Genomic DNA, 137,378 nt, shown 5'->3' with positions numbered 1-137,378 from the left:
CACTATTTAAGTTCATTCTCTGTCTAAGTTTCGTATTAGTTGTATCATACAACATCACATAACTCTGATCAAAGAAACAGTAGCAATAAAAATGTCTAGAAAGTTTGTTTACTGCCTATACTATCAGGATAATCATATTCCAAGATGGTGGGGGATATTTCTGTCATACAACAATGCTCTATTTTATCTTTCGTTGCTCAGAGAGTTGAAATCTATCAATGTTGAATTAGGCTCTAGCAAACCTCATATTAATTTGTTGAACATGGATGGCGATGGCAATATCTGATAACAGTACATGTAAGTTGACATCCAAACCTCCATATAATGTGATTATCTATTTGGCACATTACACTTTACCTCTCATAGATTTTAACTTACCTCTCTGTACTTTAAACTAAAGTAATTAACTTTCCTGTGGTCAAGACTAAATTACAATCCAAAAGTAACACTGTTTTATAACTTTTCTGTGGTCAAGACTATAATTTTATGAGGAAGTTTTTTTTTAATATGTATACAACACCCACGAAAAAAATGTAGTTAAGTTAAATTTGAAATACAATAATATAAGTTAAAATCATGCCAAATTACAAGGGAGTAAATTGTTGATGTTCATTACTTGGACAATAATATTAAAATTGACAATAATATCAGACCTAGCATATCAAACAAACAAGCGACAATTAATGAACATGTTAGCCTTTTAAAACACAATGTACGTCTAAGTTGTCACAAGTGGTACTCAACTAACCCACACACACACACACACACACACACACACACACACACACACATATATATATATATATATATATATATATATATACCCAATGTTTAGGCTAGGTGGATCAACTCATTTGGGGCAAGTTGGAAACTTTGTTAGATCTCGGATTTAAGTTGGATGGTGTTGTTGGGTTAGGAATTGCTACCCATAATTATTAGCCCCTCTGCTATAATTATTATTTTTCAAAGAGCAGCAACTGCAAGGTGAAGAAGATGCAAACTAATGCACACTAAAAAGTAAGGTGGGTTTTGGATGGGGGTTTAACTCCTAAATCTAGTTAACTGCATTAATTATTTTAACTTAAATAAAATAGTTTAATGATGTCATAATTATATTTGATATAATATAAATAAATAAATAAAATAAAATTTTCATCAAATGATTAAAATATCTTTTATTGTGAATGGATGTACAGAGAAAGAGAAATGGGAACTCAAATTTTAACTGATTGAAGTTATAATTAGATTTTATTGACAAATATAAAATATTAGATAAAAAAGTAAATGAGAGAGAAGAATAGGTTTAATTAGGTTGCCCAAAATTAGTTTCCGAATAAACTGTTGTTTGGATGAGCTAAATCACATCCAAACAAAAATCAGGAAAAATTATTAAATACATCTTATATTTTTGACTTTATTATTATTCACATCCTACCATATCGATATTTATTATTTTGCCCCTCTATTTTACATGTAATGTCTTAAAATGCACCATTAGTTTTTAGAAAATTACCATATGAGTGAATTAAATTAATGATAGATTTAAATGATCTTAATATCCTTGAGTAAGTTTTCTAATGTTGGAGAGCTGAGCGACTGAGTTTTTTGTGATATCACAAGATCACTCTTTGCTAATGGGATTGCCTTCCGATGGTTAAATGAACTCATATTGTATGAGTATCCCTAGATTCAAATACCAGCGACACCTAATAGTTTTATTAGAATATCATAATTTTTTTGCAACTCATGAGCTTGTAGACTGATCATAGATTAACTTTTATTAATAGTAAGTTAGACAGCGGAGCCAATCATCTTAAGAAATAAGCCACAGTTGGCCCAAAGTATGCATGACGGTGGTAATCGAGTTAGGTTAGCCGGGTTTGAGTCCCGATCAGTTATGGTAATGCAAACACGAATACAACACATTTATTAAACGAGTCGAAATTTCTAAATACGAACACAACCCATTATTAAATGGATTACACGGATCATAAACGAGTTATCGAGGAATATAAGTTATTTAACATATAAATAGATTTATTCGAATTATAAATAAGATTTTTTTTTCTTATGTTGCAAATGAGTTTTAGTGCTTGATAAACAAGTTATTTAGATCATAATCAGATTATCGTGTCAAAAAAGAGTTATCGTCTTAAACATGTTAGTGGGGCGGGTTCACAAACGAGTTAAGGTAATAAGCATAAACACGACTCGATTGTTATTAGAGTTAGACGAGTTGACTTTGTTTACAATTTGAATCCAATTAGACTAAACTCAAATTCGTTCAAAAGTTGAATTATCATATTAATTCATCGAGTCGGGTCAGATTATGCCATCCCTATATATGCACGTATAATGCTAGCTCCGGTAAACATCAAATATCAATCTCAATATTCACAATGAAATGCAAACTCATGAGCCTATCCTAATAAGTCTACTATTGAGATCCGACACCATTACTCTCTCTTAAAAGAAAAGAAAAAGAAGAAAAAGAAGAAGTACAAGCTCTCCATATCGTAGGCCATTGAGGACCATCCACACTAATCACAAATTTAACTCATCTTTGCAAGATCTACCGTAACCTATAAATAGATCCCCAAGGGTGGTACCTCATTGGTGGTACTTTTAAATAACATTTAAATCCATCAATTTATCACAAAGTAGATGTGGACACAACAAGAAGTTAGATGGTTGGCAATTCTTCATAGACACAAGCAACAAAATATGGAATCTATGTGCATATTATATTACATATTGTTTTAGATTAGTACAACTTTGGAAAATATGATATCATGTTAGATAACTACATTAAAGATAAAATTTAAATTGTTAGGTAATATAGTGCATTCCCTTTTGATGAGATTTTGAGTGATAGGGTCTCCACTTATATTACGGGAAAGTTAGCTATTTTGTCTAATCCATGGTTAATCTATGAACTCGTAATTTATATTAAAAAATATATGAAACATTGTTTTGATCAGAGTTCACCTCTTATAAATTTTTATTCTTAACATTTTAATTTATATGCAACTATCTGATAGATATTATTTTTAAAATAAAAATTGTCTATATCGAATATATTAGAGTTGATACGTAGAAGATTTTCTATCAAAATATTATATATCTATAAATTGAGTTTCTTAAGAAGAATAATATAATTATCTAATATATATATATATATATATATATATATCTCAACGACGAATAGCTCTTTTGTTTGACCTATAATTTATTGGCTAATTAATAATAAAAACAAACTTTCTCAAGTATAAGAGAGAGAGAGAGAGAGCCACATAGTTCTTATAAAGTTAGCATGTGGATGGATGGCCCACCCATTAGTTGTCTTAGCTGCTTGAAGAAAGAAATTAAATGGAAGTGGATAAATTTTTTAACATGCCAACATATCTCCAAACAGCCTTGAAATAACAAACAATTCCATCCATCAATTGAAGAGCATTCAAAGCTCTAAAAGCTTATTTAAATGATGCATTAATTGAATCATGGGCTGCTGCTTCTTATCCAAAGCTGGACTCAACCTGGATTTCTAGGGCTCCAAATATGTTGTTTGAAAAAAATAAAGAAAAAAAAAATTTAAGGCTCCATTTGAATAAAATTAACTACTACTACATTATTATAATGCTTTAGCTGGAAAAGTATCATTATTTGCCTACAAAGATGTCCACAGAATGAAGATTCCAACATTTCAAACACATGCTCCATAAGTTCATACTATTGGTTTTTAAAGTTCGAATTGGTCCTCTTCTACTACTGCTTCCTTTCATTCTTTTTTTTTTATTCTTTTCTTCTCTTCGTTTGTTTGCTATTGTAACTAGGGGTATGCATGTTGCCTCAGTTCAAAGAGCACCGAGCTGGGCCCAGTTTATTATCACCGTGAGTTGGGTACTACCACTTCCATTAGGAATATATTTAATTGTTAGAAAGTAGAATTTAATAAAATAACTAGATTTTAGTAAATTGACTCTCTTTCTATTATTTGGCTTTTATTTTCTATGTTTCTCTGTTTTATAATAATAATGGTCTATTATGTTGGTGGATTGGAGGGCTCTCTCGCTGCCTCTTAGCATTGCATACGGTTGTGTACCTATAATTATTGAATCACGATGGAGCCACATGCTGATCTTAGGTCCCTTTGAGTCTTGTGTATTTATCTAGGTTGTGTTTGTTGTGTTATTTTTTTATTTTAGGCGCATGAATATAATATATATTTTTTTTTGTTGTAATACTCAGTGCTATTGGTGTAGCTAAGTTGGGGACTTATGCTAATGAATCGTCACTCTATATCCCCTCTAAATTTATATCAGAATTGTCTTTTATAAATGAATGAACTTGTGCCAACAGACTCCCCAGCAATAAAAAATAATAATAATAATAATAATAATACTAGTAAACAAATGTACAAACTACTTGGACCCAATTATCCAATAAGAACTAAGAACAAAACTATGGGCATACAATGCAAACCTAGAACTTATGCCATACAAGTCAAGGGACAAAACCTCTAAATTATTCTTCCAGGTACCACTATGATTCAAACCTGGGTTCTGTTATCCACCCAGCTAAAACCCTAACTAGTAAAATATAGTAAGATAGAGCTGTTGCTCTTTGAACACTGGAATCAAACCTTCTGAGTTCTGACTTCTTCTTCAGTTGTCAGGATCTAAGTTGAAAATAAAAACTAGTAAGCCCTCCTACTTGGACCAATGCCCTTTTAGAGCTTACTCCACAGAAAAGTCAACCATTTATTAATGCTATTAACATTAATTTTCTCTTCTTTATGCATCAAACTGTGCGTTAGTATTTATGTCCTTAAGATGAAAGAATAATTATATTTGTTAGATGACTTCTAAAAGGTCGTCTTAATTTTTTTTATTTTATATAGTCGCCGAAATTGGACCAATAGATAGGCGTTATCGGGTCGGGTCGTATTCGGAGTCGGTAACGGGGAAAAAATAACACCGACCCAAAGTTCCGTGGGTTCTTTCTCGATTCTCGAACCATCGGCGACGTCCAATGGCTCGGTAGACGCTAGCTGTTCTTCACCACCTCGTCTTCCGAAAATACCCCTCGAGAGTGCGGCACCCGAATCGAGGGCGATTTGGTCATTGTACCGCCCGTCCCGCTTAACTAAGTTAATCTCGGGCGTCCTTTAAAAAGACGCGCTGGGCGAAAGGCATCGAATACGGGGCAGCAGAGGGAGTGGGAGAGAGAGAGAGGGGGGGAGAAGAGGTCGCGGTATCGGCACCTTCGTTAAAATAACCGCCTCCACTTCGTGGCTCGGAACCAAAGCTTCTCCTCTTTTTGAGGTCTCTCTCTGGGAAAGAGAAACCCTAGCCATTGAGATAGCATTCTTCTTCCGAGGCGTAATATCAGGTTCGTTGGCGATCTCTTCCTGCATTTAGGATTTTTTTGCGTCTCATTTCTCGAAGGATCTAGGGCTGATCGGGTGAGAGCTTTGTTTTAATTCTTATCCCTTTTTGTTTTGGGATTGCTTTTTTTTTTTTTTTACTTTCTTTTATTTAAGAAAAGTTACCGTTGACAGATGGATCCAGTGTGTCTTGTTCAATAATGGCTGTATCACGAGAAAAGTTCTTGTTTTTTTAGTGACTTTTTTTTTGCCTAATATGTTGTAAAAGGTCTGTATTTATTTATTTTTCTTTGTTGAGATCGATCAATAGCGGTAGTGACTGGTTTCATGGACTGCATTAATTGTAAGCTGTGGTAATTCTTAATTTTTTGTCTGAGATTTGTCTATTTTGTTCATATTATTACCTGCGTAAGATTCGTCTATTACTTTGGCTAAGAAAGCAAACTCTCTTTATGCCGATGAATTGATGAGATTTTTTGCTATCATCTTTTGTAGTCGTAGATTTTGCAACATTATTCCGATAATAGCTACTCGCGTTTGTTTTTTTCAGCTTGGGATTTGCGATTTGTAATTCAAGTCGATAGCTTTTTTATAAATCAACAATGGCTGCTTCTATTGCTGCCTCGGCCTTCTTCCCCACATCCTCCTCCTCTTCTGCATCATTGATAAAGGCTTCGAAGAACACCATTGGAGAAGGCCCAGATAGTTTGGATGTCCGTGGCATCGTAGCTAAACCCAACTCCTCTTCTGGAGCCATGCAGGTTAAGGCGCAAGCCCAGGCCCTTCCTAAGATCAATGGCACTAAGGTTGGCCTGAAAACTGAAAACCAAAAGGCCGAGGGGGAAGTTACTTCTCCAGCGCCTAGGACATTCTACAACCAGTTACCTGATTGGAGCATGCTCCTTGCCGCCATTACAACTATTTTCTTGGCTGCTGAGAAGCAATGGACACTGCTAGATTGGAAACCTAAGCGACCTGACATGCTTGCTGATGCATTTGGCTTTGGGAGGATCATCCAAGATGGACTTGTCTTTAGGCAGAATTTCTCCATTAGATCATATGAGATTGGGGCAGATCGGACAGCTTCTATAGAGACATTAATGAATCATTTGCAGGTAGAATAATGAATTTCGGCTCAATTGTTAAGTGGTTGTCAGTCATTGTTTATCTTATAAGTTGTTTTTTCCAGGAGACTGCACTTAATCATGTGAGGAGTGCTGGACTTCTGGGAGATGGTTTTGGTGCTACACCAGAGATGAGTAAAAGAAACTTGATCTGGGTTGTCAGTAAAATGCAGGTCCTGGTCGAACACTATCCATCCTGGTATAGTATGCCAAAATGCTACTTTTCTTTCTGTTTCTCATGATGGAATGCAAATCTTTTGTGGCTTTAAATGTCTTCTTTGTGTCAAATACTTTTGATTTGCTTTGGAGAGCTTATTGCTATGAGTAAATCTGTATTTCTATTCTCTTTTTTTTCACTGTGCTTCACGTATATATCCACCAATGATTATCAGGTTGATGATTTACTTCAGTGCCCTATAAACATATTAACATCCCGAGGTGCAAGCTAGATCTTGATCTAGATTTATACTTGTAGATTACAATTTATGATTTGCTATGATGGAACAAAATTTTCCCACCAAGGGATTCTGCCAGTGTAAATGTAAATTTGATGTAGGCCAAGCTGTTATACATTATGTAGCCCATTATAGCTCGCGTATCCCAATTGTAGCTATTCTATCTGTTGGAGGCCTTTATAGATAAAATGGTCTTGATACCATTGCTGTTTTTAGGTGCAGCTGCTGTACCTAACCACATCTGCATTATTAATACCTTTCCTGGTCAATAATGAAAAGAAAAGAAAGGTCAATGGCGAGGTGCTTATACACTTTCTTGGCTGCCGTAATTCTAAGTAGACAATCAACTCCATCTGGTCAAACTTGATCAAACTAGCTCTTTGAGTCTGGTGTTCATTAATATTGGACCCCTTTGGGTTGTGAATAATATACGCTTTTCTGGATCAAAGAATTTCTGGCTTGAGTTACGAGTAGGAAGCCCAGACGTTTCAAATTACATGTTGAGTAAGTGTCCAACACTCATGGGACACTGCTTAGACATGCGTCAAACACTTCTAATAAGTTTCATATATTTTGAAAATATAAAATATTTTTGAACACTTATTGGACACTTTTGGAGACTCTTGGGGCATGTATTAACTGTATCATTTGTGACCAGTTAAGGTATCTTTATGGTATTGTGTATACTCTCTCATGAGTAGATTATGCATACCTGTCTTTATACATTATAATAAGTCAGCAAAATATTTCTTTAGATGTATCAATAATATATATATATATATATGTATATAATGTTTTTATTTATTTATTTATTTTGCTATGTGTTAAATGTGTCATGCCCTATTATTTAAAGATCTTCTGTATTCCCGTGTCCGCATCATGTCATATTGGTGTCCTGTTTCCATGTTCATGCTTTTATAGATTACTACTTAACATAGAGCAGTTTTAGTGTTATTGCTTGACAAAAATGTTTTTCGTTCTTTCTTAAATATAGGCTTATTGATGATACAGATATTATGATCTATTGTCAATCTTCTATCTTATCATGATGTTTTCCATATGTTTCTTTTCTTATAGGGGAGATTTTGTAGAAGTAGATACATGGGTTGGCCCATCTGGGAAAAATGGAATGCGTCGAGATTGGCATATCCGTGACTATAGCTCTGGCCAAACAATCTTGAAAGCTACAAGGTCAGGATTAAATTTGCACCAATTGTTTTTACAATAATCTATGTTTTCATATAAATTTCATCAGAGTTTATTGCTCTTTTCCACTTTTATGCTTATATAATTCTTGATCACCCCATGCAGCATGTGGGTGATGATGAACAAGCTGACTCGGAAACTCGCTAAAATGCCAGAAGAAGTTAGAGCTGAGATAGGACCATATTTTATGGAGCATTCTGCTATTATGGAGGAGGATAGCAGAAAACTGCCAAAGCTTCTATCAAAGCTTGGGAAGAAGCTTGATAGTGATTCTACTGCACACTATGTTCGAAAGGGTTTGACAGTAAGTTTCATGTAGACACACTGTTCTTCCACTAGTTGCTACAATCTTCTTCTGACAACATGTGTAATTCACCACCAATACATTTATGTTCTACAGCCTAGATGGAGTGATCTGGATGTCAATCAGCATGTGAACAATGTCAAATATATTGGGTGGATTCTTGAGGTATTATTTTTCCCCTTTAAGTAGTCAAGTGTTTCTTAATTTATTTACGCTGGAAAGTTTTATGTAGTTTTGCCAGAGCATCTTCGTGTACTCTTAATCTACACTTCGCTTTTTCACATAAAAAAGCTTGAGCAAGACTCCATTTGGATCTAAATAATCCGCCAAAGTTTATCAGCAAGTTTGCATTTTTATCCTTTTCTATTAAATGCTCTTTTCTAGCAAGGCGGTGGTTTCTACATTCTTTTGTAATATAGTGTTCTTTTTGTTTTCCTTGCAAAGAAATAAACTATCCTGTCAGTATGCAACTAAATGTTTGCCATACAGAAGCAGAAATATCAGAAACTTTAGTTTTGCAGGAACATTTGCTTCCTTAACTATAATTATATGCGTGTGCAGCATGTTCTGCATTTCTTGTACTGTCATTCCATGAAACCACATCTACAGGACCAAAATATGGTTTTTTGAATTTAATGTCAGATGTCTTTTATTATAGAAAATCTTGCAATTGTCTTTGGACCTCCATGCTTTGCTTGCAAGCTCTGAAATACATATAAATGTACACGTCCACCAACCTGTATTATTTGGTTATTTCCATTAGTGGTTAAATGTTAGATATGCTCCCAGTTAAATGGTGAGCCACACATCGTTTAGGACCCATTCAGTATATTTATTATTGCAGTTGCTGCTTTTCTTTATTATATGGACATCCCTTGCCAGTTCTGCTCTGTCTGAGTCTGCAATCTATTTAATGCTTATTTTTTTACGCAAGTATTGGGGTAATATATTCACATGACTGCCTATACTTTCACGTTTGCAGAGTGCCCCAATCTCAATCCTGGAAAAATATGAGCTTGCAAGCATGACTCTTGAATACAGGAGAGAGTGTGGGCGAGACAGTGTGCTGCAGTCTCTCACTGCTGTTTCTGATTGCATTGATGGCTCTCCTGATGCTTCGATTCAATGTGAGCATCTGCTCCAGCTTGAGTCTGGAGGTGATATTTTAAAGGCATGGACTGAGTGGAGACCGAAGCAGACCCACAGTCTAGGAAACATGGGTGCAACCTCAGATGGAAATGCTTAAGCTATCACCTCCTGTCAAATTTCTGAGCTTCTGGTCCCCCACAGCGGGATGGATTTGACGATGAAAGGGTGAAGTGTTCTACATCTTACTCTGCTGTAAACTTCCTAGCGATTTCTGTAGATGGGAGGGGGGGGGGACCATATTGCATGTGTGCCAGTTTATCTTGTTTCCTCCTTGTCTTTTCTTTTTTTTTTCTTTCTTTTCTTTCTTATTTTTTTTCCTTTCAACATCTTTTTTAATACTCTCTGAACCTATGGCTATTATATATGTAAGTATTCCATTGTTTAGGTGCTTGGATTGTATTGGAATCTTGTCAATAATGGCAAGTAGAGTTTTCATAATGGTATGAAATTTTGTTTAATATCTTTGTCCCTCATTTGGGAGCAGGAAATTGGACCATGTGCGGTCAACTTCTGCTGCTTCATTTGTTGTCCCTCAATAGAAATTCATTGGTTTACTCCTTTCTTTCTCATTATATTGGTCGATCTTTTGGTTAATATCATCTTTTTCTTTGGTACCATCTTCTTCCCCTTCAAGAGTTGGTGGATTTTGAAGGATGCAGTAAATATTTCTCAATAAAATATGGTTGATTTGGTTCTCTCCTCTTTCTAATCTCTTATAACCTAGAGAAATTTCCAAAAAGGAGACGAGACAGTTCTCATTGAGAATGAAGCACTGAATGCTTTCACCAAGCTAGTTTTGTTCCAATTTTATTTTATTAAAATAGACTTTACTCAAATTTATTATCAAATGTGATCTAATTTTCTGTAATTATAATAAAAATATTGAACTATTCAGTATTTTATCTCTAAGAAAAATGCAGTTCAGTGTTTTTGTTTGGTCCTAAAATACTGAATTGATCATTGTTTTATATATATAAATATTTTCAACTTAATTTTTTAGCAATTAAAGAAAAAAATTTCTCTGACGATAAAAATGTTGAAATGATTAGAGTTCTAAAAATGCTAATTAGTTTAATATTTTTGTTAGGGCTACATTAGTTTAATATTTTTGTTAGGGCTTCAGTAAAAAAAAATGTCTAGTTTGGCCAAAAACTCGCTAGAATAAGGCAGTTGCTCTTTCACTTTTGGTGGTTTCAGGTGATGTCGTAAGATTGCTGCGAGAAGAAGGGCAGTATTGGTCGTTATCTTGTTATCGCCGAGTAATGCAAATAGGAGAGGGAAGGAAAGAAGTATGTGAGTGATGCCCATAATTGCTTTATTTTATAACTATATGGGATGTGATATGAATATTACAAGAACCAAATCTAATGCATAAACATGATATGAACCAACCTAGGTGGTATTTGATTTCTGATACTAAATTGATACGAACCGGGTTGGACTCGATTTGAATCACGATTAATTCTGTGTAGTATGTGGAGAATATTTTTTAAATATTCTTTGGATGTTGAAAAATTACAAAACTAATTGGAATAACATCGTGACTTCGATCTCTATCTTTGATATTCAGGCTCTCGATAGATTCACAATCTAATTAGGTCAAATATGATTGAGATCCAACGGTAGGGTTAATTGTAAGTGAATAATAATCGTGAAGTAGAAAGGGGGATAAGAGGATGGCCCTACGTAGCCAGATGAGGGGGTTTTGGCGGCCAAGGATGGCGGCCTAAAAGGGGATGAGGTCGTGTCTACTAAAGAGACAATGACGGTTGGTGAAGAGAGAAGAGGGAGTAGGGGCTGGTGGCCAAGATGAGAATAAAGATGAGGGTGGCTAGGGTTTCTAGGAAATATTTTCTGCACTCCCTATATATATATATATATATATAAATTAACTTGAGTTTGGATTTGCTTCGGTCACATAACTTAAGGAGCTGTCTTAAAGCTTATATAACAAAGATTTGCCTTAAGAGTTAAATGACTTAATTATGACTTATCTTAAAGGCTTACCTAAAAGATAAGTATGCATTAATTAAAAGATAATTAGACTCGATTTATCAAGTCAGGAATGAATCCAATACGATTGAGTTCATATCATAACAACGATCTACCACATTGTATTCGGTTAACTATGACTCAGTATCATATCAAACCTATGAAGAATAAAACATCTATCTAAATTAGACAATGACAAAGGGATAATGCTTAGATGGTTAAGAGACTCATGCTACATGGATTTTATCTTTTTTAGGCTATCTTCCGAGGAGGATGTTACTATGTTTTAACAAAGTACCTATGGATAAGGGTGTAAACAAGCCGAGCTTGAGCGAGCTAGCTTTGGCTCAGGCTCGACTCAAAATTACTTTTGAGCCTCATAATTTTGCTCAGGCTCAGCTCAACTCGAGCCCGAGCTAGAGCAAAGCTCATGCTTGATTGGAGGATAAGGCGGTGGCAGTGTGGGTGGTGACGGCATGGACGGCGGCTTGCCGAAGGAGTCAGAGACGGATGGAGGAGGAGGCGATGACGAGGAGATGGTGAATGAAGGAGGAGGAGGAAGCCGACGGAGTGGACAAGGAGGAGGCCAACGGAGGAGGAGGAGGCTGATGGAGAGGATGTGATGGCGCCGTGGTGGTGGCTCGCCGATGGAGGCCGATGGAGAGGGAGGAGGTGGCGGCGCGTGGGGTGAGGTTATGAGTGGTGATCGGGTGGATAAGGGTGAGGGTGAGAGCGAGGATGAAGGTGAGGTGGGGTGGGTGAGGAAACTGAGGATGGGGACAGTGACATGATGGGGGAGGGTGAAGTGATGGGTGAGGGTGATGAATATTGAATGGGTTACGGGTGAGGGGGAGGATGGGTTAGTGAGGGACATATGACAATATTTCTTTATGCCATGTGTCCTTAGTTATAGCTAGTCAGGCTATCGAGCCTAATGAGCCGAGCTTGAGTGAGCCGACTCCAGCTCAGGCTTGGCTCGATATTAATTTCGAGCCTGTTATGATGGCTCGGGCTCGGCTCAGCTCTGACCGAGCTGAGTCGAGACTGAGCCAAGCCCGAGCCGCTCGTCAAGCCTGACAGCCCTACCTGTATACTATCGGAGGGCAAGTGCTTAACCTCATCCGACAAAGTTGAATTTTTGTCTAGCGAAGGAGACTATCCATATGGCGGTGACATGAGTGTGATTTCTTGATCTCCACTCAAAGTAATGGAAATTGGAATTCCTAGTGGATATTGCCGCCATGGTAGGTATTCCCCTTTGGATTGATGACATCAGTGTCAATACAGGTGCATGTGCATCGAAATTAACTTCTCTAAGCTTGTGAGGAAGACATATTTGCCGGTTTGGAAAATAAGAAGCTCCATATCAAGTTGCAGTATGAAGATCTTTCAAAATTCATCTTTGGATGCAATAAGGTCAGTCATCATCTTGTGTATTAATGCCCTGCTGCCATCTTGCAGGATGATTCTTCCTTGCTAGTGCCCTTATCTCCACCTTGATGGTGTCTACTTTGGTACCCTTACTAATCGGAGGAGAGGTGTAACGCCCCCCGCCCGGCACGGGCACGTGCACGCCCACGCAGCACGTGTGGTGCACGTGACAGATCAGGCGAGGCCCGTCACGCATAGATACTCTCCTGTGCACATATAATCATGACATCATCAAATAAAACCTGTTAACCTATCCATGATCACATAATCCATCACCAAATACATCATACTATCAACCAAATAAACTTGTTAACATATGAATATCCAAGTCCATAATAATATACACTAGACCACTACATAATTTGGCAAGGCCCACACAGGCCACAACAAACCATCAAGATACAACTAAACAACTGATACACGAGTGCTCTATAATCTGACATGTACTATACAAATCATCATCTAATATAATAAGGTACAAATATAACAAACAACGATACAACTCAAAGTCTAGTTAAATTATCTTCTATACCGCTTCACGTCTAAGGTTCACCTCATTCTTGCTTTAAAATATCTCAACATGATATCTCAAGTCGCTATCACGTATCATAATATCTGGAGAGGAGGTTAGAAAAGAAATAAAGAGAGTCATGAGAAAAAGACTCAGTGAATAGACCTTACCCCAAATCAGTGATGCCAAATAGAGAGTAAATCATGTACTAGATAATATGAATCAGAAAGTAACATGATGTCATGTATGAATATGTATATATGTATCTTCAATGACATATATATGAATGAAATCAATTATCATGAATGAGCATATTATATCCTCAACCGAAAATATATAACACATAATGAAATTACCATATAGCATCACCGAATATAATACCATATCATGTATAACAATTATGATCCAATGATACTAGTCATATCAATGATGATGCATGATGCACGCCAACCACTAGATAATCGTATATGTCAGAGCCAGATATAATCCACATATCTCTCACTATCACAATCATCCGTCTCAACTCTGAATATCATCCACCATGCGGGACTACGGTATCCGGCCCCAAACTCGATACACATCATGTCACAAGCTCAGAGCATACCCTGTCATACACTAAGAGTATCTCTGAAGATAAATCATACCCTGCCATACGCTAAAGGTATCTCTGTAGATAAATCATACCCTGCCATACGCTAAGGGTATCTCAGAAGAAAGTAATCATACCCTGCCATACGCTAAGGGTATATCAATGATAGTTGTACCCTGTTATACGCTAAGAGTACAACCATCAGCCATCACCATACTCTGCTATACGCTAAAAGTATGTCCAGTACCAGTCCAGACTAGATACCATTCCAGCCATCACATCATATCACATCACATCACATACACATGTACTTTTATGATTTCCTATACATGATAAATCATATGCATATATCTAGTATGACAACATATCATGCAACTTAGGAATTTAGGTAGTAAAGAAGCCGAGAGAAAAATGATGCAATGCCGACTCTAATCATGTATACTTTTGCTAGTCTATCACATGCATACTCATGATAGAGATCATCCCGACATAAAACCATAACAGTATAATCATCTCTATATATCACCAATGTACTCATATCTCAGATCAGTCTAATCAAATGTATGATAAAATATGCTTGACTGAAATCATCTCTAGATAAAATCATATAATCATGTTGGATGCCAAAATATGCGTGTACATAAGATATAATATATCCTAATTTGAAAAAAGGCGTCTAGGGAATAAGACTACTCACCACCACTGCAAATGCCAAACAACCACTCATTCACGTTGCTACAACAATGATCAAGCCTCGATAGCTAAATCCACGGGATCTTGAAAAGGGGGGGGGTCAGAATCTGAAATTATTTAAGTAGTATGATATTAGCCGTTTATCTGATTAAAATTCGTTCATATAATATATGATGATTTAGAAGGTTTTAGAATTTCTACTCATCTTTATAACTAGTTAGATTTTTAATTACAGATAAAAATTAAAATAAAAATATAGATGAAAACCTAACTATAATTATATCTTGATTAATTAGAGATTACTTTATAAAATAATAAATAAATACATAAGCCTAGTATTTTATTTGTTACAAAAATAATAATGTATAAGACATTAATAGAATTACTTAAAATGTATATCATAAGAATATTAGAATATAAATCTAATAATTATAATTTACAAATCTATCTATTAATCTAATATACATATAAGTAAATAAATAAATAAATAAGTATAAGTATTACTTATATTCATGTGTAATAGTTTATAACCTAATTAATCATTAATTAATTATAATTAACAATAATCATATTGATGAATATATATTATTATTAAAATAAATAATGTCTAAATTTCTTTGTATTAATTAAAACAATTACCTAAACAAATAAATAAAAAAATAACAAAATAAGGATTACTAGTACTAGTGCTGGGCTTGGTCCAAGACTAGTCACTATGATCTTGGGCCGAGCCCAAGATCAAGTTGCGAAAAGACAAGAAGAGAAGAAGCAGCTGAGGAAGAAGAAGAAGAAAGGAAGAAGAAAGAAGAAAGAAGAAGAAGAGAAGAGAAGAGAAGAGAAGAAGAGAAGAGAAGAGAAGAAGAGAAGAAAGAGATGAGGGAGGGGACTACCAGAATCGGGTCGACGGGGAGGGCATTGACCGCTGTTGGCCAGCGAACGGTCGGCCTCTCGCCGGCGGCTCGGTTCCGACGGGCCTGAGCTCGGGCATGAGCAAGAGAGAGAGAGAGGAAGAGAGAGAGAGAGAGGGAGAGAAAGGAGCTCACCGAAGCTCGTGGAAGTGGTGGCGGCGATAGGCCGGCCTCGGCGAGAGAGAGAGAGAGAGGGAGAGAGAGAGAGGGACCGAGAGAGAGAGAGAGAGAGAGCGAGAGAAAGAGAGATACAGAGGGAGAAAGAGAGGCGGTGGGGGGTTGGCGGTGGCTGCGGCGGCGCTGGGGCCCGCCGCGGCCAGCTGGCCGTAGCTAATTGGCTACGGCGACGCGAGGGGGGCATGGCACGCTCCCCTCCTGCCACTGCATGGCACGAGGCTGGCTACACTGTGGCCGGCCACGTCGTGCCATGTAACTAGTTTTTTTTTTGTGGGATTGGGTTGTTACAAGAGGCCTCTATTGTAGGCCTCACTATGGACATGGATAAATTCGTAATGGATGATAGTGATCCCCATTTTCGGCCTGGGTTGCGTGTTGAGCAGCATAATTGGTGTAGTTGTCGCAATCGATTCTATGGCATTGCTTGTGGAGATGGGTCTAGTGCATTAGCTCAAGCTCTATTGCGGAGCTGAGACGAGGTGCACTCAAACTTGGTATCATCAGACGGGCCGGGTCGGATTCGGGCCAGACTTTTTGGGCCAACCGGGTTTAAGTATTTCTTCACGGCCTGACCCACCAATCACTTGGGCCAGGCCGGGTTTAGGCCGTGAACAAATACTTAAACCGGGCCAGCCCGACCTACCAATCACTTGGCCCAACCCACCTTTTAGGTATTTTTAGAAATTTTTTTTACTATTAGCTTAGTTTTAAAAAAAATATTTTTGTTCCTCCATTTAAAAAAATAATAAATTAAAAATTTTAAAGGTGTGCTTTAAAAAAATATATAAAACAGTACAAAACCAAATTTTCGTTGATTTTCACTGTAGCAGAACAAGCGAGCTACTGTAGTAAAACAAGCGAGCCTAGTTGCGTGCTGAACAGGCAAGTCGAACGAGCGGGCTTTCGGGCCGGGTCGAGCGGGCAAAGGGCTAGCCCGTGCCGCCCATGGGTAGTTCGGGCTCGGGCCGGGCTAGGCCTAAACCGGGTCCGGGCCGGGCATGGGCGGGTTGGGCCATTTGATCAAGTCTATATCCAAGTGAGTCACCACTTGGGTGGGCACTCCTATTGACTCACTACTTGCGTGAGGCACATGTTGGCTTGGTCCCCAACTCTTGTTAAATTTTATGCTTCACCACCCACTCATTAGTTATTGCATCATATCGATGCCCACTAGAGTGCTAGGTCAAGATCCTAAGTAAATTGTTGCCACAATCTAAGCTGTGAAGTGGATGTCTCTATGCCTATTAAAATCCTTAACTGACACACTTTCACTTCCTACTTTCTTTAACTTGCATTAAAAGACTATCATTTTGGGGCTTATTTTATACCCCAAGCACTAGGGGTGGCAAATTTTAACCCGACCCGATAACCCGACGCAATAACCCAACTCTCAATCGGGTTTAGGTTTAGTATAATCGGGTTCGGGTCATAAACATGTCAACCCGTCTAACCTGTTTAATAATCGGGTCGTGTTCAGGTTTACATAGGTTACTCGTTTTGACCCGTTTGACCCGTTTAAGTATATGGGTTGGGTCGGGTCAACCCACCAAACCGCTAATCTGCAACCCATATATACATAAGGTAAAGTCTAAAACCTAAATCACACTCTCATTCTCTCCAATCTCCACCCTCCAGTCGCAACCGCCTCATCTCACCAAAAAGGGAAAAACACTTCGTCGCGCCTTCTCTCTCTCCTCTCTCTCTCCGACTGCCGTATGCCGCCTGCTGCCATGACCGAGGTAGACGCAGTGGTCACGGTAGGCGGTGATGATGGCGTTATATAACAGATTTAGTGATAGTGGCCTCTGTGCAGACTTCAACGGCCTCCTGGCCGTCGTAGACGTGGTAGAAGCCACGGATGAGCTTCGCCTTGTATAGGGAGTCGGCAGCGATCTCCATGCGACGCATGGTGGACATGGTTTGGAAGGAGAGGAGCTCGGAGGAGGTCGTGTCGACGGAGCGAGAGGGTGGATAATACTTTGGTGGGAATGTGACACATGTTTGGCCTGAGGAGATGAACATATATGGATTAGGATTGTAATTTTAATTATGTATGAGTTTTGAGTGATAATAAGTTATTTTATATGTATAATACATTATAAATCAGAAAATATTAAATTTTATATAAGATTTATATTAAACGGGTTAAACGAGTCGGGTTAACACGATCTATTTAAATATACGGGTTAGACGGATCGTGTTAGCGTGTTGTGTTAACCCGATCCATTTATTAAATGAGTTAGGCAGGTCGGGTCGTGTTATCCGTTTATTAATCGGGTCGTGTTCGTGTTTACTAAATGCAACCCGTTTACTAATCGGATCGTGTTCATGTCAAGCTAAAGTTGACCCGACCCGAACCCGCTTGCCCCGACCCGATTGCCACCTCTACTAAGCACCATTTCAATTACTGTTACTGTCATTTATGCCCTCGGCGAGTGAGGGCGACCCTTCATGACCCTCATCCTCTTGAACTAAGAGTAAATCATGACTGTAATTTCTTTGTTACCTCATCTGTCCTATCGTTGGTGTGGCTTCCTCACCTATCTTATTGTTTTCCTTATATTTGCCCTTCGCTCAAACTAAAACCATTGAATAGTTTTGACATTTTCATTTCATATCCCAAATTATGTCCCTTCACATCCCATTTCCCAAAGACTCCTCTGATCCCCTTGTTGTGCCTTCCTTCATCTGCTAGCTCTCCCCCTTCTTCTAGTATGAGCCATATCTTCTCATTGAAAATTTGACTCTCATGCCCCTTCCAGTCATCAGAAATTTGTCTCATCTTTTACTAAAGTTGAATGCAGATAAGTCTTTCTCCATTGTTGACCACTCGAGTGGAATTTACTTCATTATCTGCAACTGCGAGGACGAGTCTATCATCTCTGACTCTGATGCATAAACCTCATCATTGAATATGCTATCGCTACTGAAGTTGTCGTACTAAAAATTTGCCCACATTAGACTATGTGAACGAGCATTCGCTAATCTAATTCTTGAACTCGATCGACAGCCAAACTCGTCCTTATTGGTGCCTCAGCTTAGCTACCTTACTGAGGATATTCAAAACTCTTCTAGCTAGTTTGAATATATCATCAATGCCTTTTTCATCTACCCCGAACCCGAAGCCAATATTGTTGCAAATAGGCTAAAGCAAGTGAGGCTGTAACATTTTTTTCTTTTAATACAAAGATGTCGCTCCCACTTAAATATAAGGGGGTCCATCCTATTTGGAGGTAATCAATCATCTATTGCCTTCTCTACCCAAAATAAACAAACAAAAATGCAACAGTAAAATTTCTTATATCATCCCTTTTTCTTCCGTAGGGTTCGTCCCCAGCTGTCCGCTTTGGGTCCACCTGATATAGCTCATAAACAAAGGCTACTCAATAAAGTGGGGACCCCACCACGATGCAAAGCCAGCGATGTTTTAAGTGCTAAGAAAAATGATGGCGATCTTGGGAAGTTCAAACCCAGCATTGCTTGCCTCATTTTTGAGCCATCGTTTTCATAAAATTTCACTCAAAAGATTGAAGTATTTAATTTTTATCATTATTACAGATGCCAAAAGGTCCACCGAGTCAATTCAGACAACCGAAAATTTGATAATAAATGTCGAAAATGTAATTTCTGTAGACCAATTTATTAATCACCTCCGAGTTCTTCCAGTTGAGAGAACTCGATGGAGACTTCGTTTTAATTTCTTTTGTTTGACGCAATAAATAACAGAATCTTTGTGTCATATATTGAAATATTTTCCTAAAGATAGGTTAACCAGAGTCCTCTTCAGTTTCAAAACCTACACCTTAATGAATTAGAGGTTAAAGCACTTGTCCTCCTACTGCTTGGTTTGCAACTAGATATGGGCTAAGTAGGCGACCACCTCTCTCTAGTTATAAAGGTATTTGTTTAGTCTCCATCAAATTTTAGCTAATATTTTAAGTCATCTAATCTTTAAATCATGTGCATCGTTAAACTATTCTCCGAATTAAATGCCCTCAAGACCTTGTTCAAACTAACTGCCGTACTGTTAAATTAAATTATTAAATTATTAAATAATTTTTTTTATAATAATTATTTAGAATTAGAGTTTATTGACATTGTGGACAATAAGTTGACACACTGCTGTTTAGATAATTTATATTTCAATTCATGGAAATTTGGCTATGATAAATATGCATCTAACTATATGACTTAATTTTCCAAAAGCCCAATTTTATCAATTAAAATAATAATTATAATTAAATTGCAAAAGCCGCCTAATCTACTGTTTGCCTACAGATTGAACATCAAGGTGACGGTCCTAATGGACATTAAAAGTACCAACCAAAACCAATAAATTATAGAAGTAGCAGCAGTGGAATAGCGATTAAAGAAGGGCATTTGCTCGATCACCAAGTTTGGATTGAAGCCCCCCAATCTTAAGGACTGCTAAATGTATCAAATAAGAAATATTAAGATACAGGCAGATGTATCCGCTTCCAGGCCATCTACTGAACCATCATTTCCATCAGATAGAGAATATGTCAATAAGGTCCTTATGGTGTAATCCTTACCAAGCAAGCCAAAACCGAAGGCAAATGTAACAAGTCTTAGTCTCTTGCCCTTTGCACTTTCTACGCAGCAAGCTTAACATATCGGAAATGATGGACAGAATGAAGAACCACCACATTTCCAACGATCTTCAGTTGGTACTACATTTATTTTCTTGCTTCACCTCCAACGAGAAGCCCCCAATCGGATTACCTCTTCAGTTCCAGAATCCCTGTTAAGTCTGTCAGCACTTCCTTCTCCTTTGTTATCATTTGCGTCACCATATAGATCCTTCAACTTAGCTAGATTGCTTGAGACAGTTGTCTTGTCTTTACTTGGATCTCTAAATGGGCTCGGATGATCGGATGTTGAACCACCATGCACAACTCTACTCCTGCTCCTGCTGCGACTGCGGCTCCGGCTCCGCCTCTGAGGAGAACGAGAGTGTCTATAACGATCACTGTCCCGCTGGCTCCTTCCATGGTCTTGGCTCCCTCTGTCCCTCTCAGAGTGTTTGGAACGATGGTAGTCTCGCTCTCTGCTATCCCGATCACGTCGGTCAAGCTCGCGTCTCCTCTCTCTGTCTGAGGACCGATCATGATCCCGCCCTGAATGATCTCTATCCCGATCATGTTCACGCTCACGTCCAAGTCGATCTTGATCAGGTCGTTCATGACTTTGACTGCGACGGTTGCTAGGCGATGTTCTTCTAAGTTCATCAGGGTCACTTCTTTCCCTCAGTGGAGGTAATGTTCTTCGAACTGGAGAGGAGTCCCTGGTGGATGCACGGTGAGGGGCACGCTGACCAAAAGATACCGATAAGGAAGCTTTCACAGAAGGAGGGCGTCGGGCAGTATCTTCTGAGCCATGACGATTAGATTCTCCAGTCACTCCAGCATGCTTGGTGGGGAGTTTCATCTTCTCAAGATTAGCAACTATTTGGCGCATGATTGGAACGGGCACACGAGGAAACAGAGTATCAAAGTAATACTGCACAACAAAAAACAAAACAAAAAACTCGAGCTCTTAGACCAAAATTGTTCTCTGAAAGTATGTCAAATGCAATAAATGCTGCTCAAATGAGTAACATAACGAATAATTCAGTGTCTTCACACAAGGATATGGAAGTTAATATTTATGCATCATAAAAGTATAAAACAAAGGGTAAAAGTTGTCTCATGTAGTAGTAAACCATAGAGCAAGTGTAGCATAGTCCTACTTTATGAATGTCATAGAACAGTATTTAGCTATAATAGTGGGTATCAACAAACTTCAGACAAGAATGAAGAAAAACCAAGAGTTTTAAAATAAAGAACGAAGGGCAGATTGATATGACATGACAAATAAAATATTTTTAAAGTATCTCCAGGTGCTAATTAGATTATTAAATCATTACAAACCAAAATCAAGAATAAGCACCAACACATTTCAAATTCATCCATAAGGACTTCGCTCGTGTTATTTAACTCTCTCTCCCTGTACCATTCTATTTATTTTCCCAGCATCAGCTGGGAAGATTGAAGAATTTTCAACATAGCCAGGGATGTCGAAGAATGACTGAGAATTCTTTGAGTAACTTTGGTTAATTTGACTAAACGAGTATTTAAAATCCAAGCAACAGTTTATGTGCAAAAAGCATATTTACGAAATTAAAAACAGGATAGCTCACTCAAAGGAACTATTGCAACTAGCAAACTATTAGTCTGGATAACAGATCAACACCACAAACCTTTTACAAAATTGAAGAGGTATGATCTCCTCCAAAGCAAACTCCACAATGGAAACGCAAGCTCAGAATCTCACATCAAAAGATGAGTCGTGTACCAAATCAATTACCTTTCAGCTCCGTTGACAAGCAATTAGCTTAAAAATACAAATAGTTTATGCACTAAGATGACTAAAGTAAGGCATTTTAAAGATAAGGGAAAATGAATAACTTATGCAGAGTGTATGATGACATAGAAGAAAGATCACAAAGTGTACCTGCCCAAGGAGAAGATCACGCACATATGCACCCATGGTTGATATTTTACCATTGGACCCCGGAGAAAATTCCTGTAAAAGAATAATATTCTGTTGAATCTGAGGTATCAACTAGCAAAAGAAAAATGTCATAAGAAAAGAACCATTTCCCATGATGGTTGTTGGGCTAGATCTCCGTAAAATTTTACCAGACTTTCCCGGAATTACATGATGTATTCAAAAACCAAGAACTGAACAAATAAAGAGTTATGCTTGTTGCATGATATACTACATTTACTGAGCTGCAAAATCCAACTCAGAATTGTGTCAAGCTAATACAAGTTTCATAGAACTTCCAAGTGGCAGGAATACCATGTGTTGCCCATAATCCAATTAGATTGTTATTTCAGAGGCACCTCATTCAGAGTCAATCCAGATTTGGAGATCTATATTACCTTTTCAACTTTTTTTCGAGAAAATCTAACCAAACTATGATTTAACACAATAACTAATTAAAAGCATTTTAGGTCAGAAATTAATCCTCACTTAGGTCCAAAGGCTATTTGTAATGGCTCTACATACAGCTTGCCCTGCTGGGCTCTGATGTCACAGGACACCTTATAATCTTAGCTTACATTGTCAAGCCTTAAGTTTAGGAGCTTCAATTACATCATTCAAAACAATAGATGACCAGGGTCTAACACAAGTCAGTACCTCATCATCTTTGATGTAGGGCTCATACCAAGTCCATAATGTCTTTGGTTCTGCAACATACCGCAGGTACAAGAAGCCAACCTGTGAACCAGTAGTCATTTGAATGTGCTAGTTTTGAAGTAACTGACTAGAAAAGGACAGCTATAAAATGCTCACATACTCATGCATACACAGATATACTGCAAATTACTTGCATGGTAACAAATTTTGCCCGCTAGCCTGTCCTATGATACACATCAAACAAAATACATTCTGTCCAGACATAAATAAAAAAAGAGTATATTGTAAGAACAATATAGCAGCAATAATATTCATAAAAATGAGCGTAATATGCTTGTCCATTAACCATGTCAGTACCACTTTCGAATTCAATCCTGTAGAAAAAAATTGATATTTGAATAGATGGGACAAGCTAAAATATCAGAAGATTCAGAACCTTCATTAAAGTATTATGGAGTTTGACTACTCAGATGATTCATTTGTCTTAAAAACGCTGAGGGGCCTTGATATTATTCCAATAACCATGTTAAGGCAACTTTACTAATGCTTCACTGTTATGATACACATACTGAGCATGGCTATAATCAACTTGTATTGCAATGTTACCTTCAATTGATGGTTGAGAAAGGCCAAATATAAACAACAAATAAATATTCAATTTACATAAAATCACTAAGTATTAGGCCCAATCCATTATCATGACATCTTTATGAGGTGCCTAGTAATTTTATTAGTACATATGTATGGCATAACTCGACTAGTGAGAGGAAAGTCAGCAGTCAGACAAGAGAAGAATGAATTTACTATAAAAATAAGCTTGCACTAAGGTTTAGTAATTATGTTTTAGTGTTTTACAGTTTGCACTGGTTGTTAATGAACTAAAAGAAAATCAGAATGGCATTCCATATTTGTTGATGACATCATTTTGATTTAAGAATTTGAGAAATAAGTTAAACACTAAACGTGAAGAGGGAGTACGTTCATCGTCTTAGGCTATATTCCAACAACAAAGGAGATTGATAAGAATATTGCATGTCTGATTATAAGAAGGTTAAAATGGAGCATGATTCTAACATGCTGTATGTGGAAATAGATAATTCTAGGAATGCTTTATAGAAGATAATGTTGGGCAACTGGTAAATAATAATACAAAAAGTTAAATTGCCACCATGGTGAGAATGTTGAGGTGGATGACTCTAAATGCTAAAAGAAAAAAGTAAATGAAAAAAGTACCCATAGAGGATTAATTATGTGTGAATCATTTGAGACAATTTAGAAATGTTCAAAGGAGATATTAACCACCAGTATGGAAGAGTATTTCCTTGAAGAAATTGGCATCTTGTGGAAAGGGGAAGAGAATAATGACATGGGAGGTAGTAACAAGAAAAGCTATAGCAGGACTTCATTTAAATATTGTTAAACAGAGGGAAAGACACTTATAATTGACTCCAAATAATGAATTTTTTGATGTTTTGGTTGAAGAAAGGTAGACTTACAAACCCATCCTCTTGAGTATGGGGAAATCTTCATAAATATTTGAGGTAAAATTTCTAGTAAATTGCCACACAAAAAAAGGAAAACAAGTTTCATTAATTTTTGAACCTTAAAAATGGAAATCTAAAGAATATAAATATAAATGTGAGAAATTGTTAACTATTGAAAAATCGATCAGCTAGATCTACAATTAGCAGGTTATGTTCTACAAATTCATCTAATCAAAATAAAAATTTGTACCAAATCTCTGTTAAATTGAACTTCCAATTTGTTCACCAAAACTTAAAAAATATAAAGGAAAAAAGTGACCCTTGAAGATCTCATAGATACACATGAGTTGATCTCATACAAACTCCATCTTAGTTCATGTAAAATTTAGAATTAAATTGAAAACATGAATTTACTATTTCGGAAGAACGAACATAGGAGTGCAGAAGCAAGCATTTATATTATTTAATAGTATATTCCCAAGTCAAATTGCTAATACAAGGTTTATTCAATAATTCTAAATGGAAAAAGGATATTGAGATCAAAATACAAGACTGCACTACATTTATTGGGTGAATGCGGACAATCAAGTTTGCATGAAAATAGTACCATGCCAATATCACATAAACATGCTACACCACAACAAACCGGTAAACAAGCATTAGTATGTACTTAAATTTAATGCTCCAAGTATTACAAGACTTAGCACTTTTAGTCTTTAAATCATGAAATGATAAGAAAGTTTCACATGTAACACATCGAGAGAACCTTCACTATTTACCATCAAATGCAAGTAGATAACCAAAAATTTCTACTAAAGGTGCTACAACACTTTAGAATCCCTTTTGAACTTTGAATCTAAGCTAACAATTTCAAAATGTTAAGTTTAACAACAGATATTTTGGTATCTAGCAATATTCCAGAAAAGAAAATGTGATAATTACGAATGTCAAGTTCTTAAGCAAGACAGTTCCTTTAGTTTATTTCTCAGTGAAACTTACAGCTCTAATATATGGAGAATCTGGGTGCTTCAACAATCCATGCATTTGTTTGACGGTGAGCTTCATCGTGAAAAACTTATAGAGAAGACAAAATGCTGTTGAAGGACCTCTGCAGTTGCCAGTCATCCATGGTTCCACATGATCAACTTGATTGTATATCTCATCTATAACTTCATGGTAAGTCTTCAGTCTATAAAGTTCTTTAAAATAATCTGAAGAAAGGATGTTCATGCAGAGCACCTTCTCCAGCAAAGTATCTATAGGTTTTCCAGAAGATTGTATCTCCATTATCTCAATAAATAGTAGCTAGGTTAATAACTTCACTTCTTATGAATAAAGATACACAACAACTAAGAACCTTCAGCCGCTTATCAAGAAATATTTGCCATCTTTAATAATGCCGACAAAACCTGCAAGTGAAAAGTTAGAAGTCAATTTAAATTATTTCATCCTTAAATAACAACCAAATTCACTTCACATATTATGCAATAGATTCAAAAGAAAGCAACTGTGATGCAATGCCAAAGATTGATCAGATGTAAGATCAGCTTTATCAACTACAGAAACACATATTCCTGAACAAAAAAAAAGAAACTACAGAAACACATAGACCAACTTTGGCCAAATGCTAACAGAAAATGAAATCAGCATAACTTTGCATCTAAAAGCTTTCTACTTAACTATTAACCTTAACAAGATGGCATCTAAACCATGTAACTGTAAAAGCCTCTGGGAAAGTAATGGAATGCGTAATTCATAACTATTCTTTCAAGATTTAGAAGTACAGTTTCCAGTAACATGTTAGATTGCAAAATCGAACCTCTAGCTAAGACAAACTTTAAATTTTTCTAATCCATCATTCCCCCATATCAGTCTGCTCATTTGCAATTGCACGATATTCCCCCAAAAATATCACATGAAGAAGTTTGCTTGAGCTGTGTAAATAAGTCATATAGTAGACCAAATCAATCGCCGTAAACTAAAATATAGTATCTTTATTCGACAAGATAATAGATTTAAGGCTTAAACAATCAACATAGTATCTTGCAACCCTAACCCCCTTTCCGAAACGGAAAAGGACGATATGTTAATATTCTCCAAACACTACAATAATCGAATAAAAGATTGCGTAGAAATTAAGGCGAAGCAACTCAGCTAATAATCTGAATTCTAACCATATAGATGAAGTATTCGAAGAAATTTCCTTGATGCCGAGGATAGAAAGGCGCACCCTTGTCAGAACTAAACCCTAATCGCGATAGAGAGAAAAGACCAAACAAACAAGGAGCGAGTCCAAATGGAGAGGAAGCAAGCGGATCTCAAAGCTGGAATGACGAATTTGTCCTCCGGATCGGTCCCAGAGAGAGAGAGAGAGAGAGAGAGAGAGAGAGAGAGAGAGAGGTGCGAAGGCTCGCGTATTAGATTAAGATGGAAGAGGGGTTTAATCGTAGCCGTCCAAACACTAATCAAGCGTCGAGACGAAAGAGATACCACAAACTTGACCAATCTATTTCTAGCAAAAAGAAATTCCATTCTGGTATTAGTTCTGGAATTATTTGCCAAACTAATAACTGCTACCCACATCAATGAGGTAAATTAAATAAAAGACAATTTATGTTATAATATATCTTAGAAAAGAGTTGCATTAGTTGAAAGCATTTATCAGCCTGAAACAAAATTGTCATAAATGAATAGTATGAAGAGAATCATTTACTAAAATAATCTATTGATGTGATCCAATCCTATTGGGTCACCTCACAAGAGATATTGGGTTCGTTGGTTGAACTAGATTATCATCAAAATTTTCTTTTCAACAGTAGTAGTTTTAATTTACGATGTTCAAACAGTTACAATCTGATGTTCAAACATCACAGACCTATTGAAGAATAAGTGCTCTCGAATTTTGGCGTTCGAGCGACTGCCTTTGGCACTCAAACGCACAACCCCGTCGAAGAATAAATTCTCTTAGGATTTGGTGTTCAAATAACGGCATCCAAGTTTGAACGCCAAAACATACCGATTGATGCCGTCGTTCGAACGCCAAAGATTGTCATTTGTCTATCGAAATTCGAACCTGAGAGTGTAGTCCGTCCAACGACATTCAACGATGTCCAAACGTCTGATGCCGAGATTGTTGTGTTATAGTTAATTTGAATTATTTTAAATCTTAATTAGCCTCAAATATGTGGAAGATAGCCATTGAGATTATGGAAGAATATTAGCAATTCTATCTTCTCCTACCTCATCTCTCTCAATCTTCTTCTTCAATCCAAGGTCGATGCTGTCAAGCCGACGGCATTCTCTTCCTCTTCAACTGCCAATCCCCCTAATCTAGTAGGGTCAGCCATCTTCTCCCTTTTTATTCAAATTTTAGTCGTTGGCTAGCTCCTTCCTTCTTATTCGTCAATCCCCCTTCTTCTTTAGGATTGATCATCTTCCTAGCTTTCTTTCTTTCTTTCTAAATCATAGATTTATCTTACTCTATCACCATCTCCATTATCCTTTTAACTCACATCCCATAAATCTCACAATCTCTATTAGCCCCCTTCATCGTATCAAATAAATCATCTTAGCTCGGAGCAAAAGTTATAGTAACTTACTAAATAATTCAAAAACAATAGTAGGAAAATAACAAGTTTTGACAAGAATAGTATATTTGTCAAGAAGAATATGTCAAGCAAGCTTTGTTACGGAAAGAAGTGAATTTATATTTTTCTTAGTTATTTTATCGAAATCTAATTGGAGCTTTAGAATGAAAAAGTTAGTCGAGCATTAGTTGCTTAATTTTCTTGATTAATGAGCGAATAAATGTTGAGATTAATCTTAAACAGAACTAAAGAGTAAGATAAAGTGTAGCAAATAGGTATATCTCATCATAAATTTGATTAGAAACTTAATGTTTAAATTTTAACAAAAAGAAAATGTTTAACACTTTTGTAGTCATGAACTGCATATTGGAATGGTAAACAAGCTAATTCAATAAAGGCCCCAACCTCTAGAATATATCCTATAAATTCCAAGGTAACTTGATGAGTACTTCAAATTATTGTATAATTCCAATAAAAAAAGGGGCATGTTTCTTGAGCAGTACTTCAAACGAGCTACTCATGAGTCACAATAAATTCTGCTCATATATATGTGAAAAATTATTGTATAATTCCAAAATGTTTCTACACATCAGATCAAGAGGTACCATCAATAATCTTGGTCAGTACAAAGATAAGTCGCATGTATCGACTGTCAAAAATAACGTGAAATGGTAAATAATTAGCTTGTTTCTCATATGACACAACTGTAGATGCTAATCCTCTTATAATGTTACAAACCTACAACTACTTAATGCCCAAAATGATCCTGCAGACAAAGAGGACACATAAACAATATCCTTAGAAGATGTACAAGCACATCGTAGAGGTAAGAATTGTTGTTATCAGCACCGCTACTACGTTGACGCCATTGTTATCTAGTATATCCATTCCAGAAATCCTCGTGACAGTAGGTCCTTGCTTCCCAACCACCTCAAAAGAACAAATATAAGCACAGTAAAGACAAGTTTCACAAACATGCAAAGCTTCATATTGCAGTTAAACAGAGCAGAATACTTTAGGTGCAATGGCCAATGGCTCATTGACCTAGAGAAGAAAATTTCTTACCTTCTTGCGCAAATTGCAATATCCACTATACTGAACTGTTGCACCCAATAAGGAGTCAATCAAGCTTCCACATACCCCAGCTGCTGTGGCAATAGGTATAACCAGCAGCTGCCTCCAAGCTACATCAGGAGAACATTCGGATGTAAGGAATCCAATAAGGACAAAAGTGAGCCCAATGATAAAGCCTGCTGCTGCAGCTGCAAGAAGTCCATCTAGAGTTACTCCACCATTTGTACCCTTCCGAACTCTCTGATAGAAACAAGATTGAGAAAGCAATTAACAGCTTCAGATGGTCACATCCTTAAAGAATGACAGATACTTTTCAGTTTTGTGCAGTTGGTTTACTATCTAGTAAGGGGCATATGGCATCTTTAGCAAGAACGCGAGACTTTTTTAATCATATTAATGCGATTGGCAAATCCATGCTATAGCACAGGTTGGAAGAATGCAGTTCCGGTACTGTATGTGGCCCATATGCATTCTTAACACAGAATGTAAAAGGCAATTCAACATAAGCTCTTTCAACCCTATGACATGATTGGATCAGGAAAGGAAACAGAACATCTCATACATATGTTTTGAGTAAGATGAAATTTTCAAATAATAAAGTCTAAAAAAAAGAACATCAATATCTTGCTTGGTATGGGAATAAGATTGAGAGGAGCTTTCCCAAATCCCATTAAAAAAGTCGGACTATAAAAGAGGTGTCTAAAAGGATCAGGGATATTGCCATCAAAACCCAGGAATTCTAATTCCATAAAGGGATGGAACTACTAATCCCAACCTTGGTCAAATACCGTGCAACAATTTGAATGCTTACACCCAGAAAATGAATACCCAAAGGGAATTACCAGTAGTTATACTTGGATTTGAGCCTAGATGACCAAATATAGATGTTTGACTGTAGCTTGTACTAGCAACTACTAGTAAGATGGATGATAGGAACCCATTGAGATGACGAATAAAGCAGAACACTACCATTTTCTATGTAGTAGAAATGGAAAAAAATGCAGAACCTTGGAAACAATATCTGGTCAGATTAGTTAAGATTGTGATTACCAAAAAAATTGAAGATTTATACCTTGAAAGTTGTGATTAGCCGTGGCTGAGCATTGCTAAGTATACCAAGCTCTGAAGACCAAGTATCACCATTGCAGCAAGCATAATGTCCAATAACGCCACCAAGAAGTCCAGTGATAAGGTTTGATTCCATTGTGTCCAAGCACCTATCTTGCCCCCCAGTGAAGGATGCTATTGTAATCACCAAGAGGGTCGCAATACCACTATTTGACAGAACTTGCTTCCTGTGAATCACAATGGTGCACACCTGCATTAGGAAATGTGGCAAAATACTTGCTGAAAACATCATAGTTGTAGATCATACAGTAACAGATTTAGATACTGAACCAACAGCAAGACAAATTATTTCACAACTTTTTAAAATCAAATCCATTCATCTATGGCAAATTCTCCCGATCATTTTGCGGAAGCAAACTAGACTAATCAAAATACACACTAGGTCATTTTTAGCTCTATTTCTTCCACAAAAGTATTGGCGTACAGTTTAGAAACATATTTTGCCAAAAAGAAAGTGACTTAGACATTGAATCGAAGGTAGACTAGGGATTAGCATTAAGGCAAACCAGAGTAGCAAAATGGACCCAAACGGCAGTAAATCTCCTGTATATAATTACAAACTTATAATAGAAGCAGAATCTTTAACCCAAAAAAGAAGAAATCAAACACGAAATCAAAGTACAAACATTTCAGCAATAATTTAAGACTAATTTTTGTCTCCAGAAACTAAAAGGGCAGAATTTAAGCTAAAATAATCACAACTATGATAAACAGGATTGCAACAAGAGAAGCAAACAAGCACTAACATTATCCCAAGATATTTCAACAGACAACTAAAAGAGGTAATTTTATATCTAACCAATCACGCTGCCCCCCTTCCTTGAACTCCGAATCGATGGCTCGTTTCCTCTCTTCCCCTACCCTCGTCAGCTTCGAAGACGTGAAGAAGAACACCAGCAATAGAGCCGCAAACCTACAGAAGAGAGAATACAATCCCAATTTACAAAAAAAAAAAAAAGAGAGGAGGAGAAGAAAAACAAGAGTTAGATATCTGACCTATAACCGGCAAGCATATGGATCACCATGACGGGAATCCCAACGAAAACTGCTGAGAGATCGACCGATTTACGCTTGAAGGATCTGGCCGCCATCGAGAAGGAGGTCAGGAGCGAGATGGCGAATCGAATCTTAAGGCTATTGTCCATCTTCCGTATATGATCGATTACTCGACTAGGGTATCGGAGAAGAAGACGGAGAGGATTCGATTCGAACGGGACGAAGCGGAGTACTTCCGCCCATCCGTTTTAAATCGCCTCCTAAATGTAAACGAGGAGGACTAGGAAAACCTATTAGCAGTTCCAAGAGATTCCCTAATGTTTACTTTCTTTTCTAGAAAAAGAGAAAAAGATTCACTATGTGGGCTCCACACTCATTAGCGCCGTCTTATTGGCTAATAAGATGATGAAGATAACGATTTTTTTTTTCAAACTGAGTCAACATTTTTAAATTTATTTAAACAATAATAGTTTATCAAACTTTGTAAACTTTTCTTTGCATAGTAAATTTTAGACATTCAAAAGCCATTCATACTCATAAAATTTAGGATTAAATGTATTTTACATTATGTAATTATATTGTCTTTTTTTACTTTAAAAAGTTTCAAACCAGTCCATATACTTATAACTAAAGTAAAACTGTTAATTTTTTCGTTAAATTTAATTAAATGACGTCAAAATGATTAAAATGCTCATATCGTGTTTGTGAGAGAAGACATGTAGATTTTTATATGATGCAACAAATTACTAAAATAGCTATAGTATTTAGTTAAATTTAACAAAAAAATTAACGGTCTCACTTTAGTCATAAGTATAAAGATTAGTTTGAGACTTTTTGAAGTATAGAAGGGTAAAGTGATTTTAAGTATAAGTATATGAGGGGGTATAATGTATTTAACCCTAAAATTTATTCAACCTATTTCTCTAACAATAAGTTTGAAAAATAAAAATAAATTGAAGGAATTATAGATATTATATTTCAGGTTTATTATCTAGCAAAGATTTGGGATACCTCTGTGTAATTTTTAGGTTTTTAGTAGAGATATCAAGGGATCCTTTTATCATTACTTATCCTCATTCAGCCCCATTTGGAGGGTTTATGCACACATAAACCTCCCTATTAGAGAACAAAATGGGGGAATAAATCAACTTTTATTAGTCCATTGGCAACAAACGCATGCAACTGAGACGATAACAAATTTTCCATTTTTCTTGTATATAAAATTTCACCATCAGTAGGATACACAGTCACATCTTGCATTATTGAATCTCTGTGTGCTGAGTTGAAGTTAGAAATATTTGTGATTATAATATTTGTAGCCCCTCAAAAGGCTTAATTTTCTTACGAAATAAATGGTGCATGCTTGTAAAGTGATACGTTTGTTAAGATCCAAAAGTCGCAGATTAATTATAAATTAGAGAAAAAGATTAATATTTGTTGAACAACAAACAAAAGATCACTCTCAACATAAATCTTAATATTTATAAAAAAAATTGAACTCATAATCTCTATCATGAACTGATCTAGGTGTAATACTTTCAGCATGAAAGACAGAAGATAGTGTTCCTCAACTGGTTAATTTATATTCTTTCAGCAACGGGATGATAACTTGGCTTCCCAATAAATAATACCGTCAGAACCAGCTAAAAGCATGCATGAACACCAGAGGGTTCAACAACATAACCGAGAAAGTAAGGCTACAAATTTTTTTTTACAAAGATGATAGTAAACAGTCATCTTCTTCTGCCCCTTCCCCTTCCCCTTCCCCTTCCTCTACCCCTTCCTCTGAAATCTCTTCCTCCGTCATCATTCTCTCCAGTTCCGCCAAAGCTGAACATGCTCATTCGTATGCGATCTGCCTCTGAATTTCCTGTCGGTCCCTGAAAATATTGCAGAAGTTAGCACGAGGACATAATAACTCGGTCACTAAATTTGGATGCTGAATTAAAGGAATGTTAGGTTGGAAAGAGAAACCAACAGGAAAATCTTCTAAATCTAACTGGTTCTGTATCTGCCTTGCGAGCTCCTCATCCCGACTGGTATCTTGGAGATTACCAGTTGCTATTGAATTTGAGCTAACACCTTTTCTCTTTTCCCATTCATCCAAAGTGAAAACATGATTCTCTTCTTGCTTGCTTCTGTCTCTGTACCTGTGACCCCTACCATGCTTATCTTCGCGCGTGGGCTGGGTCATTTTCTGCAGAAGCTTCTGAGCAGCAGCTTGGTTTTGAACGGGAACAGCTTCACTGACTATAAAGTGAAGAAAAGAAATTATTTGACAAACTTCACATACTTACATCTACAACTGAGAGCAGCAAAAACAAGGATATGTGCAAACCTTCCTTTAGTCTGGTCTCCAAACTAGAATCTTTATCTTCAATCTTACCAGCCACAGAGTCCATTTTCGGCTCATTGGCCACCTTTTCTGCTATTGTATGACTAGAATGGTATCTCTTATCAACTACGTTATGACCCTGACTGCTTTCCATTTTTCTAATGGTAGAAACTGCAATTCGGACCAAATGAACTTTCAATTCTGGCAACACATAACAACTAGATGCCCAATGACATTTCACAAGAATGCAGGCAAAAATGCAAGACAGCATCCAACTGATAAATGTAATCCAGGATAAATATTAAACTATGTTCAGGACATCAATCCGAACTACTTCTGAAGAGCTTTTTACAAAATACAATATGCATGCAATCCAATCTGATAATCATAACTGTATCTTTCCCTATCTCCTTAGTAGTAAGCCAGTACCACTAGACAAAACATAGATGAAATCATGAAATAGACAAATAGGATCCTTTTATACTCTCATATGTCTCACATCCTTAAAAGCCCTATTTGAATTTGACCATAATACTTACTAAAACAAAAACAGATCTACTTACAACTTAGGCCAAATATTGATTTCACAAAAATCTAACCTAGATGTTAGAATATGAAATATAAAAACTATGATTCTCTAATGGCTTAAATTTTTAACATAGTTATTGAATTAATATAGTATTAAAACAGAGGTCCTAAGTTCCAATCCTACTAGGCTACATGTTATAAAACTTAGAGCTCAAGTATAATGATGATAAGGAGAAAGGGCACAAGAGATTCTATCAGCTTTAGTGTGTTTGTGTTATTTGAGTGCGCTAAAGTGGTGATATAGATGGAAAGCTCAAGATACAGGATCAAAAGAAGATGGTAGTAAGACAGGCAGATGGTGCCAAAACATTTTTTATAATGCTAGCTACTATAGGACATGCAAACAATAAAGAACTCATTTTCTTGGATATGAAGATTGACATCAAAAGGCCTCTCTCTTCATTTTTTAAGGGTTAAGCAAGTGGTTTAACATTAGACCTATGAGAGAAGGCCTCACAAGCTCACACCTTATTCTTTATAATGAAGTTTCCAGATGAGAGACATAGATAAGATGGTACATCACAAAACAGTTTAAAAAATAAACTATTTCCATATCCTAATTCAACTAGTAATATTTCTTCCACTTCTCTAACATGAAAACAAGGACCTGTGCTAGATGTCAATCAACTTACCAATATTGGTCAACCTTAAATTTGTATCCCCCTTGTTTTAGTAAAACATATTTTATAAAAAAAAATTCCTTCACGGATGGAATACTAAATTTATCTAAATGTTGATTTATCTTTCAATTAATATTTAGAAAAGAAATATGAAATAGAGGAGATTGGTTACCACGACCATGTTGCTGGGAAACCTTGTATGGATGATCTTCAATTTGTAATTTCTCAAATTGTGGCGGACCAACACCGTCATCATTCTGAGATAACCTCAATGATAAGCGAGAGAAACCTGAATATTTCTGACTCATTCGCCACTCTTCATGGAGAGATTGGACAAGACCTCCCAATATAGTAACAGCTTTAGGATTTAAACACAGTATGCCACTGTGCATTGGAACTTTGTCTTCCAAACGAACCTAAAAACAGTATAAGCAAAGGTAAAAAAGAAAAAAAGAAAAAAAAATGAAATTAGTTGTAATAGTATAAATCAACAAAACCAATGAAGAAAAAACAAGACAGAATTAAAAACTTAGTGTGAAAGGAAAAGTTATTAATAAAAATGTGAAGAAACAAATGAACAAGAAAAGGGAAGAAAGCATCTAATATTGAATTTCTGGGTGAACTTTTTATCTTCAAGATATATTCCAATAGATTATCCGTTAAAAAGTCTCCATACACTAAATAAGCATTACTATAACATGCCATTACTAATTTAAATGAGAATAATGATAGCTTTGATAAACAAGAAATAAACTGGAAATTGAGCTATTTGATATTGGTAGAAAGTAGAACAATCCTGATCATTTATTGGACATCGGTATCATCATTGACAATGATTGCTATTTTAACTGTCACCTGATAGATAAATGTATTAGTTCTCAAAAATATAATAAAGAAACTTTATAATTGAATATATAGTGTTCTGACATAGCTCATTGTGTTCAAAAGGAGCATGCTTTAAGTAAGCTTGCTCCTACAAAAAGAACATGATTGAGATTTTATCTATCAAACCTTGCTCCTACAAAATGAAGAACATGATTGAGATTTTATCTATCATGTGGATCAAAGCTATGGAACTTCATCTAGAGTGCATCTATAGTAAACATGGCATCACAACCTTGAGTCTTTTCAGAACTAGTTTGCTACATTGCTACCATAAAAATTATAGAAATCAACAAACCTTGGTGCCAGGAATTATCTCTTCTGTGATAGATGGAATTGGAATGTACTCTACAGCAGTTATTTCAGAAATACCATCAGTAAGAACGAATCTAAGAAGGCGACGTTGACATTGTGAATTTCTAAATGAAGCATCAATGCTGTTTTGGTATATATCCCTTATGGACACTAGCTGCACAAATTTGAAATTTCCTTTAGTATACACAAAGGATAAAAAGCTCATAAAAGGTTAAGACATGAGAAAAAAGAGCTTAGGCAAGATGAATAATAATAAGGAATCATAATCAACAAATGATGGGAAATGTTAGAGGGCATCAACTAAATTAGTTTTACCATACATTAGGCCAATGTTATAGGGTGTCAACTTGGGTGACAATAAGGTTTACCTCAATCGAGCAATATTAATTCATGGATTAGAATATCAAAATAGCTTCTTAATAATGGCCATGAGTTGCATACTTGCATAAATTTTGCCCTCCTCAAGCTCCTCATTGGTAGGAGGTCCATACATTAGGATGTTCTTCTATATGTATTGCTCACTACTCCATATCTATGTACATATAGGTATTTCGTCCAAAACTGGAACTGAGTATCAATAGAGAGACTTGGTTCTTCTCTAAATTACAAGTCGGCTAGTTCATAATAGTTCTTTGGATAGTTCCCATGGGAAATAGAATTACCAGCCACTTGACCAAAATGATCCTTTCAGTTGGTGTTCCTCCCGCCTTAAATTATTAGATGGTGTTTGGTTGCTGTTTAGGGTAAAACCTTAAGGACTGTATAGCTTCAGATATAAGAGGTAGCGAGTCTCTCTGTTGAAACCTTAATGACTGATTACACCAAAGATAAAAAAAGAAAAGGACAAAAATGTCAGTCCTTTGTCCTTTATCAATTATATTTTTCCTCCTCTTGCTAGAACAACTTAAATTCAATCCTGCTTAAAATCTCTAGTAAGCATTAGTAGAAAATGAAGCTATCCATTTGTATCACAACTTCTTTAATTCCTGGGATGTCTTAGAAGAGTTGTTCATTGGTTAGAGCCAGCTATTTCATGAACTAGAGTCATGAAAACAACCTATCTTGAACTAAGGGTACCAGCCCTCCCCAAGACCTGCATTGCCAGGACCTCGCACAAAGGGATGCCCTTTATCTCCATTGTACTAAAGTACATTCAGTCTAATCGGCAATATCCAGCTAGCCCTTGATTGGAACAAAATTTCATCTTCCTATATGCTTTGTTCACTTCACATCAACATAGCTTCCATCTCTTGCTCAAAAGACCATCTAACTCACCCAAATTATTTATTCAAGTCTTTGTTTCAATACGAGTCTCAACAATCATATCGATACCAGACAAAGTCAAGTCATATTTATTGATTAAAAGTCGAAGCTTTTTTGTCCAATATCTTCACAAAAAGGCAAATGAATCTATCGACACCACTAAACAAGCAATTGTAAGCAAACTGAAGCAAAAAATTAATCACATATTGACAGATTATTGCTTTCATTTCAAAAGGACAGAAGGATTAATCGGTTTAGTACCTGTAAGACCTTGGGACCTTGGAGGTAGGAGGATTTCCTTGTAGATGAGGGATCCAGAAGAGATTTTCCACCAAAGGACCTCAAGTCCATGTTCAAGAGCTCCGATTCGATAGCATCTACCGACGGCGATGAGGAGGAGGATGGCGACGACGACGTGGAGGTAGAAGGAAGGGTATCGTGCGTACGGATCAGGGCTCGGATCTCGTCGGGGTCTCGGAAGCGCCACCCCCGCGATATTAGGTTTTCTAAAACCATCGGTTCCACTGAAACCTTCGTGCTCTCTCTCTCCATGCTCCTTTGAACTTACAACGGAAGGAAGTACTGGAGAACGCCCAAAATGACGCCCTTTGTTTGTTTTGAGACTAGTTTTAAGGATGTAATAATTATTTTATACGATATAAGGTATTAAAAAAAAAGAGAAAATATCTTTTATTTTTTTATAAAATTATGGTAATTTTAATTTTAATTTAATATAAAGTAGATTGACGCAAGGATTTAATACAATGATTTACATTTGAAATATTATAAATACACGCATCGTATTACGGAATTTGGCTACCTCTAGCGAATATATGCCTATTTAAATTGCCGGATATGTGCCATAAGCTTAAAGATACATAAAAGCCAGAAAAGAACTAAGGCTTCATTTAGTTTAGTTTAAGATTAAGCTCCGAACTTAATTAATTAGTCTTAATTTTTTTAAGAATAAACTCAATTAGATATAAAAAAAATTTAGTTAATAAATAAGTTTATAAATCTCTGAATCGGTTTAACGTGTTCCTTAAACTCAAAGCAAACAAGGCATATAAGGCATCAATGTTGAAAGTTTCGAGTTTATATTAACAGTTCACACAAGCAAGGCTCAGACTTTTGAGCAGGATTCACACAAATACTAGAATTAAAGAGATTTAAAGAAGGTACAAATGTAAAAGCCTAAAATCTGTTTATCCACCAACATAAAACTAGGAGATGATAACATTTGCTTCACCACAGTTCATTCCACTTGGAATTACTCTTACAACTTTTCTTTTTTCCACCCTCCTCCAAACTAAGAAAATTCTTCATTCAAAGAGACAATATAGTTATGGTTTTTTCAATGGATCTCCGTGGATTAAAAAAAAAATCACAAGAATGTGTAGAAAATGGTAATAGTCTAGGAGTCTAAATAGAATTATTCAAATATTCAATCCTGAGTAATTGGAGGTCGCTGTCCTGGAAAACATTTGGCAAAATTTAATAAGCAAAATTTTCACTTTCTGAAATCAGCATTGCAATTCAGATCAGAAAACTGCTAATCTGCGATCTAAATAACAATTAGCTGCTTTGGAAAAAAAAAATTCCCTTTACCCATTTTGCAGCTTACAACTCGGGATAGCTAAGAAAGTTCAGATTTAATAAACCACAAAAGATTGCTCCAGCCAATACTGCTCAAAGGTCAAGGAGCAAAAATGTTTTGGTGTCCAATACTTGTTTTAGAAGTGCTTTCTTATGTACTCTCATCCATAATAATAGTAGGTCAAAGTAGCACCAACACCGGTATGGATCATGAAACAGGATATGAGTTTGCCATACTCTTCTGGTGCATGGTCATTCTGCCCGCTCCAATTATGCACTTGCCCTGTCAAATATCACCTGATTGCAATCAGAGTAAAACAGTGAATTCTAATCTGAAGGCATTAAGAACTTTGCTCTATGTTATTTGGTAAGTTTAGATGGTGAAGCATCCAGTGCATCATCCATCTTGTTCATTCTTATCTGTCTAACAAAATTCAGCTTAGTGTCTGAGTTGATATGAAATCTTTTATAAGCATCCCTTGAAAAAGTAATTGTGATCTGTGGTTCTGAAAGTAGTATGACATTACATTATATCAAAGTGTACGGTAACTACTAATTTTCTTTCAAAGTTAGGTTCTCCAATAGAAATTGTAAAGCCAGAGGTTCTTGTGTTGCCAAATGGGAGAAAGCCTCTTCTACTACATTGCTCTGATTTTAATGATGCTTAAATTGTTTCTTCTCCTAATGAACTACCAGGGAACAGGCCTGAGGAACATAATAAACATATCAGGTTCTCTACCATCTAAACCTTTGGTGTGGCTGAGAAATGGATACCTTTTCAGTTACCTGTTGATGTGCAACGGGACGTTCATTTGCTAGCATCTCAAGCCACTGGAATCTTTGGTTCCCCAAGGTTCAAAAAAGCCTCAGCACGCATCATGCGTGATGTGGCTGCATGCCAAGACACAAGATGATCCAGAAAGGTGTTCACATATGTACTTCTGTCATCCTGAACAAAAGTACATTCAGAATCAGCTATTCAATATGGACAACATGGAATGTACTTTAATGCATACTCATTTGTTATATATATCTAGCTTGACCTAGAGGAAGCTAAACTACAAGAATTGCTTCAACGATAAGAATTTTGGATTTTTTTTATTAGAGTAACCATTACGAGAAGTAAAAATCACATATCAATCACAAAAGGGACTAAAAGAGTACCTTGTAATCTAGGTAGTATGCATGCTGCGCCAATTAGAAGGAGAAAATAAGGATCATCAGTATCAATTGCACAATAGGTGAAACTAAATTTTTTTAAAAAAAAAAAAAAGGATTTCCTTACCTCCCACATGTCAAGACAGATGATTGGCTGCTCAACAGAAAGGGATAAAGTATATTAGCAGGATATCAAGGACAAATTATAGGAGAAAGGATCATGCTTGAACCAAAGCCTAACATACAATGTCACTCCAAACAAGTGGGCAGATAGCATTTGAGGTTCTAACTACCGAAAGCCTTTTCTCATCGGCCCTCACTGAAACAAAACAGAAATAGAGCAAATCATGAAAGCAATTTTTTTTAATATATAATAGTTCAGCCAGACAATAAACAAGACAGAAGTAGGATTGAGAGCAGGATCTCTCTTTTTCTTTTCTTGACAGAGATCAGCTAGCCTTTGCAGCATTGGTGGTACATTGGTTTATGGTCTTTTGCAAAGTTTGCAACCGAAGTTAAACTTGCCTCCAGCTATTTGGCGAGAGTCTAAGAGACAGATAAATTATCCAAACAAGGATTTGACATGCTAAGAAAAAGAGACGATAGAACCAAAACAGTCTTTCAAATTTGATCTACTGAAGCTCGCTAGCATATGTAAATAAGAAATGGGAGTCTATTTAGTATAACACAAAATATGATTAAATTATCCAATAGTTCTATGAGCTCTTTTTAATGTCATGCAGTAATCTAAAATTATGAATTTCTATATATGTAGAAAACATCGTGCAGCAAGAAGGCCAAGCATGACTCACATATAAGCCACACCCAGCCAGATCCAAAGAGTGCCATGGCTGACTGAACAAACTCATCTCTAAAATTAGTAAATGAGCCGAAATCCTTTTCAATTTGCTGCAGAACACCTCCCCAAGGCAAGTTGCCACCATCTGGTTGTATTGATTCCCAGAAGAAATCATGGTTCCAGATCTGCACATTGTGGGATTGTAAGGTTCCAGCATTGTACCTAAGGGCTAGGAATTTATCAGATGAAAACAAATTGGTCTCCTGAGAATGGAGTATTTAAATTTAGCTTCCCTTCAATTTTTCCAGCTGTTATAAAGATTAGTGGATATCATGTTCTTGACAACAAATGAAAGACAAATCTGAGTAAACAAATTATGTAGCCGATTAAAGACACTATCAGCAGGTGACTGAGTGCAATTCGACCTAATCATCTTCTACTGCTGTATATAGAGAAAAAAGAACAGGACAAAAAATTGAATCTATAATAACCTGAGCAGCATTATTGAATTCTGGTAATGGGTTGCCATTGTTATATGTTACTTTTATCAGTTCCTCCATAGTGCAGCCATACAATGGGCTGTTAACAAGCTGCTTATTCAAGGAATCTACATAATTTTGATGATGTTTTCCCCAGTGGAGTTCAAGTGTTCTTTTGCTCATGTAGGGTTCCAGAGCATCCTAGTAACAAGACAAGAAAAATGGAGTATGTTCAATGGATTAGTAAAAGTAAACTTAAAAAAAATTATGACAGCTGAGAAGTGAGAACAGGTTTGCCGTGTATATGAAAAAAGCTGCTTTCACTAAAGAAAATAGAAATATCAGATTTACTTACAAGTTCATATGGAGGAGTAGTAAGACCATAATAAGCCAGAATTTTAGAAGCTCTTCGAGTCTGAGAGAACTGCCTTTTCTGCCATGAACATTTGACGTAAAAATAGTGTACAGAGTTACAATCAAATACTAAAGGCTCAAAAGGAAAGATGATACAGGTTTTTAGCAGCGTAAACAATAATCATAGATGGGATTTTAGAATTTACATGATAATTTGAACTAAAAGCAAGTTTGTGAGAACTTAGCATATACATAACTGCCTTTGTCACATTAACATAACTATAAGTGAAGATGAGAAATACAAAGACATATCTTAAGAATACATAAAAATATATTTTCTATATATTCTTAGCTCATCTATATTGCTAGAGAAATTAGACATATCTACCAATTTAGCACCAACTTGTGGTAGAATCATAGACTAAATAGACCAACTAATTTCGGCGCCTTTCAGAAGATAATGTAGTTCTACTTGATTAGATGCCCTGACAGTTTTTAGTTTACATGAATATGAATCTTATACTACCAATAAATAAATACCTATTGCTACTCTACTCTAATACCTAGTTGGTCGACCTTTTAAACCACAATGGAGCAAGAGGTTGTGTTGGGACATTCAGATTCCAAACTTATTGTACTTCGGATCGTATTTCAGTTTTTCCTCATCGTCATTTCATAGCACCACGTGGTCAATTCCCGCTTCTTAAATGAAAAGCAGGATTGAAGTCAGAATTGTACCTTTTCAGTTTCTCCTAACAGTTCAACTATTTCAGCTAACAGTTAGCCATTTATAATCAACATGATGCAACAGAAGCACATAATTTTATGTGCACGGTTAGATATAGCATGTTTGATAGCTTATTGAAAAGACAGCAAAAATATAACACTTAATGTTGAAATACTTTTGACAGTAATTCAAGGTTGCCGGTCCAAGCACAAATGGCTCAAAATAATAAGCCATCAACCAGAACTTGCCATGCCCCTCCAACCCAAGCCTAGAAAACCAAGGTACATTTATATACCATTAATCAATGGTTACAGCAAGTTATAAGATGTCATACTATTTGCATCACTCACACAAAATTTGCCAATAAATCTTCTGATCCTCTTGATTCCTACTTGTTGCATTTCCTTAAATTTATGTTTATTTAGATACTCAATCTGCCATTCTTGATGCAAGAGGTCAAATAATTAAAAAAAAAAGAATTAGTAATTAACCCAGACTGCGGCAAACGCAAAATCAAGCTCAATACGTCAAACTTTTAAAGGGCCTAACACAAGCTCTTTGAACATTAGCACTCAAAGATCTCGAATAGCCATAAAAGCCTAAAAGGCATTGCTTTTTCGGCTAACACATCCATCCATATGCATACCAATTGTTCAACAAATGATATGCGCCACGCAAACTATCTGTTCGACAAATATACTCAGAGAGTTCATTTATTTCCACTCCTTTAGTGCTTGAAAGAAAACGTTTCAAGAAACAAGCAATTCTCCACAGGCAACAACACAAATTACCCACTTCAAAAATACAACGACAGTGCACTTAAGCAATTCCAGCCAGCAGAAGCCATTTCGGAAACATAGTGGTCTCAAATGCCCACAGCAGACTAAGAAACTAGAGCCCAAAAAACAAAAGAATCAGAGCCTATGGAACGAACCTGATAAGGCTTCGGCATGGTAACGGTGGACAAGCGAAGGATGCCATTAGAAGTTTGAGAAGGGAGTTGGGAGCCGCAGTAGCAGCTCGAAGATAGAAGCTGAAATCCCATCTCTCCCACTCTTCTCGTATGAAGCGGCGTTCTTCGCATCTATAGACTGGATAATGGAATTCGGGTCGGATCCGCTTCTCAGGTTTCGGGTATTACCTTTATTCCTTATCCAAGTTTTGTAATATGACCTAAAAAATTTATCTAATCCGTTCTTATATCCAAATTTTTATCTTGTCTAAATTTATCCCATAGGCCTTCGTTCATAAGATAATTCACAGATAATGTTACACTTATTCAACATTAATTGGAATAAGAAAATAAGGATAAGGGGTTTGGCATTCGTGGTATAGTAATACTATAGGAATATTAATCATGGTATTATTTATTCTAAATTTAGTGATATTTAGCTATAAATTATGAATAAGAGATTCATAAATGTAAGAGTAGCCATGAAGTTGTGTTCGGATAGAATAAATAAGGTAATAAAAACACAAATATGATATTATTTTATCAAGGTCAAATATATATAAATATATAAAATAAATATTTATTGAATTGATTATAAAAGTCATAAATGGGTTAACCGATGATATAAATAATTTGAATTATATAAGTTACTCGTGTTATATATAGATTATTCTGGTGATAAATAAATAATCTGAGTCAGAGTTAAGTTATCAACTTATTATATAAGATTGGCGGGTTGAGTCATAAATATATTAAATGAGTTAATATAATAAATACAAATAAACCTATTTGATAATCTCAAATTGGGTCAAAATTGCCACCCTTTTTACCTAATATCATACTTAAATATATTCATTTATAGAAAGAAGGGTATTTATTTTAGTCAATTAGATATATTCATTAACTTCGACAATAATTTGTTAGGAATAATTCATTAAAAACTAGCCGTAATGGTAATTATAAAAGATTCAAAACATTTTTTGCGACAAATATGATATTTTAAATAGTTTAATTTAATGGCAAATATGATATTTTTGAAACTTTTCGGTGGCAATTATGTAAAAAAAAATCCTTTGTCTAATCCGCTACCACCTAGGGATAACCTAAAACATACTCATTTACTTGTCTCCAAAAAGATAGAGGGATAAAAAGTCGAGAGTAAATCCGCGTAGAAACTTAGCAAAATCTACCATGAAATGGATCAAAAGGTTCGTGCAGTATCAATTTTTTTTTTCTTTTCTTTTTTGTGTGATTAAATGCAGTATGTAATATTGCTTCAGCAAATAAAAAGATCCGAGATTTCTGATAGTCGCCTCGTTCTGGTGGGCAGCACTGCAACACTCCACATCAACCTTCAAACTCTCCCTACTCCCATCTACTAAAATCCAACTGCAATCAAGGTAGTGAGTTTGATATAGCATTCAAATACTGCTCCTGGGTTTGTCCTTTTGACTGTTTGTTTGGTTGTTTGTTCTTTTCAAAAAGATTCATGTCAGTTATTAAATCGTCCTATCTGTTTTATTTTTGCTTGATTTTTTGATCCAGTTTACCAAATTACTGCATCAATTTCTCATTATTTCATGTAGGTCACACAAAAGATCACTTCTTTTGATGTATCTGTTTTCATATTAGGCCAGTAATTGTTAGGTGCAAAGCTTGTGATCTTTCTCCGCACTATGTGATCATGTTTGTCCTAATTATAACAGTCAATGATCTCACCAAAAGACTGTTTTCTGTTTGTTGAGATGAAAGAAGTTACAAAACATCATAGGCTTTTTACTGCTGATATGGAAGGATAGCCTAAAGCAAGTAAATAGGTGAAAAAAAAAAAACTTTTTCATACATCTACTACAACAACAAGCCGCTTGTCCCAACTATCATCACAACTATTATACACATTCACTATGTTTAATCAAAACTTGGTGATAATGCAAAAAACTGAGGATTAGTACTTTGATTCTTCAGCATATATGAAGTTTAGTAGTTAGTATCTCTAGAAGGAAACTGCATGCAATAATCATGTGGTTGTCTCCACCTTCTCATCTTCTTTGAAAGTTGAGCACCTTGATTGAAATGGCAAATACCAAAGCAAAGAGCACGGTGAAGCCAACGACTGCGACTGCTACCACCCCTAAGAAATCGTGTCTGAACCCGAAAAACCTTCTGACGAAGGCTTCCACTGTTTCCCCATTGTCCATCAAGTTTGTATAGTCTCCATATTGTGAGGTAACTAGTCCATATAAGGTCCATGCAACTGGACATGCCCATGAATACCACCGCCACCAAATTGGAATCCTCTGTTATCAGTCACAAACAGCTTTAGAAGCATGACTCTATCAAGAAATTTAAGTAACTTCAGGTTCAGTTAATGGTTGATTGACACTTACAGGTCGAGGAATAAGATAACCAGCAAAGATGTTCCATATGGCATAGAAGGCAGTAGCGACTATGGCAGCAATGTCGCTGTTGGGCGTCATTGCAGCCACCATCATCCCATAGTATGTGAAGTACATGAAAGTGAAGAACATGAAGAACAGATACCAGAAGAACTTCTCAGCTGTCCAGTCAAAGCCGATAAGACTATAGACTATGAGTCCATATATAACAGTTTGAAGGAAAATATGTGGAATCTCAATCAAAACCTGCACGTGATAGACTAGATTTAAGTAATGGCTTTACGAGGAAAATTTACTGCATTTGGACAAGAATTAAAGCTTCCATTCACATGAACTTGGGTTATACCAGAAATGTAAATTACCTGTGCAAATGCATATGGTAGAGCGGAGTACATTCCAGCAGCTTTTTCTCTGTAGAAAACCATTCGCTCAACATCTACAATTGGCTGCACAGTCTGGCCATTCTGTATCCCGATGAATATAACTGCAGCATACATGCATCCTAAGGAATTGAACAGGTCTTGCCTTGTGCTCCTGAAAGATTTAGAGCAGTAGTATTTGGTTACCGGAAATTGTAGAAGATGAAATGTAACAATGGTTCAATAGCTTCGTACTATTGTAAGGATGAGTACATACACTTTTTTACCCAATCTCCAGAAGATGGTACCAAATATTAAGGCAATTACAGTGGTGAAGAAAATCCTAGTGGCGGTATAGGATGGGTTACGCCAGTATGACTTGTGCTGCTTCCATAGGCAGGCCATGCACTGCGTGAGGAAGGGCTGCGAATACTTGGTTGGAAAAAAGAGGTCTGTCGAAGCAGGCGGAAGACTACTAAGTTCGCTGATCAACACTTTGTTTCTCCTGCAGTAATCAGCTGATGAGGAAGAGCTAGAGAAAAGAGGTAATGATGGCCATTTGGTGTTCAACTTTTTAAGCATGAAGCTAAAACACAGAGTGGAAATGTATACCTGATGAGATTAGAGCTTTTGTATATCTCCACAAAGTTGACCTGCAAAATTTCTTCTTGTGCTGCGGTGGTCACCTCCAACATCCATGTTGCAGGATTATAGCCATCTTTTATTTTCTTAACTCCTTTAATACCCTGGTGCAATGAAATGTTAATGATATCAGATGTTGAATGTTAAGCAGGATTCCCAGTTTCGGCCGATCTCGATCCCAGCCGAATTGATTGGTTTCGGCTGGGGTTTTGGCCGTTTCGGTCGGGATCGGTCGAAACCGGCCAATCCCGACCTCGGCCGATCCCGACCGAAACGGGTGGGAACGGGTCGGATCCGACCCGAGGGACATCAATAATTGATGTCCCTATCCCCCACCTGCCTCTCTCCCTTTTCTCTCTCTCTCTTTCTGTCTTTTCCTTTCTTTCTCACGGATCTCTTACTCTCTTTCTCATCGGCGACTAAGTAGTGAGTAGATCTCCGTCTCTCCGGTGACCTCGACCTCCAGCGACGTTCTTCGACGACCTCGATCTCCGGCAACCTTCGGTAAGTTTTTTTTTCCATTGTATAGCAGGCAGCGGCAGTGCGGGCTGCGCGCTTCAGCCGTAGCGAGAGACTTCTCTGCCCGGCGGAGCGACGGCAGACTCACGCTCGTGCTTCTCGGCCACGACGGCGAGGCGATGCTTTCTTTCTCTGCTGCAGCGGCACACCAAGTCTTTGCTTATGCAATTATGCCTCATAAATTTTAAATTATTTTATATTTTATTTTGATTTTTGTTTATGTTTTTTAGCTGCAGTCTTGCAGAGCTAAAATATCAATGGCTCCAAAAGAGAAGTCATATGATACCGACATTGGGTGGCAACATTGTAGCACTATTGGGCAAGATAAAAGGCGCGTTAAATACAACTGGTATGGAAAGGAAATGAGTAGTGGTGTCAGTCGTTTGAAAGAATATTTAGCTGGAAGACAAGGAAATGTAGCAGCTTGCACTCAGGTGTCTTTGGAAGTTAGAAAGCAGATATTGACTCATTTAATTGGTAAAAAGAAGGATAAACAGTCTGCACAACAAAGAGAGTCAATGGTTCGTGAAGAATTAATGCATAATCTTGTACAGATTGATGATGATAGCAGTGAGCAAAGTGAGGAGGATGAGGAGGAGAGACAGATGAGGAGGGCAATAAAAGAGAGCAGAAATATGCATAGAGAAGAAGAAGAGATGAGAAGAAGCACTGGTGGTAACTTTCAGAGATCTAAATCAGTTAATATACGAGGAGAGAGAATATTGGGGCAGCAGTTCTACCCATAGGACTCCTGGTATTATAGCAGAGTCTGAAAATATTGGACCAATGGATACATATCTTCAGAAAAAAGGGGTCGTACACAGACTTCAATCAAGACAACTCTCAAAGGAATTAAAAATGCAAAGAAACACATTGGTAGAGCTATCTCTAAATTTTTCTTCTATAACTATATTCCTTTCAATGTAGCTGATAGCCCTTACTATCACACTATGGTGGATGCTATACAATCAGTAGGGCATGGTGTTCCCCCTCCTAGTTCAAATGATATTGCTACTAAATATTTTGACTTAGAGGTAGATGAACTTCATACTTATATTAAGACATTTAAACGGTATTAGGATGAATTTGGTTGTACACTGATGTGTGATGGGTGGAGTACACAAAACAGAAGAAATATAATTAATTTCTTAGTGTACTCTGGCATAGGGACAATATTTTTGAAGTCTGTGGATGCTACTGCTCATTTTAAAAATGCAGATTATATTTGTCAGTTGATGGATGATGTAGTAGAAGAAATTGGTGAAAAAAGAGTAGTCCAAGTGGTTACTGATAATGGGGCAAATTATAAAGTTGCTGGAAATTTACTGATGATTAAAAAACCTCATTTATATTGGATGCCATGTGCTGCACATTGTATTAATCTGATGTTAGAGGATATTGCAAAAGAGCATGAAATTAACATGGTCATATGTGAAGGTCAGAGGTTAACAAATTTTATATATAACCATGGTTGGGTTCTTAATTTACTCAGGCAGATAACTGGTGGTAGGGAGATCATCAGACCCGGCGTCACTAGATTTGCCACTCACTTTTTAGCCTTGTAGAGCATCATGCGCTACAAGGATGATATTATGCGGATGTTTACATCACAGGAGTGGTTTATGAAAATTAAGAATATGAAACCTAAAGATAAATCTTTACGTGAAACTTTGAAAAATATGGCTCTTGGAAATACATTTTGGGATAATATTACAATTGCCACCGCAGTATTTGAACCTCTTGTCAAAGTATTAAGACTTGTAGACAATGATGACAAGTCTGAGATGGGTTTCTTATATGAGGCAATGGACATAGCTAAAGAATCAATAAAAAAAAATGTGGGCCAAAGTTATAGGAAGTGGTGGAAGATGATTGATTCTAGATGGAACAAACAACTACATAGAGATATACACGCTGCTGGTAAGCATGCTTTTAAGGTTTAAGTTTTAATTTACTTTTATTTATGAATATTTAAAAATTTGAATGCTTACAATTTTTAAATTTCTACAGGGTATTTTCTTAATTCAAGATTTCAATTATTTAAAAATATCAATAATGATAGTGAAGTCTTGTTGGGGGTTAGAAAGGTAATCAGCAAGCTTGAGCCCGATATTCATAAACAAATCATGTGCGATAAAGAAGTAAGTTATGATTCAATTAAATAATTTTATTATTATTTGTTTTAAGTTTTAACTTTCAATAATCAATATAATCAATAAGTTAATAATATATTTCTGATTTCAGATGAAGAGATATAGATTGAGAGCTGGGCAATTCAGTACTGCTAAAGTTGCTGCAACTATATCTCATTACACTCCAGCTGAATTGTGGTATATTTATGGATGGGAGGAGGCACCAAATTTGACGCCAATAGCAAAGAAGATTTTAAGTTAAACTGTGTCTTCATCACAGTGTGAAAGAAATTGGACTATTTTCTCCTTAATCCACACAAAAACACAACCGATTGACAATAAAAAGATTGGAGAAGTTAGTTTTTTGTCATTATAATATGAGATTGAGAGAGAGAAATTTAAGAAGAAAGGCAGAAAATGAACAACGGATTGATTTAAATCATGTTTTTAATGAAGAAGACTCCTTGACTCCATGGATCAGAGAGATAGAGGACAGGGTATTAGATGACAGAGATAACCCATGGTTAGATGAAATATTGGGAGAGACCACGACGAGGGCAGAGGCTGGTATGAGTCATTCAGCAGCAAAAGATAGTATACCTACTAGTACTAGTCATAGTCCTGATGATACATATGGTGGTGAGATCATTCCATCTACATTTGTTGAGGAAAGTCAAGGAGGTATAAGGAGTGAAGACAGGGAAACTGAGGATATATATACATATCACCGAAGTCGTTATGAGATGCATTTTGATTCCTATGATTATGGTACATCGAGTATTTATTGTTTGGAGCAATCACAAGATCCATATGCTAGTTATTATCCTCAGTATCCTCAGTATTCTCAGGCATAAGATCTAAATGCTGGTTATTATCCTTCTTAAACACAAGTCACACAACAAGATCCATACAATATGACTAGTACGATGGAATCACTTTTTGGAGCATCAGGTCTCAGACATCAATATTTACAAACTTATGGTGATTATGATGACGAAGACTATAGAAATTTACGAGAACCAGCTCGGTATTTAACAAAGTTTTAAATTTTGAGTAAGTTAATACATTTTTTAAGTTTTTAGACTTCATATGTGAGTAATTTTTTTTTCTTATTTTTTGTTATTTTTTTTAAATTTTTCTGCATTTTAAAATAATATTTAGAATTTTATATAATTAAAAAATAGTCCGATCCGATACGAACGGCCGATACGGCCGATACGTATCGTTTTTCTGGACGGCCGATACCGATCCCGATCCCGATACTGGGAAGCTTGATGTTAAATAGATAGAAACGAAGGCATTTTAAAATGATCAACTTGTCAGGGAGTCTCACCTCAAAGTAACTAATCAAATGGCATGAATTACGTCCCAACGGGCCAACATATATCTCTTCTCCTCCTCTTTGCATAAGGAATAGCTGTAATGGCGCAAGAAAGAGATGTCAATGTCAATACAAACGTATTAAAACTCGGTGGACTTGAGAATTACTATTGCATCAATGCTCCACCTCATCAAAAGCTTCAAAGATGTCAATGCTGGGTTGGTGGATTGTGCAGACAACAGTTCTTCCTGTATCTACAGTATTTCTCACTGTTCTCATCACAATTGCTGCTGCCCTTGCATCTAGCCCAGAGGTTGGCTCATCCATGAATATGATAGAGGGATTGGCGACAAGTTCAACGGCAATTGTAAGCCTCTTTCGCTGTTCAGTTGACAGACCGTTTACTCCTGGTAAGCCTACTATTGCACCCCTCAGTGAATTCAGCTCTACTAGTTCCATGATTTCTTCAATGAACATCTGCAGTGATATATAAATTAGTTGAGACAGAAAGGAAGTAACAAGTCATTCATACAAAACAGTTGACCATGACATGCTCCACACACCTTTCTTGTGTTAGAGTCGACTTCAGGAGGCAAGCGAAGCCAGGCCGAGTAGAGAAGAGATTCATAGACTGTGACATGTGGAGAGTGGATATCATTTTGTTCACAGTAGCCAGAGATTCTAGCAAATGTTTCTTGTTTTTTAGGATAGCCTGAGATACAGATGTTTCCATCTATATATCCACCAGTCTTTCTTCCTGCCAATACATCCATTAAAGTAGTCTTTCCAGCTCCGCTAACACCCATCAAGGCTGTTAGAACTCCCGGCCTGAAAGCTCCACTTACACCCTTTAAAAGCAATAGACGGTCCTCTGTAACCCCGTTATCTTTCATTTCCTGTGATCAAAGATTACATTTAAAGATCTTAGATTATATAGGACACCTTTGACAGAGTTCTCTTCAGAACATTATTGTACCTGAGGCATGTCCACTGAATATCTAATGTTATCAAATGTAATTGATAGCGGAGCAAATGGAAGCACCATGCCCTTTTTCTTGCTCTCAGTTTTCCTAATTTCACCACCTCTTCCTGCATTTGTTTCACTTGAGTCAGGTGTCACACAAAATAATTGCTGTAAAAGAAAGTATTGGTTGCTTGAGACAGACCTTCATGTGATGTTGGTTTAGAAGAGTCAGTTCTTGCAGGCAACAATTCAATAGTTTCTCCTCTTCTGTTTGCATGTTTCTCCTTCAGTGTCTCTTCAGAAATTACAGCCTGACCTTTACCGAGTGCTGCAGTTATCATATCATGAATTAGTCAAGCTTAAGCAAGGTGAAGCTATGTAGCCGACTGGAGAAATACTTACGGTCTAGCCAGTCAAGAAAGAGAATAAAGATGATGTTGAACAGGAGGATATATCCAAGCAATGCACCCACACCAATCCAGTACCAGTTGGGGTCAACAAATATCCCGCGTGCTTTCAGGATCTGGTCTCCGAGTGTGTCCGTGCTCATTGTTGCATTAACAACCTGTGGAATGGAGCGATTTTCAAAACTATCCTGTTTGGTGAGCAATAAAGATGGTTCAGTTTAGAAGTGATACATTACCTTCTGCCAACTATGTCCAAGGAATTCATTCACAGCAACAGCATTCTGCGCATACATCATAGGAGAGGACCAGTATCCCCAGATCCACCATTTTTTTATATCATCTGCAGAAATTTAGATTCATATATTATTGGCTTGATGACATTAGGAAGCATCTCTTTGAAGAGTAAAGATTTGTTCCCATGAATTCTTACCTCGTGATATAAGGAAACCACCAAGAATCAACATAATAAGTTGTGCAAAGGATCCAAATGTATCTGCAACTACCATCTCCCTTCCCACTGCAGCGAGAAAACGAAAAAGTCCAGATGCCATCTGACTTACCAATACTAGCAGCAGATAGTGCCTGAAAAACCTGCATGACAATAACAATTTGTAGGTATTAAGAAGAAACCACAAAGAGTAACGCATATCTGATGTGCCAATGTGTTTTTAGTCTATCAAACCTCTCAATATTTGGATCAAATCCAATGACATAGTAAGTCATGAGTATCCAGACAGCACACTCCAGAAACGATATCGGGATTTTGAGAATCCATGTAGGCAAAGCATATGCCCATGAAGGATAAAAGAGGAGGTCTCTCTGTTTGTAGAATATGGGTAGCTTTGCAATGCTCATTGCAAGCTCTGCAAATCCGTTAAATAGATGAGTGACTAGACCAAGAAACATGGCACCCAAGAAGATGACTCCATCTTCTACTGAATTGCGGGGCATTTTTATGCGCAAGAAGATGGTCATTGCAATACTTCCAAGAATTATGAGCTGAAAGAAATAGCAAGAAGTGTGTTAAGAAGCAGAGTTGTGAACTTTCAATGCTGAAGGAGCATTAATACGTTTCCTGACTACTCACCTGGACTACTTTAAAGATGTAAACAAAAGAATTCCTCTTCATTAGCAACCATTCCCTTGAGATGCAAGCTTTTAATAGCTCCATCTTGCTAATGCCATACTTTGATGTTGACAATGCAGCAGGATGGTTTCTGCTCCTATCAAATGGGATTCTTAGCTCCTCTCCTAGTTTACCGCCAATGTGGAATGACTGGAAAGCTTCTGCAAACTCATTGGCTGAAACATATCTATATGGCTCATCTTTGTGTGTCCAGTACTGATGCTGATCCTTCCTTGATGTAACCTATTATTGAAGAGAAAATCCATGTTTAATTGGCAATTTTGGATTCAAAGTGGTGCAATCATGGAAAAAAGGAAGATGCTGCTGTTTTGATTCTTATCCGGTCAGCTTTGTTACTCACCTCTTGTAAGAAATCTGCAACGCCTTTTCTCTCAGGACATTTAAATCCCATTGTGTCAAAGAATTCGAGGACATCTTCTCGAGGACCTTGATACACAATCTTTCCCTCCGAGAGGAGAATAATGTCATCAAAGAGATCATAAGTCTCTGGAGCTGGCTGTAGTAGTGAAATGACTGCAGTGCCATCAAGGATGTGAACTGATTGCCTGAGTGAGTTGACAATCTGGAAGGTGGTGGAGCTATCAAGGCCAGTAGAGATCTCATCCATGAAAAGTGCCTTGGCTGGTCCAACAAGCATCTCACCTGCATAAATCAGTTAGTTATGATTACTATATGGTATCACCAGATCAAAGAGCCATATTCATTTTTAATCATCAAGTCATATTTCTTTTATCTTCAAGATCTACCTGTAGTAACACGCTTCTTTTGTCCTCCAGAGATTCCCCTTATCATTGCATCTCCTACCATTGTATCAGCACATATTTCTAGTCCCAAAATCTGCAATGAAGTTCACAAGTGGATCATTTTTTTGCATTTGCACTAGTTACTAAGCTGTAAACAAAGTTACAGGACTTACTTTGAGAATGTAATCTGTAACAACACTCTCCTGACCTTCCACAGAGATAGCCTGTATAAGTGCCAATAATTTATTAACTAATTAAACAAAAGGAACATTCTTATCTGAAGTTCATACGCTGCTAATTGCAGAGGAGACAATTCTAAGTGTTCTTATTGATGGACCAGCATATGGTGCTAGAAACTACAGTTATTACAATTTTCTTACTTGTGGTTCAATCTAAGCAGAGTGTCTTCATTGAAATATTAATGCACGATAAAAGAGAAATTGGCAAATACAAGTTCCTTTTTGGCTTTCAGTAAAGTACCTTTTCAACATTAACTTGAAGTCTATATAAAATAGTTTTACTGCTTGTTCTTACTTCTTACCTTCATGTACATATCAATATCAGGATCTGGCTTGATGTTTGCTGCCTTTTCCCTTCTGGATAGCTCTGTCAGCATGTCTGCATTTCATCGCAGACGTATTAATAACACTTTCTTAGAATTAGGTTACATCTGTAAACAAAATTAATACTTTTGCCTACCATAACGTGTTCCAACTCCTTGACATCTGGCAGAGAAATTCAAGGTCTCTCTCACTGTCATTTCCCCTACATGAAGGTCATGCTGACTGATGTACGCAGAAGTCCTTTGAGGAACAAAGTCATCCATGTCATGGCCATTGTAAGTTACTCTTCCAGATACCTGACATTTTCAAATCCTTCAAAGTATGAGATTCACCATTTTACATGGGAAATAAATGGTGTAACCAATATGTTATAACAAATTCCTTATAGTGTTCTATTCTTCAGGCTAAAGTATCTCTCAGTTATTTGATACAACAGCTTACTAATTTGCAAGCATTACCTTTAGAGTTGAATCAAGCTTTCCTGCCAAAGCTAACAATAAGGTGGTTTTGCCGGAGCCCGGTGGACCAAGAAGTAGGGTCATTCTGCGAAATACAAGAAGAGAACTCTATCAAGATGGTGAAACTTGATTCGGGACTGAAATCTGTTATCTGGCTAGAGTCTTCCAGTTGTTACCTGCAAGGTCTGATGATTCCACTGATGTCATGAAGAATCGAGATCGATCTCTTTCCACTTGGAACTATATGAAGGTAACTCAAGACATCCTAAATAATTGAAGCAGAACACATTATATACTGGAACACATAAAACATGAAGCTAGTTCTCTTTTTCTGGATCTGTTATTAACCAGGAATTACCATTATTTTGTTGTAGAAGAAGTTGGTGAATGTAGGAACACCGCGGCTACCAACATAAGCTTCTGCATCAATACTCAGATGCTCAAACCGGACTTCGATGGTCGGATTATCAATCCCAACTCTGCAAGAAATATTGATAGTTGAAGCAAACATAGCAACAAATGAGCAATCTATTGTGAATTTATTGAGAAGCTACCGTTCCATTCGATCCCTCAGCTTCAGAAGGAACCTCTCGTTGTCCTCCTCCGCCGTCCGAACCAACCTCTCCAATAAATTCTTCCTCTCTCGAAGGCCAAGTTCCTCAACACTTACTTCTTGCGGCTCACCTTCCATTGAAATTAGTATGCCCTTCCTCATCCGATCGTATGTCGGCAATTTCTCGATGGCAGCCCATTTCAGTGCCTCCTCATCGTCTTCCTCCCTGCCAGGTTGCACGGTGGATGCTCCCCATGAGGATGCGGTGCGCCGCATGCTTTCGCCCAAACCTCCTGTGATGCTTCCTTGTCTGGGCCCTCCTTCCATCTTCTAATTCTACCAACACCACACCAAACCTTCACTTGGAGCAATTCCGGGTAGTTGTATGTTGTTCAAGTATCAAGAACACATGAACAGCTAAATGAATTCGTGGTGCTGTACCCAAGAGAGCTCAGAGATTGAAGTGGGCTTGTGCTTTCTTTTCCTCTCCCTTGTTATCGAATTTTTGATGTGGTTTTGGCCGGAAAGGAGAGTTAGGAGGAGGGGGGCGGATGGGCTTTAAATACTGGGAAGTGACGGGAAAGAGGACAGTGGCCTCGGGCTTCATGACTTCCAACTTCCAGTGTGTGATTGTGCGTTCATGGTTCGTTTGGCCAAATTGTGGGTTTTGACTTTTGGAACAGATGACGATAGCGAGGTCAAGCCGTAACCGACCCGCTTCACGGCCTGCATGCCGGTGGTCTGTGGACGAAATCGTGGTCATGGTCTACGTGGCGACTTCTCTTTGGGTACGGGATGTGACAACTGACAAAGGCCGTTACGGGCCCGTTTTGATCTAGTTGAGTCGTTGTCTTATTGTGTGGAATTTTTGTACCTTGGGGGTATGAGACCGTTGTTGAACTTACGAACGTTCCGCCAGGTGTACTTTAGACGAAAGTTACTCAGCGATAACAATAAATACGGTCAAAGAAACTATATATATATTCTATTATTTATCCCCATATTATATATTTAAACTAAAATTATTTATCATATTTAACAAAGACCGATCATATGTATATTTTGTTATATTTTTATCATATAAAATTTAATAGGTATTATTTTAAATAAGTTGAAAAGCTTATCTAATTATTTATAACTATATTTTTAATAAATATTTTTAAATTTGATCCGCAGATTTATTAGATATGATAGAAAAAAAAATGTATTTAATCTTAAAAAAATCCATAAAAGACCTGTATGATTGTTTACGTCATGCATTTTGGACCTCTATGATCTTATTATTGTCCTTTTCTTTTATTCCTTGAATGGCTTTGTAAGTTAATTTAATATTATAAAAGTAGATTATTATGTTTTCTTTATTTGATAAGTAAAATTTAACTTTAATTCATGGCTATGTTAACTCTATGGAAATTAATGGGAGGGATATTATCTTTCACGTAATAATAAAAGCATTACGGTTAATTTAAACCTAAGTAATAATATTTTAATTCATCAATTCTAAAAACTTAAATAGTTAGATAATAATAATAATAATAATAATAATAATAATAATAATAATAATAATAATAATGATAATAATAATGATAATAATAATAATAATAATAATAATAATAATAATAATAATAATAATAATAATAATAATAATAATAATAATAAAAAAAAAGAAGAAGAAAGAAACAAAGAAACAAAGAATGTGAAGGTCCAAAAGCAGTATCACAGTATAGATATCAATAAACATAAAATAGAGTATACTTATAAATTTTTCGAGAATAAATTAAAAGGAATTAGATAAACATAAGTATCATTGGGACTACTTAACCCTTAATAGATCATAAAGTTTTGCCAGTAATACACTTAGCCTTGAGACTTTTATCAAGGCTTTAGTTGCTCCATGCTAAGTTAACCTATAAATGATGCTAAAGAAGTTTAATACCAATCACTTTCTAATTAGTTTCCCATAGGTATTAATCATAGAAACTACTTTTCCATCCACTCATTATCAAGCCAAACGTGCCTAATAAGTTTTCAATAATTTGAATGATATGCAATTAATGCCACAACTGCACGCTAAACAAAAAAAAAGTCTTCTTCGTTGGGCAGAGCAAGACTTTTCTCAACTAATACATTTAGCTCCCATCCATTTAATCAACTCTTTCCCATTAGAATTTCCCATTCACTTTCCAGAGATTTTGACCAAGATTACAGATATCAACCAGGTAATAAATTTTTCTGCACCATGGTTTTGTCAAACATTGGGACTTCCAGACCCTTGTAGTCTCAAAACCTTTTGTTGTTAAGAATCAAAAAGATTGGTAGTGTGAGAGTGACCTTTATGATTTAATTATATTTGATTTATAATAATAGACTCTAGTTTACATTTTGTTATAGTAATATATGTTAAAGTTTTATATTTAATAACTCAATATTGACACATTAATTGTAGTTATACGCTAAATTTTAAAAAAAATATATAACTTAATTATAAAAATAGTAGCAAGTAAAGTTTGTTAATCCATAAGTAGATCTTTCTTTCCATACGTCGGTAGTTTGTGGCCTGCAATCCATGTTGAATTTTCTATTTGACCCAAGCTTTCTTAGACCCTTTTAATTTTCTAAGTTATAATTTTCTACCCTTTAATGTATCCAGTTCCTCAATTATTTAACGTATATGCTCTTTTGGATGCCTGGAATAATTGTATTCCAGTCTGAAGACATTAAAAAGTTTCAACTATCTTATTGTAGTTAGCTCACGAGTTAGGTTAGGTGATAAGGCCATTAATGGCACAGCTCCTTTGGTTCACACATATCTTGAATTAATTTGGACTTTTGCCTTCCTTATCAAGTGATGTGTGTTTTTCTTTCTAATTAGTTTTCACCATTTGGTTGTGAAAAAAAAAAAATATATATATATATATAAGATAACCTACCTAATGGTACTCTTGATTTATATATATAAAAAAGATAATCGGTGATCTCTAATTCGAGAACCTCCTTTTCTCTAAGTGTAAAAACTCAATGTTTCCTATATGCCCAAAAATCTCATAACTATAAATAGAAACAAGATTGGAGAAGATAACTTAATAACAAAGCGTACAAATAGTCACAATGTATATAGATCGTAATCTTCACCGCAAGAGATAATAACCCAAGTATAAATCTAAAATATAATATCTTCACAATTGAATATATATATATATATATATAAGACAAGCTCACAAAAGAGGTAAGAGGTCGAATAGAGGTCACTCACCTTGTATCTAACAAAACTCCGAGATGGATCATCTTTCCTTCTCTTACTCTCTAAAATAACACCAAATAAAAAAGATGACCTAAAATCCTCTTTGACATATAATGACTTGCTTAGTGTCGTATGGCCAAACAAGAGTCATAAATAATAAGATAAAAATTGTTTCCAAGATGCCCCTTATAAGTATGAGGACCATCAAAATGACCTTAGTAGTAATATACTAATTAGCTAGATGAAATAGCATGACAAAATGATAACAAGTTTAGCACTAATTTTTAACACTCCTGTATAGTGCAAACTTATGAGTGACCAAATTAAGTTTTCTCTTCAAACTTGGATTTAGGAAGAGCTTTAGTAAATATATTTACCAAGTTGGCTAGTGGACATCTATAAGCTCGGTTTTTTCTAAAACATTTTTTCTTGAATAAAGTGGTAATCCATTTTAATGTATTTTGTTCTTGCATGAAAAAATTGTGTTTGCCACTAATTTGATTGCACTTTGATTGTCGTAATTAATCTTCACCAGATAGTCAATCTCTCTTTGAACATCACTAACCAAAGTCCGCACCATACACATTCTTATGTCACAAGGGTCATCGTTTTATACTCCACCTCCGTACTAGAAAGTATTACTGTATCTTATTTTTTTACTACACCATGATACATAAGATAAACCCAAGCTAAAAATAAATTGATCTTGACTTTCTCTCATCAAGATACATTCTTATGTCACAAGGGTCACCGTTTTATACTCCACCTCCATACTAGAAAGTATTACTGTATCTTATTTTTTTACTACACCATGATACATAAGATAAACCCAAGCTAAAAAATAAATTGATCTTGACTTTCTCTCATCAAGATCACCGGCCCTATTTGCATCAATGAAACTTATAAGTTCACAACTTGCATTCTTTTTATAGATTAAACTAACATCAAATTAACAAACCGAAGAATTTTTCTTGACGACATCCAAATAAGACTTTCTAGGTGCTTGCATATATCGGCTTATTATTTCTATTGGAAATATAATATTCGTCCTCGTAATTGTGAATTACAATAAGCTACCTACAAGATTCAAAAAAATCTTGGATCTTCAAAAATCTTGCCATCACCTTTTCTCAATTTGATATTCATAGGAGTAGAACATGATTTACTTTACAATCCAAATTTTCATAGCTTTGATACAGAGTTCTTTTGAGAAATAAAAATGCCATCAACATTTTTCTCTATCTCCAACCCATGAAAATGGGTTAGCTCCCCCAAATTCGTTATTTTGAATCGAATAGCAAGCTTATCACGAAGCTTACTAATCTTTTTGTCGTTATCACATGTAACAATCATATCATTCACATAAAGTAAAATAATGATATTCATATCACCATGCTTTTACGCAAATATGATTGGATCAGAATTTGAAACATGAAAGCCACATAATATAAGATAATGAACAATTTTACCATATTAAGCTCTACGTGCTTGCTTAAGACCATAAATTGCCTTTAATTTATATTTATGGTTCAGAGAAGTTCTCGATATGAAACTCGAGAGTTCGCTCATATAAGTTTTTTGATCTACCTTACCATACAAGAATGTATTTTTTAGATTAAATTGTCATATTTTTTATTCTAAGCTAGCAGCTAATGAGATAAGAACGTGAACCAATATAATCTTAGCCATCGACTAAAAGTTTTTTTCGTAGTCTACACCACATTATTTTGTGAACCCACGAGCAACCAATCTTGCCTTGTACCTATCTATAGATCCATATCAATATTTTTTTTTCAATTTTGTACACCCATTTGCATAAAACAAATTCCACATCCTTTAATTTTGGCACCAAATCTCAAGTTTTATTTTTCCGGAGTGCACTATTGCTTCTTCTATGGCATTTTCTCATACATAAACTCCTTTTGCATCATCATAGCATAAGAGCTCATCCACATCAATAGGACCCTCAAAGAAACATAAAACAACAAACACCAAATTTGCACCCAAGTTCCACTCTAGTCTAAAATATCTTGAGTTCTTCATATGTTGTTGAGTTGATCTTCTTGCAAGTTGCTCTTCCTTAATTTGAGTTGGACTAGAGCTTTCCATTGAGGAGCTTAAGCTCCCCCTTCCATTCATCCCTCTTGTTGGAGAAAAAGTTGATGAATTAGGTGCATCGAAAAATAATTGCATAGAAGATGATTTTGCTACACTTATCTCAATATGAGAGTTTAATGGAGCTTCATTTGCATAACGGCCAGTCGATCATAATATAAAGACATTTCATTAAACACAACATCTCTAGAAATGATATACTTGTGTGTCTTTAGATCCATATATTTTCACCATTTCTTTTAAGTATCATAGCCAAGGAAAATATATTTCTTCCTCTTAGCATCAAATTTGGTCAACTTTGCATTGGATACATGCATATAACAAATGAAACCAAATACTTAAAAATATGCATTAGAAAGCTTCATTCTATATAATAACTCAAAAGGAGATTTCATGTCACAAGAGCTCAATGGCGTCCGATTGATGACATGAGTGCACACATCATTGCCTCCACCTATAATTCCTTTAGCAAATTGTTGAAATATAACCAATATCAGCATGCTTCCAAAAGATGCCATAACTTGTGCTTTGCCGCACCATTTTGTTATAAAGTATGAGCACAAATCAATTACTAAGAATTTCATGCTCTTTATAAAATCCATCAAACTCCTTTGAGATGTATTCGGCACCACCATGCTTCTTAAGCATTTGATTATTTACTCATATTCCATAATTAATTTGAAGAGCTTGATTTGAAAAAGACTTTTAGATTCTCTTTAAGAAAATACACTTAAGAAAAGCTTGAATAATCATCTACAAAAAGAAGCATGTATTTAAACCCAGAATAACTTGATACCAAGATATCCATATAGACAAGATCAAACGGCTTCATGCATCTTGACTTAGAGTCTTCAAATGATAAACGATGAAGTTTTCCAAGTTGGCACCCTTCACATACACCATCAACTTTGACATCATCTAGATAAGTTATTTCATACAACAACTTTTTTGAGAATATATGCTTTATTTTATCATGTGCCAATCTTGCATGCCATAAATTAGCATTGACATTCTTGTTAGTTTTCTCCACATATAAAATCTAGATCGAAAGAACATAAAGAGATTTCACTTTCTTTCAATAATGGATGACATCTACATCAATATTCCTGACATTCCATATAATTCACACATCATTAGGCCTAAAGAGAATATAATGACTAGAATATGCTACATGAGAAATGAAAATAAGGGTTTTAGTTATACTTAGCACATTGAACTCTTTTTAAAGTGACTTCATCCATCTTTACAACATCTTCATTCACCACCGGATGAACCATGTTGTCCGCCGTGACAATAGCATTCTTTTCTTCGTAGTGTATGAACTCATTGAATTTGGACGTTTCACTAATCAAATGATGCACCCTGAGTCAACTATCTAATCATTATGATAGTTAACATTTGGCAATGCTTGAACATATTTAGAGCCACCTTCTAAAGTATCCCTAGATATACAATAAGAGTCTTGATTTTGTCGTTGCTCTCTTTGAGATTTTCTAGAGCCAATATTTGCATGTTTGAGCTTAAATAGTCTTTTTTAATATGCCATACTTTGCCATATTGATAGCATTTGAGAATTTTCTCCTTGGAGCTTCAATTCTATAGCTTGAGCTTTCGCCTTCATGTGCCTTTGTATTTGTCTTCCCTCTACTTGGATCACCTTTCTTATTTTTAGTAAACAAAATCTCTTCTTTATCATTTCTATCAAAAAATGAACAATTCACCATTTGTTTCACCAATTTTTCTTGGTTGCTAAATAAATTCTTAAACTCTACCATACTTGGTTCTCTAGCCCAACCTTATAGTGACGAGACAAAAAGATAATATTACTTTCAACGCCTTTGAATAAGGTACCGCTTCATCTTTGCTTCACTAATCGGTTCATCCAAATCTCAAATATCTGTACAAATTTGTTACTTTCAAAAAGTACTTTCCAATCCTTATGTTCCCTTGAATTGTATTTGACAATTTATTATCTAGAAATTGCAATTTGGCCTCACTTCTTTTTATCAACACTTCTTAAAGGTATCTCAAACATCTTTTGGTATCTTAGCCTCCAAGATATGATCAAGCATATCCTATGGATAGATGTCTTTAAAAACAAATAGTCTTGCCACTTCTAGCAAGCTATCTCTTTCTTTCTTTTTCATTTCCTAGTGTATCATCCAACATTTTGGTGTAACTCCCATAAACGATCTCTCGATGCCTCTATGCATGAATTCCATATTAGGTAATTTGAACTTGTGAGCCTTTCTATTCCAAGATAATTGAAGTTTCTCATCGAATTTATTATAGAAACAATTTAACAAACACCTTGGGTGCACAACTTGAAATACCTTCCTCTTGCTTCCAAGGATATAAGATTTCTAACCCACTACAAAAACCTTTTGTAGCTCTAGTACTATGAAGAGAAAACTGGCATCCTCTAATCCTCTAATCTTTTTTCCTCCTAGTGTAAAAATCAAATGTTTCCTACACACTCAAAATTGGACAACCATAAATAGAATAAGAATGGAGAATATAACTTCACAACAAAGCACCTAAATAATCACAATACATATGGATCATAATTTTCACGTCAAGAGATAATAACTTACCAAGTCTTTACAATTGAAAAATTCAAACTTACAAGACAAGCTCACAAGAGAGGTAGGAAGTAGAATAGAAGGTCACCCACCTTCTTCTTAGCAAAACTCTAAGATAGATCTTCTTTCTCTTCTCTTGCTTTCTAAGATGACACAAAATGAAGGAGACTACCTAGAGTTCTCTTGACATACAATGACTTGCCTAGTGTCATTTGCATACAAAAGCTCTAAGTTTCTAGTAATAATAAGATTGGCTCTTAAAAAATTGAGCACATTCATTTTCTATACTAGATGCACATATTTATATAAGTGAGCGTGTACAATTTATACTAAAGATACGCATAAGTGCCTAATCTTACAATTTAAAAAATCTAATAATGATTTTTTAGTGCAAATATCCCTATAAAAATTAGTCAAGTTCTCATAGTAGCAAAATTGGGCTCTTAAAAATGAAGTGAAATATTTTTATATATTAGATGTACACCTTTCTATAAGAAGTATGCATAATTTAGTAAGATTGATAAGTGCATAGAGTGGGCTTGAGTTTGGGTTTGTTATAAGAATAATTATTTTGGGCCATATTGGGCTCAGGCCTACTATCGGGCTCAGAAGAGTTGGACCCGACCCGATCCAATCAATAGTATCTGGTTATAATTTATAAAATGAAAAAATTATAATGGTACGAATTATCGGGTCGAGTCCTGTGATTAGATCCGACCCATCTACATCCTCTGCTCGTGGTCGTGGCAATGGTTCCGAACGTCCAATTAACCACGTACCATCTCTCTTAATCTTCCTTCCTATCCCTGCAATCCTTCGTCTTCGCCCAAATCTCTCGGAAAACCCTAAAAAATATCTCATCTCCTTCCTTCTCCTCGCCATGGCGGGATCAAGCACCTGGTCACGAGCTCTGACTCAGATATCGCCCTACACCTTCGCCTCCATCGGGATCGCGATCTCCATCGGCGTTTCCGTGCTTGGTGCTGCCTGGTGATCATTTGGATTCTAATTTTATATCTCATTGTTTCCTTCTTCTTCGTTTCTTTTCCTTATCTTTCACTGTTTTACTGTACTCTCTTAGGGGAATCTATATCACAGGGAGTAGTTTGATTGGCGCGGCCATTAAAGCTCCAAGGATTACCTCGAAGAATCTCATTAGGTGTGTCTTTGCTGACCTAAAATTTGTTAGTTTCCATCTGAAAGAAGTATTTCCATGATACTAATTTTTTCATGTCGCATCCTGCGATAGAAATTATATAACATTGAATCATCAATGGCTAAAGAAGGATGCTAGCGCCAAGCTTGCTGTCCCTTTTGTTATGGGAATTTTTCAACGTTAATTGTCACGGATTAAAGATTCACATATTAAATCCGTCCTTGCAATCACTACTAGTCATGGGCTGTGCTGCTAGATTTTAGTAACTCTTTACCAGTCTAGGAGAGACTGATCTTAACTTCAGCAAGTTAAGATTGAGTTGAGTACCAATAAATAAAATTACAAGGAGGCACAAATTTCCATTAAATTGGGTAAATTGTTGAACGGAAATTGCAAGGAAAGGGAGAACTTTTGAAATATTACTTGTCAAAAGGCCTTATCCCTCGTCTGAGAAAGATGCTAAGGACCTGCTATTTGCAACATCACTCCCTAGCTAAAACCACCTCTAGAGTCTGTTTTTTAGCAGCAAATAGGGGGTAGTGCTCTCCCTTCGCATTTTGATATAACCCAAACCCTGGATTTGGCTAAAAGGACTGTGTTTTCCCGTTTTCATATATTTCATATTAATTTTTTAGGTATATCGTAATTGACTGATAACTCCTCCTGTTTCTATATGTATATTCTTTTTATTTATTCCTTTAGTTCCTATCACTGTTTTAATTTAAACAAATATAGCTGAAAATATTTAAACCTTCCAGTTTTGGATGTAAAAATCTTACCAAGGGACAAAAATGTTTTTTTGGTCAATTTTCCAAGTTATCTTTGCTGGCTGCTAATAGAAATTTTCGGACTGGACTTTTCTATAGATAGTAATATTTCTATAAGTATCTTGCAAAAATCTTAAAATAATAGTTTGGTCTTCTTTTCAAAGACAAGAAATATTAGTCACTCCTTGCAATTAACTTTCATTGTGAAACCAGAGCCTAAGAAAATGTACTTTGTGTCATGGGGAAGCCTCTGCTGGTTGTCCTAGTTATAAAGTAATCAAAGGTCTGGTAGATCTCCAAATAGTCCTGTCAAATTGTGTATGCTATTAAAGTTTGTTCATACCAACTTGTTTTCCCTTTTACATTACTGTCCAAATGTTGCTTGTACCCAAATCTTTTTTACCCTTGTGGTTTGCTGATTAGGGCTATTTGTTGAAGTTTCTGTTTCTATAAAATGAAGATCCTGCAGCATTATAATGGTCATGGTTTCATATTGTTTTTTTACATATACAATAACCACTGTTGCACATGTTTTTTTTTTTATTATTACAAGATTGGCATGGTTTTAGATAATTATGCCCTAAAATATTAATATCAATTAAACTACTTCCATTTAGTCTTGCTGGTTTTCTTATAGTCTACTGTTATCTAAGAAACGAATTCAGTCATTTTCTTGTTGTCTTGTTGTGATTTAGGAAATGTTTGATGAAATTTAAGTACTCTAAGGTCTAAATCTATTTTAAGTGTTTTCCTGGGAACAATATCCTCCAAGCTATATTTTAACTGCAGTTTCATATTTTATTTGGCTTGTATAAATAATAGCATGAGTTCCCTCTTTAGTTTCACATTATGCCCTGTGAAAAATTTGAATCTTGTAATTACCAATAACATTATTAACATTATTAACATTAGCACACGAACAATCATTCTCGGTATTGAAAGATGGCTTCATCGAAGCTGCCTTTATCATTTTGACTTGGTTCATGTGATTACAGAAGAATTATTTAATATCTCTTTCTTCATATTCATAGTTTACCTGTTTGAGTCAAGACGTAGTAGGAAAAGGATGAATTACGAATTACCATGGTTTGTTTGATGGTTGCAAGCAAGGTTCCAAAAATCGGTATCGGGGTCGGGATCGGCCGTTCAGAAAAATGATACGTATCGGCCCGCCTATATCGGATCGGACTATTTTAATTAAATAAAATTCTAAATATTATTAAAAATGTTGAGAAATTTCTAAAAATTTAGAAAAAAATTATAAGAAAATAAGAAATAATAATTACTCACATATAAAGCCTAAAAAATAAAAATCTCTCTTCCTCCCTCTCTTCTTTCCTATCCCTCTAATTGTTAGTCTGAAATATCCATTCTCTCCTATACTTTTTTTTCTATCTTTCTCTCTCTCTTTCTCACCCTATTTTTTTTATCTTTCCCTCTCCTTCTCTCTCTCTCTCTCTCTCTCTCTCTCTCTCTCTGACAGCTGCTGTCACAGCAGCTGTTTGCTGTAGGTGGGTGTACAGGTCGAAACCAGCCGATCCCCGAAACTGGAATCCTTGGTTGCAAGTCATTCTATTGGGTATGTAAATGGGATTCTTCCATTCCAGATAGATCCAATATGTTTGGCACTGATACCTACACGCATTTCCCAGTGTTAAACTAGTTATTTGACGAGCACATGTTGATACGTGTGGACTAGTTATTTGAACTATGGGCACATGCTGATACGCATGGTTGCACTAGTTTTGCTTACACATTTCACATTAGGCTGTTTAAATATAGAATTAGCTTATATTTCGTATTCCTTTTTTTTGCCACATTGGACTTTAACTTACTCATGGCAGCTTCATCAATTAAATATTTATCAAGTTAGGAGCATAGAGGTTAATTTTAAGGATTGGCCGGCATGGCATATGTCGCGGCATTTACCGACCGTGCTGCAAGGCTCCTATGTTGGCCCCATGCAAGAGGGGGATTTGTTTTGTGCCTCCCACGACAACACTCTCCTCGTTAATTCCTTGCCTTCTACTTTTAAGTTAGATTCACAAAACAAATCCTTTTTATTCACGACCAACTTGCGGTTTTTCGTATCTTTTTCAACCTCAGCTAGGGCATGATGAAGGAGATAGGAGGGCAACAGCTTAACACTGATGCTCTCTACTATTAGTCGCCTCCTCTAGCCGCTTTGCATCAACGGATCACTTTGCTGTGTGATGGTATTGTGTCAGCACGGCATGTACTGATCAGCGCACCCTGTGCTAATTGGCGATGACAATCCTTGTTATTTCTTCATATTTCATATCCATGTGTCTTTGTGCATGGAATTCTTTTCATTAAATTTTTTTTTATTGAACTTTTCCAGTGTCATCTTCTGTGAGGCTGTTGCTATATATGGTGTTATTGTTGCAATCATCTTACAAACTAAGTTGGAAAGTGTGCCAGCATCGCTGATATACCATCCAGAATCTCTGAGAGCTGGATATGCAATATTTGCCTCTGGGATCATTGTGGGATTTGCAAATCTCTACTGTGGGTATGTCTATTTGACCTCAACTCAATTCTCCTTAGAAAATGCTCATTACTTTCCTCAATATAAAAGTGTATGCTGGTGTTATCATGATGGTGGACTAAGCTTTGTTGGATGTTTCTTGAAAAACAGGCTTTGCGTTGGAATAATTGGAAGCAGCTGTGCGTTGTCTGATGCTCAGAACTCCTCCCTCTTTGTGAAGATTCTAGTGATTGAAATCTTTGGCAGTGCACTTGGTTTATTTGGTGTGATCGTTGGTATAATTATGTCAGCTCAAGCATCGTGGCCTGTAAAGACAGCATGAGCTCTTACAGTTCGAGGAAAACATAGTTCCTTATTTTTCTGGACGTATGAAGTTCTGTGCAAGTTTTGTCTCTCCAGATGAGTCTGCAATCATCTAGGATCTTACGTTCCTCTTAAACCCACTACTGTCCTCTCCACATAAGGCTTATAGTATGCCACGTGTAATGACATCTGCCATTGCAGACAGAATCCCCTTGTGCCATAAAATAAAGTTGTTCAATATTTTGGGGTTTTAATGCATGCATTATAAACCTAAAGGGGGTCAGACATATTTGCTTTCATTAGTTGTAACTGCAACTTTTGTTTGGTTTATTTGGGTGCTCTACTTCTTTTCAATGGTTAACTGTAAAACTGAAGGTTGTCAGAAGTTTCCCATGTTGAAGTCAGTGAAGAAATCTACTTTACAGCCAACACTTTGAAGATTTTGCGAGAATGCATTCTTACCTACAGAAGAGTTGACAGAAAATAATATTTTATATTGTAGAAAGTAGAAACTCATCTGTGCCATTGGAAGGCACTTTTGTTTACCTAGATATATAAATGTGCTTGAATGTGATGCCAACTTTTCTTTCATCAGGTTTAGAGACTTGAAGCTGACTTGTTGAGTACCCCTACTTTGGCGGTGTTGTACCTCTGTTTGTCTGTAATTTGCTGAAAGCCAAGCCAAGTATAGCTTCTTCTTCTTAAACTCCAAGTTCCTCTCAAAAGTTCATCTTATTCAGGTTTCCTACTTTATCTCTTATCTCTACAAAAAATAAAGGTTGGCGCTATAGATTAAGGCACTTTGTTTTCTTAATCATCTTGCTCTTGCTTCTCCGATGCAAATGTTGATCATTCTTGTTGCATTTTCTTTATTTACATTCTCTGTTCACAGCTGGACATTCTTTGCATTATTCTCTGTTGTTTCTGACTTTCTTTGAGTCAGATGTGAGGTTTAGCTCTAGACTGAGTAAGCTATGAGACGAGCAGGGGTTAATATATGATAATATAAGCCTACAAGCTTCAGGACTTTTATTGAGATAAAATACTAGCGCCAGTCACTGACGGTTATCTTTTTTGTTTAGATCACCTGGTTCAGAGTTAAGCTCCTGATACGATAATTATTTCAAAAGCTCTAATTTGACGTGGAGTTAGCCATCTAAATATAAATTAATTGGCTCGTCTAGGCCATATTTGGTGGCTTTCTGTATTATAATATGTTAAACCTAATTTGTTGGCTGGCCTTTTTTTCCTTCAAATTTGTACCTTTGACAGAGCATGCTTTGCTTCATATTCGAATCTAAGGAACTTATTTATCGGCTAGTTTGCCGGTTAGCTCATCACATGCAAAGTGGGGAATTCTTTAGAGTTTAGTCCAACATGACATAAAGGTTTGTTATGAAAGAGTTGGCATATACCAACTAATCCAGATTCTTTGGCATGTGCCTATACTACTGGAGTCACTAATCCTGAAAATTATCTGCCTTCAATATTGCTCTATGTTTTTGTTCCCCCAACTTTTATATGTCAATTTATTTCTTTCTTGAACAACATCATCACTTGCTCTCTTCAATCTCCTCTAGATGCATGCACCCAGGCAATTGTACAATTTTTATTTTAAATTTTTTCTGAAGAACGGCAATGTTTAGATGAATTGCATTTATAAAAACTGCAAGCATCTTCTTCTTTCCTGGCAGAGATCCCACACAAGAGAAGCCACCACCTCATTAAGAAGTTGCCATGGCCATGAATGATCTCAAGATCTCAATCCAGCATCCACCATGGTTATAAGGTAACATGCCACTTCTCATACCGCATCAACTTTTGTGTATATAAACATACTATATGAGGGTAATCTAAAAGCCTCATCTTTGTACAGACATGGGGTTTTGTGAGGTCTAGGACCCCACACGGCCATGTGATTAGCCAGTTCATGCCTCAGAGTCAGAGGGTGAGGGACAAAGTTGCAACTTGGCAAGAGAGACCCGACCGAGAGCAGGAGGAGAACAGTGGAGCCCCAATGTGAGTCCCCCCATGTGAGTAACCCCGTCCATTTCGCACGCGCGCACACACACACACACACAGCTCATTAGAATAAGATGCACGAATAAAGAGCAATGTCCGGTTCACTCCCAATGGACCACATCTGTCACCTACGAACCTGACCACCCGGATAGGCCCCGCCCCTTGTCCACTCTTATGACGGAATAACTAGTTAATCCCAAACTTATTCAACCTAATCGTCCGTATCCCGGTTCATCCTAGATACAAAAAAAAAAAAAAAAGGTCCCGTGGACGTAAGGGACTGCGTAATCATATTCATACACAAGCGGCTGACTACATTAAAGACGTCGCCAGTCGACCTTCATTTATTTTTTTAATATTATTTTACTATTGCTAGTTTTTAAGTTATAGGAGAGAGAGATTGATTGTCCAAACTGGCTGACAGCTAAGAAACGCTTCAAGTTTTAGCCTTTATATGGCCTACAAAAATTACCAGCACTCTCTGTATAACGCTAAAATCGCTTAAATGTTTAGCGTCTTTTGTGGCAGTTGAGTCTCTCATCTTAGTGGCTTCAAAACAAGATGCGTGATGTCTTCCATATGTTGTATAAATTGCGAATAAATTTGCTGGCATGAATAAATTTAGCGTTTTATTAGAAATTTTTTTATATATAAAATGTTGAACTGTATAAAAACTTATTAGAATGCTAAGTTGTTAAGTTTGTATGATACAACGCTGTAATAATGAAAAAGAAATGAATATAATTGTTCGGACCAGAACTTAATCAGATTTCAGACTACAAATATACATATATATATATATATATATAGATATAAAGAAAAAAATATAGAGAATCACAATTTTGCATTGCATTATTAGTGATTATAAATTATGTCATGTGAAAATATGAAAAGAAATGGACGAATAAGAATAACTTTTTATTCTTCGGCAACAATGAGTTAAGAACTGCACCTTTTCGTCACCAATTAAAAAATTTTGTCAAATTTTTTATTTAATATTACATAACTTTGTATGAATTTATTTATTTTGATCTTATGATATGTTATTGGGAAGATCTGATTAATTTCCTTCATAATTTGAATGGTTAAAGATATACCGTAAGAATACTAACATTTCAATCTATGATTTATTTTGACTGTTATTAGTCATGACATATATTGTTTTAACGGTCGTACACCAGTGTAAGCCTAGTTTTGATCCTTACTAAAATCTAAATTGATATTTGAAAATTGGGAAAAATAAGTAGGACCGAATGGAAAAAATATAAATATATTTATGTATACAAAATACAATTACCAAAATAGGAAGCGGTTGTTGGCTATAAAGACGCGGAAAGGCTCAAACCTATAGAGCAGCAAAACAACAACCGGAAACATTTGCTCTTCTCTTAGCCAGTAATCAGAAATAATAAAACTGGAAATAGTTTGGAAAATAATAATTTTGTCAGTAAAACGATATTAAATCAAAACAATGCCTCCCTAGTCTCCTTGTTCTACAGGTTTTATTTGATTAATTTGGACTTAATTATTTAAGCATTAATTCGAGCATGAAGTTTAGGAATAGGCCAATTATTCTACAGTTGGTGGATAATATGCTTAATTACTCGTTAAGCATTGTCTTGACGTTTCGAAATTTGAATCAAATTTTGATATTAGAATTGTGGTTTATAAGTATCCGTCAAAGTCCGAATGCCCGTTACTTCCAAAAGCTCTTCTATAGAGATTGGAGAAGAGAGAGATCGGTCAACGTCGTCCGCGCCGCCGGCTCCAAACCACCGCGTTCTGTGTCTTTTCCGCCAAAATCTTTTTCGAAATTTGATCGGAATTTTCCGTTCTCTTCTCCGAAGCTTCTCTCTCTTCCCACAACGTGGAACGCACACGTTGTACCCCGCTGCGCCACAAAGATTTAGAGGAGAGAGAGAGAGGGGGGGTGGGAGAGAGAGGGGGAGAGAGAGAGAGAGAGCTGTCTTCTTTAATAATACTTCTTTCTCTTGTGTCGTCCTACCCTTATATATCTCCTGTGCTCTCGTAGACTCCGGTGCAGGAGAGGAGGCGGCCTTTTCTATCGGGATCTGGACGATCTGAGAGCGGGATCGAGGTTGGAGGTCAGTATGTCGATCTGGGTATCGTTTTTTTTTAATCAGGATTTTACGGTGAAATCGTTGTGAATGCGGGGTTTATTCGATCTATTTTTATATAATCCCTTCTCGTTTTGGGTTTTCGCTTGTGTTATTTTCCCTTGATTTTTCCCTTCTGTTTGTTTCTTTGGCGAGATCGTTTCCACTTGCTACATTGCGATCCTGTTGATCTTAATTTCTTGCAGAATAAATCGATTTTTATTTATTTATTTATTTATTTATTTATTTTACTTTCTATGAGATTTGGATCTGTGAATCATTCAGTTTTCCTTTCATCAATTTTTCTAAAGATAAATTTCTGCTTCTATTCTCAGGGAGATCCATCTTTCACCAAATACATAACCTTTTGATAGTAACGAAAGGGAAGAAGAACCACCTCTTCTCCTTCTCCTCTCAGGAAAGAGAAGAAGGAGAAGAAAAAAGAACCATCTTCATCCCTTACCTGTTCCACCCTTTTTCCCTACTCGAAAAGCTCTAAGCTTCCTCCTTTTATAAGCTTTACCATGGCTGAATCAAGCCCAACAGCCCCAAATCCCACCTCCTCCTCAAGGAGGCTCCCTGACTTCCTGCAATCTGTGAGGCTCAAGTACGTTAAGCTTGGCTACCACTACCTCATCACCCATGGCATGTACCTCTTTCTCTCCCCACTCATGGTCATCGTCGCCGCCCAAATCTCCACCTTCTCCCTCCATGACCTCCATGACCTCTGGGACCACCTCCGCTTCAACCTCATATCCGTCGTTCTCTGCTCCACGCTTCTCGTCTTCCTGTCCACTGTCTACTTCCTTACCCGGCCGCGCCCAGTCTATCTCGTCAACTTCTCGTGCTACAAGCCGGAAGAAGCCCGCAAATGCACTAGGCAAACCTTTATGGAGCGGTCAACGTTGACGGGCTCATTCACAAATGAGAACCTTGAATTCCAGCGTAAGATCCTTGAAAGGTCTGGCCTTGGTGAAGACACCTACCTTCCTGAGGCTGTCCTCAATATTCCGCCCAATCCCTCAATGGCTGAGGCACGGAAAGAGGCTAGGACTGTCATGTTCGGTGCCATTGATGAGCTCTTTGCCAAGACTAATGTGAAGCCAAAGGACATTGGGATCTTGGTTGTAAATTGCAGCTTATTTAATCCGACTCCGTCTCTTTCTGCCATGGTTGTAAACCATTACAAGCTCCGGGGTAACATTGTTAGCTACAATCTTGGTGGCATGGGTTGCAGTGCTGGTCTAATCTCGATAGATCTTGCTAAGAATCTTCTCCAAGTCCACCCCAATTCATATGCCTTGGTTATTAGCATGGAGAACATCACTTTGAATTGGTATTTTGGCAATAACCGATCGATGCTGGTGTCCAATTGCTTGTTCCGAATGGGTGGTGCTGCCATCCTCCTTTCAAACAAGAGATCAGATCGCAGTCGTTCTAAGTATGAATTAGTCCATACTGTTCGAACCAACAAAGGTGCTGATGATAAGTGTTTCTCCTGTGTCACTCAAGAGGAGGATGCTGATGGTAATATTGGTGTTTCCCTGTCCAAGGATCTGATGGTTGTGGCTGCTGATGCCTTGAAGACCAACATTACCACATTGGGCCCTCTTGTCCTCCCTGTTTCAGAGCAACTGATTTTCTTGGCTACATTGGTGGCAAAGAGATTCTTTAAGATGAAGATCAAGCCTTATATTCCTGACTTCAAGTTGGCATTCGAGCATTTCTGCATTCATGCTGGGGGAAGGGCTGTCCTCGACGAATTGGAGAAGAACTTGCAGCTCTCAGAGTGGCATATGGAGCCATCAAGGATGACACTTTACAGATTTGGCAATACATCAAGCAGCTCGCTCTGGTACGAATTGGCTTACACTGAAGGCAAAGGAAGGGTTAAGAAGAGGGATAGGATCTGGCAGATAGCATTTGGGTCTGGCTTCAAGTGTAACAGTGCAGTCTGGAGAGCACTGAAGACAGTCAATCCTGCAAAGGAGAAGAACCCTTGGATGGATGAGATTAACAACTTCCCAGTTACAGTTCCTAAGGTTTCTGCTATTTGAAAAATCTTCCTCCTTTCTGTTGGTGGAGGTGGATTTTGCCTTTGATCTGATTGCTTGCATTGCAGTTTGTGTCCAGAAATAGAGTAGGGAAGTTGCTTTGTTTTGGTTAGCATATGATGATCAAATAACAAAAGCATGGACCTAATTGCCTGGAGAGAAGGGTGGATGAGTTATATGATGTCAATTTGTGTAGCTCCTCAGGCTTGGGCATGCAATCTGCTCTAATGTTTTAATCTGTTTGCATTGCAGTCTGTATGCATTCTAACTATTTTCATATGATGATTCTGTGAATTGTCATTGATATTGATCTATAGCAAGCCTGCAGTATGTGGACCATTCCTTGTCATTATATGTTCTGAAATGTTTTACCAACCACCATTCAAAACATCCTACGGAGAAAATGTGACACTATGAAGAGATCTTCAGTATGTTCTCCTGCATCAATACATCATTATCATCATAGTGCATTTATTTTGTCAAGAAAATCTCACAGAAGATATATATATATATATATAATGACTAAAATGCACTTTTATTTTGTATCAACTAATTAGAAAAGGATTTGTTTGTGAAAATCTTTTTTGTTTTTTGTCTTATCTTTCTTTATTTAATCTCTATCTTTCTCGCTTTTATAGTTTGTACATCACAAAAGTTCAAACTAGGGATAATATAAAAGACTAGTTTAATAATTTAAACCAGAAAATTATTTTCACTTTTAATTTTGATGGAAAAATTAATGATTTGGCAGGGTAGAACTACAAATGATAAGTATAATAATAAATAAAAGCTCACGAAGACACTATAAAATTAGGCCTAACAATGAGGGATTAATTGCATTTTCTTCTATAAATTCATTTGCTAAAGAAGAAAAAAAAAACCATTCATTAAAATTGGTCATCTACGTTGAAAATGAATGCATTCAGTTTTTAACTTTCAGGTGTTTAATCTTGCTGTTGGGGTCTAATGCTATTATTATAAAATAAAATCTAAAAAAAATAGTGCAAATGGCCCAATTTAAGAAAAAATAGAACGAATATTTTTCCTTTTTTGAATATTTCGGACTTGCTCGAATAATTCTCGATTAATAGGGAAGAAATTATTTACTAAAAAGGAGCTGCTAAGTTAGCTATAATTTAAGTAAAATGGTTAGGAGAAAAAACTCTTAGGGAGTCAATATAAACTATAGAGGATACAATCAAATTCAAAGTGAAGCGAGAAATACTTAGTCCCCAAATCGACTGCTCTATTATAGGTTCTCGACTGTGCTAAGCCTAAGAGTCATTTTAAATGCTTGGGCTGGCGAGATAAAAGGGCCCGGGAGAGAAGCCCAATTATGTGTAGTGGGTCCCAGGATCCACGTGTACCGCTCCGGTTGAAGCAACGCCGAAACGGGGGGCCTAAATCCAACGGTTGAGACGATCGCGTCAAGCTTAAGCTAAGGACACATCGCGTGGGATCGAAGCCCAAAACCCCACCTATAAATATTTTACCCCGAAACCTTCTCGCCTCGCCTCGCCTCCATTTCAAAACCCTTGGATTCCTGAATCGAATCGAATCGAATCGAATCGAAGAAGAGAGACAGCGATGGTAAGTTTCCTTCCTCTTGATCTCAGTTTCGTAGAAATCTCTGGGCTTAGGGTTTTGGTGTTGGTCTCTGATATCTTCTTGCTGCCTTATGATCCGTGCTCCAGGCTCTCCCCAACCAGCAGACCGTGGATTACCCTAGCTTTAAGCTCGTGATCGTTGGGGATGGTGGGACAGGTGACTCCATTTGACTCCTTATTATTCAAATTGGCGACTTTGTAGGGTTTCAGATATATTTCTAGGGTTAGGGTTTGTGTTGATTTCATGATGTGTTGTGTGTTTCGTACAGGGAAGACCACATTCGTCAAGAGGCATCTTACGGGAGAGTTCGAGAAGAAGTACGAACGTAAGAATCTGATCCGTTCCTTGATGTCGAGCTATGTCTTGTTACTTATGGGTGTTTTGATTTTTACTTGTTTATTTGAATGTGGCAGCTACTATTGGTGTTGAAGTGCATCCGTTGGATTTCCACACAAACTGTGGGAAAATCCGCTTCTACTGCTGGGATACCGCTGGGCAGGAGAAGTTTGGGGGGCTTCGTGATGGATACTAGTGAGCATATTTTCTTTTTCTTGTTGCCTAAAAGTTTATCTTTTTCATGATAAGTTGGAGGGCTAGAAGTGTCGTAATTTCATTTAAAAACGTTACCTTGGGTGGATCTTATTCTTTTCGTTTTGGGCTTAGTTGCTCAATCTTATAAGCTTAGCTCGGTTTTTTGGAATGAAAAAGAATTACGTTAAGTTACTTAAATGTCCTTTGTATGGTTTGGAACTCAGAAGCAAAAGGAACATCTCAAGTTACAGCAGTTCTCCTATAATGGGATTGCTACGCTACTCTTATCTCCTTTACACTGATAGGTTGTGGATGAAATGCATTTACACTTTTTATCATTGAGCATAAACGGCCTAAGTTCTGTTGATCACGAGCAGCGGATTATTATAATTTGATGCACTTGATTCATGTGTTGTCAGCTGACTGAGATTTATTTTATGCTGAAGTATAATGGGTTATATCTGAAGTTTGCATTGTCATGGTGATCTTTACCATCTTTTTGAACTTTTAATTTCATTTGCTATGGAAGCATTTTGGAGCTGAATTTGTAGCTCATTCTATAAACAGCCAAAAGAACTGTTTAGAAAAGGGAATCCTGGTATAGAAATCTATTTATACTGTGCGGTCCTGACAGTTTTGCAGCCTATATTATTCCATCTCACAGAAAGAGGTGGATTTTGACATTTTTTTATGAACTCATTTTAGTTTATTAGCCACTTTGTTTGGTTAATGTTGACAAGTACATTTCTTTAAGATGGACAGAAGTTCTTGTTTTGCTCTAATTATTTATCTCTAATCCGCAGTATCCAGAGTAGGATTGCAGGAACTTCCTGTTCATTAGTTTTTTTTCCCTTGTGATTGCATTTTCCAGGAGAGTGATTTGAGGAAATCCTAGGGTTTTAATTCAATTTTACCATCTTTTTTTCTTTCTTATAGTTATTCCTAGTACGTGCAGTACTGCATTTTGGTTAAGAACTCCACTAATTTCAGAATGCAATAGGCTATGCAATGTGATATTATACATACTTTGGTCTGTGGGTAGTGACCCTATGACTGAACTAAATTGCTGGAACAGCACACTGGATTTGAGTGTAATCATGCATTACCTTGTCAGTAGAGCCAATAGGATTAATTATTTTACTTGCCAAATGGCCCTTAACATTTCATAAGGATTCAAGCGAATTTTTGGGTAGATGTCAAGTCATATAGTACATTTTTTTACTTGGAATCTTCTTAGTTTTGCTTTGGCCAACTGTGTTTTCTGACGTGATACACATACCAATGTTTGGTGATCTGCTCTTAAAGTCACATTTTCTTTGTCTTCACAGTGAATCATAGACAGCCTAGTAGCTCTTATATATAATTTTAGGCAATGTTTTTATGTGATTGGCTTGTAAGTTGTAACATGAGTTCCATTAGTACTTCTGGTGTATTTGCGTGCTCAGTTTCCATTCTTGACCCTACTGCACAGTGCTAGATCTGTTACTTCCATTTATGAGATAAAACACTGCTTATTAAAAAAAAATTAATTAATCATTTCTTGCTTATGCCATCAGAAGTTAATGTATTTTGGCACTCAATGATCTGCTTGGTCTTGTCATATATGTTTTATTTGGTTTCAACCAGTATTTGTTTTATGATTTCTATGCTCCTTTATTAGAGATCCCATATCTGGTGTTTGAAGATCAGAGAGTTCTGATTTAGATTCGTTCTGAAGTCAAGGACAACTGGATGCTTTCTGGACTTTGTCTTTTGTTTGTTTTATAAATTAGTAAATATATTCCATCATTTGGTTGCTCTTGCATTTTTCTGGAACATTACTTCTGTCTGCATGTTTATGCTATGATGCTAACTTAAATTTCTCTTTTTCCAGCATCCATGGCCAATGTGCAATTATCATGTTTGATGTTACTGCAAGGCTTACATACAAAAATGTTCCTACATGGCACAGAGATCTATGTCGGTCAGTCTTGTTTGTCTTCTCTTTCTTATTTTTCCATAATAGCACACTTTCCTGTTCATATGTGATATTTTTATGTGGTTCAAAATGACAGGGTCTGTGAGAATATTCCCATTGTTTTATGTGGAAACAAAGTTGATGTGAAGAACAGGCAGGTAAAAGCGAAGATGGTCACATTTCACAGGAAGAAGAATCTTCAGTACTATGAGATATCTGCCAAGAGCAACTACAATTTTGAGAAACCCTTTCTCTATTTAGCCAGAAAGCTTGCAGGGTAATTTAGTAAATTAGTTTTCTAAATTAATTTTACATATTCAATTTGTTGCAACTTGCCAGTGCTAGAAACTTTGGTGTAAGCAATGATATTCCTTATGCAGGGATCCAAGTCTTCACTTTGTTGAGTCACCAGCTCTTGCTCCTCCTGAGGTCCATATTGACCTTGCTGCACAACAACAGTAAGTGAAACAGACTAGACTCTGCTTTTCTAGAAATATATATTAATTAGTTAACATATACAGCTAAGATAGGGATGATAATTAAATACTATTGAAGTAAGATAGTATTTCTGAACTTTTGGGAATGGATGAATGAAGCAAACAGTCAGATTTTTGAAATAATTTGCAAATAAGGTCTGAATTTCTGCTATAGAGTAATAGGTTTATGCTCCAAATCCTAGCGGGTATGAGGTGGTAATATGGTTAGTGAACAGTACGTATAATAGAGGCATTGGACAATCAAGAGGTAATAGTTTTATATAGCTAGTTGGGAACTTGGGATACATCTGTGATATCATTGAAAATTTTCACGTCCTTAATGTTTTACTTTTTAAGCTGAAAACAGTAAAAGAAATGGACTCCGTAGGAAACTTCCAATGCACACACACTTCTAGTTATATAAGTGTATTTCAATCCTCCTCTTTTTCCTTCATCAAATTCTCTTGCTCTGTTTAGTAAAATTGAGCTAAATTATTGAACTCTTTCCTCCAGGTACGAAGCTGAGATAGCAGCTGCGGCAGCACAGCCTCTTCCAGATGATGATGATGAAGCCTTTGATTGAGTAGGCATTGTCTAAAGAGTCATCTCAAGCTCAATGGAAAATAGTACTGTCGATCTCTCTCCATTTTGCTTGTTTAGCTCTTACCCAGTGCTGAGTACTCAGTTAGCAAATAGTAGTTTCGACTTGGGACTGCTGTATGTGATTGTCTTCTGTCGTTTAATTTGTTTTCGTTCAATTTTCTTGTCATGGTAATGTCACTTCCTAAGCTAAGAATGCGTCAATAGTATTAGATTGCTGAAATTCTCATCCCTAAATCTAGCATTTAGCTAGTCATGAAATCATATTCTCATCTTTTGTTAGCCTAATTTATATGCATATATTCCAACAACTGTTTGGAGTGTTGCTTTCTTGTGTAACTTCCCCCTGGGTCCCGAGAATGACCATCTCCTGGTTGAGACGAACAGAAAGAAATTATGGGATAGAGTTCTGTAAGGAGATGAGATCGCTCAAAGCCCATTTGAAGAATGTAATAACCTTTGATGCATATTCTGCTCCATTTAACTCCAAGATAATCTCTTCACATTATTAAACGATAATGGTCTGAAATTCCACCTCCACACAAAAAGGGAACAATAACTAGACAGTGAAAGGGATTCGGTGCTCAGAAATCAGGCATTAATCTTTTAATTTTCCTCCATTACAGTTCATTTTTCTAGTCACATGAGGTCCAGAATAAGTATAGGTTAACCAATTTCCAGTGAAACAGTGGGGATTTCATTCTCTTCTTTGTTCTTTCTTTTTTCGGTTTCTGAGAAATCGGTGCTAGGTGTATTGATTGTTTGATAAGCCTTAAGGCCAGGATATTTTAGAAATAGATTTAAATTAAAAAGGGAAAAGAATATAAAAGCTTCAGAAAAATGTTCAAGGGTTTGAATACGACAAATTTAGATTTCTGCAGATTCCAATATATGAATAGGGTTGTACTTAATCAATCCAGGCTTCATTCAAGCTTGCCTTGAAATTAAGTTTCAAACCTAACCCAAATAATCAAAGCTTGAATTAATTAGATCCAATTCAATCCTATTTCTATTCTATTTCGAGCCGATAACCTATATTTCAACTCAATCATAATTCAAATCTAAATCAAGCTTAAATAGAATCTTAAAGGGTCTACGGCTATAAAATCAAATCAAACATACAACGAAATTAGATCTTTATTATTATTATTATTATTATTATTATTATTATTATTATTATTATTATCCTGATCGAACAGGTTGGGTTTATCAAGCTTGACCCATTTCAGATACAAGTCGAGGATTGGTCGAGCAGAACTCATTATTTTGACAGCCCTGAATATTAGTTGAAATTGTGTGCATTGCAACATCAAGAATCATCAACAATTTCCCAGGCTAAGCCATCTTAAGAATACATAAAACTCACAGTAGGAGCAAATTTCCGAGCACCTCAAGGGGTGGTAAAATACAGCAAAAAGAGAACAAAATAGCAAAACTGGAACTGGAAGGGATCACCGATGCCTAAATGTTGAGATGAAATAGTTTCAATAGAAGACATAGTGCACACTAATAGACAAATACACTTTTCTGGTTGGGGGTGGATTACCTGGAATCCAAGATCCCTGTTGCACAACCAACAAACAAACCATGTTACACAAATTTGTCGTCTAAGTGAAAATTTTGATTGCAGAATATATTTGAAAGAGAAAATTGGAAGTTGATGAAAGCATGCCAATAATGGAGAAAAAAAACATTCTAAAGTAGGCTTAACATTGCATTTTGGCATTCCCAGAAAAAGGTGACAAAGAGAAAAGAAACAGTGATGGAAAAGATTCTCAAGTTACTCAGTATGGAATAAATAATATCATGTTATCTCATGTGATAATGCATAAATCTAAAGACAACAACTTTCTAGCTTCACAATGAAGTCATTTCATGAAGACAACAGGAAGTCCAAAAAATAAAAAATGGAAGTTCCGAGTTTCTATTGAGAAAGAGATTCTTCAGTTACTAAATTCAAGGACCAGTGATTCGTCGTGAAAGGGTGAAAAGTAAATATACTGAAACATACCTGTCTTACTGCAATGAAACTAACTTTTCCTACTCTATAGAGATCTTGGATGTGACAGGTGGAAGCCGCTTGCCAGATGACTGCTGTAATTCACAGGTGAACTCCACATCCATCAGACGATGATTTTCTTTAGAGCGACTCATCGTGAAAGAGATCATAACTTTATCCCCTTCATTAACTCTAAAAGGGGGATGCAGCATGAAAACCTGCTCAAAATGTTGTAGAATGTTAATGGACTTATGCTGCATTTTACAAGTAAATTTATCACCGATAACTCTTCCATGGAACTCTAGCAAACTCAGGATTTCATAGTAGGACATGGGTATTACTATATGAATATCAACACTTCCTCTTGCAATAATATTGCAAGAATGTAGTGCTTTGCAAACCAAACCTGAAAAATATTGATACTTTCACTTGGAAACTTCAACACAATTAATTCCTCCAAAATGAACTTTTTTTAACACGTTATGTTCTTATAGAACATAGCTACAAATTTCAAAAAAAGAAAAAAGAACAAAATAGTTTAGCTACAACTTGTGGCACGTAGATAGTCTTCAAATCTAATACTGAATATACCTTATGACAATAATTATGTCCACAAGGTATGCCTCTTTTGGTTATCATTGTAAATGACTAGAGTATGGCACATGCAATGCACGTGCTTCTATTCCTTATAATATTAATACTGTAGGATCAGCTCTGGAATGTTACTCACAGTCTCCCTGTTGATAATCTTTGTAAATAAAACATCCAGCTTATAAACATGTTCTGGCCTCACTATATTCTTGTAGAACAAACTCTAATGAGCTTCTTATAAATTTGGACCTAGACCACTAATAGAAAAACTCCATCTGGTAGCAGCTCTATCTAAAGAAATAAGATTCATGCTCCAAAACTAGCATGTTTTTATCCTTCAGATTGTAAACCAGAGATTGCTACTCAAACATCATTATCTAGTACTTGAAACATCTATTCTAGTGTACCAGTATACTAACTGATCAATTTGATAGTGGATCGAGTAAACAAGAAAGATGCCATAGTGCACAAGACTCCCAACAATGTAGTGCGTAGGGAGGGAAAGATGAATAGACAAGCTACCCTCATAGATTAAGAGGTTGTTCCAGCGACTGCCTGCCATTACAAGGTGCATGATGGCAAGCCATACTGTCAAACTAAGGTGTTCTTGTATTAATGAGGTAAAATAACTATTGACAACTATAAAAAGGAAGAAAAAAAAGTTCAGTGCCCAAATGAAACATTCATCTTAGAAGTGATGCACTGTATGCTCAAGGCCATTTATTGCTTGACTTCCATTAGTTTTCTTCAAGAAGATGGAAAAATAATTGTAGAAACTTAAAGTTGCAATGAAGAGGAAGATCACAGTGGATTACTGTTATATGGAAACATGATACTTAAATAAAAGTCTACTTCCATGTCCAAGTGACAACAAAAAGGGTGCCAACAGCCTAAGCAACGCCAAACAACAACAAGCAATACTATACACTAAGAAAATCACCTGTTGTCCCCAATGAGTACCACCATTGGTACTGGGAGCAGTAGTCAATTCTATTTCTTGTATCGCCAGGTTATGTGTGCTACCCTAGAACAAACAACAAACATATGAGTAAATGCAACTAATCGTTTCACAAAATAGTCCTCCATAAACTTAACAGGACAAACATACTCGAAAATGAACATCAAACCACCCAGCATATCCAGAGAGTCTCGTCCGGTCCATATTGATCGGTATAGTAAATTGTGCAGCAACATTACGGATTTCCTCTACTGTGGCTGTCAAACAATCAATTTCTTTTATGATAGCAGCAGTCCCTATCACCTGATCTGGATGAAGGTTACTCCACAATGATGTCTGCAAAAAAGCAATTACATGGAAGGAGCACAGGGGGAAATGATATCCGTAAACCACGTTTACAAGTTCATATACCATGAATTGAAGGATAAATCTCAAAAAGAAATGTTAATTCTCTAGCCTATAAAACAAAAGGAACTAGAGACTAGAGAGCCACATTATCAAAGAAGTTTAACAATAGACAAGGGAAAGTATTCCTGACATTTTATTCTAAACAAATACCAAAAAGTTCAGAATGTATGCTGATCTTTTCACCAGTAACTATTTGATACCACAGAAAGAATAAAAGGAATGAAGTGATATCCAAAGGAAGTCATAAACTATAGAAAGAAAAGATTCCAAGCATACAAAAAAAAATACCAATCATTTGGGTGGATATACATATTCACATTTTATTTTATATACAGATATATATAATATGAATTTTTCATCAGTAAAGGTATTGAGTACTGTTATAGTCAGTAAAGGTGAGTACTGTTATAGACATATGGACTAGTAAAAGTACTTATTGCTTCAGCTTATATGCAGAAATTTGAGTAATAAAATGACATTCTTGCTTTTCTTAGACCATCCTCGAACATCTAATCTAGGGGTGTAAATGAGCCAAGCTTGAGTGAGTTGGGCCCAAGTTGGCTCGGCTCAAGAGGTGGAAAATCTTAGCTCGGTTCATCTCGGCTCATCTCTAGCTTGATGAGACTCGGCAGCTCGACTCACCAAGGAGGATTTAGGGCTGGGCATCGATAAGGCGGCGGGGTAGGGAGAGGGCATCAGCATTGTCACTGCGGCCTCGTCGAAAGAAGCCCTCGCCGGTGGCGGGGAGAATTGTGCCGCGCTCCCACAAAACTTCCGTCGTGGCCGGAGCAGAGCTCTCAAAACCAACATCCTCGACTGCACTGATAATGTCCCGCCACAGCTTCAATGAGGACACTCGGTGCGGCTCCGGTGAGGACGCCCGGTGAAGACGCTTGAGCGTGAAGATGAGTTTCGGTGGTGATTGGTGACCTATGAGGTAGTGAAGAGGGTTTGGGGTTTTTGGGTTTCGGTGGAGACGATTTGGGGTGTAGAGAGATAGCACCGATGGGTTTGGGGAGATGGAGTTGGATTAGGTTTTTTTTATTTATAGAAATCATACCAATTGTTGAATCTAAGATCCAGCGGTTCTAAACCTTATATATATATATCGAGCTGGGCCCTTAACAAGCCGAGCCAACAAACCTCACGAGCCCACAAGCTTTTTTGACAGCTCTAATCTGATCATTAGTAGAACAATAATTCAGTCATTCTCTGGGGATATTGAGAGATAATTTTACTAAAACATGAAGAAAAACATTGATAGTGTAGGTTACAGTATAGCCTTTCAGGAAATAAAGCTGTTACACAATAATTTTGCACATAGATCACAACAGCTATCAAAGCATTATTCAAGAACACATATGTATTTGTAATTCCTAAATAAACTTCCTGCATACCTTCAAATAGTATTTCTCATGTTCTTCACGATAGGCCTTTGTCAGCACATTCATATTGACCCCATAGTGAGATTCAGTCTCATCAATAAAGTTGTACCAATCACTCATTGCATGTTCAAAATCATCCATTTTCTGATCACCTAAACCAGTTCTGATAGGTGCTACCCACATGCGAGCATGACTAGGATACCTGCAAAACCAAATGTCTGTCAGTTACATGTCTACTAGCTTGAGATTGCTATGAGGTAAACAACCAATTTTTCATCTAGCAAAGCAGGAAAAGCATATCCGAACTAGAACTTAGGAGAGAAAGTGTGAAGACACATGCAAAGATACTTCAACCTCAAGGACGTAAAACTAAAATGTCCCCAAAACCTAATTAACAACAACTTTAAGAACAATGGAACATAAGCATAGTTCGAAGTCTCGGCTTGGGTTTCAACTTAGTTAAAAAACAAAACGTTTCAGTCAATTTCGGTTGGTTTCGATTCTAGTATTGTTGTATCAGTTTCAGACTTCTTTTGATAAATAGTCTTCTTTATTTTATTTTATCTTATTTTATTTTTAATGCATCACACAAAATCTAATAATATTTAACGATTGGGGTTTGATATTGAGTCAGATATAAATTGGATTCAAGTCATATCTAGCATAAATTTAAATCATACATTAAAAAAAATTATTATGTTTCTTCTGGTTGGATGCTACTTTCAGGGGAGAGTTTCATATCGGATAGGATTGAAATGCAAAGTTTGGGCAAAAAGTCTTCATTTAGGACAAAACTTCAAACCATGAACATAAGCATAGCAGGTGACGTAACACTCATGCTAATCGTTGGCATCTCTCCTACTATGAACTTGCATGATTGAAGTGGATTACTAACAACAAAACTGTATATCAGCAATTCTCAATCACATTATCAGACTTGAGGTGCATGCAAATCTGGTTACAGTTTTCCATCTGGGCAGGGCAACCTGCCACTAATAGCTGAAGCTTAAGCTAGCTCAAAATTTTAATAACATGAAAAAAGGGCAAGTGAATCAGATCCATGCCGACCATCGGATAAATTCACATTCTATTGAATTTATGATTGACTAAGTGCTCAAGTGATCAACAATTGTGATATTGAACGGCACATTATGTGCCAATGAACTAGTACAACACAAAGAACTTATCCTCAATAAACATGCTGAGTTGATAGCCTCTGTTTCAAAGGAAAATTAGAGGGGAACAAAGCAGAGAGAGAGAGAGAGAGAGAGAGAGAGAGAGAGAAAGAGAGTCTAACTTTTTCAGCTGAGTGGGCAAACTATGTTGAGTTAATAAAGCAACACAAACGTTGTAAAATGCAGTTCATTGCCACCATGCATAAGGCTTAGCCGACATAGGGGCATATTAATTATTGACGCTCTAGTATACTATTTCCAGGTTTACCAACCATTGCTAGGGATACAAGATAAGCCATTCGTTAAGTTTCTTACAAAAAGAAAATTACAAATTTACACCTGACCAAAAGGCATATAAATGCAGACATCAAACTATAAAATAAATCTAAATGCAATTAACCAAAAGAAAGTAGAAAACATCAACTGACTTACATTACGCCATTTGGCTTCAACCAGCGATCTCGTGCACATATCACCGAATCAAACATCGACTCTCTTAAAAGAAAATATCCCATCCATTCTGAGATTATAACGTCAACTGCAAACAAAAGCAAAGCCCCAATCAACAAATGAAAATCTCATCTTTCAAACGCAAAAATAAAGGTACCCATAAGTTAATACATGTCTACACTAGCCTTTCTCAGGCAAGGTGATGTCCTCAATCGAGCCCTCAATGACTTCAACAACATCTTCAACACTGTTCCCCTTAACGAGCTCGCGGGCGTGTTCCGCCATCTTGGTAGCTTCGACGGCGTACACCTTCTTCGCACCAGCTTGTGCAGACCAAATCGCGAGAATGCCGCTACCCGTCCCCACATCTAACACAACCTTTTCCCACAAACCCAACAAAATTAAACCATAAATCCCGCTTAAAATCAGGACTCTTAGGAGGATGAAGAGATAAAAGTTGGACCTTGTCACGGAAATGGTGCTTGTTCTGGAACACGGCGTTGTAGTAAGCGTCCATGCGGACGCGGTCGGAGAGCATCTCCTTCTGGTGGTAGAGGTAGGCGTATGTGCAGAAGTAGTTGGCGAAGTCGACACCCTTGTCAACGGCGGGTCCGCCGCCGGGGCCAGTGGCGTTGCCGTTCCCTCTGCTCCCCATGGAAGACGAAGGTGGAGGAGGAGGAAGAAGAAGAGGGAGAAGTGGGGAGGTGCGGAGGGAAAGAGGAAGGAGGTGATGTAGAAGGGGTTTTGTTACTACTTTAGGGCTTCGTTGGGGGCGGGGCGCGAATTGGGAATTGATTCGAGTCTACTGGGTTTTTCTTTCACCGTCTGATCTGAATCGAACGGTATATTAGTTCGAGGACTCAAGAGAAGATGGTGATTGGAAAGCGATGCAATTAAAATTAATTTAAAATCACTATTATTCTATTTTTCAAAACTATCTAAGTCTTATTTTTCTTTCTAAGAAAATTTAATTGATTCTTTTCTCCCGACCAAAATGCCATTGTTTTATTTTACATTTAATACTGGTTTAATTTTCCTTAAATTAAAAAAAAAGTACCATTAACACCCTGTTTTAGAAGTGACACTATCATCTTTCTAAAATAAGCATATAATAAATATTTATTATATGTTAAGAAACCAAGTTGAGCTTCAATCCTTCTCTTATTCAAACATCCATATCATATTCTTTAGCTAATTAAAGAGAGAACGCCAAAAAGACTTACTTATTTTCATATCTACCCTCTTAATTTTTTTTTTTTAGTACGCATATAGAAAAATATTAAATAATTATTTTATCCTAAACTCTACTCCTTTTCTTTTCTCTATAATAAAGGTATTACCAAAAAAAATATCCTAACAGAAGTGAGCATTTGGTAGAATTAATTAATATAATTAGGAGAATTAGTATGTCACGAAAAATATATATATATATATAAATGAGCAACAGTTTAGAGACTCTAGATGTAATTATCCTTAAATAAAACTAAGATGATGTATGTGAGAATCTATCATCTGTCCACAACTAATCCTTGGAAATAGTCCAATCAAACATCTCTAAATACGATAATTAATAAATCCTTTTTAATAACTCATAATAAGTCTTCTCTTGTTAAAAATCTTAAAACCACGTGGATCGCCAACAGAACGTACCATTTTGTAATAAAGTTCCAAAATCCCAAAAGTCAAATACAACAACAGCAAGAGGAGTTCTCTTCTCTTCTTGTCTTTAGAAACTAAAACATCTATCATATGACTCTACTCCTCCTCCTCCTCCTCCTCCTCCTCCTCCTCCTCTCCAAGAACACACAGAATTTAAACTCACCATGAGAAATGAACAGCAATCTTCCTCCTTCGATGACCCTCCTCCATTAATAGAAGAATCCAAAGCAACCAAAATCTTAGCTATCTCATCTCTCACCATCCTCTTCATCTTATTAGTAATCCTCTTCTCGTGCTTGGGTCCATCTAAAACTTTCTTCATCATATCTACGTCCATCGTCTTCATCTCCATCATCTTTCTAATAGCGTGGATGTTACTCCGTGACACGAATACGACAAGAGTACGTACCGTTTCATCTCTTGACTCCATGCAGCTCCGTTTCCAGTATAGCTTCCTCCGAAAGGTCGCCGGCCTGCCGGAGAAGTTCTCGTACAAGGCCCTCGCCGCCGCCACCGACGGCTTCCAGTCCTTGGTCGGCCGCGGTGCGTCCGGGATGGTGTTTAAGGGGATACTGGACGACGGGACTCCGGTGGCCGTGAAGTGCATCGAGTGCGCCGAGCACGGCGAGGAGGAGTTCCGGACCGAGGTGGCCGCCATCGCCGGAGCGCAGCATATCAACCTCGTGCGGCTCCTCGGCTACTGCCTCGTCTCCGGGGGGCCGAACTATCTTGTTTATGAGTACATCCATAATGGGTCGTTGGACAAATGGATATTTGCGGATGGTAGTGGTGATGATAGCAGATGCTTGTCATGGAGACATAGGTATATTCTTTAACTCGATCTCTATCTTATCTTCTTCTATAAAAGGTTAATTATGTGAAGTAGATTTATTTGATTTGGAATTCAGGGTTCGTTTGGCTGGTGCATAGCTAACTCTCTTTTATTAATAAATAATACTCAGACACCACTTTATCTCTAGAAATATGCATAATTATGGTCAAGGTGCATAACTTAGATGGATGAGAGATTGTGATAATATTATCACACCCATTTTCTAACCAAAATAGACATAAATTTCTTATTCGCATTTAAGACTTATACACGCTATTCAAACATGGCCCTAGTTCTTCAAGTCTACCATTATTTCAATTGAGTTCAGTAGATTTGAAAAGATTTCAATAAGTATAATTAAATTCGATAGTTTTGAGGTCGATGAAATTTATTTCCTAGTTAAGCCAATTTTTCAAATCTCAAAATTCATAAAACATGAAAGTAAGACCTAATAAAATGAAATTTTGCTTCCTTCAGAACAATAATATTATGTAGATTTCAATTCCATTATCTTCTAATTAGCACAATCCATTTCGAACTTAAACAAATCAAAATGGAAATTCATATAAAATTGCTCCCCAGAATTAGTTAATTGCCCAAAGACATGGATATTGAATTAAATGGTAAATTTCTGAAGAATTCAAACTCAATATTTCCTATCTTTTGCTCTTATTATAGTTAACACCATCATTAATTCTAACCTAACAACAACCAACAGATTATGTCCCTTTCAAAAAAAAATCACCTTTCTAATTGCTCCTTTGATATCAAGACTAGTCCCCTTGCAATTTTATCTTTCTTGACCAAAACAAAGAGGCTTATATTGTATAAGAATTTTGGAATTTGAATCATATCAGTATTAGTTCAAAAGGGACAGTATTACATTTCTGCTTATCTTTCTACATGACTTAGAGGTATTTTTGAGATAATAAAAGCAAAATGGTCACCTTGTAACCACTAACTACTCATATGGTAGAGTGCTAAAGGTATAAATTATAGAATTCCCCAATCTTTGATATTCTAAACAGGTATCAAGTTGCCATAGACGTAGCCAAAGCTCTTGCATATTTGCACCATGACTGCCGTTCAAGGGTGCTCCACCTCGACGTCAAGCCGGAGAACATACTACTCGACGAGGGCTTCCGCGCCGTAGTATCGGACTTCGGGTTGTCAAAGTTGATGAAGAGGGACGAGAGTAGAGTGATCACGACTGTAAGGGGAACCAAAGGCTACTTGGCGCCGGAATGGCTATTAGGTGTTGGTGTAACGGAGAAGTCCGACATATATAGCTATGGAATGGTCTTGTTCGAGTTAGTCGCTGGTCGTCGTAGCTTTTGTTTGATAGGAAATGGTGAGTGGTCTTATCTTCCAAGAATCATGGCGGATAAGGTGAAGGAAGGGAGGGTTATGGAGGTGGTGGATGAGAGGTTGATGACAGAAGGCACCGTGGAAGAGAAGCAACTGAGGAGTATTGCTTTTGTGGCTATGTGGTGTATTCAAGAGAATGCTAGCTTGAGGCCGAGCATGGCGAGAGTCGTCGACATGCTCGAGGGGCGGATGGCCGTCGACGCGCCGCCAAAGCCCGAGATGACTCTTCTGGACTTGCTTATAATTGATCAAACAGATGGTGACGATGGCCCGTTTGGAGTGCATCGTGGCGGCTCGCCGGCAAAGTTGCCAGCGGTATTGTCGTCGGGCTACACGTTTGCGATGTCTACGATATCCGGCCGGTAGCAGCGGCCGGCTTTGGTGCTGAAGACAAGGAGAGGGTAGAAGTTGGAACTGACAGTGTGATTGTGTGCTGGTTTGTTGGATTTGTTCTTACTAAATTTGTTGAAGTTTACAATGGTGGAAGGTGTTTGAGTCTACTCCTTTTAACCGGTGGTGGTGGAAATCATGCATAAGTTTACAGTGCTTACTATCTTCCAGTCATATGAAAGCAGAGAGAAGTGGTAAGAGCGATAAAAGAAAAGAGGTGTTAAGGAGTAGTCTTTTCCTGAAGAAGTTTGGTAGTAGATGTTTACACTAAAATAGATCTCTCCTTGATACTTATGGCTGGCATTTACAGGTATATTTCACTCAAGACGACTTTGGTCATGGAGATAGAAGAAAATGAAACAAATAAGAGAGGTTGTATAGTCTCAAGTCTAATTAACAAGTCAATTGTGGCCATGGCCATGATCGTACTTCTATTGACAAATTGAAGGTTTCTAGCCTCCAGAGAAGGGAGGGCAACTTGGCTGATTAGTTTGAACAGTCTAATGCATTGGTGCACTCTCACTATCTATAGAAAAGCTTGTGCTGTTGTGCAATAACCTTATGATAGTTTACAGCATGCCTAATGAATTACTTAAAATTAAGCTCATAACCTAACTTATCATCATCACGTTTGTAGGTCTTGGTAAAACATTACCATGATTCAATCGACACGGAAAAAGAGAAACCCGAAATGCTATTATTACAGAACTTGAAGCTCAAGAAAGTTACAGAAAGCAACTTACAGGCATCAACTATCCTCATTGCACTGTCCATTTTATTTTGCCATGCAAAACAAAACGTGTTCACTTGTTTCCTATTGACAAGAATATACTACTCTTCACATACTAACAGCTCTGGCCAAAACATCTCTAAGTGCCTGACGTTCTTGAGCTTAATTTGATGGTGGATGATGGAGAAACAGCACTAATGTCTGCCAACTTGATCTATAAGACAAGAGAAATGTCATTGAAACTATCCTTACTGTTTCAGTCATGCACGTGTTATGTCTGTGACTGTGAGCAAATCCTTAAGTTCGCCCTTCTGAAAAGAAAGCAAAACTAAAATATTTAGGTTGATAAAAAGGAAACACAAGATCATGGCATTATCCACAAAGATGAATATTAAGGACAATATCAGATCCACCAACAAATTCTCCCTTGATAAATATTTGTGGAAATTTTGGCCAGTTACTGCAGAAAATGGAAAAGAATGTAACTTTAGAAAATAAGCTTGGAAAGAATTTGAAAAAATTGTCACCTTGAATTCTCCAAAATTTATGTTCCCATCATGTGGGGTTAATCACAATCATTCATTCACATGGTCACACGAATCTAGGACTGATTTTGTAAATAAGACAATGCACCTAAAATATTATCAGTCCTGGTATGTCACCAAAATTCTATATTACGAAATCAGAACAAATTAATGAGGTACTGTAAATGGACCAGAGGAAAAGACAATCTAAAGGCCCCTTAACTCCATTTCCATGGTATAATAGAGTAGGTTAATATAAGTGATCAGTACTATGATATACTAGTCTACACTTCTACAGAATATATACAGAAGGAACAAATGTGTGTGTGTGTGTGTGTTTTAGTTTAGTAGCACAATAGAAAAATTGTTTCAAAGACTGTCAATACAAGGTTAGGTACCTAATAATGAACAACTTTTATTATAAACTTTGATATGCAAATGTTATGTGTAGATGCAATATATACATCTAAATATCAAATACATGACACAACTCTATCGGATATCACTCTAGTATGCTGATGTGGCATTTAATCTAGATCCCAATATACACCTAAAAGCTAGGGCTTTATTAACTCGTCATATACTTCTGTTATGGCCCAGCTTGGGAGGGGTCTAGTTGGTTTAGTCGTTGAGTCTATTTCTATTCCTACACTTAGTCTATATTTCACCACTTAGTGTTAGTAGGTTGGATTGAGTCTAGTGTATTTTAGCTTTACTTGGATGAGAAGTCACTTGAGCCATGAGTAGCCACTATATGAGATGTGGTGAGCACCCAAGTGAAGGGAAAAGAAAACTGTCCTAATTTCCCTCTCTCTCTCTCTCCCCCCTCCTCTAGCAATCGACAATGCACATAAACCGAGCATACCAACTACACCTCTTTCCCCGCCTCGGCGAAACTCTTCCCTCCTCTCCAATACTTCTTCCTCCATACTCTCTAGCTTTCTCCCATGTCACTCCTAGTACCTCACTTAGCTTCTAACCCAACTCATCCCTAGCCTAAGTTACAGCCTCCTCATTGAAGCTGCAGCTATTCCCTCGTTCCCCCACAGCCTTCCACTACAGCCCACAACCTCCTCTCACTACCACAGGCCTAAAACACCACCCCAATGCCTCCAACCCTCCTCAACTCTAGCATCCTTCCACCGACCTCACCTTGAAACCAGCCTTCCATTTCCAAGCTTCAATCCACCAACTTCAATCGCAAGCCTCCCCTACACCGAGCCCTATCCATCCATCTCCACTAACCGCCACAACAATGGAATCAAAGCTTAGCCCTTCCTTAGACCATGACTACCATAAGATTGGTGACGAATAAAAGGGATGCGACAAAGACACTATCTGAGGGAGAACTCCCAATCGGTGTTGCTATTCCAGTGAAGGCCGAGTCCTTCTCGAGCTTGCCGAGCATGCCGTCGATACGAGGAGCTCCATAGTAAGAGCCTCTCACCACCCTCCTTCTCTAGAGGTTATTAGAACTACAGGAAAGATCCCAACAAGAGATAAGAGGAATAAGGTAAGATATGAAATTGATGGGCTCGGTGGACACTTGTAGGACTAGCGTTGGCCGCCAGACCCATCGATGTTCCCAATAGCAGTCTAGGTTGCTCCTCCCTCAACTAGCCCCTTTCTTCCTCACCCACCTGGCTTACAAACTCAACAACCACCCCCTTACGGCCTGGAGGAGGGGAAACAAGCAGGGGAGCTGGCAGACCTACAGGGCTAAAGCTACACCAGTTTAGACTGGTCAGCTTCTCATTGAAGCTAACCCCGTCTTGGCCAGCCATCAAACATGGGGAGCCGTCCACAGCCCATAGGGCTAAGGCCCTCTTTCATAGTTTCCATAGGATTGGAATATAATAAGCCCACCCATGGGCCACCTTGCGAGTGAGGACACGCAATAGAACTGCAAATAGTAACTAGCCAACCACCACCTTCCATATTTGCTTAGGTTGCTGCCGTGAGGCCGAGGGGCCCTCCACCACCACCACCACCAAATTCTAGGGTCCATCCTCAAGCTCCCTATGGATCGAATACAGAGGGAATGGACTACATACCTGGCTAGAACCAAGGAAGGGATGAAGTTGTCGCTACCCCATCGTTGAACCAAGAGGACTTTGAGTTACAACGGGGTAGAGATGATTGAAGGTGGTGTGACTAGAGCATGCAACTTCTCCATCCATCCATGGCCAGTTGTGAAATGACGTATGATCCAAATCACGATAATAGCATTTGCGAGCACACTACGACTCAACTTTCTAAAGTTCCAAGAAGATAAATTGTTAGATTAGATTTTTCGAATTGAGCAATTCTTTGAGTACTAAGGCACAATAGAAGATGTCAAGATGTTGTTGGCGAGCTTCCATTTATAAAAAGTTGCCATCTATTGGTACTAGTTGTTAAGTGCCCACCAGCTGTTCGGGTTGTGGATCGAGTTCACCGAGGAACTTTCGAGGCGATTTGGTACCTCCGACTTCGAGAACTATCACGCTAACCTCTCCAAATTGGTTCAACGAACATCTGTGGCTAGATACCAAGGAAAATTTGAGCGCGTGAGAAGCCGATCCCGACCACTTTGGTCATAGCAGCTGCTGACTAGTACATTCATCTCAGGGCAGTGCGAGGAGGTTAAGGATGATGTCCTTTCCTTATAGCCTTGGACCTTGAGCGAAGCCTTTGAGGACACCACTAGGATAGTGTAAAAGCATGCAACCTTGAGGAAGCTTTGAGACCTTCATGGACTAGTCGGGATAGCAGGATTACCCCACGTGCACTGGGTGCGACTTGTGGGCCAATAGCTGCTTCGAGGGCTACTCCTCCCCTTTTTAGCATGAGGACAACACCTAGACCAGTCGTGAGACTTGGGGGAGGAGGGGATGACTAATAGTTCGCACTCTCACATCAGCGCAAGTGGAGGAGCCGTCAGCTAAGGGGTTGTGCTTTCGATGAGACAAAAGATTCACTATGGGCCACCGTTGCGCTAGAGCCACTGAGAGTGTGATGCTAATAGATGCCATGATGATGGAGGCAAGGAGGTGATGGAGGAGATGTGACCGTCGAGGATATGGTAGAGGTCGTGGACGAGGGCCTCGATGAGGATGCAACCACTGATTGGTGTATCTAGCATTGTAGATATCTTCTACTTCCTACAATTGGCCTTGATTGTACCTGAGCCCACTCCAAGCTTAGGTAAACCTGCTGATTTGGTTCAGTTATTGACTAACTTTTCTTGACTGTTTGAGGCCCCGAAGGGGCTACCCCCTACTAGGCATGTCAACCACTGGATTGAGATTATGACAAGGGCTGAAACGATCAAAGTTTAACTCTACCGGTACTCACATGTGCAAAAGGAGGAGATCTTGAGGCTCGTCATCGAGATGTTGGAGCAAGGCATCATCCAGCCGAGTTGGAGGGCATATTTTTCATCGGTACTGCTGATGAGGATGAAGGAGAGTTGGCATTTATGTGTGGACTACCATATACTAAATGTTATCACCGTCAAAGACTAGTAACCCATACTGATTATTGAGTAGCTACTGGATGAACTAACAAGGGCACCCTACTATAATAAGCTAGACCTCTACACAGGGTACCATTAGATTCGAGTTTGGGTGGACGATGTTCATAAGACAGCATTTTAGACTCATGATACACACTACGAGTTTCGAGTCATGCTATTCGGGTTGACAAATCAACCGGTTATATTCCAAGGCCTAATGAATGATATATTCTGATCACTCCTCCAGTGGTATATGTTAGTGTTCTTTGATGGCATTCTTGTGTACAAAAGGACCTGGTCGGACCACATAGAGCACTTGCGCGTCGTGCTTAACCTATTAGTCAAGTATTTCATGAAAGTGAAGTAGAGCAAGTGCCTATGGAGAGAGTGCTCAGTGGAGTACCTCGGCCAAATCATTTCAATCGAGAGGGTTGTAGTTGATATGGGCAAGGTTGCTTGCATGCTTGGTTGGCCACGATCGAAGATAGTTTGAGAGCTACACAGCTTCTTGGCTTGACAGGCTACTTTGGACTCCAAATATAGAGCCATCGGTTGGAGGTGCTCTAAGAGAAGTCAAATTCACGACCTAATATTAAAGAGATGTGATGTACCATCAGAACCATATATAGTTTTTTAAGTCTATGAAATGATCGATATATAATATTTAAATTGAGCAAAATCAAGCCGTGCTTGAGTGAGCCAAGGTCAGCTTGGCATCGGCTTGATTAAATAAGGAATCCAAAATTCAAGCTTGATCTTTCCTGATTCAATATCAAGGTGACCTCGAGCGGCTCACGAGTCAACAAACTAGTTTGATACCCCTAAACCTTTCAGTACTTCCTTCATATCAGGCAAGTTGTAAAGAAAATGATGATTATTGTTACAGTATAAAGTAGTTGGTGGTATATGCCTATATGGAATTGTTGATTTGTATCTGTAACTTAAACATCTTTGTTCCCATTGTACTTTTCCTTGTTTGGTTTTATTATGTTTAGGATTTTTGTTACTTTGATTTTGTTATTCTATTGTTTAGAAGTCCTTTCTTGTAAGCAGCCAAGGCTGTGAGCAATGCGCTACGACCTTCAATTAATCTCTTGTTGTTGGTTCAACAGTTAGACGGCATGAGGCTGCTAATGCAGAGAAGACCACACATCCATAGTATCTGAAGCTTTTGATTGGAAAAGTTATTTCAGACATAATTGTCTGGGAACCCATCACTTGAAACTGCTCATTATGATAGGCCTTATCAAGGAATCCTACAATATTATGGAGCAGCGCATGAAGCAGGCAATCTATACACAGTTCTTCAGTCAGTTCCGTGAAATCATCTAGTAGGCTATTCTGTGGAAATATTTATCATGTTTCTCCAGATACGCTCTTTTATGCTTTTCTTTTTAAATTTGAACTTTTTCTCTGGTTGTCATTGCGGGCCATGCCTGTCTAGATTTCAGCAGTTGACATTATTGTCGGAACCAAAGTTTTCAACTGACCTGAGGTCCTTCTTGTTGGATTCTTTGATCTATGATGCAAATTTGTTGTGTATCGGAGTGAACCTTCTCCTAGTTCTGGCCCATTTCATGGTCCTTGTAGACACAACACATGATATGTGCCAGGTTAAGCTGCTGATATGCCATGAAAAGTAATCTTTACTTAGATTCTGATATGGAGTATTTCGCAGTTCTTGGCCACGCTGTGATTGTCAGGTAAAATTGCATATTACAGCAGAATTTGCACCAGTACAAATAGAACAAGTATTTTATGGACTATGGAACACATTTGCTACCTCGTTGTATGACAGGTTAACTCTACAAGTAGTCTATAATAACACTTGCAGCTCAACATCAGAAGTAGTCGAAAATCATACAATGATAAGCTGTTTCCTTATTATGGATGAGTATCTTTTGTGATGGTTTTCAAGTATGTTGATATGTTTTCACGTGAGTTCTCATTGTGATATCTTTCTTTTTCATAAGCAGCAGGACTAGGACTAAAGCATGTTTCTTTCCTGTATGATTTGTATGCAGAGTGATCGACTTAGGTGGGCGTCAATAATAGATTCTGCGCATTTGACTGCTTGTTTCTAGTGATTGTTAAATTGAAATTGGAAAGAATGGGGGACAAAGTGTATGGTTGTTAGGGAGAGAGAGATGGGAGTGTAGCAGAGTCTGCCTCCAGGTAATGGTCTTTTTTGGGTCATCCAAGATGCTTGCTTCTCTTCTCTTGCCGGCTGCGACATCTAATGGTCCTACTGCCAGAGAATTGTAACCAAAAAGGGGGATGCTAAGATCTAGCAGCTAAAGAAGAGTGAGATTGGAAAAGGACCTGAGAAGCCAAAGCTGGAACCAAGAATATGTTATCTGAGGAAGAGGAGCAGCACTAGGAGCCAGGCACATACCTTCAAAAATCCCCAGCTTTCATATCCACCCACACGAAAAGGTATGGCAAAGAAGGCTAGCTACAATGTTTGCCATGTTATGTGGTTTGGATGCATATGTTACTCATGCTGCAGGATGCCTCCCTTTCCAACATTTCCCATACTTTCAGCTTATATCTTTCTATGCGTAAAATTATCTAATACTTCAACAGTTTTCTTCTCAAAATGCTAAATGGTCAAGATTTGGGGTTCGGAAGCACTTGATTGTTGTGACCCCCACACTGAAAAACATCAATGATTTGCTAGCAAAATTACGCATTATTGAATTCCTCCTACATGTATGTATGAATGTTCTTTAGCTAATCTAATCATAGGACAACGAGTCTAAATTATATATATGCCTAAACTACTACTACTACTCTCTTACTACTCTCTTCCTAGCAAGCATGCATAGCACCAAGGAAATTGGAAGGAGGAAGAGGTGGGAAATCTTTAATGTGGCACGGGTGCTACATGAACTACTCCCCAATCCCCATCCATCTTGCCACCCATAAGCTACAGCCTTGATGCAAACCTTGAGGCCTTTATATTGTCACACTCACACTTCATATGTCTTTATGTCTTCCCTTTTTCAAGTGACCCAAATTGGCATTGCTCATGTGACCAAAAGCCTCTAAAAGATCCACGTCATATGATCCATTTTCTTGCCCCTAAAAGAGACATTTATGTATTTATCTAGAGGAAGGACCAGCAAGTATCTTCACAAGGATTAATTAACACAAAAGTTCAAATCTGAACCATTAATTTAAAGGTAGCTTCGCAAGAATTAAATGCTCTTTAGTTTCAGACGAGTATATGCAACAAAATAGAGTTGTTTTGGCTTTATTTTATTAAACAGTCAACGATAGACAGGAAACTCTCTGAATTATTGCTCATTTTTATATAAATTATTTTATTTAGTTTTCGTGGTATATAGGCCCTCCGAACTATATGAAACTTATTTGATTCCTATGTTAAAATTATATCCCATCATTAATTTTTGTGGGTAAAATAGTCATTTGCTCTCAGTCTAATGGTACTTTTTAAGGGATCAAACTGTCATAGAAAGATATAAATAAGGGGTCTTATGTGAAATGGGCAAATAGTTCAGGAGGTTATTTGTAATTAACCATTGGAAAAATAATGTAGTGATAATTTCCAGATACGCAATAATGCTGGTAGTAAGACTCAAGCAATACGTAGTTAAGTAGAGAGAGAGAGAGAGAGAGAGAGAGAGAGAGAGAGAGAGAGCAACATGTGATCACATAATTATTCATATAAATTCTCCTTAACAATGTCAATTAATTCCCTACCAACCCATGCCTCCCATATATTTAAGAGAGAGAGAGAGAGAGCTACCATTTGAGCAAAACTACAAGAAAACAACCATGGCGACTCCTCCTCCTCTACCTCCTCCCCCCCAAGATCACGAATCCGACTACGACGACACCACCACCACCCTCTCTATCTCGAGTTCGATCTCGCTCGGCTCCGACCACTACTGCACCAAAACCCAACACCAAACGAAGCCCCACAAGTCCAACCAACCCGAGTGGCGAGCCATGCAAGCCCTCCGCGCCGCCACCTCCGGCCGCGTGGGGCTGGACCACTTCCGGCTCTTGCGGCGGCTAGGCAGTGGAGACCTCGGCCACGTGTACCTGTGCCAGCTCCGCGGTGCCGGGATGCCGCAGCTCTATGCCATGAAGGTGGTGGACAAGGAGGCGCTTGCGCTGCGGAAGAACGACAAGAAGAAGCTGGAGAGGGCGGAGACGGAGAAGGAGATCCTACGTGGACTCGACCACCCCTTCTTGCCCACGCTGTACGCGGATTTCGAGGCGAGGCATTACTCGTGCCTCGTCATGGAGTTTTGCCCCGGTGGAGACCTGCATGTTGCTCGGCAACGGCAGCCGGGGAGGCGGTTCACTCTCTCTTCTACAAGGTCTTTCTTTTTTTCATATATATATAATTTTCTTCTTAGTTTATGCATGAGATAGATATATAAATCATGCGAATAGGGACCGTATTTATTCATGAATTTTGACGTTTTTATTCTTACCACATTATATACATGCCGTTATATATCAGCAGTATTTTCGAGATTACTTAATTAAATAATTAGCGTCGTTAAACAATAGTCCGAAGGTCTGTCTTTAATTAATTAGCACCAATATTAATGATTTGTGTGGATAATTCATAACATATAATTAGCTTAATTTTTGTATCAGATTTTATGCGGCGGAGATCCTCTTAGCTCTGGAATATCTCCACATGATGGGCGTCGTCTACCGAGACTTAAAACCCGAGAACGTCTTAATCCGCCACGACGGCCACGTCATGCTCTCCGACTTCGACCTCTCCCTCAAATGCGCCGTCGAGCCCAAACTCCTTACCCAAACCCACACCGATTCCCCCTCCTCCTCCTCCTCCTCCTGCGTCCCTCCCATGCAACTCCAACCGGTCCTCTCTTGCTTCTACAAAACCAAGCCCCACCAACCATCGCGCGCCACCTGTCCTCCGACCACGAGGGAGCTCGTCGCAGAGCCCAGCGCGGCCCGGTCGAAGTCGTTCGTGGGCACCCACGAGTACCTGGCGCCGGAGGTGATATCCGGCACCGGCCACGGGAGCGCAGTGGACTGGTGGACTCTCGGGGTGTTCCTGTACGAGATGTTGTACGGGTTCACGCCTTTCAAGGGCGAGAATAACGAGAGGACGCTGGTTAACATCTTGAAGCAGCAGTCACTTAGCTTTCCGAATCATCGTAAGGAGGCGGCGGCCGCGGCGGCGGAGGAGGAGGAGGAGGTGGCCGGGAGGTCAGCTCGAGATCTGATAAAGAGGTTGCTGGTGAAGGATCCAAAGATGAGGATTGGGAGCTTGAAAGGGTCGGTCGAGATCAAGAGGCACGAGTTCTTCAAGGGGGTGAACTGGGCGCTCATAAGGTCGGTGAGGCCGCCGGAGGTGCCGAGAGATGAGGTGCTGAGGAGCAGAGGAGTAGTGCCGGCGGTTCAGATGATCATGAAACCCATGAGCAAGAAGGAGAAGGAAGAACCCTACCAAATCCCTCACCATTTTGATTACTTCTAATCCATTCCATTTGTTATATAACCTTTATAGCTCGTTAATTTCTTTGTATATATTTGTATCTTTTTTCTTATCTTATCATGCAACTTGGGCTAATCCAATTAATGATCAAGATGGAGTAGAGTGGGCTAAACTGGTTTTGTCTTTAATATAAATATTTATTATTTGACCTTTATATTTTACTTGCAATGTCTCAAAAGTTCCTTAATCTAATTTATACCTAACAGTACCTAACGTGATGGAGAAGATTAATATTTCTAAACATAAAACGTTAAAATATTTAGAATACCCTTAGTTTGACTTGCATTAAAAACTTTTTTAACATCGAGTATTAAGATTATTTTAAATCTATATCTAATTTAATATATTCAATTATATATAGTAACAGCCTAATAAAAAAAAATTAAACCCAACACCAAGATATGTTTAAAACATTAAAAATAAATTATAAATATTGAATGATAAATATGATACAGTAAAGTGTGAACGATACCAATGTCAAAATATAAAGTACAATTTCCTTTATAGACTATTCTTTGTTAGGTTTTTATTGGAATCGAAGTTAGTTGAGCTATATCATTTCTTCAAATAGTTAATACTAATTACAACAACAACAACTATTATTATTATTATTATTATTATTATTATTATTATTATTATTATTATTATTATTATTAGTATTATTATAATTATAGAATGTAATATGCTTTAGATAGTTAATTAGAGGGATGCATGCATGGGGTCATAATGAAGTGATTGAATGAGAAGGATATATATGATGTGAATCATGTGATGGAACAGAAGAATATATATATAGTCAAGGTGGAGAATTATATACAGTGGGACAGCCAGACATGCATGCTGATCAAGAGGAGGTGGCAAGGTATATATAGTTTGGGCGGTGATTTCATGTTGGGGTTGTTGCCTCCTGTCATTTTGCCGGCACGCGTGTCTATTTTGAAATATTATCTTCTTCTTCTTTTTTTCTTTTTTGCCAAAATAATTAAGGGCCCATTGAGTTGGATGTATTTATAGATGTTGTATATATAAAAATAAAATTAATAAAATTTTTGGTCGAAACAGAAGTGTCATGATAGTCGGAAGACCTAAGTTATGTAATAATAAAGTTTGACTTGAACGACACTATGATAATTAGGCAAGACTTGAGCTTATTTGTTGTTGGACAAGTCTTGAGTTTATCCATTATGTGGATACATAAAAATAAGGAATAATCTTTTTTGATATATATTATATTTAGCCTCATAAATATTTAGGAAATATATTTATAAAACTTAGTAGCTAAGTTTTCTTTTATTTATATAAGAGCATGAACTATTTACCTGTAATAATATAAAGTTTTTAATGAGTAAATTAGCTAGAAGTGAGAACTTGACTGATGAAGCTTGTCTTCTCTAAATATTATTGAAGTCTCTTTCTCTTTTTTTATTTACATATTATTTTTATTTTGAGACTTACTTCATCTTGTGAAGAAGATGAAATGTCGCGTAAACTAGCAAACCGATTCAAAAGATTAAGTTTGTTACATAACACTCTCTTTTCAATGAGAAAGTTATTGACGCTCATTTTAATTTAATGGATGTCAAAATCTAATGTATTATCTTAGATTATTATATAGCGACTCTATGTAAATAAATATATCATTCAAATATTATCTTGGAAAAGAAAAATATTATATGAACTAAAAAATGTTTGTTTTGTCATCCGTAGTAATATATCATATCACCTTCTACCATAAAAGTTTTAAGTTGATTAAGATCGATTTTTTTATTTTTACTTTTGGATTTGATATATTTTAATAGGCCCAACAAGCAAAATTCGAATAAAATTCAAATTAAATGGGTGGATATTTTATATTCGGTGTGTAGGAAGTTAAATGCCGTTTAACTAGGTGTGCATCCTTCTCTCGATAACTTTATTATTAAAACAAATTATACTTCACCCTCTAATTGTTTAGCTTGCTTTTAACTTAATTACCTTCTTGTACTTGTCCTTCTAGTATTTAATCTCTCTATGGGTCATACCATCTTTAAGTCAGACGATATTTGTGACGATAATTAAGTATTTTTCTCATTCCAATTTGTGGTTGACCAACAATTATAGCTTAATTTATATCGCTGAGAATCAAGTACTTAAGTTTAAAGTACAATATATGTAAATTAAAATTGACTCAAATCAGAATATCGTAGTTCTTTATTAATATTTTATTTAATTTCAGCTGAAGTTATATATTTGTTACATAAGAACAGAACTTCATGGAACTCTACATGCAATATATATATATATATATATATATATATATATATATATATATATATATATATATATATATATGGGAATCATGGAATTCTACATGCAAACAAACATAAGGGTTAAAAAGAACTCCCCCTTTGCCCTAACTTTCATGTAGCAGATCTTTATTCATGACTTCTTAGAAAGGTGGCGACGTTATTATTTGAAGGGAGAAAAAAAAAATCAAAATCAATCCCATGCACTCATCTTGTCGGCCGAATAAAAAAGAAAAAAAAAAGGAGGGAGGGAGAGAGAGAGATTAATCTTCAAACCTGGCAAATATGATTCTCAACTGGGAGCTGGGACCATCCAGTACTTGTTATTAATTTTGGGATATTTTATAATGAATTCTAAGCCATTTCGTTTATATTTTGTTGATGCTCTCGCTGGTCGATCTCTCGGAAAACCTGTCACATATCTCAATTAAACATCACGCTGATAGGTGAAAGAAGAAAAAGAAAAAGAAAAATTGTATGAAGATTAATCCAGAGAGTGAGTGCGAATCCTCTCGTGGCTCTTGCATCCATTAATTTATTTGGATCAATGAATTAAGCCCATTTTTTGAGGGTGTGAAGGAGAAAATGTGGTATCATGATGCATGAATCCTTCCGAGTTCCCACCTTTGCTAGATGATTATGTAAGGTCGGCTGGTAATGAGTATAATAGAGATTTTTCTTTTTAAGAAGATATCCAGGGACTGTTTAATTTGAGCTAAGTCCGACTCATTTATTAAACGAGCCAAGCCTCAGGCGAGATTTATTCTTTAATCCCAAGAACTGTTGTTTAAGGCTCAAGCTTGTTAAATAGGCTTGTTTGCTTTGAGTTTAGAGATCCATTATAAACTAGTTTAATAATTAAATATTTTTTTATTCTTTATTATATCTAATTAAATTTTTTTTTAAATAAGACTAACTAAAAGCGTTCAAAGCTTAACATCAAACAAAGCAAAGCAGTTTATGATTTGGATTAGTTTTAAAATTGGACATCAGTAATGCTTGAGCTTTATACGTCAGTCTAAATAAAAAGAAAAAATAAGACTTATCTATTAAATGAGCCTGAGCCTGAGCCTGAGTGAGTCATTTACTATCCAAAATATTCCAAAGTGTAATGTTTAATAAATATATCATATTGACTGACTCTATGTACAATATCAGAGTGTAATGTTTAAAATATCACATTTCTCTTTAAAATTAGTCCTTCAAGTTAAATATGAAACATAAATCCTTAGTATTGAGGCCCAGGGCCAGCCCAAATTGCAGGCCTGTCACTCTTAGTAGTTCTCTGTCCATTTTTTATTTGGGGGGCCATTTATCCAACCATCTATTCCATGGTTTATTATATGATTATCTTGTTTGATAATATTAACGTTAAACATTATTTTCATCGCCTAACAGCTTAAATTCTGTGATTAATTTGTTACTAAAACTGTACCAAAGCTAGTTTTCTGAAGGTTATAGCTCAATAGTCAGCTTAATTTTATTCTTATCTATCATCTACCCATATGTAAAAATCATATAAACAGTGAGGAAAAAAAAATAAAAAATAAAGCTACAACCTCTTTCAATTGGTTTTTTTTTTTTTTTCATTACAATGTCAGCTTTCTAATTCAATTAAAAAAGGAACAAGAAAAAGAAAGAGTAAGTACACATGAAAACATAAACAAGTACTGGATTTGGGCATCAAAGACAGTTGAGAAAAATTAGCGGCTTGTCGATGGTGGATTGCTCGCCACTTGAAAGCCTAACTAATAACTATGCATATAGCCACTACCAAATGTTGCCTACCTGTCTGGCGGCGTTCATGCATTATCGAATTTGGAATCTCCCTTTTCCACAAACATTGGGCAAGACCATCCAGATCTCTTTGTCGTCGAGGAAATTAGTAATTCTAAGCAAGTAGACTATCTTTGGTTGTTGATTATTAGCGTAGATGTTGTGTTAGGTCGTTGTACAACAGTTTTAACTTGGTATAGAAAATTTGCTAGCGTTAATTGATTAAGGATGCAGTAAGAATAGGGCATTACAAACTATTAACTTATTTTATATATTGAGATTAGATATGCAGTGCAATCCAACATAAGATTATTTGGGTTAACACGTGTCCATGTATGTGCATAAAATATTTAGATGCTGCATAGATATACGATGTTGCCAATAATGACCAAGTGAAAATCTAATTTTTTTAGGGGTTATCTCACTCTGTCTCTTTTTGTCCTTGTTGAGTATACACGATTTAAAGCCGTCGTCGTATCTCCATTTTCTCTATCTGCGTATCAACTTGTAATCTGACTAATAATATGATTTGGACCATGCACAGGTTTTTCCTAAGTAAATAGTATAAAAAAGAAAAGAAAACATGAATGGAAGATTGTCATTACAGTACTGCAAAAAGATAGTCGTTGGTGGTCTAAAAGGAACTCGAACTCAAAGCATTCATGTTATGTCATAGTGTCATTGAAGCTCCCCCCTCGTTAGGGTTAGGGTTAGGGTTTGATCATGGTCATGACTCCTCTGCATGGCTCCATTTCCCAAGAGGAATCGAGTCAGCCCACCATCTCGATCTCTCTTTCCCTTTCTTTCTCTTTCTTCACACTTCACCACTTCCCCCCTCTCCCTCCCTCCTCCCTTTAACTTCCCCCAAGAGAATGGAGGGCAAATCATCCTATGGTTTTGAAAAATAAAAGCAAAAGTACTCCTCCAACCCAAATAAAACACAGGGGGTGGTCAGAAAAAGAAACATCATAGAGGAGAAGAAGGGATCTGGGAGGGAGGAGGAGAAAAAAAAAAAAAAAAAAGATGGTCAAACACACCACCCTCCAAGACCACTTTCCTTTGCCTTTCTTTATCGAAACTCACAAGCTATCCTTTACCTTCCTTTCTTTTTAGAAAAAAAAAAAATTAGCTTGATGATTGATGCATGCATGAAAACTAATTAAAGGGTGCTTTCTCCCCCTTCAAAAATTCCTTCAGTCTCTCTCAACTATGGGTAAAAGATAAAGCTCCAATGGAGAACACAACTCATACCCTATTATTCTTACTTATCCAAGCTTTGAAATTCCTCCATTTTGAGTTTATCTTCTTTTTGACTTTCTCTTCCTCATCCTCTTATATATAGAGTTTGCATTCTAACATTAATACTAGCGTATTACACATAATTGCCAATAAAATTTTCCTGCCACTACATTTGTCCAAAATTCAATTATTGCTAGCCACCCATTTTTTTCTTACCCTTTCGAAAATGCCATTATATATGGTTAGTTTTTGAAATAGTATTTATATAAATCTAAGTTTAGTTAGATTTAATTGACGAAATGATATATTTTTTGAAAGAAGTCAAACAACTTCGTGGCAATTATTAGTATTATTGTGATGCCAATAGAATAGTGACTTCCTAAGATTATATTTTTACAGTAGTAGTAGTAGTAATAGTAGTAGCAGCTAATTAAGCAACGGCTAGTTTCCCTAGTAGCAAGTGGGGTTAATTTGAGAAAGGAAGAGGAAGGGATAAGACGTGGGTCTTTTTCCATTGAAAGGAGTAAATTTTGTGCAGAATATTCACTTGGTCTGCTCATATATATTAACGCGTAGGAGTACTTGTCCACCCAATAACACGTCGACACGAGAGCACAAACCCCCATTTTTATTAGTCCACGTGGACTACATGCCGTGGAGCCCATCTCGACATGAGTGTCCACTTGATGCCCCCTCATATGGGCTCCGGCACCTGCATTATTATGGCTTGGAATTGGAATAAGGAAGTGGAATAAATATATATTGGAGGACGATGTGGTGATAAGGATAAGTAGCTTCTAGGGTTGATATATATATTATTGCTAAAGGTGAGAGTAAGGGAGAAGGAGAGGGAGAGAGAGGTAGAGGTAGAGGTAGATCATGATCGAATAAGAGATGGGGATATATAGGCTTTATACTATCTCTATCGGAATAAATTCTTGTTCGTGCGGGTGGATAATTTTTCTACACCAATAATACAAGATCATCTTCAAAAGATTAGCAATGCCAGTACGTAATTAATGCTTCTATTGGTAAGCTGGATCCGAAGCTGCCAAATAACGCAGTGACACGCAAGATATATAAAGCTAAGGCTCCATTTTATTGCATGATAATAATGGACTGAAATAATTGAAGACGATAGTATCATATCATAGTACATGATTGGTAAGAAAAATATTTATAAATAAATAATTTACGCTTTAAACTTTAGGAAAGAAGAGTATTGTGGCCATTTTTATGTATAACTATTCGTAATTATGATATCTTTAAATTTTTGCAGTGATTATTATGCAACAAAAAAAAACCCAAATAATAATATATAATGTGGACAATGGATATGGCAGAGTGCTTGCGTTTTAACTGCAGTCTCAACCAATTAAGCTTTTATAAGTTTCTCAATATGATCAAAGGTGATCCATGATTATAAGATGCATTATAGTAATTAATTTGAACTCAAGGATATATATATATATATAATTAGGGAATGCAAGAATGATTGTAAAGATTAAAAGCACATATGGATAATAATGCACACACATGCATGCAGTAACTGGAATGAGATCTCTCTCTCTCTCTCTCTCTCTCTCTCTCTTCCCAAGAGGGGGAGTAGTCTAAAAAGATGTTGCTGGTTAAAGGAGAGAGAGAGAGAGGTAGTTTGAAATTCCCCACAATGGAGTAGTTGCTATCTTTAATTGGCATCCATATCAAAGCCCTTTCTCTTCTTTTGCTTCTTTTGGTTTTCTGTGATTCCATTGCTCAGCAAAACCAAAACCAAAAACAAAAAAGAGACAACATCCCCCAACTTGATTCGCAATTATTGAGTCCCCACGCAAGTATAAAACCCACCTCACACCCCTCCCACACTTCCAAACACATCCCCTTAAACTCATCCTATTCCCTTCCCCCCTTCTCTCTACTCTCTCATACTTAGGTAACTCTCTTCACCACCTTCTTTCTCCTTCTCTCTCTCTCTCTCTCTCTCTCTCTCTCTCTCTCTCTCTCTCTCTCTCTCTCTCTCTCTCTCTCTCTCTCTCTCTCTCTCTCTCTCTCTCTCTCTCTCTCACACACACTCACACACACACACAAACACACGCCTTTAGAGTGAAAAGACTATGCCATTAACTAAGTAGTATAGCTTAGATTATGGACCTCCCCTTCTCTCTCTCTCTTGGGGCTTTTTAGCATAGTGCATGATGCTCCTTGTATCAATTACTAGCTAGCTAAGTTTTAGCATAGCTCTTGATTTGGCGGCGTTTGGTTGGTGCATATGCTCGAAATAAGGTTAAAAGGTTTACACACAGAATACGATATGGCACGAAGTGCGATAGTCTTATCACACCTTTGAGTGTGTACTTCTGTTACCTTTTTGTGAAACTTGTAGGATATGTTTCAGAAGGGTATGTTTACTATTCTTGTCAATGCTACTGATAGGTATAGGATTTCCCACATCAGCAATTTGTAACTAATTATATATGTCTTATGGGTTAATTAGTAATATTTAACCACTGTGTCATCAGGTATTCCACTTAATTATTTTATCTATTACTAATATTAAAGCACAGCTGAATTTTTCTGATTAGGATTATTAATATATATCATTATGGTTAATTATATGATAGGGATTGAGATCAAGATGAACAGGAAACCAGGAGACTGGAACTGCAGGACATGCCAGCACCTCAACTTCAGCCGCCGCGACTCCTGCCAGCGCTGCAGTGAGCCGCGCTCGAGCGCCGACCGCTCCGACTACGCCAGCTTCGGCGCCGGTGGCGGCGGAGCCCGCGGCGGCTCGTCGTTTGGCTTCAGCGGCTCCGACGTCCGCCCCGGCGACTGGTACTGCTCCTGCGGCGCCCACAACTTCGCCAGCCGCTCCAGCTGCTTCAAGTGCGGCGCCTTCAAGGAAGACACCGCCGTCGGCGTCGGCGCCGGAGTTGGAGGAGCCTTCGACGGCGATATGATGCGCTCTTCCCGTGGTTTCGGCTTCGGCGGCGGCGGCCGCACAGGGTGGAAGTCCGGGGATTGGATTTGCACTAGGTCTTGCCTTTACTTAATGCCTTTAATTATCTCTTTTTCTAGTTCCATTATTAGAACGGAGATCCATCTATTTAAGTTTGAAGTCACTATATAGGAGTAAAAAGTTGATAGATATATTTTAGAAAAAAAAATGCATGGTATCTTGTCCAGATATATATATATATATATATACTACGATAATGTGATAGACGTGATGTGATATATTCTTCGATTGTTATGTTTGATTAATAATTAATCGCGCTGACGTGTCTTCACATAGGTCGGGTTGCAACGAGCACAACTTTGCAAGCAGGATGGAATGCTTTAGGTGCAATGCACCTCGGGAATCTGGTAACTAATTAGTCTTCTAATTAATTAACTCTTCTTCAAATGATTAATTAGTGTGTTAATTAATTACTTTTCATTTTCATGGCATGCAGGCACTGAAGTCTAAATAAAAGAGCAGAAGGAGGAGGAAGAAGAGAGACCATGAGAAGAGATAAATGATTATGATATGATATGATATGATATGATATGATATGATATAGTAGTATATCTAAGCTATTACTAGTTTTGCCTCTTCTCCAACTTTGTATTTTTCTTTTTCCTTTATTTTTTTTTTTTTACTTTTACCTCTTTTTCCACCGTTTTGAAGGCCTTCCAATGGGAGCGTGGTTGTTTAATCACACCTTCCACTTGGAAGTACTCTTTTTTTTTTTCACCTTTTGCTTTTGAAGTCATGTATCCCTTCCTTCCCTTGCTTTAGAAGTATAACAATGTCTTGGTGTCCCTCTTCATTAAGCTACTGTGTCTTCCTCATGGAGTTATCATAGGAAAATGAGCACTGAATAACGTCACAGTTAAACCGATGTCATTGAGATTCGAATATAAGAATATGTGCACAGTGTAAACCATCTGAGTATAATTCCATTAAGCAAAAGAAACCAAAAACTGCAAAGTGGATAGAACTTAATTATGGCTGCCATTTCTTTCCAAGTCCAAGGTTAGCTGGGAAAGATGCATGAAACCCCTCCCAACTCATATGGGCCAGAAAGAGATTGGGCTTGTCTTTATTTGGGCCCCCCCCCCCCCCCCTTCAAACATTTGTGACCCACTAAATTAGTTAATTGGAGTACAGAATCTATCAGAATTTCTATCATATATATCACAACTTTTCTTAATTTTCCTACTTGATTTGGTAGGGAAAACATAAATGAACACTGCTGTACTAACCTGGCCAATCAAATCACCTCTCGTATATTAGACTCTTTCTAAAAAATTCTAATCATCGACAACATTTTCGAATATTTTTACATACATTTTATGAAATAAATGCTGCATGGGAGAATATTCTTAGGTTCCTATAATTTTAGTTGCATTCTACTATATTCCAACAACTCACAAACTCTATCAAATCATAGACTGATAGGATTGGCCCAATCACTGAGCTACAATAGTCGTCTCATATTAATGCCTATAACACATCATCTTAACGAATCGTGTCATAAATGGTTCGATGATTATGAACTACTTTCTAGTGTACTAATTGTGTGTTTGGATTGTTATTATTCTATAGCTCTAACTTTTTGTAAAAGTTGAAGAGTTTTCATTTATTTGATTGGTGCATAATGAAAGACCCCAAACATGATGCATGTCACATGTCTTACGGTTGAGGTAAGGCAAGCAAAGAAGGGAATCAGATTCAGAGAAGAATAAAACAAGGAGGCCATGCTAACTGATGAAAACTTTAAAGAGAAATAGGGAGGCAATGGAGACCAACAGAAGAAATTATATATGATGCAGTCCCTTTCATAGTTGCTGCAATATTTCATGCTTCAAAGTAGAAAGAAGGAAAGCAACAAGACATGTTAATGGGAAAGCATAGTAATGGTTCTGATAAATCTCACTGGGGGACCACTGATGCACGAGTTTGACTACATAATCTCAAGTTTAAGAACTAAGTTTAGGGAATTTTATACTTTGCACATCCTATCTTTTACTTTTATTATAATTATTATTAACAAACTGCTGTCCTGTATTTTTGTTGCCTTGATAAGCACTCATGTGATAGAGTGCTAATGATAATAAGAGAACTATCGTTCTATAATAATAACAATAATAATAAGAGACAACTTAGAGTGTAAAGTATAAAATTTCCCAAATTAAACTACTCTTCTGACAGCAGCAAAATGTGGTACTTAGGGTACATTTATTACCTCTAAATTGACTGTTGGCTTGACTAATTATCTAACATTAAAGTTGTAGTAATGTCACTATAACATGCAGGCTCTGTCCAAGTGCTTAAAAAAGTATGCTGCTATGGCACGCAAGGATTCCACAAGAGCTACTAGAGAGCCAACTGAGGTTAAACATAGATGAGGCAAGGAATGGTGCAGAAAAGGGTACCATGAAAGGGATGGAAATTAAGCTTTTTAAGCTCATCAGACTAGTGCAGTCCATCTCTTCTTTTCTTTCTCTGCCCACTTTGCAAATCTTCTTCCTTCCTTCCTTCCTTCCTTCCTTCCATCTTCTTGACGATATTGTGTAAGACATCAGAAATGGGAGCTCTTTTCAGCCTAAAGCATCAATACAAGTCATCTTCATACAGCAATACAAATTTCTTATTGATTGCTTTGGACTGAAGGGAGCTCCTAGTTCTGCTGTTTTTTATTTATTTTATTTTATTTTATTTATTTATGCTTGTTATGTTTGATGTTCCGGCTATTATCGCGCATGGTTATCTCGATTTTGAGTTTGATTTTATGGGTATGTTATGTTGATCAATTCTCACTACTTGGTAGGAGAAACTGAAGCTAAGCAATAATTGTTCATCTAAAGTTAAACTTTATTAAGCCACACATAATATTGTTAGTATTCTTATAATAACCACTTTTTGTTCCATTTGGCCTAATTTATGATAGCTTAGGCTTTTGAAATATTATTTGTTAGGAGGCATTAATTCCTAGATTTTATTTTGTCTCTGAAATTAAAGCTCTGAGACTAGCTTGAGTTTGTGTGAAGGAGAACTAAAGGTACAAGTCATGCACTTTCAATTCTGCATCTAAGATCATAAGTATAAGTGTTGCATTAATATTTAAATATAATAAAGAAACAAAGCGTACACAGCTTGAATCTTCCACAGGACAAATCAAAAAGTGAGATGATAATGTGACCACACTAAGTCAAACATAACGAATCTAGCTATCAGAGTACTCTCCAATAGAAGTTATTAATCTCTGATCAATTTGTGATCTCTTCTTAATTTCATGCACAAGGGATGTCTGGCTCCTCACTGACAGCAATGGATGTTGGAAGGCACTGCACCATCTGCTGCTGCTGCTGCTGATTTACTCTCTTACAAGCCCCGATGGGCTCGCCGACGGCGAGAGGGATCACCGGAAGGTTGTCGCAGTTGCATATTTCGATCATGAATCCATCTGGGTCATGGAAGAACAACTGATCGACGTTGATGCCGCCCTCCTCGAGACGCTGCGTGATGTACGGCATCGCCATCTCCTTCAGCTTCTTCTCCACATTGGCCATGCTCTCACACTGCACATATGGCATGGTATACTTCAAATGTCACACTGCACTTAATTTGTTTGGAGCAACCTAATAATCAAATGTCTTACTCTACCTGGAAGGAGATATGGTTATCCTTAGGATTGATCTTCTTCTTCTTTGCCGGCATGTTCTCGGGATCTTCCGACTGCAACAAATGGATGCCAATGCCGTAGTTGAACAACCTTAATGTTGCATGATTCAGAAGGAAACCAAGTCAAGCGATCAATTAAGACAATACAAACTAGAATGCATAAGATATGTTTAACCTACCATGCACCATCAAAATCCAAGGACCTGGGCCTCCTCACTGGGATGAATCCAAGCACATTCTGGTAGAAATCAAGAGAGGTGTTAAGTGATCTGCACACAATAGAGACATGGTTCAATGAAGTGATCAGTGGCAAAGCCCCACCACCCATGGCCTTGCTTGTCTCCAACATTGCAGTCTAATCTTAGTGTAATTTGTACACAAAAGGATCTAATAAGAGTTTGTGGTGACTGATGAAGGGATCGATTAGGATCATAAATATATATACATTAATAGGATTAAGGCCAAGGTATTGTGTACCAATGAGATGTATGTAGTACGTGGAGCCATATCACATGTGGACATGTGAAGCCACGTTCATGAGGATTCCAAGGTGCTCCATCGGTTCATGTTCCTACCACGATCAAGGTGATTGATTCATTTTTATTGTATGTCATTCTAAAATCTCTCATTTATATGTAGATGCAAAATTTCTTATAAAACTTTCTCTTTTTTCCCCCCATTTTTGCGTAGATAATTCTCAAACGTAATCAACCTTTTTAAAGATTTCTACATGAAAAAGAGAGAAAACTATCCTCATTCATGATTAAATCCAAAGCCAAATGTATATATGATGCCTTCTTTATTGGTTTTATAATTTATTATTATGAGTGGTCGACTGCTTAATTTCCTACCATGTGAATGGGAACTAGAAATTAAGAAGCCAAGAAGATTTATTATAGGGAGTTTATAGAGAAGTCAACTTGCCGTAATTATTCATCTACGTGTTGCACGAACTAAAGATCATTTTTTCTCCAAGCCTTACAACTTATTGATCACCGAGAATTGACCTCCATATTCTAGTATTATACCTAATTAATATTAATTAGGGTAAATTACACTCAAACTTTTTCTAATTAATTATGATATGGTTTCATTTATACCACTAAAAACCATGATATTAAGATCTCTTGGATTATTTAAATGTTTCAAGATGACAATTTTGTTAGTCTACGGTTTATTTCTCCATTTGGAATTTACATGTACAACTAATTTTTGCATTCATTTATGTCGAAATTGGTCTTATTTATACTAATATATTTATATTCTTTTCTTTCACAATCTTTTCAATCATTTCTCTTTCATTTTCTTCCAACATTTTCCATCTACTAACAGTGACTTTCATGGTTTTTGTTATTCTCCTCCCTCTCAAACTGTCAACCTCTTTCCCACATTTCTCTCTTCCAATCTCTGTCAAGATATCTTTATTATTATTATTATTATTATTATTATTATTTTATAGCCCAATTATGCATATATAAAGATGGAGGGTAATTTTATAAACTCAACACGTTTCTATTTAAGAGATCCTATTAAGAATACAAATGATACTGGATCATAGTTTAAGAGGCATAAATATAATTAAATTTAATATTATTTTGCCAAAAGAAAATTAACGGCTCACTTTCTAATCGACAACTTGGATTATAATGCAAACATTATAAGAGTGTGAGCTGGAGAAGACGGGCAAACTTTGGCTACATTTTTCTCATATATTGATGTAAATGGATAGTGGGATTCATGATACTTTTAAGTCTAGGAGGAAATTAAAGTATGGATAGTCTCCAAGTACTGCAAGGTTTGTTACCCCATAAATCAATAGTATTGCAGTTGTGAATCATGCACTCATGCCTTAATGGCCAAGAAGCTTCAATGGCTGACATCTTGAGATGATGACCTATTAAAGTATATTATCATTTAATTTGCTATAGCCTCTTTGCTAAGCATCTATCCATTGGATAAGATTTCTGAACCCATTATAAAAATATAATCGATACTTTTATATCTAGGATTATAATAAATTACATATATTTTACTTATTTTGTAATTCACTTTTCGTCTTTGAGTGTTTTATAACTTGATCCCTCATTTTTTTTCTTATAATTCTCATTTAACACTATGCGTTAGTTTAGATGGTACTAGAAAATGAATCTTCCATTATAATATATAAAATAATTTATAAATACCTAAATTACCCCTATTTTCTTCGCCCTCTTTTTCTCTTCCAAAAAAGAAAAGAAAATGAGGAGAGTGAGAAGAGGGAGCGGGGAAGATGAAAAAAGTTAGTGACAGAGACGATGACGGCATCGGCGATAATGACAGTGGAGGAAATAGGTAGGAAAGATAGTGGAGAAATATAAAAAATGAAAGTGAATGGTAGGAGTATTTTGGTAATTCGGTCGATGTTAGTTAGTCATATTCGTCAAGACGTTAAATAATAATTATAAAAAAAAATTAGGAGTTGAGTTACAAAATCCTTAAGGACAGAGTGTGAATTATAAAATAGATAAAATATAGAGTATGATTGTAAACATTTATATATATATATATATATATATGAAAAAAGTAGCACTAATTCACCTTTTAGGTATTTTCTTGGGTCTTTGCCATGTCAAACAATATTCATCTTTAAAACCTAAACAATACTTATACTTGGTATGGCACTTTATGACTAATTAGTAATATTTAAGAAAATATCACTTAAACAAATACTTATACCGACAGTAAATAATAAATATCACTATAGGCCAAATTTATTATAGCTAAGGTTATACTATTTGAATATCACCGTCTTCTTAAATGTAAATTATAATTTTTATGCAAACATGTTGCATATAGTATAGAAATCATTAGAGGCATGGTGATCAATATAATCATAATCTTTTGTCACTAATATAATTAGTAGCACTATCTTTATTAATTATTATGGTTGTTATCATCGTGGTTCACGTCTCTTGTAAACCTTTTTCCTTAATTTTTGCCTCCTTTAAAATCTTTCTCCTTCCCTTGTACGTACGATAGTACAGGTACAATGGAAGCATTCATATCTTCCTATGGGATTTATGCTAATCTTGAATTTGTTAGCTAAGTATTCCAGTTGTACTAGCATAATATAGAATGGCCCTATATATTTGCCACCCCTCCCATACTCTTCTTCATTCCTTATTATTTTATATATCCATGTCAAGATGATATATGTAGGACTGTAGGAGTGATTCGATGATGCTCAGCTTTGAGTGGATCCCGCTCCGCATTGTCACTTTGTTTCTCTTTCCAAAGATGTAGGTCCTCAATTTACTCCCGAGAATGGTTGTTTGGAGGGCCAAACTCATGGCTAAGAAATACAGAAGGAAAGTTGTCGGAGTAACTAAGCCCGTGTGTCCTCCAGCACAAAGATGAGTTAAACTAAACGCGGATGATGCGTAGATGCCGAACACGTACCAAGGAGGAGCAGGGGTGGCCCTACAGAATGATCGAGGTCTCATGTTATGGGCGGCATGAGAGCCATGCCTAAGCGACTTCGTCCTCCTGACTGAGCTGTGGGTTCTTGGGCTAGGACTTAATATGGTGGAGGAGGAAAACAGGGTGATCGTCGAGATGGACTACTACTTAGAGACTGTAAATGTAGTCAGACAAGAGACCTCAAGTCTCCGACGAATAAGAATTTTGGATGATGAATGTATTAGCTTAGTTAAAATGCTTAACGAATGTAGAATCGTTCATATATTCCGTAACTGTAACAAGGTGGCCGATTGGGCGGCCATGAGGGAATAAAGTCTATCAGTCACCTTTTCAGTTGGTCCGAATGACAACACTCCAATCCAAACTTTGTACTATTTTGAGAATTGAAGCTAGAATACAGCTCATCCTTTGTTCCTTAATTTTTGTATATTTATATATATGTACAAATGTATGACAAGATGTATATCTAGGGATGACAAAATGTATTCATCGGGTACTATTCAGACGTACATTTTTATAGTAGCACAGTGCTATGAAAAGGCATCTTTATCATACATAAGTTTGTTGGAACTTAGGAGACCCTAATCAAATAGAGAAAATGTGGGCCACTCTCTTCCCTCCCTCGCGACCACCAACACGAGGGGAAGGATTCATGTCAACAGCCAGCCATCACCGGGTTGCCATGAAGGAGCCCTACACCATGACGACCACCGACAGACATCGATCACCAAACGACGATGCGAGGAGGAAGAAGAGAAGGGCTAATTGCCATGGCGAGTGCGGCGAAGACACGAGAAACTTCACCGTGGCTTGACGCGGCCCATCGACGTCCGCGACAAGCTCTTAGGCGATCTAGCAGGCACCCAGCGTCCGGACCACCCAAGCCTCATTGGAGGAGGGGGAGGGGTCTAAGCCAAAGCCTACTACATCGTCGAGTTCACCAACCATGAAGATTGCCGAATCGACTGGCGTCGGCTATCCGAGCAACCCGCGCGCCACATCCTCTTGGCGACGACGAGTACCCAAAGCACCAAGAACCCGACTAGAATTGAAATGAATGGGGGGGTTCACCAACTCATGCCACAACACGGCAAAGGGAAGAAAAAAACAGAGGTGAGGAAGGAGAAGGGAAATGGGAAGACAACCCTCTGCCCAAGGCAAGCGACCCTACACAGCCGCCGCCATCAGGCATGCCACCCCCCAATAGTGGAGAGGACCTTATCCTCTTGTGGGCAACTAGGGAGGGGAGGTACTGCACCCGCCAACCCCTCCTCCTTTTGTTTAGATGTTGCATCAAAAGCCCGTGAGCCTAATACATATCAATGTCCAACCTACTAATATCAGCCCAAAGCCCAATTTAAGTCTAGCCCAACTTGACTCGGAAATCTACTATACTAGCTTGGGTTAAGAGACTAATACTCGATCTAATCTGAGCTTGTACTGCTTAGGTTGTCTATTATAGCCCCCTAGATAATGACCCACGTATTGATAATATTTTAATTTGTCAAACCCCGTTTCAATTTCTTAAAAAAATCTTTACTTCCTTAATTTTCTTAAGACAAGAGAAGTATTTTTATGATATAAATATGGCCTTATGACAAATCAATATTGGTTAATGGTTATTATCGTCAAAGATGTGGAATAAAAAAATAGTTACACTTTGGTCGGAGATTAAGTACTTAAGTTGAAATTACACAAATGTTTCATATAATTAAGCCAATCCACATGGGATAAAGTGCAATTATCATCAAAAGAAATTTGTATTATATTAGGGCAATAGCTAGCAAAGATCCTCTCATATTCTTTTTATCTTTTATTTGGAATGGCACCCTAACGGGTCTCTTGCGGGTGGATCTGATCCGCTAGCCCGCCAACAACATAGGCATAAACTAAACCTTAAACCCGGCCCGAGCTCGAACCCAGTCCAAAACCAGTTCGGGTAGTCCAAGATCCGAGGACGCTACTCCGATATCGAGTTTGGACTCGAACCCTTTCGGAACTTAATAAGCGTAAGCGTGCTGAGTCGAGAAAGAGGAAAGCATTATAATTATCCGCTTCGCTTCTGTTCGCGGCCTTCTCCTTACCTAGGGTTAGGGTTTTTGGTTGCCCTTGCTTCTCCTCGTGATCTAGCCATGGAGGAGATAACCGAGGGAGTCAATAATCTCAACGTTACGGAAAACCATAAGAAGAACCGAATCCAGGTCTCCAATACCAAGAAGCCCCTCTTCTTCTACGTCAATCTTGCCAAGGTAAGAAATTTGGAATTTTTTTTCTTTACACGTTCTGGAGTATTCGTTTTGTATTACGCCCTGCATTGGTTCTATTGGCGTCGGGAATTTGGATTTGAATGGTGTAATCTTTTTCTATTTTTTAAAGTTGTGCCCTAAAAATTGCTTCTTTGACCTACTTTGCTTTGTTATAAGTTATAACTGTATGCGGTGTAGAGCTTGTGGATTAGATGTCAAAATATTTGCAGTTTCTCGTCTTAAGGACTCTATATGTTATCTGGATTGTCGCTGATGGATGCTTTCTCTTTACACTGCAGAGGTATATGCAGCAACATAATGAAGTTGAGCTTTCAGCTCTTGGAATGGGTATTGTTTCTTTAACCTCACTTTGTCTATCTACTTTTACTGTATGGCTTCTACCTGGGCTTAAAAACCTTGTTACTGGTGTACTGTTGCCAAGAGCACATTTTGAAATTAATATTGGCAAACCAAGAGCTAATACCAATAAAAATAAGCTTAGATATTTCAACAGGTTATTGCAATATCTGCATACAAATGTCCTGACAGTTGAAATGATTATAATGAGGAGTTTTTGCTGATCTGAGAATGTTAGTTCATTGCTTTTTGTGTAACTAATGAAGTCCAGTTATGTCAAGGATTCTTGAGCTGGAGCTACCTATGCTGCCATATCATTATTCACTATGACTGTTGCAACATGTGATGCAAGGATGTTAAGACCAATTTATTGGTTTTCCAATTTAATGGTTGATCTTGTTGTTATTTTTTTGGGCTCTTATCTGAATTTTTCAGGGAAGCTCTATGCTTGTTGTAGATTCTGGGTACATGCATATGTAGACATTTCTCTTTCTGCTTATATATTTGGTTCTTTTATTTGCTAGTAAACTGAATCTGTTTATGCCATTGTGTTTACCTTGCCATTCCATATATGGTCTTTCCACCGTAAATAATCACTTGGTTACTTTATTCTAGTATCATTTTAAATTGTTTCCTTTTAAACTCTGCTTATGTTGTCTGCTTCTTAGTATGGTATTGCTTGGCATATAGAGGGATATGATCTGTTCCTTTTCCACCTATGCTTAGATTGTGGTTAACTACTTGAGTGATCGGCTTTTATGCTAGTTTTGTTATGCTAAAGGTTTCTTATTAAACAAGGTTGTACATGTTCAATAATTATATGGGATCAGACCAAGAATATATATAAGATCACTTGAATCTGATGCTTTTCTTCACAGTTGATGTTGAAGGTTCTGGAATAGCTTGCATATACTCTTTTTTTTTAAGGCTAATCAGGGATGTGATGTTAAGTACGTATTTTTAACTGACATGGTAAAGGCTAGAGAATCTATAATCATGTTGAAGTGAACTCTGGACTAACAGAGGTGAAAAAATATTGGATTTTTTTCTCCTTTTCATCTTCCACTTTTGATCCTTAGTATTTGACTTTCTCAATAGTTTTGTTCCCTTCACTCCAGGGTACAGTCTTAAAGAGTTTGTGTACTACTGGAATCGGGGCTAGTATTTGAATTATTTTCAGACTGGGAAGAGCAGTAGAGCTAGATATTTTAAAGAAGTTCGGTTCAGTTTTCTCTACATACACATCTGTTTCTTCTCTTTGCCTGTTTGCATAAATTGTGTTTCCTCTTTTTTTCTTTTTATTCCATTGTCAGACTCTCCACTAGGATGATTAGTCTTTTATTTCTTGTGCTGTTTTTCCTTTTCTATGCAATGCAGTGTTTCATAGTTGTATAGCTTTGTCTGCAGCAATCTCACATTTTTAGGGACAACAAAAATTTGCATGAAGATGGTTCAAGATTCTTTTGAATGAATGCTGTTAATTAGTGTTTTCTTTTTCTAAAGATCTAAGCTGCTTGATTAAAAATTTGCAGCCATTGCAACTGTGGTAACCATTGCAGAGATTCTGAAAAACAATGGCCTTGCTGTTGAGAAAAGTAAGTTTCTTGCTTCTATATCTAGCATATGCTAAAACTCTGTCTTGAGCTGCATTAGTTAGTTTTGATAAAACCATGCAGCTTCTTTGTCTTATGTTGTTATTCAGAAGTGAGGATTCCACTCTTATATTCTTTTCTTGATATGAATAGAGATCATGACATCTACTGTGGATATGAAAGATGAATCAAGAGGGCGATCAATCCAGAAAGCCAAGGTTAGATCAGATTGCACTAACTTTATGCAAGGGTTTTTTTTTGTATTTGCTTGATCTTTCTTGGAAAAAAGATGCAAGTAGGTTCCTCATATACTAATTTGATATTAATGTGCAGATTGAGATACTGCTTGGCAAGACAGAGAACTTTGATGAATTGATGGCTGCTGCAGCAGAAGAGAAGGATGTGGGTGATGGCGAGGAGCAGAGCTAAAGAGTCGAGTCCTTCACTATTGCTTTGCATCTCTTTGTTTAATTTTGTAGTTTTATTGTAGCTCCTGAGGGTGTCTCTCTGTTTAAAGGATAGTAGAATTCTATAAATTCAGTGGAACTCCTATGATCTAGGCTGAAAAATTAAATCTTCTTAGTCTAAATGAAATTTTTTTTCTTTTAATATCGATCTTGATATTTGATGCTTGTGGTTTGTATGTAGTTAATGTACCTATCCTCCAAGAGTTGTTACTTGATGTCAGTTTGCCTCATGTTGAATATCCTGAGCTTTGCATGAGTAATAGTGTGCATCACTTGCACATAGAAAAAGAAGGGCTCAAACATATACTAATCTTATTCCACTAGGTGCATGGTAACATCCGAACTACAAGAAGGACGAGCCCACAACATAAAATAATATTTGGGCATAATACGTCACTTAATGACCTAATCATACTGGACCCAAGATCTCTAAATTTTACCAATTAACAAACCCTAAACAAAGCATTCCTTTTTCTTTTTACTTGGAGAGACATGAGACCTTAGGGTTGACACAACCCTGAGCCCAGCCATGGGCATTAATACAAGCAGCTTCCGTGCTATCCCCTGTGTCTGTCGATGTGATGTTAACTTCCTTAATCTTGATCCCAGTGCAAGGCACAGTTGTGCTACAATTTAGGGCAACAGCAACTTTGGACATTGAGGTCCCCCAGAAATTAGAAAATGTCACATTGCTGATTTGCACTGCATCCTTCTACACAATGCAAGAAAACCAAGAAAAATTAAAGAAAGGAGGTAGGAAAAAGAAGAGCAAAAACTATATAGATTTAGGTGCTTACCTGAATAGGGCACTTGCTGTGGGAATCACAGTAATATTGATTAATTACGATTGGATTATTCACATCGGTGAGAGTAATATGATCAAATGTTATAGATCTTGCAAATCCTGTAGCTCCCTACATATAAATCATTGGAGATCATAACATTATCTTGGTTGAAATGGTTTTTTGAACTTTGAACTAATTAATCTTTTGTGTTATGGATCCATGCATACCTGCCATGTTTTGATTCTTGCACCATTAGTTGTGTTGAAGATAGTGGTGTATGAAATGTGAATGTTTTCAACTGAAGCATTTGATCCTCCCTTCCCTAAGCTTCCAATACTAGAACACCACCATCACCATCATGATTCATTCATTTTGGGACTTAATTAATTAAGTAGCTCACCTCATGCCATGACCAGGTCCGCAGGTGCAATTCTTAACCATTACGTTGGAAGAACGATCTCCAATGGAAATGCAGTCATCACCTGCGAAAAGAAAAGGTCTCATAGTATACGAGTGTTCACGGGTTTGAATCTTACCGGTATCACCATTAAATTTTCACTTCTCTCGAAAGAATGAGGGTAAGATTAATTACCATGAAGTGTGTTACTGCCATTACCTGTAGCAATAGTAGTGTTGAAAACAACGACATTTTGAGAAGCTTGGATGTGAATGCCATCAGTGTTAGGGCTGGTGGCATTGGCAGTGATGTTGAGGCTACTGACTCTAACTCTCTCGCTGTTTTCAATCGTTACATGAGTTTGTGGGCTATTCATAAACGTCATATTCTTCACTACCAAGTCATTGCAGTGAACAAATCTAACTGCCTGCCATTGCTCATAGATAAAAAAAATAAACACCAAAATTGAATGCAGTAGTAGTAGTAGATAACAAAGCAAAAGTTCAAACATTTATAAGTTATATATAAATGAAATATTGCATTCCATACCGTAGGAGCTGTAGTGGTGCATCCCTGTATTAAAAGAAAGTAGAGAGACTGTAAGGAAGGCGAGTTCTATCGGCCTATGACAGAGGTTATGAGTTCAAATCCCTTATAGACGTACCATTTTAGGGTTACGCTTGCATGATTGGTTCCACCAGTTGGATCCTCGCCCATCAATTAGACCAGAACCATGGAAAGTGAGACCATTCACTGAGTCAAATTTCAACCACATATCTGCCTTCTTTCCATTCCATGCACTAGGTTTCTCAGGTGCAACAATAGTTCCCTCAATCTATCCAAGGGAAGGGAGATGACTAGTATCATTTATGATTAAACTAAAGAAATAATTCTTTGACTATACTATTTACCTGTTACCCTATTTAAAATGTAACACTCTAGAGTACTCTTCTATAAAGTTATAATATAGTATTATATGTTACACATAAAAAATCCTAGTCATCAATCAACAGCCCTTCAGTGTACATCAGCCATTTGCCAAAGAAATGAGAAAAAGAAAAGACTCAGACCTGAACAGTGACATTGTTGGAAGAGCATGGACCATCAAATATAATTTGCTCAACATAATATTTCTTGTTTCCAGGAACAAACAGTGTAGGCAAGCAACTACTTGCAGTACATGCAGCTGCCCATGCATATGCAAAGGCCTGGCAAAGAAAAAAAACTATGCATCAGAACAAAATTCAAGCCAAAAGTACCACTACAAAGAGATGTTTATAAGAGAAATAGTCCTTACTTTAGTGTCATCATTCTTCCCATCACCCACTGCTCCAAATTTTATCACATCAAAGACCTTTGGTGTTGGTGTTGGTGATGGAGTTTCGTATTCACCATTGATCACCCCAGCCATCAAAAAACAAACTACCCACAGGAATTTTATCGCAAAGTAGCACAAATCCTGCACTAGAAGAAGGAACTTTAAATAAAAACTTCATTAGTTTTATACGTGAAGACTACTACCAGGAAAGCTACAGAGAACACTCGCCATTTTTGTAGCTTAAACTGAGAAGAAGATGAAGAGAATAGTAGTAATTAACTCTTTGACATTAACACAAGGTGTTCTCGTCTCATATATATATATTAACTGCGAAGGTGAATTGAAACGTCTTGGAGACTAATTAAGACTAAAGACTAACGGTTACTACTCCGGAGATTTCTCCATTAATCTTCTTATTTTACGTAGGAAAATTTCGTGCAATTAATTGGATCTCCATTACGAGCTAATATGGACTTCATTGTGTATTAATGGAAGTCCTCCTTTCCAAACTAGTCATATATTCTTAAACTTATTCGGGATAAAGTTCAAACTAATTAATTACAGTACCAAGTTATCCGGCTAGGATAACGAGAGTTTCCCGGATACATTATTCGCCTTCCGGAACGTTTTAGATGCTTCCTTATTTGCTTCATTCTTTCCAAAACAATGGCTCCTCCTCCTTCTCTGGCCTCCCTTTTATACATTGTTGATTAGGGTTGTCTAATGCTTGCCATAATGGTTTTCTACTCTCCTTAAGTGCAACTATTAGTAGCTTAGTCTTGGTTAGGATTAACCTAAAAGGGTTAAGTCCTCAAGTGTAATCGAGTTATAATTATTACACAAGTCCTTCAGAAACATTAATTACATTTTAATTCAACAACTATAAATCAAGTAGAAAAGTGGCAGAACACATGCATGCAAAAATTATGACCGATCTTTCCCCTTGCATTTATCTTTAATCTTAGCTTGAAATCTGATATAGCTAGGGTCTATGCTAGCTCAGGTATTATCAAATTCAGCTCAAAATTAAATTTTAGGCTCTAAAATTATGTTAATGCTCGGATTTGATTCTATCAAACTGAGCTCAATTCGAGTCTAATTTGAGCTTGATCTGAGCTCAAGCTTTAAATGAGCCAAATGCAAGTCCAATTCAATCTTAAATTAGTCCTTAATCAAGTCAGTAGGTTCAAGTTTGATTTAAGCTTGAATTGGATAAAGGTTTATTAAAATTTTAAATAATAATTATGTGATGTTAAGAACTATTAGATCTATACATAATATATATTAGATCTCGAACCCATTTTACTGTTTATGCTCCGCTCGGACAAGCTTTATTATTATTTCTTTTTTGTTTTTGTTTTAGAGATGTTATAATTGAGGTCTTGATTAGGATGGTTAGTCCTCACTAAGCCAGTCATAAGCTCTATTACAAGTGTTAGATCCCTGGAATAATTCTTGTTCGAATCACCCAGATATCCCCAAAAAGATATCCTGTGAAAATGGATCAAGTAACAGCGAGAAATAGATTTTGCTCATTTTTCGCTTCAAGTAGTATAACTTTTTATTCACTGAAAAAAAAAGGCAATACACATCTTAGCTGACACAATACAAGAACAAGTTACTTAAAGAGTATACTCATACGACAAGAAGAAACATGAATGAACCAGTTTAAGTACGCGAAAAGCTGTTTATCGACATAGCAATAGCAACAACTCTGTTGATGGGCAAATTACAGGAACAGTTTGATCATATCGCCTCGTTTCACCATGGATTGCTGCAAATAGAACTTCATTGCAGAAGAAAACTAATTCACTTTCAGTGCATAAAATTGGATCCACAAGCTTACGATGGATGCCCCTTTCAGTGTTCGGGAGGGGAGCATGCTTGGAACGATAATTCTGCAGTGTCAGATTTGAGTTACATATGTAATATGCAAATACAAACTCTTAAGTCAGAATAATTTTGGAAGAGAAAATTCACATGCAATTTGTGAAGCGAACTGCAAAAGAAATATCCTAACAATAAAAACTCTACAACATGCAGCATGACTACTTATAAGAGCTATGAATATAATGACAGGGATTATCACACTCAGAATTGTTATTGCAAAATGCTGCAGAATATAAGTAAACAGTTGACACTTGATATATATCCTAGAAGCTGCAGTCGTGAGCAATGCATCACCAATATTATATTCACATGGATAGATGCACTGTAAAGAGAAAGATGTCTGACATCATGCTCAGACACAGCAGTATGCCAAATATCAAATGTATAATTTAAGCGATACCATAGAGGTTTACAATGAAGACAATTAGTACAAACGGGGGCAGAGAATTTGACAATTTAACATACGCTGAGTAATATCATCAATCAAAATAAGGACACTACTGGAATTATCTTCAGTGTTTAAAATATGCAAATTCAAGTTGAAATGGATGGCATACAAGGAGCCATAAATAAAATTTCAAATATGTTAATTCCTATTATGTAGCTGCAAGCAAAAAAGAGATACACAACAAAATCAATACATTATATAAAAACTTGCTACAAGCTAGGCATATACTGTCTGAACCTGCAAGCACAGGAACTTTTGTGTATCCCACTAGGGTTAATCATCTTAGTTGTGGTTGTCCAAGCTTCTCAGCTTCATAACAGAAATACCTGTATATTACACTTATAACTTCTTCCACCAAATCTAGATGTAAAAACAAAAAAGATCTAGTACCTTCACAATCAGGCTTTCCTAGAAGGATGAGCATTATAAACCTGACAATTCCTCTTAACAACTCGCGTCAGATAAACAAGCAGTAAGCATGTAAGATTCCAAAATCTCTAACTCCAATGTTCTGGTTTTGAAGCAGCAAACTGGCTCATTTTATGACCATATTTTCATAAATATATTTGCTTCAAACTATTACGAATAGTTGATTCATTCAGGTTATAACTTGGAGCAGTTTCTTACTTCCCCATTATCCAAAAGAAACAGGGTTTGATGGAAGATTCTCCTAGAGGAAGAAAAAACTCCATCTGAGTTCTAATTTTTCCCTTCAGGGATCACCCCAGTACCTAATGATTCTGTCAGATTTACTACACAAATAAAAGTTGCAAAGCTTACTCTTTCATCCTTTGATTGACGTAGAGAAAACATTATCATTTCAGCTATCACAAGAACCTCATAATAGATCTTGACAAAATAAATATCCAATAGGGAAACTTCCACCTTGCATCCTACATTATTAAATTATTTTCAAACCTTGCCTTCTTGCCATTTTAAATCAAAACTGCCTCTCCCTAGAAATTTCTAAGTAATAGCATAATGTTAGTCTTCTGACAGACTCCAACCTATGGGTGGCAATCGGGTTGGGTTAAGCGGGTTCGGGTCAGATCAACTTTACCCTAACACAAACACGACCTGATTAATATTTTTTTCGGGTTGTATTTATTAGACACGAACACGACTCGATTATTAAACGGGTAACATGACACGACCCGTCTAACCCATTTAATAAACGGGTTGTGTTAACACAACACGGTAACACAACCCATCTAACTCGTTTAATAAATAGGTCATGTTAACACGACCCGTCTAACCCGATTACCCTATATAAAATTTAAAATTTATTCTATATAAATAATATATTAAACAAACAAATCATCTCAAAACTCATTCAAACATAAAATTTACAATTCTATTAATTTTAGCATGTGTAGATCCCGAGCACGAAGAAGAGCAGTCGCAGCTTCGGGAGAAGCGCCGGCAACAACCACCGAGAGCAGCACCGACGACAACCACTGGGAGGAGTTGCCAGATCTGAAGTTGACAGGGAGAAGAGAACAGAGTTCCCATCTCCCCGCTGCCAGATCGTAGATCTCGACGGCGAGGCGGTCCTCAATGTCAACTAGACCGCCGACAACGATTAGGTTCAGCTGCTGGTTGCGATCGAAGGAGAAGACCACAACGAGAGGGTTGCATCAAGAGAAGGAGAGGGGAGGGTTGCCGTCCATGGGAGGGAGCGGAGGATGAGGGCGTAGGCGAAGTGGGAGGATGAGGCAGAGGCGGCAGACAAAGGCGAGCAAAATTTTTTTCCCATTATGTTGAGGCGGCTAGAGAGGAGTGGAGAGGTGACGTGTTAGGGTAAATGTAATTAGATTTAGGGTTTTAGTTTATATATATATATATATATATATATATATATATATATATTAAATGGGTCAAACGAGTTAGCGGGTTGACCCGACCTGACCTGACCCGTATGCTTAAACGGGTCAAAACGGGTTAGTAGTATAAACCCGAACACGACCCTATTATTAAACGGGTTAGGCGGGTTGACCCGTTTATGACCCAAAGCCGAAGAGTCAGGTCATCAAGTCGGGTCATCAGGTCTAGTCAAATTTTGCCACCCCTACTCCAACCTTAACAAAGTTCCTCGATAGTAAGTCATTGAAGTTTGTAATTTGTAGCTAAATAGATTAGAACAAGACTGTCATATTGGATGACATGTTCTTACTCCCATAATTAAACCATGATATGCAAATATAAATGAAAGTTCTATCAAACATCATCAACAAAATAGATTTAAGACATTCAACTACCAAAAGTAGTGCACAAATCAACAAAGTATCAAGTGAACGAACCATAAGATGAATAAGCAGTAGGCAAGTGCATATAGTAGTTAGTAGTCCATAGATAAAACTATTACAATTTAAGACAAATAAAGTTGTGTATATGGTTTTTACTATGTGCTATATATGAAAACATTTGTTGTTTGTACTTCTCCATAACACAATTTTATATGCCATGATGGCAGGTGTGATCAAGTGACAAGTGATAAGTGATTACATTATTTCTTTAATTTAATCTTGTTCAGATGTTTCTACTTGTTCTACCACTAAAGCTTACATAGAGTGTATACAACAAACAGTTACCGTTTTCAGTGAGAATTGCAGTGGAATCAAAATAAATAATAGAAGAAAGAAACAAAATTATACCTTTGCATATCATTCATCAGAGAGACCATGACTGCTTCTCCCCTGAACTCACCACTTCAAATCTAAAACTCCAATTGAAGCCATTTGTTGTAGTAGACGCAAGTCTTCGGCGAGATAACCCCATCCGGCGTGCACTCACTTATCCGCGGGCACACGCCGCACGGCAACATAGCCAAAGCCCCGACGTTACTAGCCGCTCTCTCCGACTTCTTATAGCAAATCTTCCCGACAGGCACCGCCGCGAACTCTCCCACCCCGCTGCTCTTCACCTCATCCACCTCCTTATCCAAAACCAAGGCCTGAACGATCTCCACGATCTGCTGGAGAGAAATCTCCATCTTACTACCCTCCGATCTCTGAATCCCCTTCCAAATGCCCTCGATGGTGGTAACCCTAAGCTTCGTGATCTGCGCCAAGCACTTGTTTCGCACATCGCTGATGAAATCCATGTTGAGATTGCCGTCGGAGTACCAGGTGCCGCCGGTGATCTCCCTGGAGGGCTCGAACTCGACGGCCATGTAGATCTTCTGGATCTTGTTGTGGACGTTGACGACGTCCTTGACGAGGTTCTTTGACTGAAGGGATTTGAGGGCTTTGCGGACGATGGCGGAGGGGAGGTTGGTCTCCTTCCTGATGTCGGCGATCAGGATCCCCATGTTCTCCCGGGGCTTGATGAGACCGTAGATGAGGCGCTCCGGCTCCGGGAGGGAGGGGGTAGAGGAGGCGGAGGAGGGTGGCCGGGGACGCTTCTGGGTTAGCATAGGGGAGCGGCCGCTCATGGTTGGGTGCGAGGAAGGACGCGGAGAGCACTAGAGGAGAAGGGTCGAAGTTGAAGGTCAGGGTGTAAGTGGATCGGATCCGACCGAGTAGATTGTGAAATTGGATCCAAATTCATATCCGTATCCCAATAATCCTATATGGTATTGGAGTGTCTCACTAATTCACGTGCTTAACCAATTCAATAGCAAAGCTTGACTCGAGAGATACTACGATAATTAGATAAGACTTAAGTTTATATATTGGTTGACAAGTCTTGAATTTATCCACATGTAAATTGTTAAGGACAAGAGATAGCCTTTCTTAATTTTATTATTGGCCTCTTAAATATTTTTTCGGAAATTTAGTAGCTAATTTTTTTTTCCTAAGGCACGAACTTGTTACCTGTAATCTATCTAAAATGTTAATGAATGAAATAGAAATGAGAATTTTACCTAGAAAATGAGAATTTTACTTAGAAAGTTTGTTTTTTCTAAGTGTTATTAAAATCTATTTCTTTCTTTTTTTTTATTTTTATATTATCTTTACTTTAAAGTTTATTCTATTTTGTAAAGAAGGTGGAGTGTCACATGGACTAAGCATACTGATAAAAAGTATTAAGTTTTTAACGTTGTGCTGGAATTTTTAAAAATAGTAAAATAAGAGGCTAATAAAATTTCCTAACAAATTAGGGAAAATAATTTCTATTTAAAAAAAATGTCATTGAAATCCTTTCTAACTATAGTAACGTAGCTTCAAGGGAGTACTCATACTCTCGTACTATTTGTGACAAAATAGTACATTTTGGTAATTTTAGGTATCCTATTAATGATATTTTTAATTTCATAGTAGCAGTAATTAGAGAATTATTTAGTGATATAAAATTAAATGCAATAGGATAAAGTGATTTTAAATCAAGAAAAAAATAAAATATATTTAACACTAAAGAATATTATCGGATTTATTTATTTATAATTCAAAATATCATAAAATAGTAAAATAAGAGAATAATATGACATCATTTTTATTTTTTTAATGTGAATCTGAAATATGTTTTCATAAATATATACTAATTATGCTATAAGGAAAATAGAAAATATAAGTGGATACGGATATAAGTTTTCCACAATCCGATCCGTTTTGACTATGCCCAACCCGGCAAACCCCTATTTCTAAGAGGAACAAATAACCCATCACTATCCTCGCCTTCTTCTCCTTAACAAGACCTCCACAGGTACGATCCCAATTCTTCTCTCTCTTTAGCTCGCTCTATTTTCTCTTCTATCCTCTCGTCCTCTTCAGCTTCTCGAGGGGGACAATTCTTGAGGATTTAAAGGCCGATTTTGAGACCGTGTGAATGAGATTGTTTAACTGAATACTAATCATTTACATACTGGATGCAAATGATGCATATAACATTGTTGATACCTATTTACTGATTAATATGGTGGTGGGGGGAGTAATCAACTCATCTTCTTTGTCGAAGATGTCTACTTGTTGGTTTACTCGAGAAGTCGCAAGATTGTGAAGTTTAATCTTGTTCGAGGAGAAGTTTCATTTTATAAAGATGATTGTCCATGTATACATTGTAGCAATCTATACCTATTTATTAGTTTAATAACCTGTAAAATGCTCAATATGCTATGTTTTTGAAATTATATATATTATATAGATTGTTTTCAATAAATTTACTGCTAAACTACATAGGTGCTCGCATAATTTCCTTTCACAACATTGATGGCAGGCCTTAAAGAGTGGTATGGGTTTAATGAAAAATAAGAAATATATATTGATTATCGATCTATATTGATGGTCTAAAATTTTGTATTTGACTATGTAAAAGTATCTTATATGATGGATTATATCTTTCCTTTCACAAAAGGAAGGTAAATTGCTAACCCTTAGAACTCTTGTGAATATTTTACAGAGCCATTTCGGTTATATACAAATTAATCAGCAAAATCGATACCCTTAAAATGCTATTTTGGATATCTAGTAATTTGACTATCTTGGAGCTGCAGTTGATTTAGAACTTTATTTTTCATTTTTCAATTTCCTTGAACATTTATATTCACGTTGTCAACACTCTGGTTATACATTCCAGGGTTTTTTTTTTCTGTTCCTGCTTGATCTTCTGGATAAGGAGTCATTATCTATAATTTTCCTGTGCATAAACTTTGTGAGTGACTACCATTTTCCTGTGCATGAACTTTGTAAGTGACTATATTGTTTCTTTTCTTGACTATTTTCATTTATTCATATTTAATTTCAAGGGTAATACACTAATATCTAAGAGGAGAGATTGGAACTAATAATTGAACCCTGTTAACATAACTATTTGTTGTTTACACAGTTCACTGGTTTCATCATTACTTGGGAGTCTTGCTAGCACCGGAATGGAGAGCAATGAGAATAATTTGACTGATTCTTCTGCTGCAGGTAATAACTAGTATGGTACTATGATCTTGTTTGTTTCCTTTCACTGCCTCTATTGTGTGTGGTGCCTGGAGTTTGTTGGTTTCTCATCCTATCTCAGGATTCTGTAAATGGATCTAGTTGAACTTATATCAAGTATCAACTTTATCCATCTTATAAGCATAACGTAGAATAATCATGTGCATCATCTTGTATGCTTTTTATAAATATTTTCTTTTAGGTCATGTAACTTTTACTGAAAGAAAAGTAATGCTTCTGCTTGCTATAATATGTAATTTGAAGGAAATAGACCTGGGACTTTCATAAGAAGTGCTTACTGTAATTTGTCCTACAAGTTCTAATTGCGTTGTCGTTTTGGATAGTAAATTTGGTTATTCACCAATAATAATTCCATCATCCTTTCATGTCCAACAACTGAACTTCAACATTACCCGTAGTGTTGCGAAGTTACTGCACTAGCTGCTGGCCCATAAACCCCAAGTAGAAAGCATTTTTATACCTGCATTGTATATGAAATGCAGAATTTAAAGCATCTATTAACTATTTATGTGACGTTTCTCATGCAGAATCATCTGTGAAGGAGAGAAGCTGTGAACAGAGAGAAGCCCTTCCTGGGGAGCCACGTTGTGTTATTTGTGGACGTTACGGGGAGTACATATGTGATAAGACTGACGATGACATTTGCAGCATGGAATGCAAAAACATTCTCCTTTCCAGGCATGCTGATACTACAATGCCAGCTTTGAGACCTCCCCGCCGTGTAAATATTCCCATGAGTGATGAGTGTTTTTATGTCAGAGATGACAATATAACTATCTCGCAGGGCTTAAACAGGGCCCAGATTGAATCTTTGAGAAGCAAGATTGACATCTGTGTGAAGGGACAGTTCGTTCCTGATCCTGTGTTGTCTTTCACTTCATGTGATCTCCCTCAAAAGCTTGAACAAAATCTTGAAACTGCTGGGTATATTATTCCAACTCCAGTTCAAATGCAATCCATCCCTGCTGCACTGCTTAATAAAAATTTGCTTGTTTCTGCTGACACTGGTTCTGGGAAAACAGCTTCTTTTCTAGTTCCTATTGTTTCTCATTGTACACGAATTCGTTCAAAGTGTCTTGCAGAGGAGAAGAAGCCTTTGGCAATGGTTCTTGCTCCAACTAGAGAGCTATGTGTGCAGGTGGAAGAGCAAGCAAAGGTGCTTGGAAAGGGTCTGCCTTTTAAGACTGCCCTTGTTGTTGGTGGAGAAGCCTTAGCTGGGCAAATCTACCGTATACAGAATGGGGTCGAGTTAATTGTGGGCACACCAGGCAGATTGATTGATCTCCTTTCCAAATACGATGTTGAGCTTAGCGAGGTTTCTCTCCTAGTATTGGATGAGGTGGATTGTATGTTGCAGAAAGAATTCCAAGATCAGGTTATGCAAATCTTTCGAGCACTTTCACATCCCCAAGTATTGATGTTCTCAGCAACGATTTCTCAAGAGGTTGAGAAGATGGCAAACACAATTGCTAAAGATTTGATATACATATATTCTGGGAAGCCAAGTAGATCAAGCAAGTCCGTGAAGCAGATTGCCATTTGGGTAGAATCTAAACAGAAGAAGAAAAAGCTCTTCGAGATATTGATGAGCAAGCAGCACTATAAGCCTCCTGTTGTAGTGTTTGTGGGTTCAAGAGTAGGAGCTGATCTTTTATCTGAAGCAATTAATGTTGCTACTGGGTTGAGAGCTCTTTCTATTCATGGAGAGAAGACAATGAAGGACAGGAGGGACATTTTGAGAATGTTTTTGATGGGAGAAATCCCAGTGATTGTTTCTACTGGAGTTCTGGGACGTGGAATAGATCTTTTGAAGGTATGCCAGGTGATAATCTTTGACATGCCGAATTCTATGGACGAGTATGTTCATCAGGTTGGAAGGGCATCTAGAATGGGACAAGAAGGAACAGCAATTGTCTTTGTGAATGAGGGGGACAAGAAGTTGTTCAGGGAGCTTGTGCAGAATCTAAAATCTGCAGGAGCTGTTGTTCCACGGGAACTTGCAAACTCAAAGTACTTAGCCAGTACATACACTGTCAATAATAGAAATAAGAGAAAGTATGGTTTATAGGGTTCTTGCTATAGGAGAAATGTAACTAAGGTAACTCTACATGTTATCACAAGGAATTTGCTACAATGAAACACCAGTTGATAGATAATCTTTGGCTTGCAGAATATCATGATTGAGTGTACTCATCAAGTTGGATGGGAATCTGCAAATTGAAGGAACAAGTAGTTGTCTTTGTCAAAGATGGGACAGGAAGCTGTCCTGGGACCTCATGCAATATCTTAAGTATGCAGGAGCTTGCAAATTCAAAACTATTTGATATTTACCTGGTCAGTAATAGAAAGAAGAGTGAGTTTGGTTTATGGGGATTCTTGCTCTGGCGGAAAGGTGGCTCTGTCCATTTTTTATCATATGTTGTTGCAGTTACTAGAATGAGAAGCAAGGGGATAATCTTTGACGTGGCAAATTATATGGATGAGTATGCGCGTCAGGTTGGAAGGGCATCTAGAATGGAAGATTCAATAACAATTACCTTTTGTGAATGAGGGAACAAGAAGCTGTTCTCTGTTGGGGCTGCTGTTCTATGGGAGCCCATGAGTTTGAAGTACTTACCCGGTCCTTAACTGGTTAGTAATGGAAAGAATAGAAAGTATGCTTGAGTGGATATTTGGAATCGAACTTTCTTTTGAACCATTTGAGAAGAAAAATGTTATTCACTTTGGCGACTTTTTGCCAATGCAGCAATTCAAGGATTTTACCTAATTGTGCCAATTCTAACCCGGAATGATGATTTAAGCAATTTGGAATCATGGGTAACAAGTTCATTTTGGGATCGATAGCTCAAGATGCCTTCTGACAATTAGCAACTCGGTAGTACTTTTGATGAATGAAGTGAGCTATGTGACACATCACACATGTATATATTAGAAGTTGCAGGTTTTATTTTTTCATTCTTTCAAATGTAACAGAGGAACTTAAAAGGAACATGTAGGTGATTGTGAACTTTTTGGAGGATAAGAGTTGATGTATGATGTGGAAAGTTATCGCTCAATGCTCCTGAACACTTGATTGTAGAAAGGTTATGCATGGGAATGCTACCTTGAAATATCAACCCTCATTTCCTTTCAGGTAGAATCTAGGAAACTAACAGGAAAAGTGACTTTGAGATATAAATCTTGGATTTGTATGTTTCTTTTCTCATTATTTAATTATTCATAGTACACTTAATTAGAATTTTACATTTCAATTGTTATTTATTCCTGTATGACTTAGACATCAAGGAATATTTGGAGCTTGAATTTTTATCATGGCATTTACCATCATACTGTCTTTTAATTCTTGAGCAAGATCTTCCCTTCTTGTTGATTAATTATGCATGTGTTTGGAGCAAGAAATGAGACCTTTAAGGGCATAATGTTGTCTGCTGTTACTTCCATTCATTAGCCCTTTTTAATCTATAATACCTTGTGTCACTGCTAAATCAGAAGTTTATTGGTCAAGTTGTTTGGTGCATCTTAACTCTTAATTATGTCAGCAAAATAAACTGAAAGGCTATCATGCATGGGTCAATGTTAGGTAGATGTTCATGTCATTAAGTTATTAATTCTCTATAATACTATTATTATTTGATATCTTCTTGCAGATCGTATTACCCCACTGTTTTATTCCTCAGCTGCAATCCAAGACTTAGTTTTTTGCATCTCGATCCTTGAAAAAAAGAGAGTTATCACACACAAGGGACAGGAGAGTAAAATAAGGGGCTTCTTTAGGGGGGAGAATTGTTCAATGACTTAAGTTCAATAAATTGCTGAAGAAATTAGATCCTTTTGGTTCGTGTTTATTGAAGTAATATGTTAAAAGTGATTTTTAATCAGATCTATATAGATATTATTTGCGTCTACATACCCCAGATTATGACAAATTAATAGTTACACTTTAATTTAAAATATTTAAGTTTGAAAATTTAATACAATTAAGCTAAACCACAGATAAACATGTAATCTCTCCTTGTCTTTACGACTTGTTAACTACTATATTTCGATCTTCACCTGTAGCTTTCCCTATCAGACAAAAAAAAAAGGAAAAATTGACATGAAAGTTATGAAGTTTGGAGTAGTAGTAAGCCAAAATATAAGAGAAAGAAACAGTCAAATAAAAGGAATTATAAGAACAAAAAAAAAAAGAATCAAGGTGAGAACATCAGCCATTTGCCGGCCTGGAGCTGCAACTTTGAATTGGACATCCGGATTTTGGACTTCCCGCCATAAATCCATTTACTTTGCTCCCGATGTGAATGCGATCTCATCTACTGCTTCTACTTGGACTAAAATATTCCTATATAAATTATAAAGTTTGCCAAAACCCCACCACCTAGAGGGCATTCATTCTACTTACCATATAACAACATTCTAATTCTACTACCGACCCATTGTCGGCGTTGAAATGATGGATAGCAAATGAATGGTCAATATATTCTCGATAACTTTGTCTCGCCTACGAGCTCATCTCTTCCTTAGTTTGATTGGTTTCTCTCAGCCTTTTGTTCAAGCTTGATCAACCATTAACTAGGACATTAAAATAAGAACTTAATTATTTTTAATAGAAATATAGTTTGATTTGTAGATAGGGCTATCAAGCTCGACGAGCAGCTCCGGCTTGGGCTCGACTCGATCAGAGCTGAGCCAAGCCCGGGCCGCTAAAACCAGCTTGAAATTAATATCGAGCCAAGCCTGAGTTGGAGCCGGCTCACTCAGGCTTAGCTCGATAAGCTCAGTATAAAAGGGCGCCGCCTCATCCTCCGCCATATTGCGCCTCCTCCTCCTCCTCTTCTTCTTCTTCTTCTTCTTCATCTATAGCAACATTACCACCTCCTCCTCCTTTGGCAGCAGCAAGCTGCCACGATGCCCCACCACCACCACCTCCTCTTCTTCTTCTTCTTCATCTACAGCAACGGTACCTCCTCCTCCTTTGGCAGCGGCAAGCCGCCGCGGTGCCCCACCACCATCTCCTCCTCCTCCTCTTTCTCCTTCGATAGCGGCAAGCAGCCGTGGTGCCCCCGCCTCCTCCTCCTCCTCCTTATTTTGCTTGACTTGGGCTCAATTTAGCTTGGTCTGGCTCGATTCGGCTCGATTTGAATAAGGCTTTGATAATATGCTCATTTCATGCTCGAGTTCGGCTCGAGTTGAATTGAGCCTGAGCACAATTCTAAGGCTCAAAATTAATTTCGAGCCGAGGGTTTTTACACCCCTATTTGTAGATCGATGTAGTTGAATCATTTTGCTATTTATTTATAGTAAAAAAATATTAGTGTTAAAATCAATGAGGAATAAGTTGTAATTTGCCTGATATTATATCTAGAGAAATAGCTTACTAATA

At 37.1% G+C, this 137,378-nt stretch overlaps 19 protein-coding genes and 1 long non-coding RNA gene across 37 annotated transcripts; 11 read left to right on the top strand and 9 right to left on the bottom strand.

Annotated features, from left to right (window-relative positions):
- Positions 1–5,147: 5,147 nt before the first annotated feature.
- Positions 5,148–10,082, top strand: LOC140792252 (palmitoyl-acyl carrier protein thioesterase, chloroplastic-like). Its single transcript, XM_073143129.1, has 7 exons — positions 5,148–5,391; positions 5,937–6,501; positions 6,576–6,709; positions 8,043–8,156; positions 8,277–8,475; positions 8,572–8,640; positions 9,458–10,082. The coding sequence occupies exons 2-7, from the start codon at positions 5,989–5,991 to the stop codon at positions 9,719–9,721; spliced, it is 1,293 nt and encodes a 430-aa protein (XP_072999230.1). The 5' UTR covers positions 5,148–5,391; positions 5,937–5,988; the 3' UTR covers positions 9,722–10,082.
- Positions 10,083–20,242: 10,160 nt separating this feature from the next.
- On the bottom strand, positions 20,243–27,075 carry LOC140785529 (pre-mRNA splicing factor SR-like 1). Of its 5 annotated transcripts, none has more exons than XR_012108479.1 (6): positions 26,790–26,935; positions 25,615–26,024; positions 23,292–23,383; positions 23,132–23,212; positions 22,439–22,510; positions 20,243–21,445 (listed from the first exon to the last, which is right to left on the bottom strand). XR_012108479.1 is itself a non-coding variant. In XM_073133414.1 (6 exons), exons 3-6 carry the CDS (start codon positions 25,843–25,845, stop codon positions 20,636–20,638), a joined length of 1,194 nt encoding a protein of 397 aa, XP_072989515.1. In that variant the 5' UTR covers positions 25,846–25,871; positions 25,973–26,024; positions 26,790–26,929; the 3' UTR covers positions 20,243–20,635. The 5 variants fall into 5 exon arrangements, 2 of the variants coding, with proteins under 2 accessions (XP_072989515.1, XP_072989507.1); XR_012108478.1 differs by lacking the exon at positions 23,292–23,383 and adding an exon at positions 22,185–22,318; XM_073133414.1 differs by lacking the exon at positions 23,292–23,383 and having other exon boundaries at positions 25,615–25,871; positions 25,973–26,024; positions 26,790–26,929.
- Positions 27,076–28,749: 1,674 nt separating this feature from the next.
- LOC140781428 (protein PGR-like) lies at positions 28,750–31,708 on the bottom strand. Its single transcript, XM_073127385.1, has 5 exons — positions 31,401–31,708; positions 31,204–31,317; positions 30,349–30,571; positions 29,268–29,516; positions 28,750–29,132 (listed from the first exon to the last, which is right to left on the bottom strand). The coding sequence occupies exons 1-5, from the start codon at positions 31,547–31,549 to the stop codon at positions 29,001–29,003; spliced, it is 867 nt and encodes a 288-aa protein (XP_072983486.1). The 5' UTR covers positions 31,550–31,708; the 3' UTR covers positions 28,750–29,000.
- A 1,253-nt stretch (positions 31,709–32,961) lies between these two features.
- LOC140791051 (uncharacterized) lies at positions 32,962–38,025 on the bottom strand. Its single transcript, XM_073141808.1, has 6 exons — positions 37,665–38,025; positions 36,124–36,294; positions 35,116–35,359; positions 33,739–33,906; positions 33,379–33,650; positions 32,962–33,280 (listed from the first exon to the last, which is right to left on the bottom strand). Exons 1-6 carry the CDS (start codon positions 37,953–37,955, stop codon positions 33,134–33,136), a joined length of 1,293 nt encoding a protein of 430 aa, XP_072997909.1. The 5' UTR covers positions 37,956–38,025; the 3' UTR covers positions 32,962–33,133.
- An 871-nt stretch (positions 38,026–38,896) lies between these two features.
- LOC140784887 (superoxide dismutase [Fe] 2, chloroplastic-like) lies at positions 38,897–43,588 on the bottom strand. 4 transcript variants are annotated; one of them, XM_073132686.1, is made up of 9 exons: positions 43,451–43,588; positions 41,791–41,868; positions 41,448–41,636; positions 40,970–41,141; positions 40,403–40,476; positions 40,285–40,311; positions 40,164–40,187; positions 39,774–39,948; positions 38,897–39,296 (listed from the first exon to the last, which is right to left on the bottom strand). In XM_073132686.1, the coding sequence occupies exons 1-8, from the start codon at positions 43,559–43,561 to the stop codon at positions 39,823–39,825; spliced, it is 801 nt and encodes a 266-aa protein (XP_072988787.1). In that variant the 5' UTR covers positions 43,562–43,588; the 3' UTR covers positions 38,897–39,296; positions 39,774–39,822. The 4 variants fall into 4 exon arrangements, with proteins under 4 accessions (XP_072988787.1, XP_072988628.1, XP_072988867.1 ...); XM_073132527.1 differs by having other exon boundaries at positions 38,897–39,282; XM_073132766.1 differs by having other exon boundaries at positions 39,786–39,948.
- Positions 43,589–44,573: 985 nt separating this feature from the next.
- LOC140786983 (uncharacterized) lies at positions 44,574–56,653 on the top strand. 7 transcript variants are annotated; one of them, XR_012108730.1, is made up of 6 exons: positions 44,579–44,676; positions 44,749–44,868; positions 45,858–46,768; positions 52,136–54,936; positions 55,126–55,369; positions 55,494–56,653. XR_012108730.1 is itself a non-coding variant. In XM_073135734.1 (6 exons), the coding sequence occupies exons 1-3, from the start codon at positions 48,956–48,958 to the stop codon at positions 49,776–49,778; spliced, it is 630 nt and encodes a 209-aa protein (XP_072991835.1). In that variant the 5' UTR covers positions 46,965–48,955; the 3' UTR covers positions 49,779–54,030; positions 54,831–54,936; positions 55,126–55,369; positions 55,494–56,653. The 7 variants fall into 7 exon arrangements, 4 of the variants coding, with proteins under 4 accessions (XP_072991835.1, XP_072991813.1, XP_072991819.1 ...); XM_073135734.1 differs by lacking the exons at positions 44,579–44,676; positions 44,749–44,868; positions 45,858–46,768 and adding exons at positions 46,965–49,304; positions 49,395–49,525 and having other exon boundaries at positions 49,629–54,030; positions 54,831–54,936; XR_012108734.1 differs by lacking the exon at positions 45,858–46,768 and having other exon boundaries at positions 44,574–44,676; positions 54,831–54,936.
- On the bottom strand, positions 45,224–55,999 carry LOC140786972 (ABC transporter G family member 39). The gene is made up of 24 exons (XM_073135701.1): positions 55,674–55,999; positions 55,478–55,598; positions 55,296–55,384; positions 55,120–55,204; positions 54,798–54,957; positions 54,640–54,716; positions 54,272–54,322; positions 54,102–54,192; positions 53,696–53,997; positions 53,296–53,577; positions 52,891–53,207; positions 52,639–52,799; positions 52,445–52,548; positions 52,204–52,366; positions 52,004–52,129; positions 51,814–51,926; positions 51,401–51,733; positions 51,024–51,314; positions 50,850–50,933; positions 46,836–46,969; positions 46,501–46,728; positions 46,227–46,398; positions 45,856–46,110; positions 45,224–45,765 (listed from the first exon to the last, which is right to left on the bottom strand). The coding sequence occupies exons 1-24, from the start codon at positions 55,997–55,999 to the stop codon at positions 45,508–45,510; spliced, it is 4,323 nt and encodes a 1,440-aa protein (XP_072991802.1). The 3' UTR covers positions 45,224–45,507.
- A 7,719-nt stretch (positions 56,654–64,372) lies between the features above and the next one.
- Positions 64,373–68,936, top strand: LOC140787197 (V-type proton ATPase subunit c''2-like). Its single transcript, XM_073135996.1, has 4 exons — positions 64,373–64,600; positions 64,692–64,769; positions 67,896–68,066; positions 68,193–68,936. Exons 1-4 carry the CDS (start codon positions 64,491–64,493, stop codon positions 68,362–68,364), a joined length of 531 nt encoding a protein of 176 aa, XP_072992097.1. The 5' UTR covers positions 64,373–64,490; the 3' UTR covers positions 68,365–68,936.
- Positions 68,937–70,247: 1,311 nt separating this feature from the next.
- On the top strand, positions 70,248–74,877 carry LOC140787184 (3-ketoacyl-CoA synthase 11-like). Of its 2 annotated transcripts, none has more exons than XM_073135976.1 (3): positions 70,248–70,378; positions 72,400–72,472; positions 72,820–74,877. In XM_073135976.1, the coding sequence occupies exon 3, from the start codon at positions 73,009–73,011 to the stop codon at positions 74,539–74,541; it is 1,533 nt and encodes a 510-aa protein (XP_072992077.1). In that variant the 5' UTR covers positions 70,248–70,378; positions 72,400–72,472; positions 72,820–73,008; the 3' UTR covers positions 74,542–74,877. The 2 variants fall into 2 exon arrangements, with proteins under 2 accessions (XP_072992077.1, XP_072992084.1); XM_073135983.1 differs by having other exon boundaries at positions 70,249–70,364.
- Positions 74,878–75,967: 1,090 nt separating this feature from the next.
- Positions 75,968–79,933, top strand: LOC140784926 (GTP-binding nuclear protein Ran1B-like). Its single transcript, XM_073132561.1, has 8 exons — positions 75,968–76,128; positions 76,233–76,302; positions 76,415–76,471; positions 76,560–76,677; positions 78,551–78,640; positions 78,732–78,911; positions 79,015–79,092; positions 79,624–79,933. The coding sequence occupies exons 1-8, from the start codon at positions 76,126–76,128 to the stop codon at positions 79,691–79,693; spliced, it is 666 nt and encodes a 221-aa protein (XP_072988662.1). The 5' UTR covers positions 75,968–76,125; the 3' UTR covers positions 79,694–79,933.
- A 1,020-nt stretch (positions 79,934–80,953) lies between these two features.
- On the bottom strand, positions 80,954–87,442 carry LOC140802758 (protein arginine N-methyltransferase PRMT10). The gene is made up of 9 exons (XM_073158354.1): positions 87,140–87,442; positions 86,862–87,054; positions 86,659–86,764; positions 85,064–85,253; positions 83,409–83,594; positions 83,241–83,324; positions 81,722–81,927; positions 81,257–81,272; positions 80,954–81,171 (listed from the first exon to the last, which is right to left on the bottom strand). The coding sequence occupies exons 1-7, from the start codon at positions 87,329–87,331 to the stop codon at positions 81,751–81,753; spliced, it is 1,128 nt and encodes a 375-aa protein (XP_073014455.1). The 5' UTR covers positions 87,332–87,442; the 3' UTR covers positions 80,954–81,171; positions 81,257–81,272; positions 81,722–81,750.
- Positions 87,443–88,499: 1,057 nt separating this feature from the next.
- On the top strand, positions 88,500–90,901 carry LOC140793435 (probable receptor-like protein kinase At5g20050). Its single transcript, XM_073144954.1, has 2 exons — positions 88,500–89,158; positions 90,196–90,901. The coding sequence occupies exons 1-2, from the start codon at positions 88,500–88,502 to the stop codon at positions 90,899–90,901; spliced, it is 1,365 nt and encodes a 454-aa protein (XP_073001055.1).
- Positions 90,902–99,458: 8,557 nt separating this feature from the next.
- LOC140796797 (protein kinase PINOID 2-like) lies at positions 99,459–101,315 on the top strand. Its single transcript, XM_073149920.1, has 2 exons — positions 99,459–100,027; positions 100,314–101,315. The coding sequence occupies exons 1-2, from the start codon at positions 99,477–99,479 to the stop codon at positions 101,167–101,169; spliced, it is 1,407 nt and encodes a 468-aa protein (XP_073006021.1). The 5' UTR covers positions 99,459–99,476; the 3' UTR covers positions 101,170–101,315.
- A 6,998-nt stretch (positions 101,316–108,313) lies between these two features.
- LOC140780776 (RNA-binding protein involved in heterochromatin assembly dri1-like) lies at positions 108,314–110,300 on the top strand. Its single transcript, XM_073126535.1, has 4 exons — positions 108,314–108,417; positions 109,106–109,520; positions 109,780–109,850; positions 109,940–110,300. Exons 2-4 carry the CDS (start codon positions 109,120–109,122, stop codon positions 109,951–109,953), a joined length of 486 nt encoding a protein of 161 aa, XP_072982636.1. The 5' UTR covers positions 108,314–108,417; positions 109,106–109,119; the 3' UTR covers positions 109,954–110,300.
- Positions 110,301–111,832: 1,532 nt separating this feature from the next.
- Positions 111,833–113,833, top strand: LOC140795976 (uncharacterized). Its single transcript, XR_012110397.1, has 2 exons — positions 111,833–112,265; positions 112,775–113,833. It is a non-coding gene; the product is annotated as an uncharacterized lncRNA (long non-coding RNA).
- LOC140795966 (glyoxylase I 4-like) lies at positions 112,486–113,519 on the bottom strand. The gene is made up of 3 exons (XM_073148801.1): positions 113,334–113,519; positions 113,137–113,245; positions 112,486–113,051 (listed from the first exon to the last, which is right to left on the bottom strand). Exons 1-3 carry the CDS (start codon positions 113,501–113,503, stop codon positions 112,764–112,766), a joined length of 567 nt encoding a protein of 188 aa, XP_073004902.1. The 5' UTR covers positions 113,504–113,519; the 3' UTR covers positions 112,486–112,763.
- A 4,812-nt stretch (positions 113,834–118,645) lies between the features above and the next one.
- On the top strand, positions 118,646–121,417 carry LOC140780434 (uncharacterized protein At2g34160-like). Its single transcript, XM_073125994.1, has 5 exons — positions 118,646–118,862; positions 119,159–119,207; positions 120,749–120,811; positions 120,962–121,026; positions 121,142–121,417. The coding sequence occupies exons 1-5, from the start codon at positions 118,746–118,748 to the stop codon at positions 121,235–121,237; spliced, it is 390 nt and encodes a 129-aa protein (XP_072982095.1). The 5' UTR covers positions 118,646–118,745; the 3' UTR covers positions 121,238–121,417.
- Positions 121,418–121,734: 317 nt separating this feature from the next.
- Positions 121,735–124,006, bottom strand: LOC140793362 (polygalacturonase QRT2-like). Its single transcript, XM_073144837.1, has 10 exons — positions 123,965–124,006; positions 123,755–123,916; positions 123,528–123,665; positions 123,122–123,292; positions 123,007–123,030; positions 122,677–122,884; positions 122,461–122,542; positions 122,288–122,396; positions 122,073–122,189; positions 121,735–121,987 (listed from the first exon to the last, which is right to left on the bottom strand). The coding sequence occupies exons 1-10, from the start codon at positions 124,004–124,006 to the stop codon at positions 121,754–121,756; spliced, it is 1,287 nt and encodes a 428-aa protein (XP_073000938.1). The 3' UTR covers positions 121,735–121,753.
- A 1,304-nt stretch (positions 124,007–125,310) lies between these two features.
- On the bottom strand, positions 125,311–129,600 carry LOC140780532 (uncharacterized). Its single transcript, XM_073126155.1, has 2 exons — positions 128,768–129,600; positions 125,311–125,673 (listed from the first exon to the last, which is right to left on the bottom strand). Exon 1 carries the CDS (start codon positions 129,544–129,546, stop codon positions 128,830–128,832), a length of 717 nt encoding a protein of 238 aa, XP_072982256.1. The 5' UTR covers positions 129,547–129,600; the 3' UTR covers positions 125,311–125,673; positions 128,768–128,829.
- A 1,121-nt stretch (positions 129,601–130,721) lies between these two features.
- LOC140780553 (DEAD-box ATP-dependent RNA helicase 41) lies at positions 130,722–135,108 on the top strand. Of its 4 annotated transcripts, XM_073126208.1 has the most exons (4): positions 130,722–130,757; positions 131,877–131,962; positions 132,526–134,096; positions 134,169–135,108. In XM_073126208.1, exons 2-3 carry the CDS (start codon positions 131,920–131,922, stop codon positions 134,064–134,066), a joined length of 1,584 nt encoding a protein of 527 aa, XP_072982309.1. In that variant the 5' UTR covers positions 130,722–130,757; positions 131,877–131,919; the 3' UTR covers positions 134,067–134,096; positions 134,169–135,108. The 4 variants fall into 4 exon arrangements, with proteins under 4 accessions (XP_072982309.1, XP_072982284.1, XP_072982300.1 ...); XM_073126183.1 differs by having other exon boundaries at positions 132,526–135,108; XM_073126199.1 differs by lacking the exon at positions 130,722–130,757 and adding an exon at positions 131,298–131,702 and having other exon boundaries at positions 132,526–135,108.
- The last annotated feature ends 2,270 nt before the right edge of the window (positions 135,109–137,378 follow it).

Source organism: Typha latifolia, chromosome 1 (assembly GCF_019914945.1).
Source record: "Typha latifolia isolate L0001 chromosome 1, TyphaL0001v2, whole genome shotgun sequence".
NCBI lineage: Eukaryota > Viridiplantae > Streptophyta > Magnoliopsida > Poales > Typhaceae > Typha > Typha latifolia.
The sequence above is the reverse complement of the archived record's forward strand: the minus strand, read 5'-3'. Positions and strand labels throughout refer to the sequence as shown.

Excerpts from the sequence above, each read along its gene's own strand:
- LOC140786983 (XM_073135734.1), top strand. The coding sequence starts at position 48,956 with ATGCGCTACAAGGATGATATTATGCGGATGTTTACATCACAGGAGTGG. Across the intron at positions 49,305-49,394 it reads TAGAGATATACACGCTGCTG|GGTATTTTCTTAATTCAAGA; the intron begins GTAAGCATGCTT and ends AAATTTCTACAG. Across the intron at positions 49,526-49,628 it reads AAATCATGTGCGATAAAGAA|ATGAAGAGATATAGATTGAG; the intron begins GTAAGTTATGAT and ends TTCTGATTTCAG.
- LOC140784887 (XM_073132686.1), bottom strand. The coding sequence starts at position 43,561 with ATGGGATTTCAGCTTCTATCTTCGAGCTGCTACTGCGGCTCCCAACTC. Across the intron at positions 40,477-40,969 it reads TGGCTGGGTGTGGCTTATAT|TGAGGGCCGATGAGAAAAGG; the intron begins GTGAGTCATGCT and ends GTTTTGTTTCAG. Across the intron at positions 40,188-40,284 it reads TCTGTCTTGACATGTGGGAG|CATGCATACTACCTAGATTA; the intron begins GTAAGGAAATCC and ends TAATTGGCGCAG.
- LOC140795966 (XM_073148801.1), bottom strand. The coding sequence starts at position 113,503 with ATGTTGGAGACAAGCAAGGCCATGGGTGGTGGGGCTTTGCCACTGATC. Across the intron at positions 113,246-113,333 it reads TTGGATTTTGATGGTGCATG|GTTGTTCAACTACGGCATTG; the intron begins GTAGGTTAAACA and ends TGCAACATTAAG. Across the intron at positions 113,052-113,136 it reads ATAACCATATCTCCTTCCAG|TGTGAGAGCATGGCCAATGT; the intron begins GTAGAGTAAGAC and ends CCATATGTGCAG.
- LOC140780553 (XM_073126208.1), top strand. The coding sequence starts at position 131,920 with ATGGAGAGCAATGAGAATAATTTGACTGATTCTTCTGCTGCAG. Across the intron at positions 131,963-132,525 it reads GACTGATTCTTCTGCTGCAG|AATCATCTGTGAAGGAGAGA; the intron begins GTAATAACTAGT and ends TTTCTCATGCAG.
- LOC140792252 (XM_073143129.1), top strand. The coding sequence starts at position 5,989 with ATGGCTGCTTCTATTGCTGCCTCGGCCTTCTTCCCCACATCCTCCTCC. Across the intron at positions 6,502-6,575 it reads CATTAATGAATCATTTGCAG|GAGACTGCACTTAATCATGT; the intron begins GTAGAATAATGA and ends TGTTTTTTCCAG. Across the intron at positions 6,710-8,042 it reads GTCGAACACTATCCATCCTG|GGGAGATTTTGTAGAAGTAG; the intron begins GTATAGTATGCC and ends CTTTTCTTATAG.
- LOC140791051 (XM_073141808.1), bottom strand. The coding sequence starts at position 37,955 with ATGGAGAGAGAGAGCACGAAGGTTTCAGTGGAACCGATGGTTTTAGAA. Across the intron at positions 33,907-35,115 it reads TTCCCAGCAACATGGTCGTG|TTTCTACCATTAGAAAAATG; the intron begins GTAACCAATCTC and ends TCCGAATTGCAG. Across the intron at positions 33,281-33,378 it reads TAGATTTAGAAGATTTTCCT|GGACCGACAGGAAATTCAGA; the intron begins GTTGGTTTCTCT and ends CAATATTTTCAG.
- LOC140787184 (XM_073135976.1), top strand. The coding sequence starts at position 73,009 with ATGGCTGAATCAAGCCCAACAGCCCCAAATCCCACCTCCTCCTCAAGG.
- LOC140784926 (XM_073132561.1), top strand. Across the intron at positions 76,472-76,559 it reads GTTCGAGAAGAAGTACGAAC|CTACTATTGGTGTTGAAGTG; the intron begins GTAAGAATCTGA and ends TGAATGTGGCAG. Across the intron at positions 78,912-79,014 it reads TTAGCCAGAAAGCTTGCAGG|GGATCCAAGTCTTCACTTTG; the intron begins GTAATTTAGTAA and ends TTCCTTATGCAG.
- LOC140786972 (XM_073135701.1), bottom strand. The coding sequence starts at position 55,999 with ATGGAAGGAGGGCCCAGACAAGGAAGCATCACAGGAGGTTTGGGCGAA. Across the intron at positions 52,800-52,890 it reads TTTGATCCAAATATTGAGAG|GTTTTTCAGGCACTATCTGC; the intron begins GTTTGATAGACT and ends ATTGTCATGCAG. Across the intron at positions 51,734-51,813 it reads ATTCAGTGGACATGCCTCAG|GAAATGAAAGATAACGGGGT; the intron begins GTACAATAATGT and ends CTTTGATCACAG.
- LOC140793362 (XM_073144837.1), bottom strand. The coding sequence starts at position 124,006 with ATGGCGAGTGTTCTCTGTAGCTTTCCTGGTAGTAGTCTTCAC. Across the intron at positions 123,917-123,964 it reads TTCCTGGTAGTAGTCTTCAC|GATTTGTGCTACTTTGCGAT; the intron begins GTATAAAACTAA and ends CTTCTAGTGCAG. Across the intron at positions 123,666-123,754 it reads GGAAGAATGATGACACTAAA|GCCTTTGCATATGCATGGGC; the intron begins GTAAGGACTATT and ends TTTCTTTGCCAG.
- LOC140781428 (XM_073127385.1), bottom strand. The coding sequence starts at position 31,549 with ATGGACAATAGCCTTAAGATTCGATTCGCCATCTCGCTCCTGACCTCC. Across the intron at positions 31,318-31,400 it reads CATATGCTTGCCGGTTATAG|GTTTGCGGCTCTATTGCTGG; the intron begins GTCAGATATCTA and ends TCTCTTCTGTAG. Across the intron at positions 30,572-31,203 it reads GAAGGGGGGCAGCGTGATTG|GAAGCAAGTTCTGTCAAATA; the intron begins GTTAGATATAAA and ends TGTGATTCACAG.
- LOC140780532 (XM_073126155.1), bottom strand. The coding sequence starts at position 129,546 with ATGAGCGGCCGCTCCCCTATGCTAACCCAGAAGCGTCCCCGGCCACCC.
- LOC140785529 (XM_073133406.1), bottom strand. The coding sequence starts at position 25,902 with ATGGAGATACAATCTTCTGGAAAACCTATAGATACTTTGCTGGAGAAG. Across the intron at positions 23,213-25,614 it reads ATTCTCCATATATTAGAGCT|GTTGGCTTCTTGTACCTGCG; the intron begins GTAAGTTTCACT and ends ACTGGTTCACAG. Across the intron at positions 22,511-23,131 it reads CCTACATCAAAGATGATGAG|GAATTTTCTCCGGGGTCCAA; the intron begins GTACTGACTTGT and ends ATTCTTTTACAG.
- LOC140793435 (XM_073144954.1), top strand. The coding sequence starts at position 88,500 with ATGAGAAATGAACAGCAATCTTCCTCCTTCGATGACCCTCCTCCATTA. Across the intron at positions 89,159-90,195 it reads TGCTTGTCATGGAGACATAG|GTATCAAGTTGCCATAGACG; the intron begins GTATATTCTTTA and ends TATTCTAAACAG.
- LOC140780776 (XM_073126535.1), top strand. The coding sequence starts at position 109,120 with ATGAACAGGAAACCAGGAGACTGGAACTGCAGGACATGCCAGCACCTC. Across the intron at positions 109,521-109,779 it reads GGGGATTGGATTTGCACTAG|GTCGGGTTGCAACGAGCACA; the intron begins GTCTTGCCTTTA and ends GTCTTCACATAG.
- LOC140802758 (XM_073158354.1), bottom strand. The coding sequence starts at position 87,331 with ATGGGGAGCAGAGGGAACGGCAACGCCACTGGCCCCGGCGGCGGACCC. Across the intron at positions 86,765-86,861 it reads CATCACCTTGCCTGAGAAAG|TTGACGTTATAATCTCAGAA; the intron begins GCTAGTGTAGAC and ends TTTTGTTTGCAG. Across the intron at positions 83,325-83,408 it reads GGTTTGATGTTCATTTTCGA|GGTAGCACACATAACCTGGC; the intron begins GTATGTTTGTCC and ends TGTTTGTTCTAG.
- LOC140787197 (XM_073135996.1), top strand. The coding sequence starts at position 64,491 with ATGGCGGGATCAAGCACCTGGTCACGAGCTCTGACTCAGATATCGCCC. Across the intron at positions 64,601-64,691 it reads TCCGTGCTTGGTGCTGCCTG|GGGAATCTATATCACAGGGA; the intron begins GTGATCATTTGG and ends GTACTCTCTTAG. Across the intron at positions 68,067-68,192 it reads TTTGCAAATCTCTACTGTGG|GCTTTGCGTTGGAATAATTG; the intron begins GTATGTCTATTT and ends CTTGAAAAACAG.
- LOC140796797 (XM_073149920.1), top strand. The coding sequence starts at position 99,477 with ATGGCGACTCCTCCTCCTCTACCTCCTCCCCCCCAAGATCACGAATCC. Across the intron at positions 100,028-100,313 it reads TTCACTCTCTCTTCTACAAG|ATTTTATGCGGCGGAGATCC; the intron begins GTCTTTCTTTTT and ends TTTTTGTATCAG.
- LOC140780434 (XM_073125994.1), top strand. The coding sequence starts at position 118,746 with ATGGAGGAGATAACCGAGGGAGTCAATAATCTCAACGTTACGGAAAAC. Across the intron at positions 119,208-120,748 it reads GCTTTCAGCTCTTGGAATGG|CCATTGCAACTGTGGTAACC; the intron begins GTATTGTTTCTT and ends AAAAATTTGCAG. Across the intron at positions 121,027-121,141 it reads GATCAATCCAGAAAGCCAAG|ATTGAGATACTGCTTGGCAA; the intron begins GTTAGATCAGAT and ends ATTAATGTGCAG.